Genomic DNA, 118,229 nt, shown 5'->3' with positions numbered 1-118,229 from the left:
TGCATCGCACTCAAGGGCTGAACAGCACTGGGGAGGCTTCACTCACCGTTATTCAACTTTAAAGTCCGTTATCTTTAACCGCGACACTATATGCTGCTGTCCTTTTAAATCAAAAACAGAGAAGAATGACAAAGTATTACTGGAAAAACTGGAGCTGGAGAACAAATAAGCTATTTTTGAAAATGGGTTAAAAGCAGCCCAATATCGTCTTAACACGGGCCAGAACATATGCTGGTTTGTTTCAGCCTCACTCGTTTTAGGAATTTATTTTAATATTGTCTGCTGTATGTTCATCCTGTTCAGAAACAGTTGAGTTACACACACACACACACACACAGACACACACACACAATGTCTACAACCGCTTGTGGCAAGCCGGAGCCTAACCCAGTGCGGTGTTGAAATTTAACAGTTATAGAAATTGTTAAGCATGCCAACTGGTAATATTTTTGTACTGGGTTTAAGGCTGTGCTCCATGCTGTGGGATGTAAGACCATTGTGTGAGCAGCAGTTCTGTACCAGGCACCAGGTCAGAAGTCATTTGATAAAGGCAGGCTGTGGACACCAAGAGCATGTCATAAAAAGTCGGTGGTCCTGCCTTGCCTGGAACGAGGTCAGTTTAAGGTAAGCTGGATGATGGGGGTTGGATAGTTCAGCTTTAGAGTGAGGGGTTTTGAGAACAAAGGAGTAGAACATTATTAGGCAAATAGGTGGAAAAAGATTAAACACATCTGTTGTAATGCCCTGTGATGAATTGTATATGAGTTTGGCAAATAAAAGCAGAAAATCAAGACTGATTGGGGAGACACCCAATTTACAGGGCTTTCCCATCGACCAGTGTTGTTGTGAAGGGTCTTTGTGTGTCTGAGTGTATTTCTTTCATGCCAATGGTGCAGGGTGCGGGGGGGGGGGGGGGGGGGGGGGTGTCATGGGGCACCACAGGTGAGGCTCGAGCCCTGGCCAAGCCTCCCCCATCACTTGTTACATTTAAATTAATTTATTTACCTGACAGTTTTTTTCAAGATGAGTGTTAAACTGAGCGAATTTTACGCTAAGTACACTTGGACCTCAACTTACAAACAGAGTTGGGACTAGAACTTTGATTGTAACTTGATGGTAACTTGACTTGTTCATGGCCAACCATTATGTAACAGTCAACAAAAGCTTAATTAAAGACATGCCCAGATTTATTCACAGGTTAGGTCCTGTTAAAAATATTAGATTAATGAATAAACTAAAAATTGGCTCAAATACATTTTTTTCATTATTTGTTCCGTTTTCATCAGCTGCTCATCCAGTGCTGCTGCCTCACAGCACCTGGGTGGTGCAAGAGAATGTGGGTTCAACCCCCGCTCAGTCTGTGGGGAGTTTTGTTGTTCTCTTCTTGTCTGGGAGGGATTCCTCTGGGTGCTCTGGTTTTCTCCCACAGTCCAAAGACATGCATTTCAGGTGGACTGATGATGCAGACTTGCGCCCAGTGTTTGTGGGATTGGCTCCGGTTTTCCACAACCCTGCTCAAGACAAGCGATTATTGAAATTGGATGGATGGGTAGTCTCTGTGAGTCTTGGAGATAGCTATAATAAATCCAAAAATTCGACAAATATAATTTGACTGAAAAAAAACCTTTCTACAAATTATTCTATATCCAATTGTTGTCCATGAAAATGTACATTGCTCTTCATCTTGACACTGATCTCATCATCTTGTCACTAAATTTCAGGGACACCAGAGGAGAGGATGAAGAGGAAGGAATAAAGTTCAGCTGAGCCCTCACACACTGGCTGAAACTGCTTGTCCCAAGTAGGGTTGCCGCAAACTGAAGCACCACCAGGGCACAAGGCTGGAAGAGGAGGGAACGCACCCAGGATGGGATGCCAGTCTGTTGCAGGGGACCCCAAGCAGGACTTGAACCCCAGGCCCACCAGAGAGCAGGACCCAGCCAAACCCATTGCACCACCATGTCCCCCTCTACTCTGAGCACTCTTCTTGCAGTTTCTAGTCTGAGTGCATTTTGCTGCCAACTAATGGCATCATGTACAAATTCAGATCATTCTGATCACATGTAGACACAGAGCGAAACTGCTTGTCCCAGGTGGGGTCACGGCGAGCTGGGGCCTAGCCCGGTGGTGCAGGGCGGACACACCCCGGATGGGATGCTGCTCTGTCTCAGGGCACCCCAGGTGGGAGTCGAACCCCAGACCTTCCAGGGAGCAGGACCTGGCCAAACCCACTGTGGACCTGGGTACTTTGAGTGCAAGAGGGCAGCTTTAACTACTATACTACCCCTACACAAGAAGAGTGTGTGATTTTCAGTAATTTTACTGTAATACAGTAAAAATATAGGTAGATATATACAGGTAGGTTTAAAATGGGTGAACAAGTACATATTTACAGAAATTTTCAGCCAAAGTCTTTTGTTCTTTTTATCATTGTGTTCTTCATCAAAAGCCTTTTCCTCCTAAATTAGAGGTTTAGCCTGCTGGTTCCCTGTTTTGTCTCTTCCATCTCTTTTTCGAGAATCACTTTTTTGCAAGACTGGCAATATCCTGCCTTATTTCGCATTTGTCCTTTCAAACTTTTCTTCAGTTAGATCCAGAGGCATTCAGCTTTTTAGTACATTTACATTTTTTTTTTTTTACTGGCATCTATTATGCTGTACTTTTGAATTTTGAAAGGAAAAGATGCTTATTAGCATCTACTTTGAGAAGTAATAGCTGTAACTCAGGTTTTATAAATTGCGCTTGTCGCTCTCTGCCTTCTGACATTTTGAAAAGCTGAATTTGCGTAAGGCCTCCTGTTAATCGCATTAAAAAGATTCATTTTAATTATGATTACTTATGACATTATTCTGGCCATTTCCCTGAAAATTAATCTTGCTTTTCCACCATAAGACTTTAAAAATTATTTATAGAGAAACATTTAATTCTGAAAAAGCAATTTGTCTTCAACATAAGGTGTTTGCACAGGAATTACCAAGTCTTTGACGTTTTTCTTTCCTTGACTCTCGTTCAACTTTTTAGCGCCCAAATGATAACAGCTGTTGTTTCTTTGCATCTTCCCATAATGAGGGAGCTCACAGTTTACAAGTGATTGATGAGCATTTTGGGATGCGCTCATGAAAATCTTTATTATCAGGTTAAGAGCATCATAAAAGCGTACGTTTGTGCCATTATTTGAGAAAGGACCCCTGATAAGGAATTTACTTTGCCAGCAGAGTCAAAAACCCACACTTCTGCAAATTTACCACAGCTGGCTCTCTACTTAATGATGAAACCAGGTAAAAGACAGAAAACCAGATTTATTGCTGGAAAAGAGGACTTGGAGAAAAAAAGGAGCAGAGGATCAGATCAGAGGTTGCTTGACTGTGTCATATTTCACTTCTTCCCTTGTCTGTGATTTTGCAGTCCTTTTGATCAAATCTGTCTGAATGCATGTTATTTCATTTATTTATTTATTTGTAGGGTCAGGGTTAGATTTGTACGTACAATGTTATATATGGGGGGGCGCGGGGGCGCGGTGGTGCAGTGGGTTGGACCGGGTCCTGCTCTCCGGTGGGTCTGGGGTTCAAGTCCCGCTTGGGGTGCCCTGCAATGGACTGGCGTCCCATCCTGGGTGTGTCCCCTCCCCCTCCAGGTCTACGCCCTGTGTTGCCAGGCTAGGCTCCGGCTCCCCGCGACCCCGTATGGGACAAGCGGTTTAGATATCAAGACAAGAGATGTTATATATGTACAGGTGGCCCTCGAACTACACCATAAGTGACTTCACCCGAACTTTCGATGGCTGCCACATTAACCGTGCTATACTATGTTTAGTGGTAATGTTTAACGGCAACCACACCACTTGCCGTATGATAACATTGACCCATCAAACAGCTACGAGGCAGCCATAGTTTTTATTATTGGGTCTCAGTGTTTCATGTGTAGCAGCAATTTTGTTTACAAACCTTGTTGTTTCTGATCCCTTTCAGTTCGTTTTTGTTTAAACTGGCTAAAATGTGGAAAAGTAATTATTTATTAATGAATACTGCATGGTATGAACTTTAGGGTTCATTAATAATTACCTATTCTGCATTTCATGTTATAATTATGCACAGTATTTATATTATTTTATTCTAGTATAATTACATTACTAATAATGTGTCATATGGGGGATGCAGTGGCGCAGTGGGTTGAACCACAGTCCTGCTCTCCAGTGGGTCTGGGGTTCGAGTCCCGCTTGGGGTGCCTTGTGACGGACTGGCGTCCCATCCTGGGTGTGTCCCCTCCCCCTCCGGCCTTATGCCCTGTGTTGCTGGGTTAGGCTCCGGTTCCCCGTGACCCCGTATGGGACAAGCGGTTCTGAAAATATGTGTAATAATGTGTCAAATTAGTGAAAATAATGTAACAAACCTGTTATACAACGTAACATTCATGTATGATAATTGTACCAAGATGGTATTGTTACAATATGGTATTCTATCCTTTAGGTTCATATAACCCATCATAACTGAATTTTTTACCAACGGCCAAATTGTGATACGACAGGGTTGTTGGAATAGAATCCCTCAAAAAGTAAAGCGTTACCTGTATATACAAAACTAAGAGAAAGTTTTCCAGGGTTTATTCGGTTATATGAATGGTTAGACGCCATGTATAAATATAAGTGAATAGCATGTGGTGGGCATATGACCAACAGGAGGCTTGGATTTGATAGCCAAGGAGGAGGAGATTTTCTCAGCGGTGCCCCCTAGTGTTTGGAATGTGAGGAGTTTGCGTTCGGGGGGTGTGCTGGCACGGGACTGAGAGACAGAGACAACGTCCTCAACTCATCATCTAACAAATCAGTCTTACCATGGGCTTCTGGCACTGGGAAGGAAGAGGGTGGGCAGTACGGTGGCACAGCGAGTAGCGCTGCTGTCTCACAGCGCCTGGGTGGTACGAGAGGATGTGGGTTTGATCCCCGATCAATCTGTGTGGAATTTGCATGTACTCTGTTAATCTGTGTGGATTTCCTCTGGGTGCTCTGGTTTCCTCCCACACTCCAAAGACATGCTGTTCAGGTTCCCCCAAAGTGTGTGAGTGACAGAGAGAGTGAGTGTGTTCCACTGATGTATGGATGAGTGACCCATTGTAAGTAGTGTATCTAGCAGTGTAAGTCACCACGGTGAATAAGGTGTGTTGGTTCATGACACTACATCGAGTTCATTGGAGGTTGCTTCGGACAAAAGTGTCTGCTAAATAAATAAATAAACGTAAGTGTATTTCTGACTGGAGGCTGGGCTGTGAACCTGCAGGCCTCAGCACCTTCATGCAACATGAGGAGCACCAAAGACAATTCTGGAAGCCCAAACAGTATTTCAAGAAGTTGTCTTCAGCTTTTCTTGGTTTGCCAACATTAATGGTTTAAGCCCTGAACATGTCAATGTTTCTAGCATTATGGCAATGTAGAGGTTGGAAAAGGATGTCTGCTAAGAGAATCAAAATGGAAAATGTAAATGAGACAGTTTCGAACTACTGCTTCTTCTTTCACACCTACAGAGCAGAAGTGCTGCAGTCATATCCATTATGAGGGCCACCTCAACATGTCAGGCATTCTGTTTTGACAGCCTGCAATATGACCATCATTAGAAGTGAGGGGCTCAGATGGGATCAGGGTGGAAGCCTAGGTGGCTTTCCATGCCATCACAGAATCCACAGACACTGAGCTACGGCGAACCTGCTCCTTTAAACACCATTTACGTATTCTATTGTTTTCACACTTCGACACTCCACATAGTGAATCCTTTGGAATTATCTGGATTTCTGAACGAATGCATGGATGGCCCCTTCAATGTGATCTAATCTCACAATCTTTTTTTGCATTTAGGTCAATAAAGCCTAGTTTCAAGATAAAATTATACATGTATACACGCGCACACACACAGACACACACACATTGTCTGAACCACTTGTCCCATACAGGGTCGCGGAGAGCCGGAGCCTAACCCACTGCACCATACCTGTATATGTATATATTTCTATAAATATATAATATACTATTATATGTATTATAATAAGGGGGGTGGTGGCCGGACCGGGTGCTGCTCTCTGGTGGGTCTGGGGTTCGAGTCCCGCTTGGGGTGCCTTGCGACGGACTGGTGTCCCGTCCTGGTGTGTCCCCTCCCCCTCCAGCCTTTCGTCCTGTGTTGCCGGGTTAGGCTCCGGCTCCCTGCGACCCTGTATGGGAGGAGCCAAGACAATGTGTGTGTGTGTGTGTGTGTGTGTGTGTATTTATTATAGGATGCTTTGTATGTATATATGATACCCTGCTATCCACCATTTTTGCTATAACAACTCCTGATAATTAATAATAATTCTTTGGTATCTGCTCCTATCCTTCTCACTATAGTACTATAGTACTATACTATGTCAAAGTGTCTCTAAAAAAATGGAAAAAAAATAGCTTTTAAGAACATGATTTCTTGCATTTTCTTACTCAAAGTGACAAAAAACAATGCTACAAAACATGTTAAAGCAATGGCAGTGGTAGCTCTTCCATAATGCAGCTCTGCCACTGTGGATGTAAACAATTATTGAGCAACTGTTGTTGTGAGTTATGAAGATTAATGGCTAGCATGTTGTTCCGACGTTTGGGAGGTTTGTTCATGCTGCTGTGTAAGGAGGGAAAGGGCCAACAGAGTTTGTGTTCTGACAGTTCTGTCTCCTGAACCGTCTTTCTCACAGTCCAAACGAGTTGTTACAAGATACAGGTGGTCCCCGATTTTCGATGGGGTTATGTTCAATGAAACCCGTCATGAGTCATAAATATCGTAAGTTGAAAATGCATTTAATAGACCTGATACACACCTCTGCGTGACGGACTGGGAGATGCGGATCGCTGTTGCTGCCCAGCATCGAGAGAGTATCACATCGCATATCACTTGCCCGGGATAAAATCAAAATTCAAAGTTCAAAGTACAGTTTCTATTGAATGTCTATTGCTAGCTCACTACAGTAAAGTCGAAAACATTGTAAATGGAACCATTGTAAATCGGGGACCACTTGTATCTGGGTAACCTAAATAAATATCATATAACATACTGTTGTACTTTATTATGATACACACACACACATTTTTTGAACCGCTTGTCCCATATGGGGTCGCGGGGAACCGGAGCCTACCCGGCAGCACAGGGTGTAAGGCCGGAGGGGGAGGGGACGCCAGTCCGTCGCAAGGCACCCCAAGCGGGACTCGAACCCCAGACCCACCAGAGAGCAGGACCCGGTCCAACCCACTGCGCCACTGCACCACCGCACCCCCAGTCTTTATTATAATAATTATTTTAATATCATTTTCAGAGGCATTTGTCACAGCTTGTCTGGGTTTTCAACATGTGCTTGGAACCAACTTCAGCACATTTATTAAACACTTTTCTCCAAAGCAACTTGCAATGTTAACATTACAATTACAGTTACAAACTTACAAGTATTTACCCATTCAGACAGCTATGTATTGTTTTTTACTGGAGCAATTTAGGGTAAGTACCTTGTTCAAGGGTACTACAGCCAGGGGTGGGGATGAAACCTGCAAACTTTGGATCTAGAGGCAGTAGCTCTAATCACTACGCTATTGGCTGTCCCTTCCATCACCCACACAACATCAGCAATTGCTTTCACACAAGACTCTATATCAAATAATTCCTTCGATCTTTGCTAAGATTTTAGCTCAGCAATCTAGTCACATTTATTTGCTCAGGATGTGCATTTGATCCATGATTGGGCCACATCCCATGCATGTAAGGGTGTATTGACCCAAAACGCTGAGCGCAGATCAGCGCCTAGGGATGATAAACAGAGTATCTGACTTTTTTAACCTTCCACTTAAAGTAGACATGGGTTTTTAAAGGGTAATGGAGTTGAGCCTATAAGGGTCACCTTAATTGCTGCTGTAGGTGCTGCTGTAGGTGATTCCACAATACTTTCCTTGCCTTACAAAGATTACAAACAAACAAAAAAATAAATAAATAAATCCAAAGAAATGTATGACAACAACGAATTCACACTGACTGAACAAACTGAGATGGAGCCTCTCAGCCTCTGAGCCGTGACACTCAGCGTGTGCTTAGGAATGATATTAGTCACAATAAAATACTGAGTACAGGTTATAGAAATATTGAATCTGTTGAAAACAACTGCTTGTAATTATATATTCCACCATCAGCATTTATTGTTTAACCAAAATTTTACAATTTTCCACCCAGTCTTCAAAATACAAAGTTTTACCTCTATGGTTTTAAATACCTCTTGTTCCAGATGGTATATACATATATATGAGGGGAAACTTGCATGTTACAACTCTTCCCTGCAGTATAAGGAATGTGATCTGATCGCTCAGCAACAGCTATGCTCCATTTTTAAGAAAGTGCAGTGACCTGTATATCAGAGGCGAACCACATGAATTTTTCCATTTTTTAACAGTAGAACTACCACAAATCACCTCCCTTAGCAGTCCACACAATCTACTGCCCGTAGAGAAATTATGTCTCTCAAAGCAAAGTACTTCACTGCAATGAATCATTAAATAAACATTATCAGCAAGACATGAATTTTATAATGCAATTTATTCTTCCTTTTTTCAGAACTCATTGCTTCTTGTTTCCTACATAGAGTAAAAAAATCATTGCAATTTATCATAGCCTTTCACAAGTTTTCAGATAATTTTGTCCACAGCTGCAGCCCAGTACTTGGAAGACAAGATAATTATGTAGTTGAAGTTAGAAAATAGCCGCAAAATTCTAAACAACAGATAGATGAAGATAAAAACCTTAGCTGAGAACACAGGGTCCTGGCAAAATGTTTGTTAGTTCAATGTTCTTAACTGTGTTACGGGGGGGTCATACAAAATTTAACGTAAAAATCCACAAGGGTTCCGATGATGAACCACTGTTACAAGGAAAGCAAACAGGGCCTGAAAGTATTCGTCTGCAATCTCCCAGACGTGACCCACACATACTTGAGACCCTAAGTCAACACTCGATATATGTATCATTTAGCTGCAAAAGCAACAACTGGCTGAAGGTGATAACTTAAAGGGAATGCAATGGCAAATGAAATGTGGGTGTGTATTATTTCCAGGCTTGTTCTTGTCAGCTTATTATGGGGACATTCAGCTGTTCGGCGTTGTATTTACGCTTAACCCGATTCTGCCACTGTGTAGAAGTTCCAATCTGCTCCCTAGTCAACATGATCTCGCAGTAAAAACATAAAATATTTAACATTTTGCAGGGGCATGAAACAAAAATATACAGCATCTTCTGTATAATAGTTATATTTAAAACTTTCTATTTACTTTTATTTAATGTAATCATTATTTAAGGGTATCAGCATATAATGGTCAGGTAATATTTGGTTTCTCTAAAATGTATTTATGTTGAACAGGTCTATGTGTGTTGTTTAATTGTTTTTTATTATTTGTGCAGAAAATAGACAAAAAAAGTTAATAAACACCCACAAATCTATTTCAGCAGTGCCTTCCGATTTTACAGGATAGCTACTGACTGAGACACCATCCGTGCTTGCCCTCAAATAAAGTATTGAAAAATGCCCATGAGGTACCGAAGTATTTAATTCATTCTCCCAATTTTATTTCTCTACTCCGCAAAACTAGTAAAATGAGAAACAAGACACTTGTTACCTGTGTTGTCCCGGTTTCATCTGCGATCACAATGGCTTCTAGGCTGCTGGCTTTACTGTAAACTGTCTCTGAATACTTCTTTTTGATCAGGAAAATTCTGTAATAGTTGGATCTCAAGTAAGGAATTAGATTATGGCAAAACTTTCAAAAATGTAATCTAAACAGGATACTTTGTCTCTTTTTCCTGTCATTGCTGATAGACAGATGCTCCTCGGCTTATGATGGTTCGGCTTACGATTTTTCAACTTTACGAGGTGAGCTGGCAATAGACATTCAGTAGAACCCGTACTTCGAATTTTGAATTTTGATTTTTTCCTGAACAAGCAATATGCGATGCAATACCCTCTCGTGATGCTGGGCAGCAGCACCAATCCGCATCTCCCAGTCTGCCACGCGGTCGCTATACAGGTACCCACTGTATCTACATTGTGTTTTGTGCATCCATAATGTCACCGAAACGCCCATCTGTGAATCCTGCTACTGGTGAGAAGAAGAAGAGGAAGGCGATTACTCTTTTGGAGAAACTCAAGATAATTGCCCAACATGAAGGTGACAAGCCCGTAATGGCCATCGCACGTATGATAGGCTATGATGTTTGGTAGGTTAGGTGTATTAAATGCATTTTCCACTTACAATATTTTTGACTTACAAAGGGTTTGCGGAACATAACCCCATCGTAAGTTGGGGACCACCTGTATAGGATAAGGTACATAGGCAACACATATGTTGATTATAAATGCCTCAGGCTCCTTCACATCGGATTTATACGAAAATGAGCGAGTCAACAGAACAACCGTTGTTCGACAGTCACTTTTCGCATAAACACACGTTACGGGGTTTTTAGCAGGTTAAACCTTTGCCCACAGCTATTGTGAGACTTAGCTAATAGGTAAGACATTGAATAGCTTGTTGTCTTTCCTTGACAACTAATTCAAAGACCATTTGTTTATGTTTTGCATTTGGTCATATACTGCAGAATCCTTTATTGTTTGTGAAATATATTTTACATTAACAAACACTCCTTCTGAGTATTTTAGAATTGTTACGAAGAACAGTTGTCACCTGAAGAGATGTAGTACTGTTTGTTGCTTTCAGAGTGTTTTGTATGCCTTGTGATTGGTTACGTTCACTAAAAATAACCAATAAATATCATATTTAGAAGTTTTTTCTTCATCACATATCAGTTACACTTAACTGTACCTAAATTTCATTTAGCAACAGGCCTAGAAGTTAAGGGTTATTGGGTAGAAATGTAGAGTTACCATGAGGTAACTTATTTATTTGTTACTGTGTGTGAATACTTGCTACATTCCCAGATGAGCAGATTGGCATAGAAGTTGCAGTTAAGAAATATAAGGATAACGTCTTTTCTGTTATCATGTAACAGTTTTTTGGCTTATTATTTTGTAACATCATTTTTCAACGCTTTGCAACAGAACTATATGCATTCAGGTATCTATCCTTAATAGTTTTTTGCATTCATTGATGTTATTTCTTTGTTGATATTTGGCCATGTGACTAATGTAATGACACTTTGTTTTGGTCACTTTGCTGTTTTCTGCTGCAGAAGCTGCCAGCTTAGTAAAGATGATGTTAGTGATGTTTCAGAAGCTGAATTTTGTCATATTAGCAATGTTTCAGAATAAGAAATTTTGAGATACACAAAAGCACGGACAGTGATTTTGCTGAACAAGTAGTCAGTGCTGCTGGTGAGAAAAAAAGATGATGCAGTTTTGCTTGAGGGCCAAGATGAACAAGATGGGGTTTTTCATTTGTTGAAGGATGGTAAGACTAAATGGAGTTCCATGGAACGACAGACACAAAAGACATGTTCAATACCTGGTATTGTCCAAAAAACTGGCTGGTTTTCAATTACAGTAATCAGGACAACTGCGCAGACAGCTAATCATGTACAGATCCAAAGCTAAGAAAGTTGATCCTCACCATTGCGTATTTATATTTGTTTGTTATTTGTTCAATAAAAACAACATAATTTCAGTCTGGAGGTCAAAAACTTTAAAGGGTGAAAACTCACCCCACACTATCTAATGTGTGATTTCTTAGGGGTGTAGCTTCCAAGAGCTAGAGGTCCTAGCTTGTTTTAGCACTCGTCTTGAAACTGTACCTGATCTCACAACTTCCTCAGTCCTTGCTCTGCAACAGTTCCCTTGTCAGACCACTTTTATCCACTACAACAATTTCTTTAAGGCCAGCAAATGACAATCCTCACACTTTGCTTTTTTCAAGTTTCTCTATGTCTTTCACATTGGCTTAACTGTCTCGTTCATCATCCAAAGGGCATTCTACAAAATCTGTACAATCAAGGTAGGAAAAGCAGTATCTCCTCCAAGGAGGTTCAGTGTGGTTTTAAAACACAAAGTGGAGAGAAAAGTTTTCACATTTTTTTTTCTGAACAACAAAAAAATCACAATTTTTTGTACACCCCAGAAATCCAGGCTAATTGTACCAAGTCTCCTGTGTTCACTTTAATATTTTTGTATGCAGTGGTGAGGTTCAAACTTAAGCACTACTGTCCACTACTGTATTTTTTTTATTTTTTTGCAAAATTACTATATTCTACAATTTTTCCAAATAATAAAAATGCTGAGGGTAATTTTCCAGATAAATTTTTATATCACAGCATAGTAAAACACATATATAAATCAGTTTCACCAAAAGTGGACCATTTTCATTCTATATTTTCACAGGAAGGAACAATAAACTGTCTGAATTGTAAAAGATTAGAAATTGATATTAGAACAGGAATATGCAGAGATAAAAGTTCAGCTTGCATTGTTGGATCTAAATATGATGTACATGTAGTTCTCCATTAGAGGCTATTCTCAGTTTGCTTATAAGCACTACTGTAAATTTTCCTGGGCTGAAAATACTATTTAAAAGCCTGAAAGTGATAGGAAATTCATTTTAAAGTATGTTGAAGAATTATACATACTAGTCCTAAAACAAAAGCACTCAACTCTTGCCACTGGTCTCTAATGAACAAAAAAAAAAAATCTGTTTTCCAAGTGGCAGTCATCTCATTACATAGTGGGTAAAACAAACAGGATTTTGAAATAATCATCAGTGGCTGCTGATGTTTTTGCTAATAGTGAAGGGCTCAGTGTCATGGCTGATGATGTATTAGATGAAATAATCTGTGTATACAGATGCGCAGCACAAACATTTCAAACCTAAACTGCATTTTAATTGATAAAGTTAACAAAGAAGTGTATGTTCATTCTAAACAGACAGACAGACAAACAAACAAACAAACAAACAAACAGGCCCTGCAAACACAAGCTGCTATGGTGACATAAAAGTAATACATTATGATTGCACTGCTTCTGTCTTACTTAGATAACTACATATTTAAATTTCAATTTCTATAATAAAATCTCTTGGGGGTTATACAGATTCCATGCTGACAGTAAACTTCTTCACATTCTGAATAATTTAAAGAGTATATTTATTATGAAGGAATCAATTTTAAAATGAATTAATGAATAAGCAGATGTAATGAAAAATTATTGAAACAGCTTTCTGGTTGATTTCATTATCTGAATTGCATTTTTAAAACAACAGTAATCTTGTGGTTATTTTTGTATTATCGTGGTTATATGCTCTGAAAATCTGGAGTATAATTAAATGTTGCAGTTACGCTTAAATTCTTTGACATATCTAGTATCAAATAATGTTGATATAACTATATTGATGCTTTTTTTACATTAAAGAATATTATTGTGATTGCAAACTTTGCTCGATTGGTACATTTGATTACAGAATGCTAATAATAATAAAAAATACTTGCAAAACTTTAGATGCAAGTACACACACACACACACACACACACACACACACACACACACACACACACACACACGCATTGTCTGAAACCACTTGTCCCATAGGGGGTCGCGGGGAGCCAGAGCCTAACCCGCCAACACAGGGCATAAGGCTGGAGGGGGAGGGGACACACACAGGATGGGACACCAGTCCGTCACAAGGCACCCCAAGCAGGACTCAAACCCCAGACTCAGCGGAGAGCGGGACCCGGTCAAACCCACTGCACCCCCCCAGCTGCAAATATTTTGAAGTAATTTCATTGTTTGAGCAAAATAATGATCTACAAAGGTGTGTTTAGAAAAAAAAAGAAAGAAAACTTCCAATAATCACAACAATAATAATAAAAACCCTGCACCCACACACACACACACACACACACACACACACACACATTTTCAGAACCGTTTGTCCCATACAGGGTCACGGGGAACCGGAGCCTACCCGGCAACACAGGGCGTAAGGCCAGAGGGGGAGGGGACACACCCAGGACGGGACGCCAGTCCGCCGCAAGGCACCCCAAGCGGGACTCGAACCCCAGACCCACCGGACAGCAGGACTGCGGCCCAACCCACTGCGCCACCGCACCCCTCCCTGCACCCATTATTTGGAAAGATTTTGTAAAAGTTTATTTCAATAATTGAGAAATTAATCTATTCTCCTCTCCAGTACCAAATATCTTCATGCAGTTGAAGGTCACAAAGTAAAAAGATCTTTTACTCTTTCTTCTTAAAGCTCGTTTGAGTAGAAGCATTTGTTTAATTAAATAATAGTATTTTTTCATCTCGAGTTACAATATTGGTTTGGAATGTATACCTTCTATTAATACTGCACATACAGTAATGAGCAGTACTCTGCTGGCATTGTGCGTGACTTTAATTCTTAGTACTGCATACCTGAACATGTTTTACGCTTAACAATCAAAAGGTGCAGACATTCACTGCTTTAACAGTCAATAAACAATGTTCAAGTCAGCTGCTTAGAGAAGCTCACGTTTCTTGAGAATAGCAACATTATCCTGATAGGTTAGAAAGGTCACAGTTTGTGATTTGACCGAATCTAAGACCGAATAACACAAATGTTAAGGCTTAAAAAAGTACAGGAAAGTACGAAGGACATCCAAACTTCTGCACATCCTATTCATAGTTTTATTTTTTAAACCGTTCAGTCACTTGCGTATTAAAATGTGCAGAAACGCCTCGTTCGTACATTCGTACCTTGCAGAGATTGTGTTTACTTCCTTTCGCTCAGATGTTCTGGAGAACAAACCTGATGACTGTGGTGCACAAACTTGTATAGAACTTTGCACTGTATATGTTTAAACATTAAAAATGTTTAGTTACTAATTGTAATACTGGGATGTTTCTGTTTTGTTCCCTTGAGAACGTGGCCTAATATCCTTTCAGCCACCTAAGGCCCATAGCTAAAGTATGTGAATGTTCTTCTGAACATTAAACATGACCAGCAGAAAATGGACAGTTTTCATTTTTTTTTTGTTTAACACTAGTTGATGGTTAGGGGGGGCGTGGTGGCGCAGTGGGTTGGGCCGCTGTCCTGCTCTCCGGTGGGTCTGGGGTTCGAGTCCCGCTTGGGGTGCCTTGTGGCGGACTGGCGTCCCGTCCTGGGTGTGTCCCCTCCCCCTCTGGCCTTACGCCCTGTGTTGCCGGGTAGGCTCCGGTTCCCCGTGACCCCGTGAGGGACAAGCGGTTCTGAAAATGTGTGTGTGTGTGTATGTGTGTGTGTGTGTGTAGTTGATGGTTACTGATCTACCAGAGGTCAGTAGTCTGTTACTCTCCAGTGACACTACAGGTAGTCCCCGGGTTCTGAACGTCTGACTTACATACAAGCTGTAGTTACGAACCACCCAGTAAAGCCCATTACATTAAAAATTTGAGTTACATACAATGGTTCATAATGACAAGCGGGCGCTACTTTTCAACGCACAGCAAAACACTGCGCGTCTACAGCAGTTCGCCGGCTCGTGGGTCAGAGGTAGGACAAAGACTTCCTCAGTTTCAGTCAGACCATGTTGCTGTTAACAGTGTCTCGTGTGTTACTGTACACACACACACACACATTTTCTGAACCGCTTGTCCCATACGGGGTCACGGGGAACCGGAGCCTACCCGGCAACGCAGGGCGTAAGGCTGGAGAGGGAGGGGACACACCCAGGATGGGATGCCAGTCCGTCGCAAGGCACCCCAAGCGGGACTTGAACCCCAGACCCACCGGAGAGCAGGACCGTGGTCCAACCCACTGCGCCCCCGCGCCCCCCTTGTGTTACTGTATTTCATTTGGCTTTAATTTTTTTTGTTTTTACCCTCGTAACCATGGTACCAAAGCATAAATGTGATGCAAGTAATGGTGATGCATGAAAGAAAAGGAAAATGATCACGACTGAAACTAAGCGGAAATAATAAAGTGTTCGGAAAAAGGTGAAACGCCAACAAACGTTGGAAGAGCATAGGCTTCAGTCAGTCAGTGATCGGGACAATTAAAGGACAAAGCGGAAACAATGGCGCGTGTAAGGCTCTGCCCCGATGAACTCTAAAAATCATCCGACTTACGTACAAATTCGACTTAGGAACGCAACTCGTTCGTAATCGGGGGACTGCCTGTACGCTACTCTCTGGACTCGCTGAAATTGAAAATGACAAGTTTCGTCAGCTTCCAGAACGCCGTGTTGGCTCCTCAGGGAACACAGCAAAAGCAGCGAAGTCAAACATCTCCATACACCAATAGCACCGGTTTTTCCCCGGTTACTATAGTAACGGACTAACGATATTCGCGGTCTTTCAAACGGCAGTTACGCCCTCGCCGTTGCCAGCAGTAGCTTTTGAAAACCCGTGGGAACTGCGCAAACGTACGGACGCCCCGTGCTGCGCCTCGTGGGCCGCGCGTGCGACGCACCGCTCTGACGTGGCAGCGCGAGGCGCTATCCCTGGCCACGTTGTACCGCGTTGCGCTTTTACTGTATGAAAGGAACGGTGTCAGAATGTCACGTTTGTTGACAGAAGCAGCGTGTCTTTCGAGGAGCACCCCGACACACTGGGCTGGCACGATTCTCTCCAGAACTTTCTCAGCAGCAGCAAGTGCATAATTTGTACCACACCGCACACAAACAGCTTCTGTAACTGTAAGTTGTGTAACTTGTCATTCCTGTAGGTCCCTCAGTCTCCTTCTTCACACACACACACACACACACACACACAGCACAGCCATATGAATGATACACCCTCCCACCTGCCACCTCCATGACATATCTTCCACTTAATCTCTTCCCTCAGTCTTGAGGTGAAAACTTATTTATGTGGGTGTGGTTCAGCTATACTGTCTCGTTATCTAAATGATAAACACCGATTATTACTGACCCAAATGCTGGAATGTCATCGCGACTTCGTGACGTGTAAGGACTTGTTTTCAAGAGGAATAAACGTGTTGCTATTGTTGGTCCTAATCTGTATTAACTATCCTAAATGTGTTTTATTATATGTTTACCTGTTTTGAACGAATTCGACGAACAAGTAAAAAAAAAAAATGAATACTCTGCTAAGCAATATCTTCAAAACTATAAGTGCATACCTATGTTTGAAACATGTCTACGTGTCGAAACTGGAGTTTCGGAAGTAAAAGTCGCGCGTTTGCAGTGTCCGTGACGGACTCCTTTTACTCTCCCCTTTCCCCTTTAAATCTTTTCTCAGGCAGGCAGCTCGCGCTGCCACGAGCATCAGCAGCCGCCGCTCCTTGATGTTGTGGCTGCGTTTGCGCATGCGCCCCACATTGGAATTACTGCACTGGCCACAATAAGTTGGATCTCTGTTCGTCTTCACTGAAATTCCAAAAAAAAAAAAAAAAAATCATATCAAAACTACAGCGATGCCAAAACTCAAGAAAAGGAGTTACGTTTGGATTTGGACCTTTCCTTTGATAATGACTGTTGTCTCTGCACAAAGGTAAGCGGCTAAGATAAGATGCTGTACTTTCTCACGAGCGCATGCACTAGTATTATGAACTACTTATGAAATGTGTGAAGAAACTAAGATATTCTCTCTTTCTCCCTTCCAGTGCCAATGACCCTAGTAATATGTCACTGGTTAAAGAAACCGTGGATAGACTGTTGAAAGGATATGACATTCGTTTGAGGCCAGATTTCGGAGGTAATTCAGCACTGATTTAACTGAGATTCCTTATTTGATGCATTTTTATTATGAATCCTCGATATGTTCACCTGTGCCTGGAGGTGTATGAACTGTCACACGTCGCCAGGGTTCATGTTTGAAGCAGCAGAGCACACATGTGTGTCGGCCGGGCCAGCTGTCGGTGAAAAAAGGACTGATTTCATTGCACAGATTTGCTCCTGGAACCGCATTCAGTTTTCTTCCCTCTCAATACGCAGTAATGGTTTATTCAGAAACTTGCATTTCAAAAAAAAAAAAAAAAAAAATCTAGTTGTGACGGTACGAGGTTAATACACTGAACACCCATCTGGAACAATTATGATCTGGCAGCATTAATACACCTCAGTTACCGGGTCAGATCAGTAAAACCAGCCACTAACTGCCCTTTACATGTTAAAGGTGCCTCTGAATGTGAACGCGAAACCGAAAGCCTTGCGCACGTGCACACTTGGAAAATACAGCGCCGGTAGCCGTTATTTTCCTTGTTCTCCGAAAAGGCATGATTTCTTAATATATCCGAAAAGGTTATTGTGCATATAGTTAGCAGTATTGTACAGTATTTGTATCGAAACCTCTCTGCGCGTTGGCTGGCGATGAGTTCGCGAGCACTGCTTACTAATACTAGCCCATGATGTTTAAACAGGCAAATGCGGGTGTATTTTTTTTTCAAAACACATAAACAAGTTATTTGCAAGGAAATAATTTTTCCCGGACCATTTTCTTGCTTTTCAGGTCCCCCGGTGGGAGTAGGCATGAATATAGACATCGCCAGCATAGACATGGTGTCTGAAGTGAACATGGTAAGTACGGCACCCAGTCATCATCTTTACCGTGTGCCACCTCTCTGCATCCGTGCCTGATGCTCACATGTGATGTTTATACAAAAAAAAAAAAAAAAACACTGTTCCTGCACATGCGAAGCAGCCCGAATTACGGTATTGTGTGTTCCGAACGACGAACTGTGATGCTGGTGTTTGACGCGTTACTCGGCTGCGCGGGAGAAGAACGAGAAGAAGCCGCGAGCGGACGAAAGCGCGTTAATTTCAGATCATAATTTACGTTTTTAACGCGAAAGGCAGCGACCGTGCCGGCTTCCAGTCCGTTTTTTTTGCCCTTTTACTCGGACCGCTGGGGGAAGCTGAACGTGCTGCAGTGACGCGTTTCACTGGAAATGCTCTAAAAACGACGGGCTAGCGCGAGCGGCGCCCAGTTCTCCACGAAATGTAGCGCGGCGCACGAGTAGCACTTAACATGTGTCGCGGTGCCGCTGCCCGCGAGCGCGACTGCGCGAGGGAAAGTTTTAAGCGCATACAAGAGCGACCCCTAGTGACGGTGACGCGGAAGTGCTTTCTCACGCCGGACTCCATCGACATCTCCGCCTTCTATTGATGGAAAAACGGCAGCGTCTGTCCGCGCGTGCGTGTCTATAAATACGTATAATATCCCAGCACCGAGTTAAACTTTCAGTAAGCACTTCACATTTTTGAATAAAATATTTCTTATATTTATAACTCATAACCATTTTTCGCCTCAAGAATGAGACGTGCTCTGGGTGTGCTGTTGCACATAATTCATTTCTACTTATAAATATGTCTTGCTGTTCACAGAACACATTGATGCTGGAATCGTGTCTTATAGGCCATTTTTTTTTTTTTTTTTTTTTTTTGGAATAAAGCCTGCTTTAGGAACCTGGGAAGTATTTAAAATTGCCGAACAACACGTGATGTATTTTTCTGATGTTGATACTTCAGTGTTTTACTTAAGACATCATCATTGTGGTCTCTGTATAAAGGAAATAAATTAACTACGTTGCTCCAGATTCATCACACAAATCCAGCACGTTCAGTTACAGCAGCCTTCCTCAAATATTATCCTGACAGGGTAGAGTAATCAAGTTTTCATCATATCTCAGTAATTAAGAGCTGTTTCGAATCATTCAATTCCCCCAATTTAACAAAATTAGACTGCTCCTGCACTACTAAGGTTGATAGCATTTTGTACTGTGCTAGAAAAGCTGTGCATGCATTGGCCTGCTGGAATAAGATCTGAAGAACCCTACAGAGTGTATACAGAGTGAATGTATAAATTTAGAGATGGAGATGGCCTGACAGGTAAGCTATAAACACTCACAGTAAATAACTATGTGGTGTCACTGTTTAAAGGCCTGATTCGGATAGCGTGCATTCATCTGAATTAAAGTCTTGGTACACTGCAGTGTGTAATCAAAGTGAGTGTGAAACACACCATGATCTGATCCTGATGTCATCTGGTATCCCCTGTGGTATTGTACACGTTCACTTTTGGGTCCTCAGTAGCAGATGCTTCCAACCTCTTCGTGATGCATGTAAAGACAAAAGTTGGCTTTGGATATCCACCTGCGTGTTTAATCTTCCAATAAGGGCATAATCTGTGCGCTTGGCTGGGTGAGCTGCTAAATGAAGCACCTGGGTTGTTGTTTTAGATAATGAGTTTTAACATGGACGCTTTCAACAAATATGTTCTGCAACCTTCATCATTCTGCCCTAATCTGCAGAGCCCAGGTTGCCGCAGACACACTGATCTGTGCTCTGCGTGCTTTCGGCGCTGAGCGGGAGCCCGGTGTCCTGGCTCTTCAGATGCATCAAGTAGGGCAGTGGATACATTTTTTAGCTTCTGCAGCACTGCACGGGAATGTATTATCAGTCACCAAATTCACACCGGCAAGTAAAGCACGCTGTGCGGTGCACAGCGAATCCACACCGAAATGTTAAAAGAAGCGACCAGTTTCACAGCAGAACTGTCGGCTGCTAAGAAAAGGTGTTAAATCATTTATCACACGCTACAGGATACAGCACTAAATATGCATGGAATTCCCAACAGGGTTTCAAAAAATAGACGTGGTGATAATACTGTGTACATTTGTGGAGGTCTTGCGCATTTTTGTACTGTTTTGCTGAAGGTATGCTGCTCAGGGGTTCTGGACCTTGAGGCGTAGTGGTTGTCCATCCCATGCTGATTGTTCTGCTGTGTTTTACAGCTAGGAAGCACTGATCGCCAAGGAGGATCCCGTCTTTCATCTGAGGCCTTTGGGCCCTCTGATGAGATTAAAGACAGAGGAATTAATTCTCTTCTTGCGCTCTCCTCTGCACCTCCTTGTTGGAGGGCCTTGAATGCGGGACTGAAACTGAGCCTTGTTAGTGACCTTGCTGAGTCTGTCTTGTCTTTTCCTACAGCTTCCTTTTCTTCCTGTGTTGCTGTCAGTCGTTGCGTATTGTGAAAAGAGGAACATCCTTCGCCCGAAATGATGTCAACTCTTTAGGGCCAGTGAGATGTGGAAACACAGCTGCTTGGTCTTCTGGGCAAAAAGTACGAGATTGATGCACTGGTTTACTGTTCTTGTTTTCACATCAGACATGCAGACTTTTCAGTGTTTTTGTAACTTGCGTGTGTGTGTGTCTGCCCCCAAAACGTATTCATTGCTAGGAACATCTGCAAAGCTCTTGGTATAGAGCCTAGGTCAGATGTCATCCCGGGCAATGTGAGTCCCAGGGTCATATCTGCCCGGTGCATGTGTGAAAAACATCCTGATGTTCCAACCTGCTGTTTGGGGAGGCAGACTTTGCAGGAGCGTTGGGGGGTAGGTCATGCTCCACTCTTGTTTTTGGAGAGTGACTCATTGACAGTTACACAGAGTGTAAATGATGTATGTATTGGAGGTGATTGCCCTTCCTTGCCGAGAGGATTGAATCATTTTCACAGAAATCCTGAATTTCCAAATAGTTTTTAACGGTCCATTGTGCTTATTGTCTCACTTCTTCGTGTGTGTTTGAAGATTGGTCAATATTTTGCATCCTTTACAGTACATGGGCTCTCAACTTCCGAGCATGATTTAGAGCACAAGTTTGTTTGTAACTTTATTTATTCGCGAATCCAGTTACTCTTACGACTAAGTCACAATCAATGAAAGCTTATTAATACAGATGTCCCTTAATTTATTCACTGGCAAAGTTCAATTAAAACTCCACATAAAGCTATAATACATAAAAATAACCCGTAAGAGTTATTTTTAATTAACTCCAAATATTTCTTTAAAATTACTGGCGCTCATTTCTACATCCTCCTAATCATTTCCAGTGAATGGCCCGTTCATCCTATAAGTGTCTTCAGTGTCCATCGGCATCTGCCAACTTTCAACCTTCTTTATTGTTTACACAATTAAATGTTTAATATTACTGGATTGATATATGGGTTAGGTTTTGTAAAAGTTTTTGATAAAGTTACGATGTAATAAAAATGTTAGCCAAAATATTTTTATGACTTGCAGTAAAATTGGAACCATTCTAACATAATTGAGGATAGAAGTATATAGTCTCAATAAACTCCTAATAAATGCTGGTTATTGATTCATTCTTTAAACGTGCAACGCATCGCGACCTATAAACACTGTTGAAGTGAGCTTTTGTTCTATTTGAGTACCTTTCACTGGCAAGTTACATCTAGTTGCAAAAACAGGTCACGTTCACTCCGAAATAGACAAATTCTACAAAATACATAAGTGGAAAAGAAATTTAAATAAAAATAAAGAAATAGAAAAAAATGTGTGTATCTTTGAAAAAACATTAATAACAAGGAGCTATCATACTAAGAATGATAGTTTCACACATTGATTGCGAGGTCGAGTAAATAGGAGAATAAAAATATGTAGTATGTAGCTATGACTGTTCTGAAATTACTTGGAAATGCTGAATGAATAAATGTAATTGACTAACACCAATCATCTGTCAGGGGCACTCAGATTCCTGTTTTTGTCTTCATAAATGCAAAGAAGAAAATTGTAAGCCAAAGTTGTGGTATTAAATTAAACTTCCCATAAAGTCGAATTCTCGTAATTCAAACGAGGGCATCTCGGGGTATGATTGTATTTAGTTATACATATTGGAGTTTGAACTGAAAGTCCATAAAATACTGTAAAGAAAAGTCTTTTGTTCTCCATTTTTATGGAAGCACACACACACACACACACACACACACACACACACACACTCTGGCTGAAGCTGCTTGTCCAGAGCGGGGTTGCGGATAACTGGAGCCTAACCCAGCAATACAGGGTGCAAGGCTGGAGGGGGCGGGGACACACTCAGGGCGGGGCGCCAGTCCGCCGCAAGGCACTCCAAGCAGGACTCGAACCCTAGGCCCACCAGAGAGCGTGACCCGGCCAAACCCGCCACGCCGCCGCACCCCCCTTCATGGAAGTACAGCAGTTCAGTTTTCAGCTGTTAAAAACACAGCTCAGTTGAGTGTCAATGAATAAGTAATCTGGAAAAAATTCTACCTGCATGACATACAAGATAAGTCTTTCACCTGTATAAATATTTAAAAAGCTACACTGTATGTTCATATACTTTAAAGTTTTGTCAGCCGTCACATCGAGAAACAGGGATTACATTCTCACTTGTTGGTTGACCGTGTCCAGCATCAGTCTGCAGGTCCTTTTGCGTCCAAAGACGTTTACCTTCAGCCCAGCACACCTGGTCCTGCCACTTGAGAATACCTCGTATGTCAGGTCTCTAGAACAAAGCTCAAGTCAACTGCCTTCATGTATTTTTCATATGGTTTGATCATGCATTATGAATCGAATTCAAAAGCCACGTCAGCAAGGGCATTCATGTGGGATGAATATGATTTTCTTTCCATGGACAACAACACCTTTAATTCTCTTGCAATGCCACTGATGACTGTCAATCAGCAGGGTGTGAAGAATATATTTCTTACTGCATATGAATAATATACATTCTTATTATTCTGACTCAGCCAAGCACAGTGACCTTGACAGATGTGGTCACATTGTGTGTTGTGACGATGAGCCGGTGCTGAAGCTGCGAATGCTGTTGAGGTGAGAATCTGTCCACGAGGGCAGCTGGAGGCCAGCATCAACCCTGCTGGGGTCACCTCTGTTTATTTTTGCCTGTCTAGGGCCAGGAGACAAAAGTGATCCTCGAATGCAAGACAGATTCTTTCGTTACCTAATGTCTAAGATGGAAACATTGGTGAGAACAGTCACATGACCATCCCATCATACATGAATGCTCACAGTGTAAAGATGTTATATATATCACACGTTAACCCGTGTCAAAAGTTGTTGTCAAGTAGCTACTGCTGATCTTTTTGTGTTGTCGCATTTCAGCAGCTTTGATGTGAAATAAGCAAGGCAGCTCACCTTTTTATTTAACATCGCTTCTCCATCGCTGGTAATAATACAGCATCAAGGCACAACATTTGAGACGTTTTTGTAAGAGGGAAAAAGACTAACGTTTCAGATATTCTTTACCAGATTCAATTTGATCACACACATTTGTCAGCAGTTATAAACTATTTCAAAGCTTTGAGTCCTTCAACTGTTTTTTTCTTTTTTTTATTTTACCTGCATGGTTCAAAGTGTTTCTCTTTTTTCATTACTTCTTGTGCTACACCTATTAAAATGGATGACAATCTTGCATTTTCTTTGCAATCAGAAATAAATTAACAATGCTATTTATATTTATATTTATTCTTCACATCATATCTCTTATTTACTTTCCCTTGCATTGTATATAACATACCTGTACAAACATATAATGTCTAGTGTCTATTTTGTATATTGTGTACTTTATATATATTTTTTTCATCTTTTTATTAGCCCACTCTACTTTTATTATCTGTGTCTTGTCACTGTCATTCTGTCTGTTCTGTGGAAGTTCCTGTTACAAAGATGAATTCCTTGTATGTGTAAACATACTTGGCAATAAAGCTCATTCATTCATTCATTCATTCATTAATCAAATCATTATTATAATAAATTCTTTGTTCTGATATCTTTGTTTAAAGCAATGAACAACTTCTGTGTTAATAAAACATAAAGGACTTGCAAAAGCATAGCGTTACACTGACCTCAGATCAGCTGTAGGTGCGGCAATGTGATAACAGCGTAATTACAAATAATAAGGAAGAATCCCTAAGTGTTTTGCATTGTAAAATGAAACCCTGCTTCAAAAAAGTTAACTAATATTTTTACTTACTAGTAATTAGCTTTGTGCACTTCTTCCGGATTCACTTTTCCCATGATCTCTTAAATTCATGTAACCTGTAAATGTTCATCCTCTATAACTTGGAGATCATAACTGTTGAATAATGGATAAACTTTCACATAGCTACTCGTGCAATGTAAATGCTGTTTAAAAAAATTAAAAAGTGATTAGGAATTGTCGATTATTTGGAGAAACTTTTAGGCAGCTACTTGTGTGATGAACATTGGTTCATATGGTGGAAAGAAAGAAACTAACTGCACTTAAGAATCACGCGTCTGCATCTCAGTGTCTCTTTCTCCCAATTTGATGAACACATTGTATTTTCTATGAGCTGTATGTCGCTTTGGAGAAAAAGCATCTGCTAAATGAATAAAGGTAAATGTAAGATGACTTGCACTGCTCCAAGTACTACACCAAAGTAGCCTCAATTGTTTAATTGTTTATACAGCAGAGCAACAAAACACACTCTGTGTTTAGTGGACTCTCTTTCCTAGCCACTATAACAACGCACACATTATTCTAGTGGTGCTGCCTGAAGTGAGTCTTCTATTTGAACGCGAATTTTGTTGCCATACAGATGGAAGTAGAAACTATGGGAAGATATCAGGGCGTCTTGGGTGCAGACATAAGGTGTGGTTCTACTGTAATATTTTTCAATATATTGTATTCTGAGGGCGTCAGAATTCACGTCTGAGTAATCTGATGGAATATTTAAGGCAGAATTTTGTGTTTGCCTGTAAAATAAATTATTTAAATTGAACATTAAGCAAATTTTGTGACAGTTATAACCTACACCCTGCTGTACTATGCAAAACAGTCTAGTTGATGAACAGTTTTGATGCCAGCTGCAGTCGATTCACAGTTGCTGAAGTGTTAACAAGTAGTTTAACACCGACAGTGGTCTTTTATTTAAAGTCAAGCTTGTTGAACAGTGACATATTGGGGGGAAAAGAAACAGGCCTCGTTTGTAGCACCTGTGGCTCAAGTTCTCGCGGGAGGCTCAACAGGGTCATAGTCAACTCGAGGGGGATGCTGCCACGACTAATTAGCAACAAATGTTATCGTTATTGCCTGCAAGTTTGTCTTCATGTCTCAGGACTTGCCCTGCAAATATTAACTGATGGTTTTTACATGGAATGAACATAACCATAGATGACCCCATTGTCATGTTGACTGTCTAGTCATCACTCCTCTGTTCTACACTATCTTAGGGAATCGTGGTTGAAATAACTTCTGGTTACATGCAGAACTTGTGAGCACTTGTCTTAACTGTACCCTGGGTGTAGCCATTTTTATGGTAAAGGGGGGATTGTACTCTTATCTCACTCACTCTTGATAATCAACCAACGTTAACAACTGCTTGTTCCAAGCTGGAGCCCATCGTGCAAGGCTGAACAGGGAACACCCTGGATGGGATGCCAGTCCATTGCAGAGTACCTCAAGCAGGACTTGAACCCCAGGCCTGCCACACAGTGGGCACTATGCAAACCCACCGCACCACCCTCCCCATTTCTTGTGGACCGCTTTCTTTATGCTTTGCTGTTTTATTGACCTTTTGCGTAATTCTACCCTGTATTTCCTTTCTCACCTGTGTCCTGTTACCCCTCTTACTGGTTTGGGAAAGGTTTGATTAGAAACACATCAAAATGCACACAAATTCATAAGTGGGAACAAGAAGGCCACTCCTGAACTCTAGGCAGGATTTTTCCTTAAAATTGAACAGTGATATTGCCTTAAAAGGATGTAGTACATTGTCTCAGTGAATAAATTTGTGACATTTGTGTTTGGATTTTGAGGATAAAGAGCTGCTTCCGCTGCGACAAACAACACACGTTTGCTGCATCACTTATGACACGTGTCCAGACTGTGAATGGCACATTTACGTCCCGTTTGTGTTAGCCCTGTGAAACATATTGAAATCTAAACAGAGCTTGATGATGCTTCAGCTGCCATCTGGGACCATCTGGCGATTATTCCAGGGTTCCAGTCCAAATGAAAAAGGCGAGTTTCGGGCCCAGGTGTTCTCGGCAACGGGCAGAATTTCAAATGCCAATTTTGCATGATTTTGTGTATTTTACACATGTGCATTTTAGGTGTCAACAGTGAATGTCATTCAGAGCTATAAATATAGACTAGTCACTTTTACTGTGTCTTGACCGTTATCATTTTTTTTGCGGTCTAGGGGAAGGAGAGGCACTCACAGAAATGGGGCGAAGAATGCATGGCTAGGATGGTGGGGATGCAACAGCAAGGACTTGTCTTAACTGTACCCTGGGGAGGTGGAAACAAGGACTTGAGTGATGGTTGCTTTGTCTGATGCCACACTCAATTGCTTAAAGCAGTGGCAGAATCTGTTAGTGTGGGGATGACACCTGTAGGCCAAAAAAGGCAGGCCAATGCGTTTGTCAAGGAAGGTGAAGGAGCAGAATCAGCAATGGGTGCCAGTTCAGGGCTCCGGATACTTGCATAAGGCTAGCAGTTGATGGTTGACTGAGATAGGCAGTTGAAGTTTGCAGCCATTACCGCAGAGACACCGTGTTGATTTCAGAAGCTTCGTGTTGACATTGTGTTGATCTCAAAAGCTTCTGAACAAGTCATCTTGTTGGAGCTTACTGTTCCATTACATTACATTTACATGTATTTATTTAGCAGACGATTTCTCCAAAGCAACTTCCAATGAACTCTATGCAGTGTTACCAGCCCATGCACCTTATTAACCTCGGTGACTTACGCTGCTAGATACACTACTTACACTGGGTCACTCATCCATACATCAGTGGAACACACACTCTCTGTCACTCACACATTATGTTCTTTGGGAAGAACAGGTGGAAGAGACTAATGAAAGAAAGAGAACGAGATGTGAGGAACTGATGGAGCAGTGACACTCAAAAGGCTGGAGGGCAAGGAGTGAACCCATCAAAGAAGGCTGCAGGGGCTTTGCAGGGAGGTCTTTGTATAGGGCCTATAGTATGCTGAGCATCACAGGCAGCAAGGCTATGAAAATTATTACTGGTAGCATGTGTGGATGGCTGTGGTCAGGACAGGTGAGCAGCAGGTTCCAGGTAGCACTATTTGGATGCAGGATGAGGCCTGCTCTACCTGGTTGGGTCACCTGGGCGAGGGTGTCTGATGTTGAAAGATGCGAAACATCACTGATGATGCATCCAGGTAGATCAGGCCTCATCCTGCATCCAAATAGTGCTACCTGGATGCATGGATGAGGCCTACTCTACCTGGTTGGGTCACCTGGACAAGGGTGTCTGATGTTGAAAGATGCGAAACATCACTGATGATTCATCCAGGTGCTTCGCGAGATGTGCGATAAATATGAAAGTGCCATGCAGATGAAATTCATTGCTTTACTACCTTCTACTTTCAAAACTTTTTACTTGACATTCTTCACTAATCATGTTTCGTGTTCTGTAGTAAAATACATTAACTGAGTATTTTGCCCATACCTGAGTGCAACCTGTTTGCCCATAAGTGGCCCAAGTTCTTAACCCCAGTTCAGTACGTAAATCAAATATTTTTCAAGAGCTGTACTGAGAGATCATTCCATAACACTCCCACTCTTCATAAACAAATGAATCAGGTTCTTTAAAAAAGCAATACTACTGTTACAGCTGACAAGATGTAATAGTGGTTAATACCCTTATCTTGAGTGGGAAATGACTGCCAAGAGAGGTTAATAAGTAGGCAAAAGTAGCTTTAGATGAAGTTCGGTTTTGAACTCGTCTTTTAAACATAAACCCATCTTTTCTAATAACCGTTTTATAGAATAAATCGTACAATACAACTCTTGATTATCTAGCCCACGATGACGGCAAAGTGTGAAATACAAGCAAAGCGAACAAATCCCTGAATGTTATGTTTTAGAACTGCCCTAACATTGTCACATTTTTAAGTAGTACATTTTTATTCTTTACCATTTAAGTAAATTGACTAAAGCGACAACATAACCAAAAGGCAGCATAACATTTTTTGTGACAGAACATTGTGTGGTGGTTAGGAAGAGGATCTGGGATTGAATCCTGTTCTTTCTGAGGACCCCTTGAGCAGGTACTTACCATGTTTTGATGAATTGATGAAGCAGGGTATTCTTGCTGTGAACGAAGTAAGCATTTTAGTATACTAACCTGACATTGTAAATTGCCTTGGACAAGTGAAAAAAATCTTAATTATAAATCTATAACTATCTCTGGCGCCATTTCTAACCTGAGCACGATTAATCTTCTGAGAAATAGAAAAACTCTCAAAAATGCGGGGAAGAAAAAGTCTGTAGTTGAAAGACATTAGTTTCAGGTTGAAATGGCACGAAATCATGGAACTGACAACTCCGACTCTTGTGTGCCTGCTTAACATTTTCCCATCATGCAGCCATGCGGAGGTACACACAACACTGGCTGAGCGTGCAGGCAACGCGAGGACAGAGTGAGGAGCAGTAGACGGAGCCGCGAGCTTCTGGGGTTGCAGACGGGCCGAAGCCTCCCGAGGAGAGGGGCGTGGGGAGCGTGGCCCTTGTCTCACTATGCTGCGTGCTGCAGGACATGGCTAAGGACAGACGGGAGCTCTCTCGATGTCACGGTGGCCGCCCTAGGGTGTACGACAAAGCAATTGTCGCTTGATGGATTACCCCACTGCGAGTTCACCCTCATCGAAAGAGTCACACGCACACTGAAGAGGCAGCAACAGTGCTGCTAATAGTCACCATACATCATAACTTGTGACATCGCTGTCCCTCCTCTCTTTTTTCACAGTTGCCGTAAATGCGTACAGAATACGGGGCACCAATTTGCGCTGGATAATGTGAGTAAAAGTCTACTGATCTGCAGCTCTCACGGCACGAAACAGCGCCGAGCTGCTCTGAGCGCAGTTGGATGATACGAGCGAGGCCCGTCTTGTTCGCTTGTCTCTCGGCATCGTGGGGAATTGACGGCATATTGTTTTGTGCAGCACATTCTAGAATGATAATCTCCCACCTGTCTTTTCACGGCGCCCGATAATGGGTGAACCTGGCCCATGAAACGGATTAGATGGAGTGACAAATGAAAGTGGGTTAATCGCCATCAGCGCTTCCCTCTGTCCTCGGGAAAGCTTGGCTTTTTAACACCGATTCCTTTGCGTTCACCTCTAAGTCTTGCGGTTCTTCAGTGCCGAGTCGATATTTGTGAGCGCGATGCGCTAGTGCAGTTCGTCAGTATGTTTTATCTGTTATCCAGGGCCGTTTCTGCCAATCATAATGTCAGAAAGGTGTCATATATTGTACATCTCTAATGTACCGTAAGTGGATTTAATGTGTAAATATTATTTAGGTTCTTGGCAGGTGTTTTAATCCATATTGACTTACTTTACAGCTTAGTTGTCAACATTACTCATTTATAGAGACTGATATTTTTAGCGGAGTTAAAGATGAGCCAGTTTCTCAAGTGTGCAGCATTAAGGCTCCTCCTGGTACTCGAACCTACAACATCACGGTTGACTTTAAATGTTGGACTTTCTGAGTGGCATTTTCCTTTACATTTAGTGTTTTGAAGAAGGTGGGGGCTCGGTGGCACAGCGGCGCAGCGGGTTTGACCGGGCCCTGCTCTCTGGCAGGTCTGGGGTTTGAGTCCTGCTTGGGGGACCTTGTGGCGGACTGGCGTCCCGCCCTGAGTGCATCCCCTCCCCCTCCAGCTTTGTGCCCTGTGTTGCTGGGTTAGGCTCAGGCTCCAGCTCTCCACAAACTGGCTTAAATGGGAAAAAGAAAATGACCTGCTTTAAGACGATTCGCAGATGAAGTGGGGGAAAACTTTTCCTTCCTTTTTACTATTCAGTGTACAGTATGAAAATTATATTATATGCTTTATATGCAGATTGTATCAAAGGTATCTCAAGAATGAATAATTTATGTATACTATGTTACATTGCTGGGAATCGTGGTGATCAGCAATCGTTGATATTCTGGTAAAGTTTTATGCAGCTACTTGTGTGATGAACATCGGTTCATATGGTGGAAAGAAACAAAGTAACTGCTCTTAAGAATCACACGTCTGCATCTAAGTGTCTCTTTCTCCTGATGTAATGAACACATTGTATTTTCTGAGATGGATGTTGCTTTGGAGAAAAGTGTCTGCTAAATCAATACATGTAAATTGTGGAATGTAATACAAAAAGTATGTTGGTTCCATGGTGTCGTACACATCAGCCTGATTTTTAGCTGGAAAAAGCCAGGCGTGGTTTACTTCAGGTTTGCTGAAATAATCTTAGAGGAAAAAAGGGGATTTGGTGTGCATCAGCTCTCTGCGTCTTGGGAGGATGGGGATGACACTTTTTGTTCACGTAAGAGAGCATTTATTTTTAGAAACCTCATCAAGATGGCATTTATAGACTGGAGTTCGAATTAGTTGCTTTGGTGACACTGCTACACTTTGCATTTCCATGTTTGAATTTTTCAGACCTAGAAAACAATAATTACTTTCCTTCTCCTGCATACAAATTTTAATTCCTAATGTGTAAAGAACATGCACTTTGCATAAGCAAAGATACCATAAATATGTTTTCCGCTGCTATTTCTGTTGGTTAACCAGCAGTTTCAGCCAAAGTGAGCTTACTGTTTAACCCATTTTATACAGCACAATATTTAACAGGAGCAATTTAAAGGTAAGGAACTAGCTCAAGGTCACTATAATGTTATTTTATATTGCAATTATAATTGCAAGTCGGATTATTATCAGAAAGCTAGTCTGAATATTTGTACTACCACTGTATCTGTGCTACCTGCCAAATTAAGAAGTAGTTACTTACACACACACACACACACACATTGTCTGAACCGCTTGTCCCATTCGGGGTTGCGGGGAGCCGGAGCCAAACCCGGCAACACGGGGCGTAAGACTGGAGGGGGAGGGGACACACCCAGGACAGGACGCCAGTCTATCGCAAGGCACCCCAAGCGGGACTTGAATCCCAGGCCCACCGGAGAGCAGGACCCGGTCCAACCTACTGTGCCACCGCGCCACCGCGCCCCCTGCAGAAGTAGTTACATAAATAGGTAAATTACTGACTTAGATATTATTCGCTGTTGTACTAGATTGGTTGTGTGTATACTTAGAAAAGTTGAAAGCCCATTTCACAGTTTCTTCATCTATTGTCATTGCAGCAGCAGAAGCACTGAGTCACAGAAACACAGAAACAAAAGCAACAACACAGAGCTATACTGGGAACATCCACAGACAGAAAGCAAGGGTAAATTATAAGTTACAATGTTTCCCAGAAATGGTAAATACTATCGTCCGAGTCGCTTGTCGGAAAAAGTGTGCGGAGTTCCTATGTCTTGCCATACAGGTCAAATAATAACTTATTCTGGCAGAAGAAGATTCATCATTAGAATCACCCATATAGAAAGTGAAATACAAGTATAGGCTAAAACTGCAAAGTACTGTTATTAAGACTTAAAGAGGGAGAAAAAAAAACAAACACGGGCCTTTGTAATATTTCAATGCACTTTTGAATGGACTGATTTTTCCATTTAGTGTAATATTTAGATGTACTGAAATCCTCCTACTTATCGACCTCCCAAGTGATAATTTTAACAGGAAACTTGTTTTTTTACTGTACAGTAATAGCAATCCCAGAAACGGTCTGTTGTATTGTCAAAGACAACTACATCATGTGACCCAGTGAAGTGGAAAACAAGGAAAGATAGAGAGAGAAAAAGGGAAAAATAGATACACTCTACACACACTTGCATGTACTTGAATCACACACACACACACACACACACACACACATTTTCAGAACCGCTTGTCCCATACAGGGTCACGGGAACCGGAGCCTACCCGGCAACACAGGGCATGAGGCTGGAGGGGGAGGAGACACACCCCGGACGGGACGCCAGTCCATCGCAAGGCACCCCAAGCGGGACTCGAACCCCAGACCCACCAGAAAGCAGGACCCAGCCAAACCCGCCACATCGCCGCATCCCCGCAACCCCACACCCACCCCTACAATAAACACACTTATATAAATATTGGGATATGCAAATAACTACAGGTACTAACAAGACATACTGAAGTCTACAGGCTACTGGTAAACCCAGGTACGCACAGGCAAAAAGAAATAAATGGCAGCTATGTTATACTTATCCTTCATCCTTTGTTCTTGTATCATTTTACTTTGTCGAAAACTCCATTAAAGATACGGAGCTGCTGCAAGTTCTGAAATTCAAAACAGTTCATTATCTTAGTTATAACGTACGTGGCCACAAACAGGGTGATTTGCCAGTTTGTGATATTTGTGTCAGTGCCACATTTTGTCAGCTGCTAGAGAAGAGAAAGATGAGAAATCTGCATCCATTTCTTTTTAATTGGCTCTGTATGTGATGCCAGCTGCACAAAGACTCAAAGAATTCCTTTCTTCAGGCTCAGTATCTGATTGCTGACAAACTGCAGACTTAAAAGCTGCTGTGAGAATTTTGAAGAATGCTTTCTGGTGAAGTCCTGATTTGCGCAAAGTGGGATTTATGAACAATGTCCATATTCATTTTCAGTAAGGATTGAACTAATCCCACGCCTACCCTTGAGAAAACAAGGACGTTAGAGAATCTTCAAGGAAAGCCACAGAAGCACATGGAGAGAATACGAAACACAGGGACGCCGAAGCTGGACTCGGTCAGGTGGCCGCACCATTCGATGGGCCACCATCTGCGACAAAAGTAATAGCTGAGTTCATATGCAAGCCTGAATATCCCCTGCAAACATCAGAAGTCGTCAGCTACCTGAATTCTGCAGCCAAGAAACGTCTGGAAGGATTTCTTTTGAATGGTTGAGAAATAATAGATGACTGAATGTGTCATGTCTGACTCCATCCTTCCTACAACCCGCGTCCCTGAGCCGTCATCTGACGGTCGGTATGAGACTTTGATCAGACGTCTTTGCAGGACCCAGAGAAAGCCAAGTTCCACATTTTCAGCCAGTCCTTCAATAATTTTTTTCTTTTTTTTTTTTTTTGTAACGCTATACACCGTTTTTATGGTGGCCATATTTTAAAGCAGGCAATGCCCAACAGTTGCTTTTGTCGGCACGCATAAAGTAGGTCAGTCGTCGCCTTCTGCAGGGACAATTGCTCCTCTCCCTCGCTGGTGATCCACGTAAGGGCCGCGGAACGGACACGTTTCACCTCTCTCCAGGGTGACGTGGGCGAGCATGAAAGGCGAGCACAGGACGAGATCTTTGCCGTTGAGTTTTTGCGTTGAAGCCAATTCAGAAGCAGTCCTCTGGCTTTCAATTATTCAGAGCACACTAGCGATTAAGGGTACTAACTAACAGAAAAAGTGGAAAATCAGAAAGATGTAAAGGGGTTGTTCTTCACTGAAATGAGTGTGACTCATCGCCTGCTGTCGATGCTCTTATTTTTATCATATTTTCTGTCCAGAGTAGATTAAGCTGTTAGACTGTATGTTTAGACTGCATTTTAGGAGACACATTTTTCAGTGATGTTAAAAGTCTGCTTCTGAAAGTTTTCGGCTTTCTGTACTCATCTCCCTCAGAATATAAATAATTAAGCAGCACAAGCAGAACTATACGATGAAGTAGCGTATGAGAACTGCTGTAGATGGTCCCAAAATAATATAACAGCTCAGTATATTAGTAAGCTGAATGTCATTCACTATTAATAGCCAAAGGTTTCTGAATGCACGTCAATGAAACCGAATCCATTTTACTGGAGGATACTTCTTGAGTGTTTTTACAGCAGAGTAGAATACCCTGTTGCTGTGCAAGACAAAGGAAAGTATAAGTGGGACTGTACATATAAAGCATACGATTTACTTAGAAAGGGCAAGGATTTATGTATGCATGCACTTGCGAGTGTTTCTTTGAGTCAGTCTGTTTTCCCGAGCGTGCCTGCGATTTTGGAGTTCAAACGGGGACGCGACCAACTCCAAATGCTTTGCTAGATGCCGTTTCACCGAAGCCTCTAAGGAATCGCGATCCACTTGGCGGATGTTTTGCACAAGAGACAGTGTTTCACTGAAAGGGCTGCTTTCAGAACAGCAACAGAACAACCTATCTGTGCGAGGAGCTGGAGCTCTGCAGTGTGGCTACGTTCCGTTTTCCGTTTTGACTGTTTTGTAGGGACAGCAGGGTTGTCGCTTTCTAATCAATATAACCTAGCTTCAAATCCTAGGAAGGCGCTTATTCTGAATTGCTCCAGTAAATATTCTTCTTCTTATGCCTTCCACCCTTCCTGGGGCATAGGCCACCAACAAGGGTTCTCCAGGCATCCCTAAGAGCTGAGGTGTCATGAAGTTTCCTTGTTGGCGTTTCTGCAGCTGGTAAGGTTTTTATGGTGTGGGGTAGCTAGCTGTCATGCGGAACAGAGGACGTGGGGATGGCTGGACCTAAGTGCAGGATCATTTGGCAGGAACCAAGGGGTCAGGCGAGTTCTCGTTGCCGGGGATGGGCGAAGAGTCGGTCGATCGGCGGTCGGAGTAGGAGCGAGGATCCGTGGACGTAGTCAGGAGACAAAGCGAATGGTCTGAAGCCAGGGAACGAAGAACTGGGGCGGGGGACGAAGGAGATCGCGACATGAGCGCAAAGGGGGATGCTTGTCTGACATTCCACGAGAATGAAGGGGCTGAGGAGGGACTGTTAAAGGCGAGCGCTCTGATTGTTGTCCGTTGCTTGATCGACGTCAGGTGCTGCCGATTGTGGTGCGGGCGTGAACGTGACACTAGCCCCACGCCCAACCCTCCTCCTTTCTCAGCCGGGCTTGGGACCGTCCATGGCGGAATTCAGTAAATATTACCCAACCACAAACAGGCAAATCATTGTGAGTTAGTATGCAAACCTAACATTTTCAGTTGCCCCGGACAAAGAGCAGCTAAATAATGCTAATGCCTTGCGTATTCGCATCTTGTGTGTATGAATGACCGGTTTCTTAGTTGGACTCAAGCAGCGGGGCATTTGGCTGGCCCTCCCCAGAGGTTATGGTTTCCCCTGGAAGACACCAGGAAGCTTTGTCCTCTTTTTTTTTTTTTTTTTTTTTGCTGCAGACATGCTCTACATTTGCATATCTCTCTCCTGAGGATCCGTCCCTGTTCTGTTGCTCTAAAGGTTGCCTCTGCGGAGATATCATCTGAAAGCAAAACCACCTGACTCCTTTGTATTCACCGGCAGTCCCTAAGCCCCTTTTCCTTTTAGGTCGCTCCAGCAGGGAGAAAATATTGCTTCTTCAAGGGTGTCCTCATTCAGGGGTGCAAGCTAGTGGCAGTTGGGAATTTTGAAGATCTTCGTGAGTAGAGGGCTGCCAGCCTGAAATGGGATCATGATGTGGATGCACCAACAACACGATGTCTGCAGTCTGAAGACAATGTGACCACACCACCGTTTCAGTCCTTTGGTATTGACACACCTGTGAGCATTTGTGTGCCATACTGTCTCAGCAGTGTCAGCCTGAGCTTTCACCACACTGGCAAAGGGATGAGAGAACCACGCCTCAGCCCCTTTTTGTTTCACTGAGAATTTGCTTTTCTTGATTCTGGTGCACAGTTCACCGTTACCAGGCATTCTGTGGAAAGCACCATTCTGGAAGACATTTAGCCTTGCGCATTACAGACAGCTGTGTGAAGCTATAGAATGATCTCAGACACTTGCACCCACATGCTTAAGTGACAGCACGTGCGCACACTCTCTAAGTAGAAAGACACCTGGGAGTAGGTGGTAAGAGAGAAAGACTAAAATTTGCTCCCTTGGAAATTCACAGATGTTCCCATTAAGTCTGTGATGCTGTCTGATGACTGACAGTTGAGTAATGTCCTTAAACTACTAGGCCAAAATCCCAATAGTGGATTGATCTGCCAGCCTTCCTGGGGTGCAAACATGGATGTTAAAATTAAATCAAACTAAGAATAAAAATCTGGCCCCAAAAAAAAAAAACATAATGTAGGGCTGCTTTGTGGAAAGTGCACGGACTATGTAGCACTCTCCTTACTTTTGTCACATCTAAAAGATAAAATAATTCCCACATATTCATTGTCAAAATTGAGTAGAAAGATACTCACACCAGCTAGGTGGTCTTAACACTGTAAATTTCTTTAGTTTTTCACAGTAATTATTTTGATTGCAGGAGAAATAAGAAACATATGGGATCCTTTTTTAGACCTACATAGTGGAGACAGTTTGTTCAAAGAATATCACACATTTTACTAATATTTCTCCGATCTCTTGAGGACCAAATGCGCATTGATTTGACTCATCATAGCTTTTTTCATTCTCGTAATAATATTCTTTAATGGGATCTCCCTGATTTAAAGAAATAAATAAATAAGGCTTAAGAAAAGTGTGAGATACCGAGAAAGTTCAACCTTAAAGTTGAACGTAAGTTTACTCCAGTCGAGTAAACTGGATTAAGTGTTGGAAGAGCTGGTAGAGCACCACAGAGCAGATTGGGGAAACATTTGTTGTCACCAACAACATTCACACTTCAGTGCATTTTTGGCCAATACAGCAAAGCTTATTCCATTACTTAAACTTTCATCTTTTTCTGAGTCAACGCTTAGAATAGAAAAATTGTGGAATTTCGGGAAGGTGGGTGACCCCCGTAACAGACATTAAATACTAAGATCATCACCATGTTGTTTAGTGCATTTGTATATTGTAAGGAGAACTTAAATATTGAATGCTCTATTACCAAAGCTTTAAATCTGCCCTGAATTGACATTTTATTCTTTATTGTTATAGCATTAATAGTGTCAAAAACATGCATAAAAATATGCAGAAAATCGCACCTCCTCAATGAAAGCTTCCTGTACGAACACTAAAACGAGGATCAATGTAACACCCCCTTTAGAAACTGTGGGTATGACACAAATTTGCATTACCACTGTCAAGCTTTTTTCTTCTTTTCTAACCTTTCCTTATTCCATCCCTCCTCATCGAGGCATGGTAGGGCCTTGGGGTTGCTGTGTTGGAAATACGAGGATATAATGAACCCCTCCACAGCAGTCTCATAAGTACTTGCCTTCAGACCCTTCGTAAATGACATGCGCTTGGGTGTGACTCAACCTAAGGGTGGTTGCAAGTGGGAGGATCCACTAAAGGAACAGAATCGGAGAAGAACAATTAATGCTTATTAATTAATTGCTTATATCCAAGAGATTTCAACCTGTTGTAACAATGAAAACTGTGAGTATACCTGGGGAGTAATGGCGTGGGACAAACCGGGCAGAAGAGCCAAAGCAAAGTGAGCCACCGGTGGGATTTGCTGCAGAAGAGTTGGGGGGGGGAGAGTTTCCACCAGTTGTGCTAAAATATTTTACTGGTACTGAATTATAACTGGCACAATATGCCATAAAAAGTATGAATTGAATGAACAATAAAAATATCTCCATTTTCAGAAAAGGTGTACCGAATTTTTCTCGGCTGCAGGTAGTCTGGAACTTAGCTTGTCGACCTTTTGGGCTATAAATTGCTAATTGCGTATCCCTCTTCCGAGTACTGCAGTCATGTTGGCATTCCATTAAGATTCATCTCTCAAATGCCTCTCGATCTCGAAGTGCACAGGAGTTCCTGCCCTGCTGATGTTCTTAAAGACCCATGTGAGCAAATCAACTTGTCCAAATTCGCAAATGCGGCATGGGGCCGAATCGGTGGGAAGCACAATTTACATCCTCTGCTCCTCCACAACCTTTTGTAATGGTGGGCAGTGATGAATGTTATTTTACTTTTGACAGGCCTATTAGTAAGAGAATTAAGACAGATTCAAGGGAGAGTGTGGAACATGTTATGCATGCACTTTGGTCGTTCTTGGTGGGTACAGATGGGAATAGTTTTCTCAGTCTGTCTGCACTGGACTGTTATCTCCCATTTCTAAAAAAACTATTTGATTTCTCTTGCCTAAATTGGGATGCAGCAGTGATAGTGAGTCACACATTTCTGTGTCCTACCAAATATTTTCCTTGTTGAATGGAAATGCCGCTGCGGTTGAATATTCTTTCTTGCCGACAAGATTTTTTTCTTTTAACTCAGGTGAATGTGCCTTTTACACTAGATCACATTGATGCTGGGGGCACTCCAAGGCAGTGTGAAAAAGGCTGTCTCCTCATGCGCAGCTATATTATGACAGTACCAAAATGCATCAAGTGCATCCTCCTCAGAGCTGAAGAGAGTTCTCTTTATGTCAGCGCTACTTGTGTGTTTACTGGGATTTCTTCCTGCATGTTAAATGCTGGATGACTCATTCAGTTGGATCAAAATTTGATGTTGGAAATGCAAAACACTCTCTGTGTGTGTGTGTGTGTGTGTGTGATTACTCTGCGATGGGCTGACGTCCTGTCCACGGTGTACCCAACCAGTATTTCTAGGATCGGATCTGGAATGTGACTCTACACTGAATGAACGAATGAACGAACGAACGGACGAACAAATGAACGAAGGAATGAACGAACGAACTGAAAAAAGGTCCATAACTTATTAAAGGATTTAGAGTTTAATTGTACTCATAAGTTGTCCATCCACTACCATTGATCCAAAGCATTTTGGATAGAATTTAGATTGGCCCTGCTGGCCTTCACTGAAGAACTCAACAAACTATACATTGAGTCAATAACACTACTTATTGTACAGTATTATGTTTATTGGTACTTGTACGTGTAAAATAAAGTGCGGATTAATTTCTCAAAGCTTAAGGCCAAGGAATGTGGGTGACACGCTGAATTTTAAACCGTATCGCCAGAATTTTCCGTTTCATATCTGTTCACTCTTTATATGTACCTCTCTTGGCCATCCAGATGAATACGCTCTTATAAGGGCTCAAAATCGTGTTCCGTGTCATATTGCGCACATCACTGCCAGGGCCGTTCCCTATCACACAACCCTGGGCCTTGGCAGACGACAGCGAGACAAACCCAGCGAGACCCAGCACGTGGACCAGAGCACGCAGACTCGGGCGGGAGCGCAGCAGGGGTTCTTACATAACACCGTAGATGGGGCCGGTGTGGAGCGAGAGCAAGCTGCACACAAGCAGGCCGTTTTACGGTTTCGTGTTCGGCTCGTTCCCTCCTGCGGTGCAATTCAGTGAAGCAGTTTGTCGGTTCTGCGTCTTAATTTTTTTGGGCATCGTTTATCACGTGGTAAAAGGTGAGACGCTCTTAGTAAATAAGTGCATATTTTCTGTATGGAATTTTTTGCTGAGTGTGTGTGTGTGTGTGTGTGTGTGTGTGTGTGAGTGAGATAGTGTTGAAGGGCAGTTTTTATCCCTCCCTCCACTGGTCCAACACAAATGTGCATTCACCCTTGAATGTTGACAGATGCATCTTTCGAATTTTTTTTTGGTTTGTTTAATCGAAAAATTTTTTTTTTTATTTTGTTGAATATACCACACTGTGTTTAAACACCCAAGGTACATCAGTAAAGAAAACACATCTCGAACTAAAGCAGAGATTTTGACAGACTAACATATGTTGCCACTTCGATTAGCATAAAATTTAGTCAGTTGAAATGTTTTTCCTCAGGCTGTTACCTTAACTGAAACATCTTCAATGTTTGTGGTTATGCAAAAACAATTAATCAGATTTTATTGGACCTCAGTTTGATCCTTACTATTCATATGCAAAAAGGTGCTTCTTTTCTTCACTATGTCCTCTTTGAGTGACTCACACAGGACATGCAGATGTAGTTGGGGGTCAAAAGAGATGCATTGCTTTCATTATTCCTAATTGTTCACATAATGCACTGTTGACTGGGAATTCATCTCTTCTAAAATCCATTTAAATGTATTAATGTCATAAACTTTGTCGTGAAAGCACAAAACGCTGCACTAAAATATAAAAAGCTATTTAAAGAAAAAATATTACAATGTTAAATATTTTAAATGGTGGCAGTTCAAGTGTTGAGTACTTTCAGATTTACTAGATTTTTTTTTTTTCAAGGGTAACATAATAGGTACCATTTCCTAAGTGTATCTGTTGTTCCTGAGAGTTATTAATCCCGAGCCAAACCATTTCATCTTCAAATGCTTAAATCGGACAAATAATGTGTTTGGAGAGACACTTTAAATATGTATCCAACTGCAAATACAAATGCCCTTGAATCTGTTTGCTTATTGAAGTAGCTCAGTAATGCAATTTAATGCATTTAAACATCTCCCCTGTCGGTGATGATACTAGATCAGCTGTGTGCTCTATCTCATCCTGTCTCACTTCAACACTTTTCTCCCAATTACCATGAACCACTTAGTCCTTCATTAGTGGAAATAATTCCTCTGATTTTAAGTAGGGCATCATTTAATATTTAAATAGCTTTTTTATTTAAAAAAAAAAAAGAAAATATAAGAAAAACCTGGAAAGAGTGTGTGTGTGTGTGTCCTGTCCCCCTGATTTCGGCTTGATAGCCTCATCGGTGGGCCCACTAACTTTTTTAACACTTCTCTCTTTCAGGATTACACACTGACAATGTATTTCCAGCAAGCTTGGAGAGACAAGCGGCTGTCCTATTCTGAGATTCCCCTGAATCTCACCTTGGATAACAGAGTAGCGGACCAGCTGTGGGTTCCAGACACCTACTTCCTGAATGACAAGAAGTCCTTTGTGCACGGGGTCACGGTCAAAAACAGAATGATCCGCCTGCACCCGGATGGCACCGTGCTCTATGGCCTAAGGTAAATTCACATTACATGAACTGCACGACCGTCAACACCTGCAATGACATTGCAAGTGTTTACATCCAAACCGCAAGTCAAATATTGCTCGGAAAGGTAATTAAGGCATAATACTTGCTGCTGCGCACATGCTGTTGTCAAGATTCTGGTGGATTGTAGTGAAATTATGACATTTTATACCCATCTGCTGATCAATGTGTGTGTTATTCAGAATGCAACATGTTATGTGGGCAGTATTTGTTAGGAACACATTCTCAGACTTTTGCTTGTCAAACCTATTCAACATGAGTTAAAGAGGTACTGGATACAACCATTGTCTAGTGTGTAGAGTAGCTGGTAGTGTAGTGGTTGCTGCTGCCTATAGACCCAAAGGTTATAGGTTTGAATCTCATCTGTAGTACTCTTGAGCAAAGTACTTATTCTGAACTTACCTAAAGGGGTAAATAATTGTAAGTAGGTCAATGTTATAAGCCACTCTGGAGAAATGCTTCTGGTAAATAAAAGTAAAATGTTGATCTACTGGCGATAAGCATAGCACCCTTATTGTAATGAATGAAAATTTAGATCTAGTGTCAGTACCAAATGTACTTTTTTGGTTAAGGACTTTGGAGTGTTGAAACACAGCGCACATCCTTGTGATATGAATGTTTCTGCATCGTTCCTGGCACGGTGGAGGTTAGTCAGTATTAGTGGAATCTGCGAGTAACAAAATACTAGATGTGACTTTGTGTGTTCTTAGCAGTCCTTTAAATAGTGACTGGACTGAAAAGTGTGTTGCTCTTTGGAGAGATGTCCTCCTTAAAGATGAGAGCACTACAGCTCAGCCTCCAGTGGGGCCATCACCGCCACCTCGTACACGCCGACTAATTTATTATGGAAAGAGTCGCAGAAGCTGAGAGAAGCACTGATGCATAAACAGCCCCCTCCCCACCTTAACACTGGCCTTACTGTGCTTTCCCAAGGAGTGTTTCCTAGCATGGTGGCAGAGTAAGCAGTTTTTTGCTAAAATTAACAAAAACATACCGTAGTTGACGGTAGGGGACGAGGTGATGGAGCGGGTTTGGCCTGTGCCTGCTCTATGGTGGGTCTGGGGTTCGAGTCCTGCTCGGGGTGCCTTGCGACGGACTGGCCTCCCGTCCTGCGTGTGTCCCCTTGCGCCCTGTGTTGGCTGGTTAGGCTCCGGTTTGTCGCAACCCCGCTTGGGACAAGCGGTTTCAGACTGTGCGTGTTGGCATTGCTCATAAGACAAATGTTTTTGCTTAAAAAGGTAATAAATGTTGCTTCTTTGCAGTCATTGTACATATAAATTACGTTCTGTCAAGAAGTGGTCACCTAAGCATAGGGGAAACCCTGACTCTTGACACATAATATGAAAGCCCCCCCCGTACTAATAAACCAGCTCAGCTAGATGCCCAATCTTGGCAGAGGAACTAAGTGCTGAAGGACAAAGACAAGAACCTCCCGAAGGTCACCGATCTCTTTCTCGCACGCTGCCGTGATTTTGCCGCTCTCATTTGTGCTTGGATTGTTGGAATGGTTTTCAGTTTGGGATGTTACATACTGGTACCTTCTCTCCTGCTGAGGCAAGAAGCCATTAGCCAGTTGTTTCATGAAACGATTGATTAATAACTAAAAGTGCCGGGTATAGAAGCTGGACTGTTGTGCAGATGTTGCTTTACTTTACGAACTCGTCTAAGACACCCTTCATATCACGCTGTGGTCACCCTAGGCAAAAACGAAATTACACGAAAAGATTTACATGCCTAATTTTCTCAATCATATTTCACATTAAGGGGAGTGCGGTGGCGCACCGGGTTCGGCTGGGGCCTGCTGTGTGGCAGGCCTGGGGTTCGAGTCCTACTTGGGGTGCCTTGCAATGGACTGGCATCCCGTCCTGGGTGTGTCCCCTCCCTCTCCAGCCTTATGCCCTGTGTGGCTGGGTTAGGCTCTGGTTTGCACCGACCCTGCTCGGGACAAGCAGTTGCACAGTGTGTGTGTGTGTGTGTGTATTTCACATTATGTAAACAAAGAAAAAAAAAAAACTCAATAATGAATGATTCCTCTCTTTTTATATTTGCAATAATATAGAATGGCACATTGGGCATGATGTTGCTTTTTCCTTCTTTTAAGATAAAAAATACTTTAAAAATGTTTTTAACAGAACTTTGAAAATATCAGAATCAATAAGGTTGGAATGATAATCACAGCATCTTTTTAAAAGGTTTAACCGTGCATTGATCGAGGTGGTGAGGCCAGTGTCTCAGATGTGCATGGATTTTCTGATTCTCTAGACAGAAACAATGAAATGAGTTGTTTGAATTATTCTGCACACTAAATTGTAATTTAAAATGTTCAAAGACTCAGAACCTAATGCCAAGCAGAAGACTTGAGGTGGGGAATATCCTGGATGTGATGCCAGTCCATCACAAACCAAACACACACGTTAGTAGATCAACACATGTCCTGAAACTGGGATGAAACTGGAGCATCTGGAGGAAACCTATGGGAACAGGGGTAGAACATGCAAAGTTCACACAGACTGACAAATTTGTCACTGCAGTTTCTTTTGACAGTGTTACAAGAGGGGTATGCAGTAGCTTTTCAGTGACAGGATTCAATTTTCGCATACATATTTTCTGTAGTGTTTTATTACTGTTACTATTCTTATAATATTTAAAAAGAAGCCAAAAATTGCTGCCAATACAGTGGAATAATACATTGTCCCTCGTTCACCACATTTTGAATGAACTGCGTTGAGAAATTCAATCTGCCCCCCAAAAATTAATAATACATCCATTAATCAATAAGTATGAAGTTTAAAGGAACCCCAAGGACATTTAAGAAGACGTTCACTAGTAGCGATGACACGTCTCTCTCTGGCAGACCTGTGACGCGACATTTGTGTGGAGACTAATTTTATGCACAGGCTGCTGTCAAGCCCAGCACGACCAGATGCCTTTATTTGAAGAGCTGACATGGGTGCTGGAGATGGTTCTGGAAGGGTGGGAGTGGCTGTGGGGATCTGTGTGGGCAGGTAAGTGGTAGGGGTTGAAGAAGCAGGAGAGAAAGATGGAAGGAGAGATACAGATGGAGAAAAGGAGGGAGGAAGATGGTGAAATAATAATATAAACAATTGTGATCCAAGGCGTGTTGCATAGAAGCATGCGATATGGATTCCCTCACGGTTGCAAAGGCGCCCGGCACGCAGCCCGGAATGCCGCCCATCCCTTTCGGTGAAGTGGAGGGGGGTGAAGAGATTACATCAGAGCACCCATCTGCCAGTCAATGTGCCGCCTGGCCGATGGGCAGCAGCAGAGAGATCTAATTACCGTGCTCTTGATAAGTTGCAGCCTGTGATGGATTACACTGAGAGAGCAGCCAGAACAGACCATATCCATATAAACCGTCCCTTTTTCTTACTAGAGACATTCCACTTAAATATCCGTTTAAAACAGCGGGATGAAACCGGTATATTGCAGGAAGAAATTAAAATCACAACGCAGGGTTAAGTATAAGTATTAAATTAGCTGTAAAATTGACACTACATTTACATTAATTTATTTAGCTGATGGTTTTCTCCCAAGCTATTTAGTGTTATGCTATTTATGGTAATTTACACATTTGTACAATTACAATGTTAAGTTCTATCTTATCTTATCCTCAAGTAATGAAACTGGAAGTTTAGTTGTATTCGTGCAGCAGGACAACAGGTGGCGTAGAGATTTAAGGTTCACATCCCAGCAGAAGCCTTCCTACAGAGCCTATCCTGGAAATATCGGGCGCGAGGCTAAAGGGTGTCACGCGGAACGCAGGGAACCGAGACGGCTGAACCCAAGCGCAGCGTTGTTTGTTAGACGTTGAGGGAAGAGGCAAGGTCTCAAAACCAGGGACAGGCGAAGGGTCGGTCGATCGGCGAACTGGACAGGAACGAGAATCCATGGACGTGGTCGGAGAACGAAGCAAGGAGTCAAAAAACTGGAGATCGTGGACAGAGCAAGAGTGTAGTAACACGAGGAAGGGCGGTTGTCCCAAACGAGATTCCGCAACGGTACGGGAGCTAAAGAGGGTCTTTATAGGGTGAGTAATTACTCATGAGCTAGTGCGGAGTCAGGTGTTGTTGCTTGTGTTGTGGGCGTGGACGTGACAAAGGGGGGAGGAGGGTACACCCTGGACGGGATGCCAATCCATCGCAGGTTACAAGTATGTACCCAGTGACACAGCTGGGTTATGTTATCGGAGCAATTTTTTGGGCAAGGACCTTGCTCAAGGGTATGACAGGAGGTGGGGATCGAACCTGTAACACACACACACACACACACACACACACACACACACATTGTCCTGGCTCGTCCCATATGGGGTCACAGGGAGCCGGAGCCTAACCCGGCAACAGAGGGCGCAAGGCTGGAGGGGAAGGGACACACCCAGGATGGGACGCCAGTCCATCGCAAGGCACCCCAAGCAGGACTTGAACCTTTGGAGCCAAAGGCAGCCACCCCTGCTAGCATCCAACTGAGTTTTTTTTTTTTTTTTTTTTTTTTTTTTAAAAAACTTGTAGATAAGTGTTAGCAATGAAAGATAACGTTAAGCAATGCACAGATCTTTTCAGTTTTTAGAGGGGAATAAACATTATAAATATGATTCATAATTTTACTGTCCTCGTTACAGACCTCAAGTAATTGGATTTAGCGAGCCCAGCGCAGCAACAAACCGGCACAACAACAGTACGCACACGAGTGATGAATATTCAAAATAGCCGTGCAATTTGTTTGATATCCAGCTGCCGGTTTGCCTGCAGCTTAATAGCTGTCTGGGTCAAAGCAAACACCACAGTCTTTTATGCTGATTTCGGTGCCACTGAGACGTGTAGTACGGCATCTAAAAAGTGAGCCGTTTGTTGATATTTTAAATATTTACTCAATGTTTATGTGCACATTCTGCCGCAATTATCCATCAAAGATCATTTTAATTGGCGTTTCGAAAAGGAGAGGATGAACAATGCGCGTGGGTTAACGGAGGTGCATTTGATGTGCCGAGAGGCTCCTGCCATGAGGAAGTACTTAAAGCTAAAGGTAACGTGTGGTTTTGTGCATCCTTGTGTACACTGGCACCACGTTACGGTTTACTGTGGCTCACTGTGATGATTACACCATAATCAGGAAGATGCTGCAGGTAGCAGATGAGTACAGGTGGTCCCCGACTTACGGCGGGGTTAAGCTCCGCGAAACCCGTCGTAAGTCGAAAATATTGTAAGTCAAAAAAATGCATTTAATACACCTAACCTACCGAACATCATAGCCTAGATGTTTCTTCTCAAGAGTAATTGCCCTCCTCTTCTTCTTCCCGCCAGTAGCAGGAGACACAGATGGGCGTTTCTGTGACGTATGGATGCTCAAAACACAACGTAGATTCAGGGGGGTATCTGTATAGCGACCGCATGACAGACTGGGAGATATGGATCGCTGCTGCTGCCCAGCATTGCAAGAGAGTGTCGCACCACATATTGCTTGTCCGAGAAAAAAATTGAAATTCAAAATTCAAAGTACAGCTTCTACTGAGTGTCTGTTGCCAGCTCACCATCATAAAGTCAAAAAAATCGTAGGTCGAACCATCGTAAGTTGAGGAGCATCTGAATGTAACAGTGACTAAATGGATAAAGCAGCACCTTATATAAGACTACAGTGTCTCTAATCATCTGGTACTGGCAGTTGGTTTGTGTTGACCTGTATGTACATATAAGTATTACTGTTAAAAAAAAAAAAAACCTTGCATAAGGAATGTTTTCTAAAAGGCTCCAATAAAATAACCAACCGGGGTGAAAGGGTAAAACTTTTAAGTCTGGATACAAACCGTATATTAACGAGTAATCATAACATCAGATTAATATTTCATTTTACAAGTTGTTTGTGTCATTGAGTACATCGTTACATAGTGAGTTGCAAGTGTACACTGAACAAGAACGTATATTCAGAATGTTTTTTAACGAAAAAAATTAATGAGGAGGAGACTTTTTTTTTTGGGCACAGTAACAGTATGATGAATATGTTATGACCTCCTACACTACCTTGTAAAGAACCTTATAGATGCATAAATGCAGTTTGCCTTGACTAGAACAACAACTTTCTGAACCGCTTGTCCCATACGGGGTCGCGGGGAACCGGAGCCTAACCCGGCAACACAGGGCGTAAGGCCGGAGGGGGAGGGGACGCACCCAGGACGGGACGCCAGTTCGCCGCAAGGCACCCAAAGCGGGACTCGAACCCCAGACCCACCAGAGAGCAGGACCCGGTCCAACCCACTGCGCCACCACGCCCCCTTGACTAGAACATTTAACATTTTTCTATTTACGCAACACACTTTCAGCATTTAGGGTACCTTAACATATACCAGAGGCCTATATAGCAACATTTTGACAAATATTAATAATAAAAGCACATCCTCTTGCGTACTGTAGTTTATGTGAAACTTGGGAAGGACTGGGAAAGCAGACTCAACTTGCTGCCATGGTCATTTCTCAGACTTCCACCTCCCCCACCCCACCTTGCTCTGGCCAAGTGCGCAATCCAACATGGTGAACAGCATCCCACTTCTTTTCAGGGGGTTTTAAAACTGCCTTCTGACAAGTGTGCGTGTCAGGCGAGATTCCGTAATTTGAAGAATGGCCCCTGGAAACGAAAGGCTTATGTTCCTTATTTCCAATTCAACTGGCTGTTCATACTACTTCACATCACATAATGTCTCTGTCATCGCTTTGTTTTTCTGTCTGATATGTATTTTTTATGCATGCGTCCTCTGAATTTCTGGTCTCTGTACATTCTGAAAAAAAATGTCAAAAGTATCCCATGCTAAATCACCACATCTTGTAAGGTTGTACAAATGACCCTACTAGATCATACAATGAAGGTACTTGTTGTTTCTAAAAACCAGCTGTGAATGCCTCTGGGGGGGAAGCACAGAGAAAGAACCTTGAATATAATGTTGGATTTGAAAACCAAGCAAGCTGGGTTGAATTAATATACAGTACTGACCCAGCACTTTTACTTGATTACTTTTCACCTGGGATCTTTTTGAGTGTGGACCCCAGTTTTGTCACAGTCACAAGTGTGTTACTTGCATTTACTCATTTTGCTGATGCTTTTCTCCAAGGCAACTTACCATGTTAATCTACTTAAAGTGATTTACCCATTTATACAGCTGAGTACTTTTACTGGAGCAATGTGGGGTAAGTACCTTGCTCGAGTTCCGCGAAACCCATCGTAAGTCGAAAATATCGTAAGTCAAAAAAATGCCTTTAATACACCTTGGCTGCAAAGGCTGCAGCTCTAACCACTACGGTACCTGCTGCCCCCATATGATCTATGTTTGAGGCTCCGAAAACTGTGGTACATAGAGTGATTGTAGCTGCCATGCTTCTCTGGAGCACTGCATAGCCTTTCAATGCCTCCTCATGTATGGCCCCCCGTCACTCTGCCCTCCTGAACTTGATCTAATCCAGAGGCTGATTTTGGCTGTAAAGGCGCGATGAGAGAAAGTAGGTTTTGAGGCTTGTTATGATTGTTTGTTGATTTCTGCGGCATGGTCTTTTAGTCTTCAACCTGTCTGTCCACCCGAGTCCCTGTTGTTGGGAAAGTATGGAAATGCCAGTGCCGGTAGACCTCAGTCGTTTGCAAGTGTGGCTAGAGATGAAACGCACAGACACACACCCACACACTCAGAATTACTGTGTTGCCAAACCTCAACGCTGATTCATTAGTGCAGTGAGCCGAGATTCCTTACTGTTTTCTGAAGTTATCCACAGTCCCCTACTAGGAGATTACCACACACGCATACGCACACACATTGACTGAAACCGCTTGTCCCAAGCGGGGTCGCGGCAAACCAGAGTCTAACCCTGCAACACAGGGTGCAAGGCTGGAGGAGGAGGGGACACACCCAGGATGGGACGCCAGTCCACCACAAGGCACTCCAAGCAGGTCTCGAACCCCCAACCCACCAGAGAGAAGGACCCGGCCAAACCCGCCGCGCCCCCATGAGATTATCAACTGGGCATATTTCTGTGAAAAAGAAAGTAGAAAAAAATGTGTTTGGCTTTTGTTTGGGCAAAGCTTACATTCTCCTGCGCTGACCTTGCCGTGTCTTCCGGAGCGTGTGCTGCGGGGTGCGGCATCCTACTCGACAGCATCACCAGGTGGCACGCAGTGTCACTGGAGGCCAATGGCAGACAGGTGCTGGAGGGAGGCAATGAGAGGCGATTAACTCTGTGCCATGCTGATGAAGTCTTAACTCAAGATGAGCCTCTCAGCGGCCCAGAGACTTATCTGTGGCGTCCAGTGGGCTGAGATTATTACCCAGGGTGCCACTTAAGTTCAGCACAGCACCAGGAAACAGACGTCACCTGGCCACGCGTGAAACGCATTTCCATTCTGCTCGAAACCACATTTCAGCCTTGTGAAGAATTTTTTCCCTGCACTGTGTCAGTTTGTTTCTCCATTAATCAGTCTTAGATAAATGCCTTAAAGGCATAAAGCTGCGGCAGCACATTTCCACATAGCTCTTTCAATATTTCTACATAGCGCTTAGAGTGTGTCGAGTGGACAGGAACGTTACTACAGACAGATATACTAAGAAAATCTGTTACATGCAACATTATCAAGTTATATTTAATCTTGTAGAAACCTCAAAAACTGTAGAACAAAAGTGCCACACTACATGGTTTTAAGGAACACGTGGGAACATTGTTGCGAAATTATTAAATGTTAACGTAAATGTAGAATATATAGCTGACCCTTGAACGAAACGGGTTTGATCTGCACGGGACCACTTATATGCAGATTTTTGTCCGATACTGTATTATAAATATGACTGTAATACTCTACGTCATAAAAATTTTACAACGATTCATTCATTAGTGTATAGGCTAGGCTTCATCGTTATCAGTGCATGAATCGTTATACTTGAAAATAAATATGAATTTCTGACATTATCTTTTCATTTTTGATGTCTAGTGTAAGTAATACATATAACATCTACAGTGTTTTGTATCATATAAGACAATATTGATGTAGGTACTGACAGACAGACAGACGATTCATCTTGTAAACAGACGTCGTAAACTTACGGTATCGATAAATACAGTACAGAAATGTATTTTCTCTTCCTTATGATTTTCTTAATAACATTTTCTTTTCTCTAGCGTACTTTATTGTAAGAATACAGTATATAATACATATAATGTACAAAATATATGTGTTAATTGACTGTTTATGTTACCGGTAAGACTTCCCCTCAACAGTAGACTATTAGTAGTTAAATTTTTGGGGAGTCAAAAGTTATACGCGGGTTTTCGACTGTGCGGGGTTGGCACCCCTAACCCCCGCATTGCTCAAGACTCAATTATATCGTGTTCAGTGAAACGATAGAAAGACGCTAAATCAAACGTTAGTTTTCTTGGTAAAATGAACTAATCTTAACTAAATGTACCAGCAGTGCTTGATCTTTGCTTAAGATGTAAAAGTTGTGGATCAGCTGCAATGCACATCTGCCGTAAGATACCTGCATACACTTAAACACTTCTGCAGCACAAACTCCATTAAACTTTTTTTCCTTTTCTATCACAGCTGTGATGTTCTGCCCTTTTTGGGTGAGAGCACCATTTTTATTTCTGTCATGTTTCTACCATTACTTTACGCTTCATTTTGTCTCAAGCCCATTTTTTAGGACTTCTGAAGCCGCAGTAGACGGGGAGCTTCTAATATAGATTAAAGGTGTGTCGTCTCTCATGGGATACATAGAACCCTGCATGAACTGCTTGGGACTTGAGAAGATGAACAAGGCAATCACCAGATACACTTGCACTACAGTCAGTCATGAGGATGTGGTTAGCACTCCCCAGATAAATAAATAAAAGTATTAGTTGTAATTAGTAGTAATAATGAAAAAAATTATTTGGCGGGTCAAATTAAATTATTTTGAAATGATTCCGTACAGCAGATTAGTGAACCCCTCGAGATATGGATGGTGTTACCATGCTGAGCATTTTGAAAATGACAATCCAAAATCCAGCTGGTCGTTAATGAAGGGTTTTCTGGACCCTGGGGTTAGGGTGGTGGGGTTGTTCCAGGCCTTCTGCTGTCTTGAACGATCTGTGTTAATGCATCCTGAAATACATAGTTTTGTTGTCTGATGAAAGTACAGAGGGCGTAGATGTATAAGGGAGCACTCGCCGGTAACCTCTATTAAGTCTCAAATTCACAGAAATCATCAGCTCTCCTGTGCCGCAGTGTCTCCAGTCATCTGGTAAACAGGAATTGCCATGTGTGCGCAAATGGTTCTCTAGTCCTCCAAGAATAACAAGTCATAGTTCAACGCTGCTTTCTTCAGTTCACGATATATTAATTTTGGCTGCAGCGGGAATAAATAGGTTTCACATTTCACTGTCATCTTTGCAAACAGTGAATCTGAAGTGAAGAGAACGTAGTGATTGGTGCTAATGGGTCACTCCGACCAGAAATTGGATTTTCAGTCACTGTACGGACTTTGCATGCTCTATACTTTTCCAAGACATTTCTAAACCTATTACTCTTTGGACGTTGTAGGTAGTCACTTACAGTACACAAATTTAAATATAGACGAGTCGACTTTTTTCTTTATTTACATTGCATTACATTCATTAAATGCTATGAAATCATTTTCCGTAGTCATTTAAACAACCCTTTGTAGATTATTCACATTTAGAGAGACAGCCTCTTCTCTGCCGACCTGAAGGCAAAACAGTTGATTTAACAATCTCAAACTCTGTCCCGTTACAGTTATCATATCATACATTTTCTTTCTTCCTGCTCAATTGCGGCAACTAATTCCTAAGGCATTTTCTCACTTGAGAGGTTCTGGCAGTTTTGCATTTTGCAAAATGTAAAAAGTAATGTCCTACTTACAGCCAAAAAGCCCTCTCACAACATAGTGTGTTATTCATTCTATGAGGAAAATGTCACGGAATATCTAGTTTGTCGTTCCCAGCTGTTGTGAGACGGTATGGGGCTTGTATTTTTCCACATCTCTAATTTACTTTTTCACAGCACCATAACTGAAGGGGAATAATTGAATAAATCTCAAAAAATTTGACGATTTTGTCGTGCGGTTATTACAGATGGTCCCCAACGTACTAACTTAACTGATGTTGAAAGTTGGTTCAATTCTGAAAAGTCTGGAATTTGAAAGTGACACCAAGTGGACGAGGGGTTCGTTGTCAGTTCTACATGCGGCGACTCATTTAACGTGCGTCACGTATATGATGGTGTTGGACTGAATGAGTATACTGAAAATCGCGTGTCTACAATCGCTTGTCTCGAGACGAACCCGAGCCTAACCCGGCAACACAGGGTGCAAGGCTGGAAGGAACACACCCCGGACGGGTCGCCAGTCCATCGCAAGGCACCCCAAGCAGGGCTCGAACCCCAGACCCACCACAGAGCAGGCCCCGGCCAAACCCGCTGCACCACCACACCCCTGCGTAAATAGATAACATGAGATAAAATATTAAATAAAAAGCATGTTTTCCATGTTTATTTTTGTTCATTTCATAAAGAACACCAAACCTGACCCTCACAGACATTTGCTCAGAAAGATTTCAAAAAGCCTTCCTTTTCTGTGCCAAGGCTGATGTTCTTCTAGCAACATATAAATAGTGCATAACATATTCTTACAGTTTTATGCTCAGTAAAGTGACAGCACAAAATCTGGCAGAGTGGTTTATAAAGCCCACTGCACACTCCCACAAGCTTTAGGTACAAATAGTTTGCATTTGACTCAGTAATTATTCATACCACACTAAAGAAAGAATCCTGTAAAACAGGTGGACTGAAAAATATAGCATATTGTGATGATTTGGTGTTTAGTACCGTTTTCGTGACGGTTGCAGATGATCGCTGCATATAGTGCCATCAAGACAACTGAGTAGATGACTGGGAGGAGCTTAAGCATCTTCTGCTGTGTGCTCTGGGATGTCAGTCCTATCGAGGAAGGGGCTTTTTGGTTACGTAAAAGGTCAGAGGTGTTTTCGGAGCAAAATCAGGAACCCAGTCTGATCCTAAGCCTCTGATTTTAGTCAAACCTACCTGTATAGTACCCAAATGATACGGGCAATTCCCTCAGCAGGGCTGACGACAACGTATTGTTCCAAAAATACTCAGCTGCTGCTGTTTGTACCCTACTTCTCTTTGGCCTAATTTCCCACCTTTCCTGTGATCGTGTGCAGATTGAATTGTCAGAAAATCAGTGCTAGCTGTCATTGGCAAAGTGATTTGCCGCAGGCAAAATCTAGGACAAAGATTATTTCGATTTAATTAATGGGCTTCTCATGCCTCCTAACAGGGTATAACATATAAGAGCTACTTAGGACTATAGGTAATTCTAATACAAAATAATGTTTTTTTAAAGAAATATTTTAAAAGAAAACTAATTTGTTGGACCTTATTCTGTTGCCAGTGTCTGAAAGAATGTTAACCATTTGAAAATTCAAAGATAGTGGAGACACCAAAACTAACATCAAAAGTGAGTATTATTAATAGAATATCCTCAAGATTTACACTAATGGAATAATTACACAAGTATGCTTTAGGTCCATAAACCCTTTATTTGATTAGAGAACACTTTCTAATTAATGTCTTAGCATAAAACCAACTTTGTCTCAGTTGATCAATATTAAATTTGCTCAATTCAGGATTCTGCTGGGTTTAAGCTTCCATACCATTTGCTGGCGCTCTATGTATCTGTATTCGAGCAAAAAAATGGGTTGTCGAATTTTGAAACAGTAGGTTAAAGTTCTCGGCTCTCCCTCAAGTTTTAAATCCAAAAATCTCATTCGGTTCAAAAATTCTGTCATTACATTATGTGTTCCAAGTGCTGTAATTGCCTCATTTACATGTTAGCAGCATAAGGAAATGACATCCCATTGTAATTAGAATGAAGTTTCGGTCCATGATTCTGTTAATCAAGACAAAATTATAATTTCCATTTGTGGCTTTATGTGAATCTTTCAATGTTTTCTTGAGATTCTATCAATACGGAAGCTTAATTAAGTAGAAAAAATCTTTTATCCTATGGCAATTATGTTATAAATCAATAACCCACAAAAGCCCACTTCATTATCGTTTTCTACGTTGCTCAATTAGTCATGTCTAGATGATGGCAATGATATAAAATTGCTAGATTTTGAAGATCTCTCTAACATGGTTCTAACAAGAAATGTCATTAAATAGAACTGAGATCTGCTGTACTTACAGTCATCAGATAAGTGTCCGATTGTGGCTTCTATTTTAATTGAAAGTACTGTGTGCTCAGCAGTTGCTTTCTTCCATTTAATTACTTTATTTTTGTACGTCTTATTCCAGGAACCATTTTGTATTGCAGTACAGTCTGATTAAATGATTTCAGATGAGGATAGCACCAGACTTGGAGTCAGATTTTGACCTCATGACCAACTTAAGATTTCATGACCTTTTAGAGTTATCTAGTTGCGCAGAAGAAACTTCCAGCTGAAGTGACTCAGATGTACCAATTTATACAGCTATACTACTCTGCCTTGCTCAGTGGTTCTACAGTGAAGCCCATCATGGGACTTGAGGTGGAAACCTTCCCTAACTAGTGCACTGCCTGCTGTCCTTGACCCTACAGTATGTGTTCTCTACAGGATCACCACCACGGCGGCCTGCATGATGGACCTAAGACGATATCCGCTGGATGAGCAGAACTGTACTCTGGAGATAGAGAGCTGTGAGTGTCTGCATTTCCTCCATCCCCCTCTCACAAACCCACAAAGGTACCTGAACCCATGGCACTGGTTCTAGAAAAGACCTTACACCGACTCTCTCTCCAGTGTATGCCATATTACATTAGTAAATCAAAACTGAAATTGCAATGTATATGTATGTACACTGTCTCAGATATTGTATAATCATGATTTAACCTTTCATTATTACTATGAACAAATGTTTCACCTCTACACGTAGTACTGCGTATAACCTCTAACAGAAAGACACTTTATAAGTGTGCTTTAATTAGTATGAGGAATGTTTACAGAGTTGCATGTTAGAAGTGCTGACACTAATACCTAAGGCATGGAAATGAAATATATTCAGCATTAGCACAGCTGTTTGAGGAAGGAATGTAGCACTGGAATGAAGAACAAGAGGATTTTTCAGCGACATCGGTTTTGTTTGATGACAAGTTCTGCTTCCAAATGCTGTCCTTCAATGTCAGTCGTTGAAAATTCTGTCCAAGTTCAGTCAACAAGCTTCAACCGTAATGCGTATAATAAAGATTCTTCGGAATCTTTTTCCCTCCATTTACAGAAGGTAGTTGCTATATTTATATTTACAGGGAGTAAGGTAGGTATTACCAGTAAGCTACACCTTTCTAACAGTGATATTACCCACCTTCTGCTGATCTCTATGGACAAATGTTTTATTTTATTGTTAAAATAAATATATTTTCTTCATTAAACTGTAGATTTCACAAAGAGCAAATCATATCAAAGATCACAAGTTAACGTAAATATTTTTTAATTTATGATTGTCGATTCAAAATTAAACATAAAAGTGCTCGTGACACTTGGACTCAATAGGATGGGCAGGACAAGCATCAGATGCCAGGGTAAGTTCAAACAATACTCTCTTTATTCATGTAGATGCTCAAAACTGCAAAACTGATGACAAGTGTAGATGGGGCAGACCTGGGGTTCGGGGTGCTTGGCCAGGTCGAGTAAGGTTGTAGTTTCTCAGGTTGGACAGGTCAGGGATGACTTTTTGGGGTTCTCGTTTGGTTTCTCACTCTCTCTACTACAGGGGAGTTAGATGAATATGGGGAACAGGTGTACATGTTTTGTCCCAGCTCCTTCCTCTCCTCCATTCATTATCAATAATTTTTGTCCAGTGCAGGATCGTGGTGATTGAGAGATTGTCCTTAAAGTATAGGTACAGGTACGGTACAACCTGGACAGGACCCCAGTCCGTTGAAGGGCTATTACACACACACTCATTCACTCACACAGTCAGTGAATAAGAGCATAAAGTTTAGCAGGAGAAGTAACAACTTACTTGAAATGCATGTCTTTGGGCTATAAAAGGAAATGAGGAACACCCAGTGGAAACCCATGCGAAAATGGAGGAAACGTGCAGACTCCATGCAGCGCCGAGTTTGAACCCGCAGCCCAAGCGCTACCTGCTGTGCCACTGGCTATTTCACTCTCAGTTAAGAAGAGCTGAAATGTAAAAGAAAATGCACAGCTTTTCCACAGTAATGAAAATAATTTTATCAAATGGGTGATGTGCTAATCTTAACACACATTGGATAACTTTTTATTTAAAGAATTAGGTAAAGCACAGAGGTTCTCGGTTCTGGCTCCGTTGTGGTGGAATGACCTCCCCCTCTCACTCAGAACTGCTGAAAGTCTGTCTACATTCAAGAAGGGTCTGAAAACTCACTTCGCCCAAGATCTCTCCAGCTCATGTATGGTATAAATGTCCATGCACCATAACTTCATGATCATCCCCAGATAAGCCTTTACACAGCCCCTACTCCTGTGTTGTATGTGTATGTTTGTTTGTGTACCTTATTATAAAAACCTTCCTACCATTTTTTTTTTTTTTTTTTTTAATCAGAATTTATCTATCCTGCGTTTTATGCACCTACTCCATCAATGCATCAAATGGAAAGTACCAAACTAGGGTTACTTAAGAATCACATGTCTGCAGCCATGTCTCTTTCTCCTAATGTAATGTGCAAATTGTATTTTCTATTAGATGTACATCGCTTTGGAGAAAAGCGTCTGCTAAATGAATAAATTTAAATGTAAATGTAAAGATTCATTCATGTATTGTACAAACACATATAATAAAAATGATGTGCTTGCAGGTTAGGCTGTTTTCGCGATAGCATAGTGTAGCGTAACGGTCGTAGCATAACGGTCTGACGATTGAAGATAAACCATATAACCACAGTGGCTACCAAACACCGGAGGAAAAAGCCATGTGTAACTTATACATATTTGAAATAGATGTCTAACTAGCTTTCACGGAGAGCTAACTTTGGTCTCTTGTCTAATTAATATGCTTAAATGCCAAGTGCATAAGATATTATTAATCAGGCATCTTCACTGAAGCACGACACCAACTTTCTTAGTCTAGATGAATTGGAAATGAGCAGATTCATCAAAACATAATTGGTTTTGCTTTATGGTAGCTAGCAGTGGCGGGCACTCAGCATAACCTTGTTAAGTTTAATTTGCCAGATCTAACTGTAAAACATTAGGAATTTGTTAAAAAACTGACTTCAGTTTGTATTTTTTTACTTGGCTAGTTATAACAACACATTGAACGAGGCGTATTGAGGCTACTGTACATTCAGTTAAAAACGGTTCGAAACACAAGCAGACGTTTGCAAACAGTCTATCTCATGAAACATATGTAGGAACCAAAAATATTGTGGCTGCTTGTCAAAACTATGTTGTCCAAGTTAAAACTGAATGCCAATCGAAGAATAGTGAGCAGAATAATTGAGGTATTCAGCTGCATTAATTTTTTAATACATATTTCTTTGTATGTCCATGTACAGGTTTGAGCCTCCAGATATTATTAAATTGGTCTGGTGGGCTCTTAATCACTCAAAGTAATCTTTTAATGTCAAAAATCAACTGATACCAGTAAAAATGAATTGATCAAGCTTCAGCACTAATGGCTAAACCTGTTATGAAGGGGATTCCACTTGAGCGAGGTAGTATTGTAATATTCTAAACTTTTGTTTCAAGTTGAATTTGAAGGGCAATTTCATCTGGTCTGCCAGGTTCAAGGTATGCCAAGAAGAGGCTTGACTCAAGGGGTATGGGGCGTAGCAGGTTTGACCTTGTGCCCGCTCTTTGGTGGGTCGTGGGGTTCGAGTCCTGCTTGGGGTGCCTTGCGAAGGACTGGCATCCCGTCCCGAGCGTGTCCTTGCACCCTGTGTTTCCGGGTTAGGCTCCGGTTTGCTATGATCCCTTTCGGGACAAGCGGTTTCAGACAGTGTGTGGCTTGACTCAATCTTTACTTTTTCTTCTGCCTCACTTTATTTTAAGAAGGAAATAATTTTAGTTGCTTTATTATACTGTGCTGTATATTGGATCCTGTTTGCATTCACATGAAGTGTCTTGGTTTCGGTGAACGGCCGGGGACTGGTCCACATCCATTCCCCCTACCTGACAGCCGCACCTGGTGGGTGGCTCATTAAGGAGAAATCGGCAGCCAGTGTGAATATTTAAGGATTCCTTACAAAAATCTGGACTGTGGAAACTGGGAAGAGTGCATTTGTGGCTAGTGAGTTTGAGTTTTATAGTAATTTACATGAGCTTGAGTTGAGGGTGTAGTTTGCTGTAAAATACTGTTATTTTCTTATTTTACAGCTGAGAAGCTTTTTCTTTTTTGTCTTGATTGATTTGAATGGAGACATTTGTTTTTGTTTTTATACATGTGGATTTTCTGAATAAAAACAACCGGGAGTCAGCCAGTGCCGTCCCACCCCTGGTCTCTCCATAAAAGCAGCGTGGCACAGTGTATAAAAACCCTTGGAGAGGTCACGGTTCTTCTAGTGGTCCCAAAAAACTGACACGATAAGAGTGCGAATCATACATGTCGTTGGTATGACAGTGCCCTCTGTTGTTATTTTTGTTCACTGAAAATCAAAATGGAACACGGTTTGAGATCCGCTAGTATTTCAGGATACTTTCGCACTAGGTGCCTTGCGTCTCATCAGGAGCATCATCAGTAAATGTCAGATTCATTAATATTCAGACTTGCTGCGTTTCGTATTGCCTAGAGGAAACCAATCATTAAAAGGGCTTGTGTGGTGGGGGGGCAAAAGAACACCATGTTTTGAAAGTCCTAATGACCCTGACCTTCATTTCGACGGAATGGAAGAAGGTGGCACTCACTGAGGCCTGCTTACTGTAGAGGGCAATAAGGAGACATGAGCAAGTTGATCTCGTTTCCGTTATAGGTCACTGTCAATGAGGGTGAGACCACGAGAGTCAGTGTTATCACACGCCGCCTAAATCACTGTGTAAACATGGTTCGGCGAACGAGGCAATTACGTTTGCGAAAGAGATCAAGAGTCTGAGAGAGAAGCTGGGCTTACAGAACATTTTGTAATTGAGCTCCTCAGCAAAAAGCTTGCTACCTAATTTAACGAGGGACATTTCTTTTAATGCCATGGCAAATAAAAAAGGGGAGTTTTTTTTTTTCTTGTTGTTTTGTTTCTCAGGTTGTAGCTTGTGGAATTGTAATTGGGTCCCGGCTCTTTTTCATTACTTAGTTTCCTGGCAAACCTGCCTTGTGTGTGTTACTGTGGAGATGCCCTTTGTGGTGCTCAGTCTAGTTCTCATCCTGGCCATAGCCCTTCTAGTTCCTCAACACTTGTTTCTCTTGTACTTCCCTGGTTATTCTCTTTGCAGTTTTGCAGCAAATCTGGAAGTCGGGGGCTGGACAATGATATTACTTGAGAATGTTGTGGGACAAGCTGCTAGAGTAGAGGTTAGCACTACTGCCTTTACATTTATTTACTTAGCAGACACTTTTCTCCAAAGCAGCTTCCAATGAACTCTATGTACTGTTATCAGCCCACATACTTTATTCACCAAGATGGCTTACACTGCTAGAGACACTACTTACACTGGGTCACTCATCCATACATCAGTGGAACACACACACAATGGGTGAACCTGAACAGCATGTCTAGACGATGGGAGGAAACCAGAGCACCCCACACAGACACAGGGAGAACATACAAATGCTACACAGATTGAGTGGGGATAGAACCCACATCCTCTCACACCACCCAGGCACTGTGAGACATCAGCACTACTTGCTGTGCCACCCCTACCTTTGGACTCATTGGTTGCAGGTTCAATTCCACCTCCAGTTATAGTTCCTTAGGTGTTCAGGTATTTACCTTAAATCACTCCGGTAAAATTGCCTAGCTGTATAAATGGGTGAATAATTGTAAACATTTTAACGTTCTAAGTCTCTTTTTGGAGAAAAGCGTCACCTTAATGTAAATTTAATTTCAGCTCTGTTTACAGTAACCATTGATCAAGATGTAGTGGCGATCACAGAAGGCATAAATTATCTTTCTGTCTGCCTCATTCCTGATTTTAATTGTAATGGACATATAATTAAATAATCTGGCCAGGTCTGTTATCACTTATTAGTAAACAAAAGCGAGTAGTTGAAAATGGAAGAAACCGTTGAGTCGGTTTAATTAATTGGTTATGGTCCGGTAACTACCGTCAAAACTCGGTCCAGCTCCAAGGGTGATTGAGTTATTTGAGAATATGTATTGTATACGAAATTAATTAGGGAGAGAGAAGGGAAGTCTGGAAATTGCAGCATTAAAGGGCATGTTAGAAATGGTAATTAGGCAGAGCTCTTGGAGGGAACTCAGGAATGTAAAAGCAAACGAAGTCGCTAATCAGATGCAGCGGGAGCAGGCGCCGAGTGCAGCAGACAGGTCGCTGGAAAAAAGCAGGCGTGCAGAGCCTCAGCACCCGGGTTGGAGTCAATAAGTGTGCTCTAAAAGGCCGAGTAGAGCTGCGGGGACCGCAGCAGGGATGATGGCTCTGGCTGTATTTGCTATCCAGTGGCGCGTGAGAAAAGCTGTGGCTCGTGCTCACGAGACATTATTTGTCTCAGTGCCTGGCTGGCAGACCGGATAAATGTGGCGTGGATGTGCTCTCAAGATATCCTTAACCGTCGTGTTTACGTAATGCCGTTTCTTGTGTTGAGTCAGCCTCTGGACGAGGGAAAGCATGACTTTACTGTGGTATTTTGGGTCGAATGTTTCATAACCTAGCATTCAGTCGCTGAAAGGTAATATGATTTTCACACTGTAAATTGATGAGAAATTAATATAATAACATGGCAAATGTTACCCGTCCTCTGGTAATTTATTTTTAACAAGCCAAAGGTGTTGAAAAGTTAAATTCCTTAAGTCTGACCTTTGCCTTTAGTCGAACTGATTTGATCCTCTCTTGCAATAGCTGTTGTCTATTGCATGAACAAAATGGTTAGTGGATCCCTTTCCCTGGTAAAGTGTCATCCTTCCTGTGTTTGATTCAACACTGATGCTTAGTGTAGAAGAATCTATGATGAAAGACATTTACATTTATTCATTTAGCTGATGCTTTCCTCCAAAGAGACTTACAATGTTAAGGTTACAATTATTTACCCATTTACACAGCTGGGTAATTTTACTGGAGCAATTCAGGGTAAGTACCTTGCTCAAGGGTACTAAAGCCAGAGGTGAGGTTGGAACTCGCAACCTTTGGGTTCAAAAGCAGTTGTTCTAAACACAATGCTACCCGCTGTCCCACAATTAAAAAACACTTTAAGGGTAGAGTAAAGGCTACTTATCTTATTCATATATATGTGTTTCATTCTGTAGTTGGGCATGTGTGCAGCTGTTAACATATGGAAGGGCAACTCCTGAAAGTGAAATGAAGCAATGATTTATCACCACTGAACAGCACTGAGCTAACACTTAGTGATTGATAAAGAAGGATGTGTTTAGCAGTACCTCTGTCAGCTGGCTTTGCCACCCTTCACTACCCTGCTGACGCTTACAAGGGTAAACTGGGTAGAGCCTTCTGGTGAGGATTGATAGGAGAAGTTTATCTCTTCCAGAACTTGCCAAATAGGAATTTCCTTCACCATTTTCATGGCATTTAATCATTTAGTTGATGCTTTTTGCCAAAGCCACTTACAGTTATTTACTCATTTATACAGGGGGTAATTTTACTGGAGCATTTTAGGGTAAATTCCTTGCTCAAGGGTACTACAGTCCGAGGGGGATTAAACCCAAGACCTCGGGATCTAAAGGCAGCAGTTTTAATGATTACGCTACCAGCTGTGCACTAGGCATACTGTTACTGGCATGTCTGTCTGCAGCAAAGCTTCATCCATTCATTCAGTCATTCATTCGTTGCCATCCTTTTATAATCAAATATCACAGAATGAATTAGAAGTGTTAGTTATGGGCATTTCCCATAATTTGATTACTTTTGTTAATTTCTTTTTTGTCCCTTGCAATAGCTGGAACTGCAGGTGAACAGTCCATTAACCTAATCTGAACTATTAAAAAACCAAGACTAACAATTTTTTAAATTATTTTTGACCTATTTACAAGAGAACAGTGAGATAGAGAAGTTAAATGGTCCCAAACTGACATGCAGGGAGGTGGTTCTTCAAGAGATGCCTTAATTTTAAGAGACTGGGAGCAGGTATGAGATTGATGGCAAGATCATTTCACTAGTTTGGAACTAGGAGAGACAATACACGATTTTTTTCTGTATACCCGAGAAGAGGAGGCATGGAGAGCAGGCAGCTGGAGGCAAAATAGAGATTTTGTTGCAGGAGGTAAGAAAACATGAGAAACTGGAGTTAATAAGCAGAGTCATGCAGGGAGCTGTAGGTCAGGACCAGACTCTTAAACTAGATCCTAGCCACAGTGGGAAGCCGGTAAAGAGACTAAAGCACAGGAGTAGTGTAGGTGTAGCAAGGGACTGAATACTGTACACTCCAGACGGCATTCTGGTTGCGTTGGAAAGGAGAACAGATGTAGGCAGCCCTGCCCTAGTTTCACTGCAGCATCGAAAAAGTCAATGCATCAGCTTCTGCCTTTTTTCATGCTTTCACAGGAATTATAGGATTAGCAGTTCCAATGCAGAGAAATACCAAAAAACCTCATTGCTCTATTCTGCACTTCTCCCATGGCTACCGAAAGCAGAGACGCACAGGTTTTCAGTCATCCATGTAACCTTGGACGCCTTATGCGACAGCCGGAGCGTTCATTCAGAGATTAAGAGCCCATTTGTATTGTACCACAATGGAGTGTTGCCCTTCTCGTGGCCTTTGAGGGCTTTCCACTTGCAGAGAAAGACTTTTATACCTCAATGGCATTAGTCATCACTCTATGAAACCCAGTTAAGTAGCTACTTGTATTAACTGTAGGACTGATATGTAAAAATATGAGTGTAAAAATTTTATTGCCATTGTATCTTTTAATGCATTACAGATTTTATCTTGAACCAAAGGAAAAAATATATAAAGGATTTGAATTTATATGTTATTTAGTAGTATTCTCTGAATATACTGAAAACAGGATCGCTGTTGGCGTCGTGGTTGGAGTGGCTGCCTTTGGCTCTGAAGGTTGCTGGCTTCATCCCCACCTCTGGGTTTGTGGCCTTGAGGAGCTTGCTCGCAGTTGCTCCAGTACCTTTGTCTGGCTGTGTCCCTGGATGCATAGTTGTGGCCCTGCAATGGACTGGCGTCCTGCCCAGTGTGTGTGCCTCCTTGCACCCAATATCTCCAGGATAGGCTTCAGCTTACTGCAACCCCACTGGGGCCAGTGGTTCTTGAAATTAGTTGGTTGGTTGTTCTGAAAATATTCCCCAAAGGTAATATTGGTGTGTGGGTCCTGGGATGGGCTCGTGTCATGCCTATACAGTACTCCAGTATTACCGCTGTAAGCTACTGCTGTTCTTATTGAATGAACAGTTACTGAAAATGAATCGATGTAAGGGCGCTGTAATACCTTAGAACTCCATCACGCCGTGGTGAGACCTTCTGCACTTAGCTACTGGTTGGTCCTCGTACGTGGTCTTAAGGGAAACCACCATCAAAGCCAAGTTTAATGTGCGCAGATCACTGAGATGCCAGAGGAAGGGGTTTGAACAATTTGGTTTCGTTTTAGTCCCTTTGGATGTACGTCTACATCGAATGACAGAATCGCATGCTGTCCTCCTGGACTTTGAGCCGGTTTAATTGGCTACCAGAAAGAAAGAGAGATTAAAGGAATGTCAGATCACCAATATCAAAATGTGTTGTACATAAAAGAAAGAGTGCAAGCTTATATATAAGAATGGACATTGTTCTGGTCTGAATAAATCAGCTTGCGCTGAGAAAAATCTCCAGATCCCAGTACATGAATCTTTTAATATCCTGCTCAAATCCTATTCATCTGAAGTGGATCTTAAAATAATTTTTAGGGCCGTAGCTTTTGTTCTTTGTACTTTTTCCTTGTACCTTTTAATGAGGGTAATTTTGTGAGCTGCTCTTTTCAAAATGTTGATCATTTCTTAATACTAAACAATAACTTGTTTTCTGTTGTTGCTACTACTAGTATTAATTCAAGCATTATTTCCAAGTATTTATCCTTATTTATGATGATCACACTTCATAAGTGTCTCACCATCTCACCTTAAGTCATATGACATCCCACTAAATGCAGAAATGTGTGCGACAAAGCAATGTCTGTGGTAGGGCGGTTTGAAGAGTAAGTTTAATTAGTTAACATGAAAAAGAATCACTTTTTTTGTATTCCTATACTAGAAAGTTATTTAGCTCTAACTACAACAAAAAAATCTGATCAGTGTTTTCTTTCCCCTCTAGCTACACTGTACAAATTCTGACTCACTGTCAGCATATTTTTGTTTAGAGCAACAGACTCAGATGCTTGTCTTTGAATGTAGCTGTGAATTACATTAAAAAAAAAAAAAACACATGCAACGTTCTGTTCTCTAGAGGCAACAATGCAAATGTGTTTGGGTTATGGTTCTCTGACATGTATTTTTATCCTTATGTAATAGCTATGTAAATAATTCACTTTATTATAGGGCCCTAATAAATGCCTCCCCCATGCAAATAATAGTACTGTTATTGACTACATAGAAGGTTTATTAGATGTCTCCAGTAAGACAGAGCCAACAAGACCCTTAGAACTTTTTGTTTCTGCGCATTTTCTTGTTTGATCCTAATAACGGTGAGTATGATTTGTTTATAAACTGCTGTTTTTTGTTGAGACCCAGAGGTATGAGTGTGGACCATGCACACTAACATTGCATCTTGTAGTTCAAGTACATGTCATTTTGGAAGAGTAAATATTATCCATGGCCAGACCTTTACTCTGGCTGGCTGGGAAGGGCAGAGATGGGTGTTTTTCTGCTCTGCCCAAGTTACAGCGGGCATGTGATCGCAGGCATCCTTCCCAGGCAAAGTCTAGGTGATGTGCGAGGGATGACAGCAGTTGCAGCAAAAGATAATTGACCAAGTCGGAGCCAGTGGCACAGAAACAATGGAGTTAATGGGGTCTGAGGGGTCAAACACATTAGTTCCCAAATGGGTGAGGACTCATGGCATGGGTGGAACGTCACGCATTTAGGTAGGAACCACTGCACGCTTTGGCCCTTTAGAAACACCAGTCATTAGGACAGGAATGACACCTTAGTAGCGACCTGATAAGATGAGAGTTTAAAATTACTGTTATGATTCATCTCTCCAAAGAGGAAATGACAATAGTACATTTCTCATGTCCATTGTATCATGCCTCACATACATTGAACACTATGAACAGTATTAATAGTTTGCTACTGTGAGATCATGGAATCATTTCCTTTCTGGAGGAGAATAGAAAAAATGGCAACTGTAAATAAGCAAACAATGGAAATAACAATGCAGTTATTAGTGAATTGTTCATTATTCACAGTTCTGACTCCTGAATGAGCTTAATGATAGTTTTTTTTTTTTTTTTTTTTTTTAATTTAATCGGTTGGTGTAAAGTAAAACTTATTCATGCAACGGTTAAGCAAGTCAACAGTTAATATTTGTCAGACAGTAGCTCTGGACCATGGGAGAAGGAGACACATGCAGGGTCAGTGCTTGGCAACGAGGGAAAATACAACACTGTTAGAAGGACGACTACTGATAACCAACGAGAACTTCTCTTTACGTGCCTCCGTACACAGTATACTCTCTTAACAGAGCAACCTAGGCCAAGGGTTTTCTAAGAGAAAATAAACAAGAAACTTTTTTACGCTTCTTAATGGTTGCGAGGTCTCCTCTTCATTATTCTGTCAGCATGCAGTGTTGCAGCAATATTAAATCTCTCCTTTGTTGCCAAGCGTAGACACACACACACATGCCCTAGAGTCAGCCGCATTGACAACTGCATAGGGATGGCAGTGGATTATGCAAGGCAATGTTTCACGGTCTGCTGGAGATTCAGTTTTTCTGGGGTACTTCAAGATATTATTCAATCATTTATTGTCGGAGTCCAAGGGATAAAAGCCCTACCTTGGCTACTTGGAACTGGACGTTTTTATTATTTGTTCATCAACAAAGAACTTTACTTACACAGTTGAGGACTGTTTGCACATTAATAAAGTACGTATAACTGTTCTTATCAGTAATTATTAAATCAATACATGCTGTGGTTCTTCTACAGCTAGCATTGTAGTGTCTGAACACTTGCAAATTCCCGGTTAGGGACTGAACAAGAGTTGCAGGTCATTTAGTTGTGTCAAAGTCCTTGATACCACTATTTTCTCAATCTGCTTGATGTACAAAACAGGAAAAAACTGAGATATATATTTCTGGACAGATCCAAGCATGTTAAAGCTACCTATTCAGCTGGAGAAGCGGAATATTGCATTTGTCACATGAAGGTAAATGGCAAGCCATCTGATGAAATGAGCATTTCCGACACTTTGCCCTGTACTAGAAGTTCAAAGGCAGAAAGAGACGAGAAAGATAGCAGGACACGAGCACACGTGCTGCTGTAGAATTTACCTGAGACCTGAGAAAAAAGCAGAGCAGATCAGAGGAAGAAAATGATGAAACCTGGAGAAATTTGCCACATGCATGACAGGTCGCCTGAAAACCAAAGACCAAACCCATGTGTTTTGTATGTGAGAATATTTGAACTTTTTTGAATGAGAAAAGGAGTTGTTGCTCTTGGGGGAAAAAAAAATTCAGGCAATACTGAAAAATTAGACATTGAATAAATGACAGTCCTCTTGGAATAAAAAACTGAAAGGAAGATGATCAGTAGTGGTCTGAAATACTAGTCTTACATGATAAAGCCAGTCAGTCAGTAGTTAGTTTCCGTCTGCTTGTCCTGGAGAGAATCACCATTTTAGCAGCCTGAACTGGGAGGCCCAACCCTTCCTTTCCCCAACAACAGCCTCCAGCTTCTTTTGGGGGAATCTACAGGTTTCCTCAGGCCAGCTGAGTGATAAAATATTCGTTCATGTCCTAGGTGTATCTTCACAGTGGGACGTGCCCCATGTAACTCCAGCAAGAGCCAACCAGAAGGCCTTTTGACAACATGCTCAAGCCACCTCATCTGTCTGCTCTCATTCTAGGGGAGCAGCAACTCTACTTATTAGCTCTCCTGGAGCACCAAACTGCTCCACACTATCGCAGAGTGTGCTCGGCAATCCTGTGGAGAAACCTCATTTCCACTACGTGCATCCATGAGCTCATTCTTTATGTCATTATCCAAAGTTCTTGACCACGGGTGAGGAAGGGGATGTAGATTGAGTGGTTGACCTTTGAATTGTTCCTCCCCCTATTATCACCTTTTCATCCCTTCACCTCACCTGGAGAGAGCAACCTACTTTTTTGCATGAAAGGATTTTGAAGGCCACACTGTGTATAGAGATGAGATCAGCCAGGCTCCTTCCCATTCATTTATTTCATTTAGCTGATTCTTTTCTCCAAAACAACTTACAGTATTAAACTACTAATAATTATCTACTCATTTTTTACTGCTGTAGCATCCGGACGGGAGTCCGACACGGACGCTCGTTGCTATTACGTCCGAACACGGACGAAACGTAAAATGACCTCACGTGCAGTGTGATGTTAAACATGCACTGTGTGTGCTGTAAGACACTTGGTGGAAGTGAAACATGAAACACGAGACCAGGAAACACACACGGCGTTTGAACTACGGTGAACAGTGAAACGCTACTCTGTGAGTATGACCGCAACCCCGAGACGTGACGAAATACCGGACTGGAACATTGGAACAGGACTGGAGAACAAGAGGCAGGAACTGACAGGACGGGCACTCGGGACTGGAACATGAACACCTAGGAAACAGACTGAGGGAACAAGGGGCTACTAATCGCCAAGAGAGCACAATAGAACCGCTGATTAAGAATCCGCAAGTGGTTCTGCTCTGCTGGCTCCTTTTATACCTCCGTGTCCTATGGGACTGTGAGGTGATACGTGAGTGTTACGTAGCGGCACTGAGTGGCGCTGCCTCTGACCGGGAGGGGCAGTGACCCCGTGGGATGTGACAACTGCTGGTAAATTTACAGGAGCAATTTAGGGTAATTATCTTGCTCAATGGTACTATCATTAGAGGGGGGGGATTCAAACCTGCAACCTTTGGGTCCGAAGGCAGCAGTGCTAACACGACACAACCATTTATCCCAGCAGTAATGTGACATTCCATATTCTCAGAGCCCGCTTCCATTGCCAGGGTCCGGTCTCCCCAGGTCCATGATGGCCAATGATGTCTTCCACTTGGCTGACATTGCACCCAGTCCCTTACCCTTCATCATGTACAATAAAGTATTGGTAAAATTTTCAGCAATGTCCAGTAAATTAGTAATCAAAAACTTAACTGCTTCAGTAATATGTCCAGTTGCATTCATGCAGGAATGTTATTAAATTGCACATGTTATTGAGAACTTTTATGCTTGATTGTTTTAGGTTCTGAAATCCCATTACAGTGTAGTTTAACTGTAAATCAGAATCTTTGAAGAGTACAAGGTAAATGTCCCTTTAGTAGAGACCATAAAGAGTTACTGTTCCTCCCCGAGTTACTTTCCTTTTTTTTAATCCCTTCACATTATTTGTATTGAGCTGGAAATAGATTACTCTGAAGATCTTTCAATAGCCCTATGGTGAACAGAGAATTGTAATAGGGAACCAAGGAATAATTTACCTGTACTGTAAGGAAAAATGAGAAGGGATGTGTGATGAACTGGGAAGTACCACAGAAGTGACAACCCATTAGACCTTGTAGACCTCATCACAAAAGAAAGGAAAGTCCAAATGCGTAAGTCCTCCAGATTTGTCTCTACCTATTTACAACACAATAAGCTGTATATGAACTGTAACACAAAAACGGAAGGAAATTTAAAATTTGTTAAATAAAATATATAGATTTAATACCCTATTGAATGTGTCATAGAAGTCAAATGTGTAAAATTAAGAAAGTATAGGAGCTATATGTCTCACTTAGATGCTAGAGTGCTGTACCCAGGTACCAAGAACTGAGAAACTATAAAGAGGCTACTGTGTTGTACTGTCTTTGTATTTTCCTCCTTTTCAGAAAGCAACATAGTCTTTTTGGCTAGCGATACTTCTCATAAATGTTCGAAGTGGCTAATGCATGTATTTAATGGCATAAATTAAATTTGCTTATGAAAGCAAACACACATAAACCTTTGTACGGGTTTTAAAAAGTAGCATAAATAAGTTTTATCACAAAACCTGTATTGCACCTACATTGATTCAGCCTTGTTCACATATGTATGTATGACTGAATGCAAAAGAGACAGTTTAACAATAATCACTGCAGTCGGAAAACACGCATCCGATGATGTTTGGTTAAAAGTTACACATTTTGGCTGTTATTAATCTTATTATTATTACTCTTTCCATCATCATTGTCATTTTGATTATGCTCCCGCTGCCCTAATTTGCTGTACTTTGTCCATGATGAGGTATTATTTGCAGTGTCTGCCTGTGAGTGTTGCTGGACAGATTGTACCCGTTCTCTTGACATGCTTGACTGCAGAGCATTGAAGGGTAGGACCATCACCATACAGACATGTGCACATTACATCTATAAGGTTAGGAAGGCTCTTTTTTTTTGGTTTCTTGTTCGTACAGAAATAGAAAACTATCTAAACTCATTATAGGTCACCTTGGATGAAAAAGGTGTCTGCTGATACTACTACTTAGTGTTCACTTTGTAGAAAAGCATTTGCTAAATAAATAACTATAAATGAAAATGTCTGGCACTTGAAGTATAGAAAAACACTTGCTTAAATGTACCCGAAGGATGGTGAAATTCACAGTCTAATTCTATGTGCATAATTTATAACCTTGAACATCTTTTTATTCTGTAATATACGTTAGTTATTAATTATGAATAAAACAGAACATTACGGGTACACTTACGTATTGTTCAGTACAGTTAAGTATGGAATGTTTATTAGGTTTTTTCTGTTGCTTTAATATCATATGTGTACTGTTTCTCAGTCCCCAGTGTTATCATGTTCAGGGTATACAAGGAACACATTTTATATATACAATAAAAGATCACATGAATAAATTCAGCACATTGGCTAGCAGCATAGTAATTTCAGGAAAATTTACCAAAACTCAGTGTTATAGAGTATATATATATTCCTTATATACATATCTCTCTAAACTGGACCATAAAGACTGTGGGAAGTAATTGTCATAACATGTAACTCATTAATATTCAATGATGTATATAATAACCCTCCTATTAAAAATGAAGGAAGTCACATCATAGAGCAATCAAAAAAAATGGCTGTAAAAAACTAAATCTTCTTGGAAGAATAATAATGTTGTGACTGTAATTTTATATTTACCATAAATGTTTTTGAGCAATAAATATTTGTGAGATCACCACAAGTCTATGATATAATAGAGTTTGTGTAGGAAAAATGTGTGATGTGCATGTGAAGTGAGTTTTCATTCTGTCGTGTTACATACATAACAAAACATACATACAGCTTCCAAAAGAAGCTCTACAGTGGCACTGCTATCATGTGTTTCAGCAATGGGTACTGCATAGTTCTTAAGGATTAGTTTTCTAAAAGTCTCTGTATTTTCACAACAATGTACCACACCTAATACTCCTTGTTGAGTGTGCTATGATGCCACTTGACAAGAAAAATTTAGACATGATCCAAAAAAAAAAAAGACAATTTGTTCACGGTGGGAAAAAAGAACAATTTCAAAATTGTGGATAATTTGTAACAAGACCTTTCGAGTCATTAAGACTATTCACAGTAATTCAACATCTCATCATCTCTGATTAGCAAGGTTCCTCTGGACCTTATCCTGGGACCAAGATTCGGAGCGCTCCTAGCCACTCTTGAGATACAGCTATGATCAGTCCTGATGACATAAAAATAACAGTGCAATTTACATATAATTTTTTTTGGTTTTCCGAGCACTGATAGGCTGCTTGTTCTTTGCAGAATTAGCTCTGAAAAGGAAACTATGATTAAGTGGTAATTACAGCATTTTAAAATTGCTTGTTCAGCAGTTGATCCCTGGTCCTGCCATAGTACTATTGAGTGAAATATTGTGAATTGCGCCAGAAAAAAAAATACTCACCTGTATAAATGGGTAAAATATCAGTAAAAGTCAATAAAATATGGCTTTGCAGCTATGCATCAACCATAGTTTCTTGTTTAGTACATAATGTGCTCAATGGTTTGAAATAACTTGGGCAGATTGCTAACAATCCCAACATCGTTACCATACAGTATGAAGTCACAAAGTTCTTACATATGTTAGATCTGGATCTGGTTAATAGACCTATTTTTCCCTTCTTCTTAGATGGCTATACAACAGATGACATTGAGTTCTACTGGCGAGGTGGTGACCATGCTGTGACAGGGGTTGAGAGAATAGAACTACCCCAGTTCTCCATTGTGGACTACAAGCTTATCTCCAAGAATGTGGTCTTCTCAACAGGTAATGCCTCTGCATTATTTATAACCTAAAGTAGGGCACTCACTGCATTCCTTTTAAACAGGGACTGAAAGTAGTGAATTCTTAATCATTTCAACAAGTAATTTACATTACAAGAGGAACTGTCAAGTTTTGTCCTTTGTCACATATGAAATTCCAAATCTGTGATATGTTGTCAAAACAGTAAATGCTATTCTGACATCAGTGACCAAATGGATGACAAAATACTGATACATGAAGAAACCTGTGTGTTTTGTCCAGTATGCATTAAAAATTACTAAATGGCCAAGTATCACATGAAAAGACATATCTATATTGTAACCAAAACAGCTAAATTAAGGGACTACTGATGTTACTGGGTTAAAAAGTCCGGAGCTTGTGACACTAATGCAGTCCTCCACCTCAGCTCTTGCACTGCACTGGCATGAGATCGGAGTCCTAACATGCAAGATGGAGTAAACGGACAAATCTGGCTAGATTGCATCTTCCTGCAGGACTGCATAGTAAGGATCGAATGTGAATTTACAAACCACTTCCAGTTTGTATAGAGGTCTGTATTCCCTTGAGTAGATACAGTGCAGTTATGACACCATTTTCGTCCCAGATGAGATATTTTATGCAAGTAGCCTCTTAGTCAATGGTGACTTGGAGAAGTAAAAACATCTCTTTAGGATGGCATGTTGGAGACAGGGAAATATACGTCCTCACTGGTTGGACTTCCCTGTTCATGAACATGACACACAATCATGAATTTAAAAATGTTGTCTGAATGCACAGTTTATTGATAAACCAGTTTTCATATTCGTAAATATGTTATGCAAACAGCAATGGAGAGCGTTGTTAAGGGAGTACTTTCCGAATAAATAAGAGGAATGTTCGGGGAGTGTGTTGAGCTGCTGGAGTTAGGCAGTTTAGTATTATCAAGTCTGCAAATCCCTATAATCAATTTAAATCTCAGAACTTTAAAAGGTTTGATGAATGATTTATTGGTGCAGACTGGTTAAAAAAAAACACCATTTGGCTAACGGAGAATTGTAGTCTGGTTATCTGTGTTGACTAAATATGGCTTTTCTTTGTGTAACCAAGGGAACTAAGACCAGTAGGAGCAGCTCCCATATCCCAATTATGTACCCCCTCTGGATGATAATGCAACCCTGCTGAAGAATCGTAGCATAAACAGTTAACACTAGAACTGATGTTCACATGTTGGGTTTGAGTCCTGCTCTGGGTGCCTTGCGACGGACTGGCATCCCATCCTGGGTGTATCCCCTCCCCCTTTGGCCTTGCGCCCTATGTTGCCGGGTCACTGTGATCCCGCTCGGGACAAGCGGTTGTTGACTTTGCTTGGTTGGTTTGTTGGTTGTTCACATGTTTATCTCTTATTTTCCTCTACTTGGCCTTCTTCAGAGCAGTATAACCATAATTATTAACCCCTCCCAGCCACAGTGCATATCCTTTTTATTTACATTACTAAAATGTTGCTTTGGTATCCCTTTGTGTCCCTTAGTAGTATAAACAGCAATAACTTCAAGTCCTAAGAAGTTTTTGTAGATTGTTTTCAAATACAGCCTATGCACAGGTGAAATGAGAATTGCAGCACACTGTTAAAGACTCACCTACCTAATCAAAATGCATAGAAAAGTTTAAAGTCACAGCCTCTGCAAAGTAATGCCTTTTGCAGGAATGTTGAAAAGGAAAAAGTGACCCAAGTAATGCCCTTGTCTGTGCAAAGACCTCCACCGCAGTGCACAATATTGGAATTTTCTTGGATAGTACAGTCTTATTGGAGGTAACTGGTATAGAGGTAACTCTGTAAGGCAGAAGACATCTTACGGAAGAGCTTTCCAGGCCTCTAGAAACCTCCAAGGCATTCTTCCCATGTTTACTTTTAATTGGTGGATGCCACACATGTCCATACCCCTCCTTCGTACCTCTACTTCCCCAGGGTCCTACCCTCGGCTTTCCCTGAGCTTCAAGCTGAAGAGGAACATTGGCTACTTTATTCTGCAGACCTACATGCCCTCCATCCTGATCACCATCCTCTCCTGGGTCTCATTCTGGATCAACTATGACGCCTCTGCTGCCAGGGTGGCCTTAGGTAGGAAATTGTCATGTAGATGGTCACATGACCCACACAGGTTTTTCAAAATACTATTGTAGCTTTTAAAATGTCACTTTAAGGTATATTCAGTCATTATTTTCTTACAAGTATGTTAGTGTGATTGGTCTAGTTAGGGCAAAACAGTTTTCACATTTGTTAGAGTGTTGTCACAAACATTGTATAATAGAAATAATAGATGCCTATTACACCACCATGCCACTGTAGACTTGCTGTATAAATTGATTTTCATGTTATGTTGACGTAACTGAATTAACAATTAATAGATGTAACAAAGCAGAAAGAACATGGGGATTAACAGAATCATCACAAATGAAGCCTTAGAGGTAAACCTTATATATGGGACCAAAAGTAACTGGGCACCACTGTATCTGGAAACAGTGATTCATTTGCCCAGAAGTACATTCTGAAGTACCGCAACTCCATCCACACTGCATTAGTGAGTTTCTATATATCTGGCAGAGCTATTCTAACACCCTGTGTCATTTTAATTTTCCTCCCCTGTTGAAGTTATATTCCACACAATAAAATTTAGTTTTTTTAAAAAAAAAAAAAAAAAAAAAAAAAAAAAAAAAAAAAAAAAATTCAATGTATCATTAGTATGTAATGTATTTTACACATAGCACATTATTTTATAGTTTGTTCACAATCCATAAACTCACACACCTATAGCCAACACTAAACAATTGCTTTCCCAGTCTAAAGCTGATCAACCTTCAGGTCCCCTTCCCCTACACAGCTCCTGCTTATTAAGTCCTGCTACCATTTATCTCCCATCTAATAAGGAAGCAGGTGTGAAATGTTCAACCAATAAAGCTGGAGACAAATCAATTTACTCAAATGAGCCCACGCTCAACCAGCTTTAAGTAAAACTGACAGCTGGCTTGCACATATTGCAGAGGTACTAAAATCATCCCATTCAAAACAATGTATCTGGTAATAAATAACAGTGATGCAATTTAAAACTTATGTACCATTATGTGGAGTAACTAGGGCATAGAAATCCCATCAAGTTAAAAGTCAGGGTAAATCTCAAGAAGGTGATTATTGCTTTTTATCACCATGTTCTCTGTCTAATAGAAAAATGTTAATCCTGGCATAAATTTATAAGGAAAGACACTAAAACCTATATACACATATACACATTATGGCAGTCAGAATATGTGCATATATTAAAACTATTTTTCTGTTAAAATTTAGAAGCATCAACATATTTGTAACAAAGCAGAAAATTACTAATTAAGGTCTTCCATATTGTATTAGCACATAATAAAATAGGGTGTTGATTAAGATTTAGCTCAGAAAAACCCTAATGTATTATAGCAGTATTATATTATAGTAATAATGATATGATGAACAAAGTCAATTATATGAGGCAGCCTTAATGTTTTATGTTTTCAGGTTTTCAAGGGAGGATTTATTTGTACCATACCTTGACATTTGAGCTCTATATCTCATGTTTTCCAGCTCTGTTTTTTTCACATTCTGGGTCACTAACCAACACACGGCATAACTGTCTCTTGTTACTGCATATTATTTTGCTCCAGACTATTTTCTGGATGCCAAAGTGTTTTGTGCAACTGAGGATTTCAATATTTTATGACTGGACTTGTGACTCGTGTTCCAGGGATCACTACGGTGCTCACCATGACCACCATCAACACCCACCTACGGGAAACCCTTCCCAAGATCCCCTATGTGAAAGCCATAGACATGTACCTGATGGGCTGCTTTGTCTTTGTCTTCCTGGCCCTGCTTGAGTACGCCTTGGTCAATTACATCTTCTTTGGCCGGGGACCACAGCGGCAGAAGAAGGCAGCTGAGAAGGCTGCCACTGCCAACAACGAGAAGATAAGAATGGATGCTAACAAGGTACGCGCCACGTATGTAATGTGTAGAGTAGAGGAGTAACTTTGGCCGTAATGTTACAGTACTGCAGAATTTCCTTCAGTCGCTTTAACCTTGTCTGCGGCTCCTGTAGTTTTTAGTGAAGGATATGCTCTTAATATTGTTAAATTAAAACGGTTTTATTTTTTGTCTAACGATCATGAACATTGGTTTACAAAAGGTTTCGGAGGATAAGTACCGAATAGCTTCTATTGTGGGTCTTCTCCTAGATGACGGATTTTGTGCTCAGCGATGTTATTTGTTTCTTTCTGTCTTTGTGAGCCGCACTATACTGTGCCTGTCCAGTTCGTTCTCATGTCCTCACTGTGATTTCACTGTCTGACTTGCGATCCTTTGCCACTGTCGAGGTACATTGTGGGATTTTGGTATGCTGTTTTACGTAATTCTCAAGGGAAAGAGATATTTAAAGCAGACAGCTTTTTTTTTTTTATTTTGATGAAGGGAATTTCATTAGTGGAGCTGTCCCGTACTCCCCACATACACACATAAAGAAACTATGAATAACAAGTATTTTTTCACCACTTGAAATAGAAGATTGAATTAATTCTGTCCCTTCGTAACCATCAGAGTGAAAATATTTAAGATGTGAACGTTTAAACCATATGTTGAAATAAAATCTGTTTTGAAATTTAAATAAGAAAATGTATACTTTGAGAAAGTTTGAGAAAACAACAAACTATTTTACATGGGGGGGGGTGCGGTGGCGCAGTGGGTTGGACCACGGTCCTGCTCTCCAGTGGGTCTGGGGTTCAAGTCCTGCTTGGGGTGCCTTGTGATGGACTGGCGTCCTGTCCTGGGTGTGTCCCCTCCCCCTCCAGCCCTACTCCCTGTGTTGCTAGGTTGGGCTCTGGCTCCCTGCAACCCCGTATGGGATAAGCGGTTCAGACTGTGTGTATGTGTGTGTGTATGTGTGTGTGTGTTTTACATGATTATCATATAATAAAATTCAAAATATCGTTAGTATTTTTTTGTTATTTTGCTGTTGTGAAAACCACCAGATATATTAATGGCAACTCAGATTAAGTTTATTCTCAAAGCAAACAGCAGGGTCCTTCTACGGCCTGAAACCAACAGCATAAAAGGTGTGCCCTTAGCCAAAATTCAGTTTTTAAATGTATACTGTTAATCAGTTTATTTTTTGGAATATTAATGAGTACGGGTGGTCCCCGATTTACGATGGGATTACGTTCCGCAAAACTCATCATGTGGAAAATATCGTAAGTCGAAAATGCATTGAATACACCTAATACACACCTCTGCGTGACAGACTGGGAGATGCGGATCGCTGTCGCTGCCCAGCATCGCGAGACATATCGCTTCCCCAGGAAAAAATCTAAATTCAAAATTCGAATTACGGTTTCCACCGAATGTCTATCGCCAGCTCACCATCGTAAAGTTGAAAAAATCGTAAGTCGAACCATGGTAAATCGAGGACCTCCTGTAGTGTAACATACTGCTAGCAGGTTTCATAAACAGAAGAAAATCATACACTGCAAATCTTAAAATGCACATAGCTTTAGGATTAGCTAGGATAGTATTTGCAGTTAAGTTTGTATACATTTTTGTCTAGTAAAATAAAGTGCACAGAAGGGTAAATAGTATAAAGTGGAGCGGCTGGATACACAAAAAGGATGTTATTTTAGCATCTTTCACTTGGTACAGCAGAGAAAGACCTCTGCCCGAGTAAGTGCAACTAAGAACAGGAAACATTGACACAGTATTTAGAAATCCAGCTTTCTCAGAGGTGGTGGGTCAACATGGGTGAATGTTTTGCAGTATTTCAGGAGTCCTGTTGTGTAGGTGAAATCCCAAAATCCCCCACATCCCTTGGAACTTCCTAAGGTCTAATAGTCTTGTGATAAATTTGTTACCCTTGTTGATCATGACTAAATGAAATTCTCTATTTTGCAATACGTCTCCATTTAACTGACTCAAGCGATGATTTTCTATGCTTACAGTGGTTGGTGGGAAATGTAGTTCAGAGAGACGATGCTCTCTATGCCAGAATGAAACAGAGGGATATTGATGCTCATGACTCGATGTGGGAACCAATCTTTGTGGAGGATGCAGCGATAGGACTAGGGGAGCAAAAGAATAAGGTACTGGAATAACAACCTGAAATGGATAATTTTCCTTGTGCTAAACCCTCACAAATGCCCAACAACAAATTATGCTCTTTTATCCTTTTTTTAAAAAAATATATATTTTTTTACTTGAAATTAGACTCCATGACCATCACCACTACTGAGTTCCTGTTTCTTTGAATTCCACATGTCAGACTCTTGCCATGTACTTAAAAGAGTCAGTATAATAGCATGGTATTTTTTTAAACTGTTCGTTTACCTTACTCTTCTGTATTTATTTTCAGAAACATAATATAATGTACAAGTGTTTTTCTTTGAAAATTGCTCTTTTTCCTCACTGAAACTAATTCCACCTTTTGAAGTCAATGCGTAATTCCTTCTCAAAGACAATGAATATACTTAAAAAGTAAGGACTTGAGTTGCACAGCCAAGTGTAGAGAAGAAAGAAAATAGGATTAGAATGAGATTATGCTGCAGCTGACAGATATGAGAGCTTCGGCATTTTGTTGACTAGCTCTTTGTGAAAGGCTTTGCCGCAGACTTAGCTACATGACAAACACATTTATTAGTACTGATTCAGGGCAGAATTACATGATTGATTAGAAGACACGCTGTTCATTTATTAACTATGAATGAAGACTAAGTGCTTATATTTAAATCCAGAACCTGAAGTAACTGTGACATGCTTGCCACCTACCCCCTGTCCTTTATTTCTCATTAGAAAAAAAAGAAAAAATCACATCACTTCTATTGATGACCAGTTCACATGTCCTGTTCATATGTTTAGTTTTTGTTTACTATTACTGTTTGTTTATTTACATGTTTGGTCTGGACACTTTACATGTGAGTGGAATTTGGAGGCCATGGTACTAATCATGACTTAATCCAGTTCTCAGGTTACAAGGTTTGTTTTGATATTTACTGGATATACATTACATAGATCGAATGCATCTTGTATCATAACCCATAGATTTTATTGTTATACGTATTTTAGATTAACGAATGCAAATGTATGCCTTTTTTAGTCAATATTTAATTTTTTTCCCATCCATTTTTATTCCACTAATTTTAATGTCCTTTACTGGGAAGTTAAATTATTGTAACACCGAATTAGGTTCTGCTTGCATTGATAGATAATTAAAACTGCTTTAAACATTTACAGCAAAGAGTGAACGAGCATGAATAAAGTATGTTGTTTGCAACTTAAAATTGTAGATGGACCCCCATGAAAACATCCTACTGAGTCCACTGGAAATCAAGAATGATATGGGCATGGGGCCATCAGAGCTGACCCTTGGCCTGGGTGACCCACGGAGCACCATGCTGGCCTATGACAGCTCCACGCTGCAGTACCGCAAGGCCGGCCTGGCGCGGCCCAACTTCGGACGCAATGCACTGGAGCGTCACGTGGCGCAGAAGAAGAGTCGGCTACGGAGGCGCGCGTCACAGCTCAAGATCACCATCCCCGACTTGACTGATGTAAACTCTATTGACAAGTGGTCGAGGATGATCTTCCCCACTGTTTTTTCCTTCTTCAACATTGTTTACTGGCTCTACTACGTCAACTAGGTTGGGGAGGGGGGGAACGTAATTAGGGGTAAAAGGGCCAAGCCACTCCTTTTACAGATAAGTTTTGCACCACAAGCAAGACTTTGACTTATTACTGTATATCCAAAAGCAAATCAGGACCTGGTCCATTTTATCTTGGAGCACCTTAATTGCTGGCTAGCATTTACACAACCCAAGAAGGGAGATACAAAAGAGTGTATTGTGCCTGTGTGAGAACTTTGGTTTTGCTTCACAAATACATTGCACAAGACACTGAGCATTCACAAGCTTGGTTGTATATATTTTAATGTTTTGTTATTTCATCTCTTTTCTTTTTGATTTCGCAGCCTTTTTCAAAAAAATATTTGGTTAGAACCGTGGGAAGAAATAAGCATTATGATTGTTGCAAATTAGGCCATCCTGCAAAAAACAGATATTAAAAAATTAAAATGTTATGATTAATGTTTTTCTAGGTTAATTAAATGTTCGGATATTAATTAAAATGTTCTGTTAATATAATATTTTAATATTACCGTAAAAATAGAATATATATTATTTATATCTGTTTATAGAACATCGTTACAATTAAACATCTTATTGTCCAAATTCCCAGTGTCTTAAACTTTGTATATATTCAAAGAAATACCAGTGCTTCCACAGAGTGAGACTTTACATGCACCAAATATGCAGCACTCTTTTCTTTCATCTCACACATATCTTAAGTTTTAGGTTTTCTTTCCTTGGTTCTTTTAGTTGCGCCTATACTTGCATATAATTTATCTTGTTTTTTTTTTGTTGTTTCTATTCACTTTTTATACATTTTCATTTAATTTAAAAAAATATAGCAGAGTTACCCAAAAGAGTCACCATTTATTGAAAGGAACAAGTGAAATAACTGGATGCACTAAGAAAGCAAAAAAGTTTACATGTTTACATGTTTGTTGTTTTTTTTTTTTCATTTTGGGAAATGAAAGTACTGACTAATTTATAATAGGCTACAGTGTCACTTTTTTTTTTTTTTTTTTTTTAATGTTTTCATTGTTATGTAGGACAGACAGCCAGCAGTTAAGGAATCTTGTAATGGACATATCACTATAATACCTGGCAGAACAAGGCACACTTTAAATGTTACCTTTCGCAATGACCTGTAAATATCTCTTGTACATGATTGTTAAATGTTATGGTATGTATCTCATTTTAAGTGAGAATTCATCCAGCATATTTTGGTATTCACACGAGGAATGGTACATTTCTAATTAGTTTTCCAGAGACCTGGAGGGAACTCACAAGTGACTTGTATGATTTGAAGTCCTTCTGTTTTGGTGCATGTGTGCAACATTGTAAGAATCTGCTCCACTTCATGGAATCCTGTTTCACACTGTTAAAAAGTGCTTTCAGTAATAATAATAATAATAATAATAATAATAATCTATTATTGTGTATAATGCTTCTTTTATTTTAATTAAAGAACAATATTAAATAATAAATAATAATTATATATTATATATTGAGGGGGTGCGGTGGTGCAGCAGGTTTGACCGGGTCCTGCTCTCCGGTAGGTCTGGGGTTCAAGTCCCGCTCGGGGTGCCTTGCAACCGACTGGCGTCCCGTCCTGGGTGTGTCCCCTACGCCCTGTGTTGCAGGGTTAGGCTCCGGTTCACCGCGACCCAGCTTGGGACAAGCAGTTCCAGACAGTGTGTATGTATTATATATTTTATTATTATTATTATTATTATTATTATTATGCACACTTAAAGATGTTTATTTTATAACGCTAGATTTGTACTGAGGCAATTCAATTTATGCATCTCACTCAAGTAAATGACAACATGGCCCCTCCTTCACTCAAGCAGCTACGTTTTTTCAATTGTCTGCTCTTAACCACTCTACAAGTTGCTACCTAAAAGCCAGCTGGGTAAGAACCCTTCCTTCCACAGCATCCATCAGTAGGTTCTTATCGGCTCTTCTTGTACCAATACATACCACTACAGACAGCTGAGTTGAAGATTCATAAGCCGACTTGTCTGAGATTGAAACCCTTGAAAGCACAAAAGTGCTCTTCGCATCAACTGACATGCTTACTGATATTTTATATTTCACTTTATGTTTTATGGTACAACATAAACTTTGCTGCAATGCTCCAGTCTCTCATTGATTCTCGTTTTCTTTTTGAGCATCCCAGTCTCTCATTGAATTTCACCTTAGACATTGATAAGTAAATTAGATCTGGAAAAGATATTACATTAATATATAATTCATATTAGCACTTTATGTGTCTGGTAGTATTGGATTGTGGTGACCATAAAATGTTTCACAGTAAAAGACTTTATAGTTCACTCTAGTAGTAGTCCTTCTTTAGTCAACAAACATAATTTAGAGAGTGCTAGTTAAGAAGGGACACTGAATTTAGTTAAACATTTCAACATTTAAACATTTACTTATTAATAAAAGTAGATCTGAGTTAGAAATGTCCCTTATTGTGTGTTTCGGACCTTTATAAGATCGACTCAAAGTCATTGAAATGTATACACTAGTTATATAGTGATTGTTAAATGTTAAGGATTGGGCATCAAAAATAATATTAATGTATAATAAATTTCTCTAGAGATCTGTAATGTTTTTTTTTTTTCATTTTTCCCAACTGTAGTTATGCTTGCTGAGACGAATTCAGATGCAGTGAAACTCGTTTTTACTCTCACAATGCTTTCATTCTACTGTACATTTAAAGATTGCTGTGATTATAAAGGGATTTAAATTGCATTTTAAACCTCCTACACATCAGGAAAAAAAAAGTAGCTGTCACCTATCGTTTTGTATATTGCGACATTATAGGCTAAACTTTCTGGGTATGTTTTGAATAGGAAACGACAGCACAATAAATTGTCCATTTAAAAAAGATATTATCTAGAAGACAATAATTTCCTTTTTTAAAGTTGTTTTTGTATTTCTTTGTAATGTGTCTTCTGCACTTACCTGCACTTTTTAAAACTTGCATTCACATAAAAATGTGCATTATAACTACATCACATTACTTTACAGTATTCTTTCATATCTAAATTTGTATTAATATTACGTCAAAGGATTATTTTCCTTAATCATTCCTAGAATCCAAAACATGCTAAAGGTAAAACACACATGATGGGCATTTCTGCTGAACAAGATCATTATCAAAAATTTGAGGCATTGTAAAAACAGTTTTACTGTTTATTTATTGTTTTTAAAAACACAGTTATTGTTCATGAGAAAACAGTGAACCGAGCATTGCAAAGGATCATTGTATTATTCATGATGTTTTTCTTCTTTTGCAGTTGGTCCTATAGTGTTGTAATAAACTAGCACATAGGATACATGGTAATAGGTTACTGTTTATATTTAGTAATATTCAATAACAAGAGTACTGTAAATTTACAAGTATGTGCAAAATATTCATACAACTGTACTGGAAGTTGCAAATACATAAAGGAAACTTACTTGCCATCAGCACATAATTATTTATACTGTACTGAATCATAATTCATGTCTCTTTGTCTTACATGTCACATTGTGCAATTATTCATATGCTTCTGTCTGGATTATTTATCTTTTAATTTTATTCATGCTTCATTTAAATATTTTTTTTTCCCCCACTAACAAATACATTGCTTTTCTTTTATTTTTAAGGACAGTTCATGATGAAATTATTAGTGCTGTACTTTTTATGAGGGTGTGAGTCAGGGACTTGAATAAAATGTTCCAACACATGTTGCTAGTTGTGTATATAAAATAACCTGTGAGTAAATACAGAATGATATAGTATATTATTGTAAATATTAGACAATTTCTTAAAGAGAAAAAATCTTTTTAAGCTTCCTAATTTGTACTATAATCTAAGGTGAATGCAAAGCAATTCTATGGCTTAGGCAGAAATGACAGGATACTGTAAATATTTTTAAGAATGTCAATCATATATATGATGTGTGGGTATGTATGTGTGTGTGCGTGTGTGATGGAAAGCGAGGAGCCATGATACTGAAATGTATGGCTCTTAAAACACAAAGTGAAACAAGCATTACTACACCCTGTTAATGGCTATTACTTTTTCCATTTGGATTTAAAAGAATAACTTTCCATCCTTGTACCCAAAGAAATCTATAATGAATTAATCTCATCATAATGTGCATTATGAATTATTATCTTGTGATGCATATTGTTCACACTGCATCTTTTTGTCAGTGTTTTTTTTTTTTTTTTTTTTAAATTTACATTCAGTTGCAAAATATTGAATACCTTTGGGGAACAACAGTATGGTGGGGGGTTACATTAGCATAAAACACTGTTGTCATATTGCCAGACATGTATCATAAATTTTCAACCTGTGTGCCAGTGACGCACAAATAACCTTTTTTCATTTAAAATATACGGAGTTCATGTAAGAGTAAAGAAAAACTGTAAATAATCTTTTAACCTATCTATCCACGTTTCTCGTTGCTGCTGTTCAGAGTAACTAATGGTGTACAGTTACATGATCAATGATCGATGATTAAGTACTTGTATTTGTCATCTAAGCCTGTGCATTTTAGCTGCATCATACCTTCTCCTTCCTGAAATGATTGAACCTAATATTTGTATATTTAACACTTGTTTGTCCCAAAAAAAAAAAAAAAAAAACATATTTCGCTTAAATTAGAACTAAAGGTAATCAAGTATGAGATGTAGGTGTGGGAGATGGCTGAAAAATTTGTAATGAATAAAATAAAAGTAAAAGGTAGGGTTTCAACATTTATAAAGCCTGCTTGGCAAATTTAATGTCTGAAGAATTTTTTTCAAGACCCTCCAAAGTTTTGCTTCCAGTTGCCGGTTTTCAGAGATGCCGTCCCCACTCCTAACACCCCTAACACCCCCCACCACCACCCAGGCACGGGGCCCACGGCACAAACAGATGAGAGCAGAGATTGCTTGGGTTCTGTATAGATGCATCTAAAGACATGTGGCTTACTGGGAAATCCTTGGCTCGTAAACCAAAACTAGATTGTAAATCCATTTCTGCCAGTAGAAATTATATATACATCTATTCCGTTCTCTGTTAACAGCACTTATCTGTAACTGTTTAAATTAGTATTTTAAATGCTGTAGTTTTCATTAGCCTTATCATGGTAAAACATGGTAGCCTTTCTTGTATGTGATAACTGCAACTTGTTTTCAAGGACTTAAAAAATGTAAAAGGTGGTGGCATTACACGGGGATTTTTGTTCATGTTGAAAAGGGCTGATTGAAATGGGACAGTTGAAGAAGTGTTGGCTGTAAATGAGTGATGTCATAAGAAATATTTTCTGAAATACAACGAAAAATTTAAAATTCTATATAAATGACAGATATAAATATATTGCAGCCAATTTCTGCATGTAAATACAAACAACAGTTGACCAGTGTGTTCTTGAAATTGAAATGCAATATAAATAAAAGATATTTAATTGAATGTGGTTTAAACTGAAGAATTTGTATGAGTCAAGTTCTGAAAAATGGTCTTGCATGGTTGGGTGAAATTTCTTCATTAGCTTAGAATGCGTTTCGTGCATTAATATCATTCCTGCGCATATGATGTTTTGAAAGGCACATTTTTTGCTAGACATTGCTTTCTAGCAGATTTCTTTTAAAAGAATGTTTTAGAAATTTGAACACCATTTGAAGCTGATGTGAAAAAGTAAATAAAAAGTCAAGTATTTTTTAATAATGACCTTGACAGTTCACCTGTCCATATACAGTATTGCATGTTGATTTATATAACGAACCAGTCTTATACTGAGATATTGAAAACAATTATACTGTTCAATTTATTTCTGAGGCATTTATTTTTGAGGGAAATGAGAAAAAAAAAACTATTTGGATCCTTGAGCAGCTGACTTTTAAATTCCTTTTGGGTACAGCTAATATAACAGAATAAAAAGTTTTCAGTGAACCAGTTTTGCAGTCGTCAGGCCAGCAGATGACCATCAAGAAGTCAGATAGTACAAACACCAAGGATTTACGTTTTCAAAAGAGGAGAACAATTTGTACTTTACCAGATGAAGGTCTGAGCAATCGGGATGATACTTATATGAGATGAACTGGACAGAAGGGTGACCCACAACCTACACCAAGGGAAACTGGTGCAGAAGAGCTGGGAAAAAGTGTCGGCTCATTTCCCGAAGAAATGCCTCAGGTAAAAACACTGGTTTCCACCAGGTGTATTCAGACTTTTGAGCGGAATGCAATATACTACGGTTATGGCCAGGATCTCAGATAGTGGAAAAAAGAGATGGACAGACAGCTTCTTAGACAGCAACGCCAGCAGCTTCGTTCAGTGTGTGATCATACTTTTGCTATGCGGTGTGTGTGTCTTCACCATCAGTCCTAGGAAAAGAAATGATGGTTCTGTGATGTGCTAAGTGGCGCTCATTAAATTATAGGACATCAAAAAAAAAAATTCTGTACACGGAGTCGTTCCTCCGTCACGCTACAATGTGCACCTGTAGTAATTAAACCACTTGTCCAAGGAGAAAACATCTTCTAAGTGAGCATCTTTAACCATTATTGCACCACTACTATTTGGTTTATTTTATCATTTTCTAAATAATCTGCGCAGAGCAAAAACGCAGTAATGACCAGAGCACAGCAGTGCTAACCACTGTCCCACCATCCCACCTACTGCTTAGCTTTGATTGACTGAAAGCGAATGGTAAAAGGGCATTGCATTTACCATCAAATCAAGTTATATACTGACTTCCAGATTGTCATGTCATAAACTGAACAACCCATAAACATATGATATTGTTTAATATTTTAAGATAAAAAATGAAGGCATATTTGATTGCATGAGATGATCTCTTGAACATTAAAAGTCACTGATAATAGATTAATTAGGGACAAAATTGCTAAATTAGCTAATTTAGCCAATATAGTAGAGGAAGTTTTCTGTACATTTTCACAGACTCCGACATGTTGTCCTATGCTCCTTCAATGGATGGTAGCCTAATGATTAAAGCAGCTGCTTTTGGACCAGAGAGTTACTGGTTCAAATCCCTTCTCTAACTGTTGTACCCTTGAACAAGATACTTATCCTAAAATTGGTGTAGTAAAATTACCCAGCTGTGTAATAAATGGGTAAGTAGATTAAAATTGTCAGTTAGTTTAGAGAAAAGTGTCAGCTAAATTAATAAATGTAAGACTTGATGTAGCACAGGGAGTGTGTGGCCAAAATACTGAGCATTTGGACATATAATGTGCAATTAATACAGAAAAAAAAGATATGATCAAGATTTCTGGTACCTTGTAATTCAAAAATAAAATGTTAATTGCCAAATAATGCAGAAATGCTATTTTTTGCATTGAGAATCCTCTTTAAATAATCTTGTTTCTGCTGATGACCATAAATATGAATATGATCTCCTCCCATATATTTCTCAGTGACATCTAACAACAGCTGCCAGCTGTTAATTTATGACAAAACCTTTTCAAATCGTATGAAATCTCCAGAACATTGAGCGAGCTTGTTTCGGGGAAACGGTTCAAAATGTCCTGGAGGAGAGGTCTGAGGTCCTGGTGGACGGAATGATTCCCAGGTGAGGAAGACCCATGTGCTTTCCACTTCTGAGCCCAGTGCTCAGCAGAGCAGTCTTAATTTAACACTCACTGTAACCGTAATGGTGAACTTCTGTTGACTTGAATTACATAAAAGCATTTTTATGTGGACGAGAAAAACAAATGGATTTTTTTCTACCCCTTTTTGGCTGCAGCAACTTTTCTCCCCGCACTGTGAACCAGCATAGTTGTGCATATGCAATAACAAAGAATACTGGCCTTTTAAAACACTGAAATTATGAGTTTAGGTCTGCGGTTAAGGGATTATAACAATTGTTATTAAGAACATAGACAAGAATGTACTGTGATGAGTAATAAATTCCATGTTTGCTCAATTAATTATAGGAAATTTGAAACAAATTCTCCACAAGGGGATTCAATATGGGTACAAAAAGAAATAATACCATAACAATATTACTGTCAGGAGCTGAAACATGAAATTAATGAAGTTTTTTCCCAATAGTCGACTTTTTTCTTTTTCGATGCTAATCACTATTTGACAGCAAAGGAATTAGGATATTTTGATGCGTCATAAGGGATCAATGCCACAGAAATGATGTCAATAGCATTCACAGAATTTTGTTCATTTTTTATTCTCTGCTCAGTACTAATCCATTTCAGTGGTTATAAATTTTGACAAAGGATATGGCGCTCTTCATTGAAGAATGACGTTTATGTTCAAGTGTGACATTATATAATGGTGATTTTTTTTATCTCATGTAAAATGCTTTGAAAATGTGAGATGAAGGAAATGCTGGAGCTTCATAAACTTGTGTGATGTTAAACAGATCAAAGACTTCACGAGCAATGAATCCCAGCGTTGTCTCATGGTACTGTGCAAAGAATAACAAGCTTCTGTGATACTAAACAAGGCCTAATGGGTGGACAGAATAATAGTCCTGTTATGCACTTGGATATCTTTCTCATCCTTTCTCACCTTCGCCATCCTGATGTGGAGTCATTGTGGCTGTGTGAGTCATTCCACCAGCGTCCATCACTTTTGAATAATTGTGCGTCCAGTGCCTGTCCAGGCAGCACAGGACGTAATACAGGGTAGACCCTGGATTAAACGCGGGGGAATCAAAGACAGTCGCGTGGCCAGTCACATGCTACGGTTAATACAGAGTCACCGATTTCCATGCAACACATCTCTTTGGATCGTGGGAGGAAACCCCTCCAAATATGAGGAGAAAATACAAAGTCTACACAGACCTGGATTCAAATGCTAAATTTTGTCACTGGGGTCCGTAAAATATGTGGTTTCACTTTGACATAGGTGATGAAAAGCAGCCACTATCAGACCACACCGGGAGGTAAATATGTCTCTGTCCTTGTGCCCAGAGATACAGCTGTGCACTGCCGCACACTGATTTCAAGCATTAGGAGATCCCTCATAAACAGATGGATAAGGCATCATCGCAAACACAATTAATAAATGCAGAATCAAGTTTTATCATCCTCCTTTTTCATCTTTGTTCCATCATCAAAGTATATGCTTGCAGCTGATGTGATCAAAAACTTTGCTTATTCACCTCTCATGGTGGTAAGCTGTGACTTTAGATGTAAATGCCAATATTTTCAGCACATGACATATACAGTATTGGTATCTGTCAATACTGCAGTGAAACTCATCAATACACTAATACGTTTCACCTCATGCTGAAGGACTTGAAGAACTCAGACAACGTTAATAAAAAGTGCTGTACTTTGCCATCTAAATCCCCGTAAAAAAAAAAATTTGTTCTGCTCCGAATCAATCTCATTGCCATCTTTAGATATTTTTTGCTAATGATAAACTGGGCGGGTGTTCTGCTAAGTGGGTAATATTGATTGCTTAAGGCTGTTTTTGGCAAACACATCTGGCATCTCTCAAATGTTTTTTTTAATGGAAAAAATGAACTAATCTAACTAAGATAGCGCAGTGTAAAAAATTTAATATGATTTTCAAAGTGGCTCTGAAAATTAATGAATCATCAAAACTGTATAACAAAAATCCAAAATAATTTTCTGCATAATTTTTTTTCTATGTATCTTTAGAGTGGGTTGTCTACTGCAGCAGTGGCCATGGTAAAAGTACTTAGTCTGGATTGATACAGTAAGAATACCTTATTGTACAAATGAGTAAACCATTGTATTTGGATACAGATGTTTTGGGGGGATGAGCTAAAGATTTTTTTTATGTGTTTATTGAAATATATACTTTTTTCTGTCATAGAAGGAAGTCAAGCTGCATCTTATATTTTCTCAGCCACCTTCTAATTAAAGAGAATGCATTTTAATGGAATGCTCCTGGCGAGGTAATTAAAATTCTGATTAAGGGCCAGTACTGCTCGTGTGGTGACAAATGGTTGAATGTGTGACACTCATGGGAGCAACGCGACACGCTGGTACAGCTGATCTCCCACAGAGCATCTTGTGACCAGTCTCACTGGAGAGAACCAATGGAATTCAGGGTAAAATAAACAAACACAGTATTATTTTTCATCTGAATGTAAGGTTGTGGACAGCAACCTACATGATTTGTATAATTCAGTCCTGTACTGTCCAATACTGTCAGTCCAAAGACATGCTGTTCAGGTTCACCCATAGTGTGTGAGTGACAGAGAGAGAGTGTGTTCCACTGATGTATGGATGAGTGACCCAGTGTAAGTAGTGTATCTAGCAGTGTAAGTCACCGCGGTGAATAAGGTGTGTGGACTGATAACACTAAATGAGTTCATTGGAAGTTGCTTTGGAGAAATCGTCTGCTAAATAAATACATGTAAATATAATGTAACAGAACAGTAAGCTCCAACAAGATGACTTGTTCAGAAGCTTTTGAGATCAACACAATGTCAACATGAAGCTTCTGAAATCAATACGCTGTCTTTGTGGTAATGGCTGGAAATAGACTACATCGAGTTCATTGGAAGTCGCTTTTTGAGAAAAGCATCTGCTAAATAAATAAATGTATATTTAAATGTAAATGTATTTGGGAGGGCTTTTGGAAGACAGATAGATAGATAGATAGATAGATAGATAGATAGATAGATAGATAGATCCATGCAGGGAAATTGACATATACAGCAGCTTAAGATATGGTAAGAACAAGCAACCCCATTTGGCCCAGGAATCACCTCACAGGGGGCCTTACCTCAGCCAAGGGTGCATTATAGTATAATAAGCAAACTAGTTGTGCCAGAGTGCCTAAAGCTAAAGCTAAATACAATTATAGTTATGCATTCTAGGTTAAAAAAAAAAGAAAATACCAGTCTATTTTTACCCTTCCTCCCAAACGCTGAGGAGGCCCCACAATGTGAAACTGCCCCAGGCTTCATCTGAGCTCACAGAGCCTTGCAAGGCACACATAACACATGAGGTAAAAAAAACCAAGAATTGCAAGTTACAGTTACACTACTAGACAATTGAACAAGTGCAACGCCTCCAAGGTCACGAGGCCCCTGCCCGCTTGCCCATCTTGAGGAGGAAGGTGTTTTTAAACTGGTCACCATGAGCAGGCGAGTGGTGTTTAGGGGAACTGTCTGCTGGTCAGACTGGGGGCTCCTGCTTTGAGGCGCACTGCTGCCTCTGTACTCCCTCAGGACACTTCTTTTGCAGTATAAGGCGCTCTGGTGTGTACTTGGGTGAATCACGGTAAAGTTCCGTATCTCCCGCTGTAAGTCACCTTGTCTTGGAAGGTGTCAGACGCTGGTAAACAGAGGTTAATAATCGTCAGCCCCGCTCCGCCTCTGAGGAGCTTCTCAGTCACGGCGGCGCGCGGCCCTGTGCTGTGGAAGCGCGCGAACGGCGGGCAGGCGGGCGGGCAGGCGAGGCGTGCGCTGCAATGTGCCGCCGCGACACGTTTCCCGCGTGTTGCGGAATCAAAGCGCTTCCCGGCCGGGCGACGTGCAGACCTCGCGTGGCTGCGGCGGACTGAAGAGGAGAGGGTGCCGGGTGGGACGGGGATAATCTGCATTAGCATTTCCCCTGTCGCACTTCTCCTTTACACTCCCATCTAAATCTGCGTTTCCTCGCCTTTTTTTTTTTTTTGTTTCATCTTTTATTTCAGGCTGGAGAATTTCTCAGCGCGATTTGCCCAACTATAAGCGCACCGAGTCCTCCCCCAACCCCTGTCTTGCCTCGCTCCATTCCCGGTCGTGCCGAATTGGCCACGTGCAACCGCACGTGCCTGCGCCCGGGTCCGCTTTTTTTTTCGACACGGGAGCGAGCGAGCGCGTGGCGCTGCGGAACCGGAGCGCGGGAACGCTCACGTGTTGCTTTGATTTGTGGATGCGACACGCGTACGGATTTGTTTCCACACACAACACGTATATTTTGCGCGCGTGGCTTGGACAGGGCGTTCATGAATATGATATCGAGCTGGCTTGACGCTCGCGAGTGAGAGGAATACTAACTAGGTGCGTCTTGTGGTGGAGCGAAGAATGTAGAATCCTCCAAAAATGGGTGGAGCAGATGAGGTCCACGAAGGTCACAAATTTAAGAACTAGTCTTAGGTATACTGAACAATTTTAAATTGCAAAAAAAAAAAAGAAAAAAAAACTGCATAAGAAGGTCACGTGCATTTTACACTTAATGCATTAATATAAAATCTGTAAGTCTGCAATGTATCCCCCGACCCCCGTTGTAGGTGACAGCTTTTTCACAGGAGCACATAACTGCAAGGTACATGTTGCACACCGTGTTCTGTGAAATCCTTTTATATAAAAGTAGGTGTGAAACTCTTGTTTTCATTCTTATTGAAGTTGAACAGCACAGGGTTTCATGGTCTAGCCTATTGCAACTTACTGTTGTCAGAGAAACTGCATGGTCATTAAAAAAAAAAAAAAATCATTCATTCATTCATCCATCCATCCACCCATTAGTTGGTTCATTTGTTTATTTGATTTTATTCCCTTCATTATTCTGAGTGGGCTTGACGGATGAGAGTCATGCTTAGCAATGCCACGCAGAAGCTTGACTGATGAAGACCACTTTTTTTTCTTTTCAGTCCTCCTCAGTGTGAAATAATAGGCGGACTTTTCCTTTGACAAGCAAATAAACACAAATCATAATGCAGAGCGACAAGGGGGAATTATCTTTGAGGGAAGTTGCCAACTGTGTTCACCTAAATTGTTGCGCTGCGATGTTTTAAAAGGTTTCTGTTGCTGGCTGTTCTCATTGCTGGTGACTGTCTCTGTTTTCTGTACAATATCAGCCAGCGATGCATAGGAAGAGTTATCAATTAGTATTTTTGAGCATATGAACACATACATATCAACAACCTGATGTGTTTGCTTCTTTGAGGGAATCCTTAATGTTGGAGTCTCAAGCAGTAGTCATAATATTAATTGTACCTATAAAAACACCACATGAGAAGGTGTAAAGTGTAAGTATAATTGAAGTAATAATAATGAAAGTGTTCTCTCTTCCACATTTTTCTTTGCCCATGTACTTTACACACACACACACACACACATACACATTTTCTGAACCTCTTGTCCCATACAGGGTCGCGGGGAACCAGAGCCTACCCGGCAACACAGGGCGTAAGGCCAGAGGGGGAGGGGACACACCCAGGACAGGACACCAGTCCATCACAAGGCACCCCAAGCAGGACTCAAACCCCAGACCTACTGCAGAGCAGGACCCGGTCCAACCCACTGCACCACCACACCCCCCATATTTTACACACTTCTCTTGTTTTTCACTTGCAGTCAGTTGAGCAAGTTGACTTTCTCTCCAGTAAGACACACACCCACTGTCTGAAGCTACTTGTCCCAAGCAGGATTGCAGCGAGCTGGAGCCTAACCCAGCAATACAGCATGCAAGGATAGAGGGGGACACACCCAGGATGGGATGCCAGTCCATTGCAAGGCACCCCCAGCAGGACTCAAACCCCAGACCCACCAGAGAGCAAGCCCCAGCCAAACCCACTGTGCCACTACACCACCTCTTCTCTCTGATAAGGTTTGAGACAATTAAAAGTGTTAGGTGAAGCAGTCATGGGAGTATTTTAGACTGTTTCCAGCAACACCTTGACACTTGCTGCGCTTGACTGAGCCAGCAGTCACAGCATTTCTCCCCCACTGTGTTATTACCCAGGGCTGAATTATTACCTTTCTGCAGCCTACAAACTTCTCAGAACTAGGTGACAACCTGAGGGTGTAGGGCCTGTTAGAGCAAATCCAGGTGTGTAGTGGCCTGTAGTCCTGCATTTTTCTGTTTTATCTCTTTTCATATTGAGATGCATCCCACATTTAAGCCTGTAAAATATTTCCTGGATATTAGGTTTATCTGTGCATCTTTCTACTGTATGTGTGTGTTTAGGGGTTTATTCACACACACACACACACACACACACACACACACACAACTTCTCCCAAGCAGGGGGGCAGTGAACCAGAGCCTAACCTGGCAACACAGGGCACAAGGCTGGAGAGGGGGCACATCCAGGACGGGGCACCAGTCTGTCATAAGGCACCCCAAGCAGGACTCAAACCCCAGACCCACTGGAGAGCAGGACCCGGTCAACCCTGCTGTACCACCACACAACTGTAACCCCTTTGGGTTTATTTAAATTACATGAAATACTCTTTTTGGATTAATGTGTTTTGCTCAAATAATATTAATATTCAGTTTATGTTGCGTAGTGCCGTTCATATATTTCCACACATGCTTTTGTATGGCTTTGTCACATTCAGATCTATAATATCTGCACTCAGATTTTCATATAGTGAGAGCTCTAAATTTGTACTGTCCTGAAAGCATGTTACGTCTATGTATAAATCATGTAGCTTTAAACTTTCCGAGGTAAAGAAAGGAGTCATTCGGTCAACTTTTTCCATGGATTTTGACAAAATGGCATATTTGTTAAGGATTGTCTTATCAAACATGACAGCAATCCCACCATTCTGCCCGTTTGCTTGTATTTGATTAATTGACCTTTTTGGGCAAACTTGCTGGTTTACAAGTGAGCACAACAGGCCTACAGCTATATAACATCAATTATACTGTGCCTCATTAATATGTAAATTTAAGACTGCGGGACTAATTTGCTTCCTTATTTAGTAAACAGTGGTCTTTGCCCCACGTTATATGCAAATAGGTTATCTCTCTCATAAAGGTTAAAGCCAAAGCAGAATAAGGGGTAATTTAAGTTTTTATTCTGAGATTTTTAGAGCAAGCAATGAATATTTATCGCTGTCAACAAGACTAAGTTAGGAGAGGTAGCACAGGAATGTTCAGTAAAGTTACACTGCTTATCATGAGCTCATTATTAAACAAAAAAACTTGTGTGATGAACATTGGTCTATATGGTGAAGGAAACAAGCTAACTTTACTGTATCATCAGTACTTAAAATTATTATTATTATTTTATTGTATAATATTAGTGAAACGGCAAACCTGGAAATAAATATACTCAACTTTATATTATAATCCCTAGGGGAGGGTGGTGGCATGGTGGTGCAGCGGGTTTGACCTCTGCCTGCTTTCTAGTGGGTCTGGGGTTCGAGTCCCATTTGGGGTGCCTTGTAGCAGATGGGTGTTGCATCCCTCCATCTTTATGCTCTATGTTGCCAGGTTAGGCTCAGGCCAAGTTATTTCAGTCTGTGTGTGTGTTATAATCCCTTTCAAAAGTTGACCAAAAATATGAACTTTCAAAAACTTGAGAAAGTTTTTGTTCATTGTTTGCCCAAATTTTAGCCTTTATTTAATTTACATCCTTGTCCAAGGCAATATGCAGTGTTACATAATTGCTTTTACAATGATTCCCCCATTTATACAAGATGGTATTTTTACTATGTCACTGGGAAGTGAACTTATTCTTTATCAAGGGTATAACAGCAGAAGTGGAAATTTCAACTAGAAGCCTTCCGATTGTAAAAAGGCTGTTAGAATTATCATAAGAGATTTGGTTTTTCTTATTGGCAGAGCACTTGCAGTGAATCGAATGGGACTATTTTGTGTGAACTGGGCTGTTATGGTGCTGCAGCACTACCAGTTTCCAGCTGATCATGAAAAGCACCATTTTTCAAGCATACAAGGTTGTATGTTGATAATGGTCAAAAGCAGCTGTCCTCCAAAATCAAAGCACTGGGGAAAAACACATAAACAGGAGCCTCTTATGAATATTTTTCATTGTTTCTACAAGATGTCATGTTTCAAAAGCTAAATGGGTTTCTTTCCAAGCCTTAATGAGGTCTGGAAGTTTGTTAGTTTTATTTTTTTGGTTTCTACTTTGTGCAACTGATGACTCTCATGCCACGTTGAGCATGTAATTCGGTGATGAACTCAAGACTGCAAAAAACAACAACGTTAAAACATAAAACAACCCAAAAATTAAAAAAAACAGCATTAAATAGCTTTCACTGAAATATCTGATACAAACAGAACTGTGGCTGTGAGGTTCCTAAAAATGTCTGTTGTAAATAGCGTTTTATTTTGTTGGCTCTTCTCAGACATTTGTTGTGTAGGAAAAGTGACTTGAATTTTTGTTGTTTCCTGGCAGCAGAAGACTCACTGTCCTGTCCCATAGACTGTCCACAGTCTCCGATGGAAAAAAACTGGAAAGGGGGGCTATCATCATCGCTATGCTTTTATTGTCATATAGTTTTACATTGCTGAAATACAGTGTAACTGAGTGAAAAAAAATTTTTGACCAACTTTACTAGACATGGCAGCAATAGTCTGTAATGCTCATACAGGAATCCGTGCTGTGAATGTTTTTCTGAAGCCATCATGTGGGGTGAGTATGACACTCATGCCCGTGAGCAAGTATCCATATAAATTATTGATTAAAGAGCCGGATCAAAGACAGGTGTGCTGGTGGTGGTGTTGGTGGTGTGTGCGGTGACTTTTTTAGTATTTCAGTTTTTTTTTTTTTTTTTTTTTTTTGAGAAAGCAGAATTTAGTAACAAAAATTTGTAATTTCCTTACTCAGTCTTGAAAATCGGAAAATAGGAAGGGTTAGCAGCTACGCTGTCCCAACCGACGGGAGCAGTTCCCCAGCCAACTGCCAGGCGTTTTTGCACAAAATAATCCTGCACACCTGTATTCAATTGCACAATCAGACCAGCCCTTAAAAGAGTGCGATACATTCTTTCACACCCTTTTTTTTTTTTTTTTTTTTTGATGGGCCTGTCCCTGCTTTACCCCTTTCTGCCTCCACGTCCTCAGTTCACTGCATCCCTAAGTCTCTGTGCCTCCTTGTACTCTTAAGTCCTCTGGTCACCATGTCTCTAAGTGCCCATGTTCTGTCATACTCCCGTCTTCAGCTCCACCTTGCATCAAAGCTTCTCCTCTTGCAGTTTTCCAATTGTAAGTTCTGCACCAGTCTCCTGGTGATCATGATACTGCCTTCATTCAGCTTGCTTCCACTGCATTTACAATATGTGTCTGGTGTTCCTGATTCTTGGTTATCAATTACAAGTTGTCAAATGTTGTTTATGTTTATTGCCTAAATTAGTTAGTAAGTTCCATTGAGTAGGAGACTGTGGAAATGGTGTAACTCAACATCAGTAAAACTATTTATTCTTACTTTACCTTTTTAAATTGGTGAAAGCACCTTCCCAATGAATGAACTGAAGGATGACTAAGCTTTTGTTGATTATGTAGCTGATAAGCAATGTTGATGTAGCCAGATGCTGGCAAATATTGTATGCTGGTTTGTGATAAATCTGTTGACAACTGGCACTGAATAGACTGTTTTAAAACATTTTCAGTAATAAAGCAGACAAGTCATATTAATGAAAGGTATAATATTAGTAGTCCTGGTACAGACTGGTGTCCTTTCTGTCTCATGCCTTACACCCTATGATGCCAGGATAGGCTCTGGAACATCCTGACTGAATAAGAGTGGTTGATGAGAATGTAGTAGTCTCACAGTGAATTCCTAATAGCTTCATCTGCAGTTTAAAGGATACAAGAATAAATCAAGGGATGTCTTATTAAGCTTTTTGACTGTGAAGGGAGTCGATTTACAAACAAATCAAGTTATGAACAGACTACTGGTTCCAATTTTATTTCTAAAATGAAGCAGTGCATTGATTACTTCTGAGTATTGTTTAGCTGACACATTTATCCAAAGCATAATACTTTGTCATTTTGTATAGCGTTAACTGGACGGATATAGGGAAAGCATCTTGTGCAAGAGTATTTCAGCAATGGCAAGTGGCAAACCAGCAACCTGCAGGTTACTTTCTGGTTACAAGGCCATGTCCTTTACAATTACATCATTTACTGCTTCATTAAGTGGGCTTTTATTTGCTCACGGCACACCTTAAACAATATTCCCTCAGACACATTACAGCACAAGTGTCTAACTCCCATTAAAAATAAAAAGTCCCATTAAAAAGAGACACACGTCAGGAGTGTTTGGGAGGAGTGCCTCTATAATTCTGGCGCGTAGGCACCGTAGGCACTCTAGCAAACAGTGGCCCTCTACCACTAGTCCAGTCTGACTGGTCTCCAAATTCAAGTTTAATGAATTAAGATGTTAAAGGTGGGTCCTAACTTATAATACTGCTTTTCTCAGCAATTTAAAAGTTAGTAAAGCATGTAATGAGAAATGCAAACAGTAAAAAGTCATAGAAAGTTGCAATGATGATACGGCCTGCTTCCATACTAGTGAGCGACCTGTTTGCTGAAGGCTGGACTGCAGCATCCTTTCATTTTATTAAACTTAATTGTTTGGATGTCAAGTACAGCAGGGAAAACATCAAGACAGATGGAGAAACTCCAAGCTGCAGTGGTTTGGAGAATGAAGTTCTTTGAAGTGAGCTCTTAACATTACCGGCTCGGTGACATTCCCAAAACTTTAACAACCATTAAATGTCCATGTCGGAAGCATGGGGGTCTGTGAAATTATGCCTTAGTTATATCTTTTAGTTAGGGAACAGTGTAGGACAGAAAATCAAGGCAAACCGGGAGGCAAATTAAGTTTGTAGAGTAACCAATCAATTTTTTCAGCACTGCAGTCAGTGGATGTGCATGAAGTTAGGAGGAACACCAAAACAATACCAAATTATTTGAAACATTTCTGAATTAAAGGGTTCTTTCTGGGGTGGGTGACAGAAGTAAATCCTGTGAGACTAAAGATCTCTTGAATGTATGTATATATACATATATATATTTACATTTATTCACTTAGCAGACACTTTTCTCCAAAGCAACTTACAATGGATACTATATAGTGTTACCAGCCCACACACCTTATTCACCAAGGTGACTTACAGTGCTAGACACACTACTTACACTGGGTCACTCATCCATACATCAGTGAAACACACTTTGGGGGAACCTGAACAGCATGTCTTTGGACTGTAGGAGGAAACCAGAGCACCCAGAGTAAACCCACGCAGACACGGGGAAAACATGCAAACTCCACACAGACTGAGCGGGGATGGAACCCACTTTCTCTCGTACCACCCAGGCACTGTGAGACAGCAGCGCTGCTCGCTGTGCCACCGTGCCATCCGTTTATATGTATATATACAGTATATTTGGGCATGATGCATGCATACATAAGCAAAATGGGCCAATTTGAAAGGAGAATCAAAAATCCACCTCTTCTAAATTACTGAGGATCGCATGTTTCTGTGGCTGATCCACATTGGACCTACTATGCTTGGATTTCAAAATGTACAAAAACCATATGACTGAGGTCTGAGTGCCACAATGGAAATAATACATATTCAGATTCTCATATTGCCGACCTTATTTCCCAACATCTTTAACATGCAAAAAATTTAACAAGTTACAGATGGGGCAAACACAGATTTTCAGAGCTAAGCTAAAACAAATTACTGTCCAAATGCTGACTTGTACGAAAGCCTGTGATAATATATCTTTGTCCACATTTATTGAAACAATGGCTGCTTTGCAGTGAAAAGTTTTAGATCAGCAAGTAATTGCTATTGACCAAGTGTGTGTGTCTTCCATTGATTTCCTATATTTTCTGAAAAGGGCAGAGATTAATTGCTTATTTTGATTCCTGAAAAGGCCCGAGAGCCAGACGATTATTATATTTTTGTTTCCGAAATAAGCACTTTGTTTCGTTATGGTACGGCTAAGGGGAGTCGCTTCGCATAAATCGGAGATCTGGGTTATGGCTGTGTGGCGCATTCACGAAATCTGGCACAGCAATGAAAACAATCAAGTTGGGGCCTAGTGCTTCCCGTTATTACGCTGATGAACAAGTTTCCTTTCATTTCAAGTGTGTGTCCCCGCATGCGTGTCTGCGTGTGTTATATAAATGCATGCTCCAGTTCACCAAGGCACGTTCGGACAAGTTCTGCAGATGTGTTGAGCAAAATAGATGCATTATGGACTGGCTGAACAGTCCAGTACTTCTCCCACTGTGGAAAAACTTGCCATCTGCTGAAGTGCTCGCTTCCTTCGAGGATAATTTCATCTTTTCTTGCCAATTTATCTGCTAATAAAGATGTTACCAGGTGCAGTGTTGGTCAGGCTTGCCAAGCTTTAATAATTTCAGGCGGGAAGCTTCTTCATAGGGGAAGGAAAAACAAGGTGCGCACTATTAGAGAGCCTCCACGGGGTCCTGTCAAATAGGATGAGAAAAATGGAAATTGCGATTGATTCAGACCTGTGCGTTATTAGCTGGTAAAAGGAGCTGGCAACGTGTGTAAAATGTTGTTCTCCATTTGTCACAGATTACTTTACGTGAACGAGTGCGGAAAAGCTTTGGCGGGCGTCGTGCCACAGCAACGGTGGTTATAAAGGTTAGTTTCCTCTAGGTCAGGAAGTGTTGTATGATGGCTGAAAGATCTGCAGCATTTTGACAGATCATTGTAAAAATTTTTTTTTTTTTTTGAGATGTGCAATAGGGGGGTGCGGTGGTGCAGTGGGTTGGACCGGGTCCTGCTCTCTGGTGGGCCTGGGGTTCAAGACCCGCTTGCGATGCCTTGCTACAGACTAGTGTCCTGTCCTGGGTGTGTCCCCTCCCTCTCCAGCCTTATGCCCTGTGTTGCTGGGTTAGGCTCTGGCTCCCCGTGACCCTGTATAGGATAAGCAGTTGAGAAGGTGTGTGTTTGTGAGTAATGTGCAATTTTGCTAACTTGGCCACTTTCTACTCAGCAGTTGACTTTCACTTGGAAAAAATGTTTTATCCTTTAAAAAAAAAAAAACACTCGCTTAGCAGATGCTTTTGTTCAAAGTAGTTTCCAATGAACTCTGTGTAGTGTTATCAGCCCACACACCTTATTCACCATGGTGATTCACACTGCTAGATACACTACTTACACTGGGTCACTCATCCATATATCACTGGAACACACTCTCTCTGTCACTTACAATGGGTGAACCTGAACAGCATAAGTTGGGACTGTGGGAGGAAACCAGAGCACCCAGAGAAAACATGCAAAGTCCACACAGACTGAGTGTGGATTGAACCCACATTCTTTCACACCCCTCAATCATTATGAGACAGGAGCGCTACTTGCTGTGCCACCATGCCACCCCAACTTCAGCTGATTAGCTCAGTGCAGGAAAAAGGTGTTTCTTCAGCCCTTGTCGTAGACAGGTGTTCTATTTAACTGGTCCACTTTCTCACATAACTACACAACCCAGAAGTGTGTACTATATATAGGACAATTTCGTAGAGAAATACTGGGAAATGTAACCATAAAGACAGAATTCTGAACAGTATAGGCATAGTGCTTTTGCCTTTATATCCAAAAATCCCAGATTCAAATCCCATCTCTGGCTGTAGTACCCTTGAGCAAAGCACACACACATTTTCAGAACCGCTTGTCTCATACAGGGTTGCGGGGAACCGGAGCCTACCCGGTAACACAGGGCGTAAGGCCGGAGGGGGAGGGGACACACCCAGGACAGGACACCAGTCCGCCGCAAGGCACCCCAAGCGGGACTCAAACCCCAGACCCACCGGAGAGCAGGACTGTGGTCCAACCCACTGCACCACCACGCCCTCCTTGAGCAAAGCATTTACCCTGAATTATGCCAGTAGAATTATCCAGCTGTATAATTGTAGACAGATTCACTTTATAAGTCATCTTGGAGAAAAGCATCAACTACATGAGTAAATGTAAGCAGTCCTAGGAAGACTTTCTCTTTTTTTAATTTAATTTTACACCTTAGTTCCTGTACACACTAGTGTAATTCTATTCGTCAGGTATTTTCCAATCTTTTCACTCTGCTTTTAAAAGTTCCAGCTGAGCAGTGATTGAAATACAATAAGTTGTTTAATTTTGCAAAGTGGGCAACAGAAACAGTACACGTTTCAATTTTGATAAATGGTGAAAAACAAAATACAGAGAAATGAATCCATATTACTATATACAAATATCCACTCAGTTTGTCAATATCAAACTTTGCAAAACATTTTGGTCAGTTACACCTAACATTTCCTGGTGTCCAGTTTCAAAGTAATGATTTTTCAATAATAGATAAATCAAATACAGTACTTTATATGTAAACTTTGCTGGACCTACAATTGCAGGTTTAAAGTGGAAAAAATCTACAGGTTTACATGACTCAAAGGACGTATCTTTCCATGAACATTTAATAAAACTGATTTAGGAACTAAAGCCATATGTACATGAAGATTCAAACATTACTGGAATTTTCTCTGCTTTAGCCCTGGTCTTGAAAATCATCACAATGTTGGTGGCTTCAGGGTCGTGAAACTCCACATCTGACTAAATTTCTGATACAAAAGCAAAGGAATCATGTCATAGACAATAGACGAGGACCCCTTCCTGAGATACTGAAACACTGTCAATCAACAGATTATAAAAAACTAATCAAGCACTTGGTTTGATAGTTATTCATCTTTTAACCAGTACAAACCAATGCAGTTTGCATACAAGTTACATTTAATCATTTAGCTGGTGTTTTTTTTTACTTTCCAAAGCAACATACAGTGATGTGCTTCTTACAATTATTTACTCATTTACACAGCGGGGTAATTTTACTAGAGCAACTTAGAGTAAATACATTGTTTAAGGGTGCTGCAGCTGGAGGTGGGATTTAAACCTGCAGCCTCTGGGTTCAAAGGCAGCACTGTGAACCACTGTACTACCAGCTGTCTTAAAATTTGAAGTTTCTGTGTGTGACAGAGAAGGCATGCTTGACTGATAGATGGATGACTTACTCCATCCATCACTGGATGGGTGGACTTACTCACTGTAAGTAGCGTATCTAACATTGTAAGTCTCCTTGGATGTGTAAGGTGTGGGCTGGTAACACTACATAGTGTTCATTGGAAGTAACTTTGGAGAGAAGCATCTGCAAAATGAATTAGTGTAAATGTACCTAATATACCCATTTAAACAAAATGTGAGTGAAATCCAGCCAAAAACGCTGTCATTACACTAACAGTAGACCTCAGCGTCTTCGAATGAGCTGATTACTCTTACACAGATGGTAATGTATTTATCAAAAACAATATTTGTGGTTATGAGAAGCTGCCAGGCTCTCTTGGAAGACAAGGATTTTAAAAGGCTTATTAATAGTCTTTAGGGAAACCAACAGCAGGTGAACGACAAGGGAAGGTCAGCCACAGTTTTGGCACTAAAAATGAAAACGGTTTGAAAAAGAAAAGGAATTTAAGGTATGAGTACTGGCAAATACAGCAGAAAATGTGTATCGAATTTTTACAGCAGCAGCAAATTGCCTTAAATCCATTGTAATAATTACAGATTGATTTACAGATAATTGTGGTTTAAGGGAAATTTTATTTTTTTTTTAAATGAGCTGTGTTTACACATTTCCTATGCTTCTATCTTATTAAAAGCATAGAATTTAAGTGTAAATTATGTGCGAATGAAATGTTTGCTGATTATGTATTTACCCTTAATGAATTGCTTCAGTGTTTAATTGCTCCCTGCAATAAGTGACAGTTCCTTTGTGAATGCCAGAAATAATTTTGACAAAAAAGAGCTGACAGCATAATATTGATTGTTATTGAACATTGACTGACTGTTATTGTCAGATTAGTTGAGATAGAGATTCCATTTGTCACCATTGCCAGAAAACGAATGCTGACACAGTGAGAAATATTGCTTAGCCAACACATATATATAGTCTAGTAAAAAATGTAAAGCGTAGTTTTTTGCGGTTAGGATGTTAAAACAAAGTCTTGTGCTCTGTTGGTGCTTAGAAAACCATTGTTATTTTTAAGGACTAAATAAAGACAAATATGGAGGTTTCAAAAAATGTTTTAATGAGGCTGTCCCAGTTGTTGCTACAATCGTGCAGTCTTGCCAAGTCCCAAGGTTCTTCTAACAAGGTACAGTAGTTTTTATTGGTGCATCTGAAAGAAAGAAAAAAAATCTTCCACACTGTGTCTGTTTTTTAAAATTGTACAATGACAAGAATTTGTCTGGAGAAGGCGATCTCACTTGATGCTGTGCTCATATCTCGGCTACAAATGAAGTTTCGAATGAAACTGACGGGTCACTTTCACCGTTTGGTAACCTCGATTGGGCGGATTAAGAAGCATCTTTGCACGAAGGAACTTCTCCTTTAGTAATTATCACCTGGTGCCTTTTTCACCAGCCGTGAAGAAATGGCATCTTTGTTTCTGCGAAGTTTTAAAAAGGACCATCATCCAAGACCTCGCAATCTGAGGAGAAAACTTGTAGAAACACATCCAATCCAGAAATGAAAAAGGGTAAATCTCATACTTCACTAAACAATCGTGCAACATGGACTGAACCTGGTTCACCTAGTATGGGTTTTTTTTTTGTGTGTAAATGTTTTCTTCCGAAATGACTCAACCGAAATGCTGAAGGCTGAAAGTGAGGTTTAAACTACATGAGTTCATGTAGCATAACAGGCTAATTTAGGGGACACTTTTCAATCCACTGAAAGTTTCTATGATATTGACTTCATAACTTGACCATGTTTTTTTTTTTTAGTATCTGTCCATAGCTGTTTTTGCACATTTATTGGTGTCACTGGCTTTTTAATATATGTGGTAACGCGACTGATAATCACACACTTCCTGTCGGCCATCTTGCGTTACTGTCTGCAGTGGCAAGAATTTTGTGCTGCAAAAGTCATTACAGACTGGATAGAAAACAACGACGGTGATGATTAAAGTGCAAATGGGCCTTCAGCGCTAACTGTTCCCTCGGCTGACTGTTATCTCATGAGACAGTGGGGTTCATGGACACTGTAGTCTCTCATCGATCAAAACGCCACAAAATATTTAAGGTATTGTTTTTAAATTGTTGTTGATATTTATTCATTTGGCAAATAGTTTTCTGCAAAGCAGCATAGAGTTATTTACAGATTTACTTGGGCAATTTTACAATAAGTACCTGATGAAGGGGGGGGGGCCTGCTCTCCTCTGGCTCTAGGGTTTGAGTCCCACTTGGGGTGCCTTGCGATGGACTGGCGTCCCGTCCTGGGTGCAGCCCCTCCACCTCCAGCCTTAGGCCCTGTGTTGCCAGGTTAGGCTCCGGCTCACCGCGACCCCACTTGGGACGAGCGGTTTCAGACGGTGTGTGTGTACCTGGTGAAGTGTACAATAGCAAAAGTTGCAGTTCCAACTTGGGTCCTTCAAGGCCAAAGGCAACTAAACTAAACACAAGACTGCCCTTGATGGAATCAAAGAAATAAAAAATGCTGACTAACTTATATACAGTGCTGCTAGAAAGTATGGGAACCCTACAGGGATGGTTATTGTTCTTTTATAAAATCTTGAACTTAAAAAATGAGTAAATGATTGATTTACACACCTGATTCTAGTTATGTACTTAGTTTACTCAATGGAATTTGGGGTTCATTCATTTTTGCACCTGCACTATTTCACTATACGTTTGATTTTCTCTAAAGCAACATATGGAATTGGTATTTAAACATACAGTATGTCAGATGAGAAAGACTGCTTCTCATTATATAGCCATGTTGTGGTAAAACTAAGGGACACAAACAAGACACATACTTTCAAGCAGCACTGTATATAAAGTATTTCCTTCAGGCCACTGTAAAGTGATGAATATTTGCACAACTTTCCCTCTGTTCTCTTTCACCGTTTTCATTATATACTGTTTTTCTGACACCATCCCTTTTGCATTCTTAATAGGATCTGCAGCCCTAATGATCACATGTCAAATTTCACTAAATGTGTCTGAATACCATGACAGTAGTTAGGTGATACCTTCAGCTGCTGTCAAACTTCAGCTGCTCTCAGATTTAAAAATTAATAATTACTTTCGGTTGCCAAGTTGCTCTCAAAACTTGAACAAGCCTGTTTCTTTGAATCTGTTCTCTAAGTTAAAGTTAGAATCCCCCCTCCCACTGATGTTGTTTCATGTAGATACTCTGCATTTGTTAATCAATGTATATTATTTTGGACAATTTTTTTATTACTAAGAGAGGCATTCTCAGCACACAGCGTATGACTGTTTATGGATGATCCCTATTGTTGCTGTCCTAAAAATGTCAAAAAAATAATTTTCTAACAAACACTTTGGCTAAATTTAACTACGGAAACAAGTTGAGCTTTAATGGCTAGAAACATTTTTTAGTAAGCTACCGACTTTGCATACTCATTAAAAGGACATTTCCTTCTCATTTCTAGTTAATTAACTTGTCCGCAGTGCCTGTATTGGATACTTTTCCTGCACATTGTTATATCATCATTTTTATCACAATATGCCATTATCATGCAATACATGTCCAGCTTGTTATGAAGTAACTACAAGCAGGGGACTTTAGATTCTCTGGTCAGATTGATAAATAGTCCGATAGGCTTTTATAACATTGTTGAGATCAGTCATGCAAATACAGTACCTTTCATATATAACAGAAAAATAAATGTTTAGGCTCTTCACTGTGTATCTGGTGTTAGAACTGGGCTGAAGGACAGCAGTAGACATCGATAACCAGAGTGCTCCTTTAGTGTAAAGCAGTAAACAATAGGTACAGAACTGGCACATGTTCCACAGTCCTCCAGTCATGTACAGGCTTGGGTGGAAAGGGGGCACAACAGGTAGCGCTGCTGTCTTGTAGCACCTAGGTGGTGAGAGAGGATGTGGGTTTGATCCCCACTCAGTCTTTGTGGAGTTTGCATGTTCTCCCTGTGTCTGTGTGGGTTTCCTCCCACAGCCAAAAGACATGCTGTTCAGGTTTCCCCATAGTGTGTGTGTTCCACTGATGTACAGATGAGTGACCCAGTGTAAGTAGTGTATCTACTAGTCACCTTGCTGAAGAAGGTGTATGTGCTGGTAACACTATATAGAGTTCATTGGAAGTTGCTTTAGAGAAAAGCATCTGTTAAATAAGTAAATGTCTGTGTGGGTTTCTTCCAGGTACTCCTGTTTCCTCCCACAGTCCAAAGACATGCTGTTCAGGTTCACCCATAGTGTGTGAATGACAGAAGGTCTGTGTTCCATTTTTTGACAGGATGAGTGACCCATTGTAAGTAGTGTATCTAACAGTGTAAGGCACCATGGTGAATAAGGTGTGCGGGCTGGTAACATTAATTAGAGTTCATTGGTAGTCGCTTTGAACAAAAGTGTCTGCTAAATAAATAATTATAAGTTACAGGATACAACAACATTGCTTTCAAGTGAAAATCAGCTGCTGAGCATAAAGTGGCCAAGTTAGCAAAATTCATTATCGGTTTGTGCATTTCTATCATGTCTCTTTGGGAGAAACATTTTTTTGGTTCTGTGGTACATCAACGGGTATGCTGTACAGTGAAGTCAGATGAACAGCTCCTGGGATATACTGTAAGGGAGGTCATCAGATATGAAATAGTACTACCCTTTTGATAATTGGCCCCTGCATTATTCAGCATCCAATTCCCCTTTTTCTTCAGATTGCATCTGGGAGTAGCACTAATATAGTTTAGAAATGGAGAGGGCAGCCATTTGGTTAGAATATGTGGGATCATAACCATCATGACTCAACATCATAGCTTGGGTGGAAAAAAAAAGACGTCAAGACAAACGGCACTCGTTTGCATTTTGAATAATATTTCCATCTGCCTCACACTGAAGGCCAATGAACCCGAAGCTAATAAATGATAACCTTTCCATGCTCAAGGTCATTTTATTGTTGAAATATTACAATCAATGTAAAGTAAATTATAGTGACATACACTGAAACGACTTCTCTCAAGCTGGGTCATGGTGAACCAGAGCCTAACCCCGTAACACAGGGGCATAGGGCTGGAGAGGGAAGGGACATACCCAGGATGGGACACCAGTCCATCATAAGGCAGCCTGTGTGGGACTTGAACCCCAGACCCACCGGAAAGCAGGCCTCAGTCCAACCCACTGCGCCACCACACCCCTTGTGGTATAAATAATAGAAAGAAACAGGTTTTTATATTTTAGCAATTTACATGAAAAAAGTACAAGCAAGTTGACACAGCCAAAAATATAACCTTATGATTGCTGGAGCAGGCACGAAACTAGTGGCTGTGTAGGTAATATGATAATCATGGTGGCTGACAAGTAGCTTTCTAAGGGAGGATACAAATGTGCGAGTGCATTCGACGAATGAAAAATACGGTAACTGGACTGAATGAGGGATAGTCATAGGGCTGCACTTACAGTACTAGATGTATTTTACCCATGATGTAGTAGGGATTTTAGGCGCATTGTCAACTTCCTTCTCCATTTCTCCTATTATATAGGTCACTAGTCACATAAGGTTGTTTCAAGTATACATTTTCCATCCATTTCAAATATCTGAGATTTGAACTTTTAGAGTGTGTGTACCCATCTACAGCAGCTTGGATATAGCAGTGCTTTGATGAAATAAACATGCCTTACAATTCTGTGAACTGTCCACTTACAAATTTATGATTTATAAAGTGGATTATCTTCTGCAGCGACCATATCCATATCACCCGGAGTTAGAGTTGCAGCTACAACCTCAAAAAAGGATTAGCATATGTCTTTCCTCATGAGGAAACTGAAGAAAAATGGACTTCATCTCAGCAATGTGTTACTAATCACTGCACCATATACAGCTTTTCCGTTTCTCTCAGGATGAAGATGAAGTGTGGTGTACGGCGGTGTCAGTTGTTGGAAATCTTGTCCCCATCCCTTTGTGCTGAAATTACCTGCTGGCTCGGTAGCACCTGGAGGTTATCAACACCGAGAGACACCAATCTGACAGAAGCTGGTCGGGTCTCAGTGAGGTTTACTGTTTCGGCCCTGACACAAAGTCACAAATTTTCCTCTTTTCCTCGAGACCAGTGCAGCTGTAATATAAACCACTGACATGTTAATTTGGTTTGTCTTCTTGCTATGATACAGCTGTAAATCGAGGTTCTCCACCATGTTCGGTTTGGTCGTTGTCTAATATATCTGTACAAGGTAGCGCATCATTGCTGCAGAAGCCTTTAGAATATTGTTTGAAACCGAAGAGATGCAAGCGGGGAGTAAACACATCTAGACCGTCACGCTTTAATAGTCTTTACACCGCGAAGGCCTGTTCTCGTAGCCCTTGCCATCTCCTGTCATTTTAGTTTCACTGCAGCCACCGGCCAGCAGGAGAGGGGGCTTGTGGGTAACATAGTGGAACACGCGGTGCGCTCCGCATAGGGTCAGAATCATGCCACGGGCTTTACGTAAGCAGTTATTTTGTGCAGTTTGTGTAAAAAAAAATGATGCCCCTGGAATGTTTGCCTAAATCAAAGCAGTAAAACACCGCGCGGCGTGACGCAGCTTGTTTTCACGTATGGTTGAAAAGGGGATCCAGGGATGCAAACCCTGAAAGGCGCTTTGTTAGGACAGCTGTGGGAAAGGGAACCGTCTGCCAGATTGTCACACTTCTTCACGATGAGGTGAAAGATGTAGAGCCCTTACGCTGAGATGTTTGACGCAATTTGCCCAAAAAATGGAAAGCAGGTAAAAACTGTGTTTTTTTTTTTTTTACACATTTTCTTTTACATCTGTCTCCCCAGTACACACACAATTGTTCTAAAGAAGTCGTGAACGTTTGTGATGCTTTTTGCTGCATGCGATGCACAAGGGTTAGGGTTAGAGTCTGTGAGATCCTGACATTCTATGAAAGATCTAACACATTCAAATGTCTTTTAATGAAAGGTAAGAGTCTTTTTCCTGGTACTTTCTTACTGAAAGAAACATTCGTTTTTGCGGAAAAATTTGCATTCAATATCAGGATGAATTTGTTTTTTTCCCTGCTCTTTGGAGTTCCTGCACTAAATTTAGTCGGATGCTGCTGTACTAAAGTCATGGGTTAGGACATGAAAACGTAAGCTGTATATTTTGAAATGGGACACACTACTACCGATGCCACACACTCCATTCCTAATGAAGAAATTCAGCTGTTTCAGGGGAGGTGGAGAAACACATCCACCGTTATTACGCCGTGCTTTTATCATGGATGCTATGGCATTTTGTTCACGTGTGCCCAGTGTGCCTGATGGAGAATCTCCTCTGCGGTGGTGCTGACAGCACAGTGAAGGCACATGCTTTAACAGCTCAGGTTCAGAGCAGCACAGCAGTCGCCCTGAGTGCACCAGACAATGAGCAGAACAAATAATGTGCTTGCGGTCTGCTGGGAAGTCAAGTCAAGGATATTAATTTACTAACAATATGATGAAAACAGGATGATGCTTACACTCATGAGGTTCTGGCTCCACCAGCACTCTGAGCTTTTTAGGTGACACTCCTTTGAAGCTGCACTCATCCTCACTGCCGTTTTTATTTTTTTATTTATTTTCTCATTTTTTCTCAGCTATTATAACCTTTCCTAATGGCCCTGGATGTAAACTTTTATCTCTGGGAGTGTACTAAAAGAGAACGAATGAGTGTGGCTTCATTTAAACAGAACATTTCATATACAAAATCAGTATTGATAATTTAACAAATAAAACGATATTTTAAATTTAATTTTATATATCAAATGATTTCATGTAAGGTGTTAAACACCAGATATTTTAAGCAAAAGGCCAGAAATGCATTGTGCATTTAACCAGGGTCCTCGTCAGATTCATCAACTGTCAGTTCTTAAGTATTATGGGATGTGCTCTTTTCCAAATGCATGAAAATGCATTCCATTACGTAGACAAGATTCACGAGTGTGTATATGAATTCTAAACAGACCGTCAGTGATGAAGACGAATTCATAACCACTGACAAATTTCTCCCTTTACACATTAATGTTCCAGTCTTTAACAAATAACTCTTACTACAAGCTGTCTGTCAAAATTAAGTGCATTTCTTTTGAATTTTATCCTGAGCAGTTTGGCTCTTTGAGGTTCTTATTCCATCCTATTATTTTATTATTGCAGTTTTATGTTTGCTGGTGACACTTTTTCCTGATTCTCTCAGAGCAACTCTAATAGAGAGAGAATGGCCTGCGAATAAATCAGCCCTATCCTCATTTCCTATTGTCGCAACCTTTTATGAAACAAAGGTGACCTTCAGTCCGCTAGACTGCTCTCCTTTTGTGCACCTGCTTTCACAGACAGCTGATAACCAGCGTTGTGCTCAGCTCTCTGTTCACCAAGACAGTGCCAGTTCCTTCCACTCGCATGACTGCTCATCTGCACTTTTGGTCAATACTATAGTATCACCTCTGACACTTGAGTGCTCTGCATTGCAGGCGTAGTTGAGCCAGAATGATAAGTATGCATACACGGTATTTACAAGTGAATATTTACAATATCAACAAGAGGTGAACACACTGGTGTCATGTAAGTACATGAATTCACATAAATTCATTGTTGTGTAGTACCTCGACAATGTCCAGTAACCACAAAAGTTACCACAATCTTTTTTTTGGGTTTATGCAACTCAAAAATACAGGCGGTCCTCGATTTACGATGGAGTTACGTTCCGCGAAACCCATCATGAGTTGAAAATATCATAAGTAGAAAATGCATTTCATACACCTAATACGCACCTCTACGTGTTGGACTGGGAGATGCAGATCGCTGCTACTGCCCAGCATCATGAGAGAGTATCACACCACACATCGCTTGCCTGGGAAAGAAAATCTAAATTCAAAATCTGAAGTACGGTTTCTACTGAATGTCTATTGCCAGCTCAGGATCGTAAAGTCGAAAAATCGTAAGTCAAACCATCGTAAGTTGGGGACCACCTGTATAAGAAAAATTTTTAATAACACAGAAGTAAACAAAATGTGTAGTCAAAAATACTGTATCAAACATCATGTTAACTGACTAATTTGGGAATGGAGGTTTTCAAGCATGGCTGTGTTTTGTACATTTATTTTCTTTTAATCATGCTTATTTGGGTATTCCTTAAGTAGTTCATTGCCAATTAATTTTAATGACCATAAATGTTATTACCAGTTTGCCAGTGTTTATTTTTATCTATGCCATTGTGGAGAGTTAAAGGTTATATTAAGTCATTATAGAAAAAGGATGTTTCATTGAATTCAGTAGAATCCATTGTATTTCAAAATGCATTCATTACTTTTTGTCAGTATAAAATCTTTTAACCTTTTTAACTTAATTTCATCACTAAAGTAATTAACGGCAAACACAGACCTCCTACTAAGTTATTCTGTGCTTAAAATATGTGTCAGTTTAGCACATAAAAGCGCTGCATATTTTGCAGATACATTCAAATTTCTCAAATATTCATGCATTTATTTTTCATATGCATTTTTTTCATTTACATGAAAGCGATGATGGACAAAACTTCCGATATCTTTAATAAGCAGCTGCCGACTTTGACTAATTAGTAAGGACCACCTTTAGCCCTAAGTGGATTATGAACAACCTGTAGGGAGTATAGCTATGGGGTAAAAGAGGGATCACTCATACGCTCATGCTAAAGGAAGAAGAGGAGTGATGGCATCTCCTTCCCCTTTGCCATATATCACAAAAGCACCTTGATTAGTCATTTGCAAACATTCAGCTTTTGAAATATTGCTGCAATGTGGGAAAAGTGGGGCAGGTGACTCCCCCCATTTCTATATTTATATATAAACCCTAGGCTCCAATTAGACATAGCACTGCAAATCAGCCCTGCAATTGGAGAACTGAGTGTGCTTTGAATTTCCCTGCTGTGTAAACAGTTTATGAGGAAGTAAGAAAATAAAACAAATCCAAATACAAAATGGATCCAGCAGGTTGTTGCATTCGACATTTCAAATCAGAATCTGATCTTAAGTGGCCAGTTTTTTAAGATGCTTCATTATCGTTACACAAAGGCACTAATGGGACAATGAGGGCAGAAGTGACAATTTGCTGACATGGACAAGCCGTCAGCCGTTACATATGATCTTATGGATTCTGTATCAATGAGTGTTAATGCTGGCTCACCATGTTTTTGAAGACTTGCCTCGCCAGCCTTTGGCAAAAGACCTGGCAAGCAATGCCACCTTAATAAAGCAGATATAATCAATTGGTTATAAACTTACTAGGATATCTAGATGAAATTTTGCTGTATTTAACCATCACCTTTAAAGTAAGCACAAACAGGAGTTTTAGCAATAGATTCATACTAACACCCCAAAAAGACACAAAATGTAGTGGGTCCTGTAGGAAAAATACTGACATAGGAAATCCATCTATTGTCAACAACTGCTTGTCCCAAGGCAACCTGGAGCCTATCCTGGAAACACGGGGTGTAAGGCCAAAAGGGGAGGGGACACACCCAGGATGGGATGCTAGTCCATCACAAGGCACCCAAGCGGGGCTTGAACCCCAGACCCGATACACAGAGGGAACCATCTGAAACGAATATGCTGCCCCGCCCCCAACCTAGGATCTCTTGATATTTAATTCTATGAGGTAGCTGAAATGAATTCATCTTATTAGTTCTTAATGTCCTTACTTGAGTCACTTTCTTTCAAATGAAACAAAATAATCAGAGCCATAGAAGCTTTAACAACCATACAATGAAACTAACTGAAATGATCATATATGTCATGAGATGGGCATGTGCTTCAGGGGCAGTATGTAGTGTAGTGAGTAGCATTTTCAATTTTGGATTGAGAAGGTCTGGGTGTGAATTATACTTCCTGCGCCGCAGCCCTTAAACAAGGTTCTTTGCTTCAATTATGGGTATCCCTGAGTCGAGATATTAGATATAGAATTTTTAGAAGATGTTTAATTTTATTTTAGTCCTTCTATTGCATATTTGATTAAATCTTTAGATGCATTCGTTTCTGGAATTATCATGGGCAAAAATAGAAAGAAAATACAAATCCTTGGAAATCAATGGAAAACTAAATTATAGGTTTCACTTCTGTGTTGACATCTAGCATCTTCTTTAAGGGTCTGCCGTGAGAAATGAATGGACTAATTCAGTAGACTTCTTATCATAGCTTTCAGGACATTTGAGGCTTCCGAATGATGGACTGTGCAGTGAAAATCAGTAGATTCAACTTGCTTGTGACTACTTTTATCACTGTGGATAAACTTGTGGAGGTCACCTACTCGTTACGTGCTATTTTTGAAGAGCTGCCTGATTTTTAACCATGAAGGTTAGTGTTAAGATTGATTTCTTTTTTTAATCTCTATTTTGCCTCCTTTTATAAATAACAAATACAGACAACTTTCAGTAAAAACTTCCAGGACCTTCCTATGAACTTCTCTGCTAAATAATTCTGATGTGCACAGATTTTTGTCATTTGATGGGAGACGAACCTCAATATTCGCAAGCAAAATTTCTTATTGACATCTAAATATCTACAGTGCTAAGAGACATGGAATATGAAGAGTAAATTATCTTCAGTTGCCCATTTTACTATACTTAATAAAAAATCCTACCTAAACTAAACTCTGAATAATAAAATAATATTCCAGACATCTATTGAAATTGTGTGTATAGGCATATCTTGGACATTTTTTTTTTTTTTTTTTTTGGAAATGGTTTTTGTTTCTCTTCAATGTGTCTTTTCCAAAGTAGAATGGTTTTGAAGTTTAGGGCTACCCACTTAATCCCCTCACGGTAAAAGGATCAATTCAGGTTCTACAGAACTCATGAACTGACCAAAGCGTACAATTAAGAGGTAGGGGGTCTTAGCTGATGACTCAGTGCAACTCTTATTTTTGCACATCTTTTAGCAAGTGGAGATGCTATCACAGAAAAAGTAGTATTTCCAGATCCTGCAAGTACAGCTGCGTTTAAACATATGGACTGTAACCTGAATTCTGCTCATTTAAGCTCCAGGGATGGCTTTACTTTCATTTGAACTGCCCCAGTACAATATCTTGCTATTTACATTTGGATCAAAGCAGCAACAATAATAATGAAAGGGGTTACATGCCATGCTCTCTTCATCGCGGTATGACAGGTACTGGCTGATTTACGGACTCGTAAAATCTCTTTTAAAACATTTCATACAGAATGGCTGCTTGAAAATGCTTAAGGTCAAGGGTCATCATTGAGACTGTGTTTGATTTGCCTCTGGATAGTTTATAAAATGCCACTTCAGATTGGGTTTCATTAAATCTCATTACAGACTTTCTTTTGAACAGTTGTAACTGCAGTTGAAAAGCATTTTGGTTCCATAAAACATGCATATGGTTACACTGGGTAAGTCTTTACTGCTTTCATTGATCATACTATTCATTGCAGTCATGTTATATGTGGTATGTTGGGGAAGGTGCTGTATGATTATGCAAAAAAGGTTGGATTTCTCAACATAAGCAACAATTCTGCGTGAATTAAAATGGGCATAGCCATTCAGTTAGAGTTCAGTCTAGTCTGTTGAAAAGAAAACCATGTTTCCAGTGCATGCGTGGTACACTTCTGTGACAAACACAGTGGCATTAATTACTGACCACTTGGCAAGAACACTAACTGCAGAGTGACTTTCACTTTCCTGTTGATACCTGAGAAGTGTGTGAAATCATGGACAGTCTCTCCTCATCACCTTGACACTAATGAACAATCACCAATGACAACAACTGCTTGGAGCCTAACGGAGGCTAACCCAGCAATACAGGGCGCAAGGTTCGAGGGGGAGGGGTCACACCCAGGACTGAATGCCAGTCCACCGCAAGGCACCCCAAGCAGACCCAGCATGGGAAAACCTATATTTGCATGCCAGGGTCCTCAGTAAGGCCTGTGAAGTCTAGCAAAGTCCTTGCCAATTTGATGAAGTTTTCAGAGATGTCTTTTATGGGCAACAGCACACGTGAAGGTCTTCTATAGTCCGATACTGGCAGATGGGCGACATTATAATGCGCATTTACAGATCTATTTCATGCATAAATAGTAAACAAAACACTCCAAAAGCATTTTCTTGTAGATGAATCCCAACTGGACACGTGTCATTGATATGTTCTTACAAAAAAGTCCAGTTTCCTTTTCTTCTTTTGAAAACTTGTTTTATTTGAAAGAGATATGGAGAATAGCCATACACACATGGGTGTTTCTGTGACATTATGGAGGCACAAAACACAACCATGTCGCAGACCGGGAGATGCGGATTGCTGCTGTATCGCACGGCATATCACTTGCCCAGGACAAAATCGAAATTCGAAGTATAGTTTCTACTGAATGTTTATCGCCAGCTCACCATTGTAAAGTAAAAAAATCACAGGTTGAACTATCAAAGTTCAAGGAGCATCTGTATCACACTTAGCTAACCCTTGCACTTGACATGAAGATATAGTTTCACCCAGAAGATAACATCTCCATTACTTTAACAGAGTGTTCTAATGGCTCAGAGCTGTAGTAGTAAAGGTAAAGGACAATAGGTGGTGTAGTGGTTACAGCTACTGCCTTTGGACTTGAAGGTTATAGATTCAAATCTCTTGTGATACTGCAGTGTTCCTGAGCAAGGTACTTACCCAGCTGTATAAATGGGTAATTTACTATGAGTTGCTTAACACTGTAAGTTGCTTTGGAGAAATTAATGAAGGTAATGGATTTAAGACTGCCAGTGATAAATTTCTAGAACATGCCTTTCTACTGAGGTACTTCATGAGAGAGTTGCTTCAGGGATACAGTGGACATGCCAACTAAATGAAAGAAATATATTACTAAATGCATGAGATATAATAATTACATTACACACAAATAAATGTCTTTGTATTAATTTCTCTCCCATTCCCACAATGTAGCAGAATTAATTCTGGTTTTTCACTCCCAACCCCATATGGGTATGGCTTTTATACTCTACTGAATATAACTGCAAAAGGGATGAAATTGCGAGACCCTCATCCTTTAGCTTTCAGCTATCCTTGGAGAAACTGAACATGTCTGTTTCTCCTCTAGCTGCTCCAGCCGCATTGCAGGGGTACTTGAGGCTCTGACCTCTCTTCTCAGCCGTCCCTTGGCTGAGAGGACTAGCATATCAGTCATTCTGCATATTAGTCAAGGGTTTGTGCTGTGATAATCCATAAAAGGAGAGGAAAACCAGAATATTTCATTCTTTTCTTGAACCAAAGTGAGGTGTCCTCACTTTGAAGGGCAAGGAGTGTTTCATTATCTCATAACTGGTGCACAGTTTGCCTTATGCATGCCTGCAAATCAGGCTGGCTCCTCCTGTGAGCCCATCTGATCGTATAGATCACCCTGAAGGACCCATTTCAGGAAGTGCAGCTTCACCCAGAAATGAGGGACGAGAGAAACAAGCACAGGTGAATCCACTAATATAGAAAGTCCAAGAGTGATGCACACAAATATTAACTAATTGCAGCACATAATAAAAAACAAAATGAATATTATATTAGTGATAAATAAACGGTGCCATACGAACAGAGCTAATTATCCCTCTTCAACCCTGGGTAATTACATTGTAAATCTGGTAATAATCTGATTATTTTTGTTTTGAAAGATTTGGTTGAAGCTATTTAAGCAGTGTGTATTAAGAACGCTCATTGAAATGGGGTCAACGTTCTACAGAGATCCTTTATAAGTTGTCTCTAACCAAGAGTTGTATGAGAGTGGCCCAGGGTCTTTCTTTTGCCCTCAGTCTGAACTGCTGGTTTGATTGTAATCTGAGATGTAGTTTACGCCATGATCATGGGATGGAGGCCAGACCTTGTCGACCTCCGGCTCTGGGCAGTCAGAGTCAATAGCTCTGGACCAGCTGCTCCACAAACCAGAACTGACACCTTTATGGATGTTAATCCTGTTCTTTTGCGGGAATTACATTCATGTGGAAACAAGGAGGGCAAAACTGTCACTCGCCTTCTTCCATTAAGCATCAACTACAAAATAAAACATTCTCAATCAAACCAAAAATACTGAAAGTTCTCTGCCACTGATCTCTTTTCACTCTTGTCAAATCGAATTTATAAAGCACAAATAATCCAATTAGGTTAATGTGACATGTTTTTCCTTTGTAATTTTTTTTATTGATAAACAGCAAGCAGTACTGGGTCACAGCAACATAGGGAAACAAACTGCATACTGAGAAATTGCAAACACATACAGATACATAACACAAAGGCAAACTGTTACAATATTCAGCAGGCATGGACATGTAGCACTGTCTAAGTTCCCAAAAAGTGACCGGACAGTCCAAAATACGTTTGTAAGGATTTTAAATTTGGAAAGTTTAGTTGTTACTTCTGAAACATTTATTGTACTCGACCAATACAGATATCAATGTCCATCATTTTTAAAGATTTCAGGAGACAAATAACAAAGAAACTTTTGAAATGACTGATGCGAACAAGCTAAAATATTTATCCAAACATTACATATTCTCCCAGATAATGGGATATTTAAGGAGGCCCAGGTGGCCAGATCCTCTTTATTCTTTCTAATTAGTCGTAAACTGTTAGCAGCTAGGTTCGAGCCCCGCTCGGGGTGCCTTGCGATGGGCTGGCATCCCATCCTGAGTGTGTCTCCTCCTTCAGCCTTGTGCCCTGTGTTGCCGGGTTAGGCTCTGGCTCGCCACGACCCTGCTCAGGACAAGCGATCGTTGACATTGGTTGGTTGGTTGGTTGGTTGGTTGTTGGCAGCTAACAAGTGATTAGGATCAGCAGGGATAAAAATTCCCAGATTCCGCCATTTGGAAAGAATGTCCCATTTACAGTTAGGATGAGTTTTCATTTCTATTGCCAGTGATGTAGAGATTGACTTCACACAATAAAAGTTTCTTGTAATGAACTCCACAG

The 118,229-nt window shown here is 40.6% G+C and overlaps 1 protein-coding gene across 5 annotated transcripts; it reads left to right on the top strand.

The window, feature by feature from the left end:
* Nucleotides 1-16,439: 16,439 nt before the first annotated feature.
* On the top strand, nt 16,440-80,065 carry gabrb2b (gamma-aminobutyric acid type A receptor subunit beta2b). Of its 5 annotated transcripts, none has more exons than XM_018752199.2 (12): nt 16,440-16,628; nt 17,198-17,445; nt 17,558-17,649; nt 18,403-18,470; nt 41,131-41,351; nt 55,039-55,121; nt 71,828-71,965; nt 73,908-74,060; nt 75,709-75,953; nt 77,948-78,088; nt 78,963-78,977; nt 79,289-80,065. In XM_018752199.2, exons 2-12 carry the CDS (start codon nt 17,369-17,371, stop codon nt 79,640-79,642), a joined length of 1,587 nt encoding a protein of 528 aa, XP_018607715.1. In that variant the 5' UTR covers nt 16,440-16,628; nt 17,198-17,368; the 3' UTR covers nt 79,643-80,065. The 5 variants fall into 5 exon arrangements, with proteins under 5 accessions (XP_018607715.1, XP_018607713.1, XP_018607717.1 ...); XM_018752197.2 differs by having other exon boundaries at nt 17,194-17,445; XM_018752198.2 differs by lacking the exon at nt 16,440-16,628 and adding an exon at nt 16,739-16,898 and having other exon boundaries at nt 17,194-17,445.
* Nucleotides 80,066-118,229: the final 38,164 nt, after the last annotated feature.

Source organism: Scleropages formosus, chromosome 4 (assembly GCF_900964775.1).
Source record: "Scleropages formosus chromosome 4, fSclFor1.1, whole genome shotgun sequence".
In the NCBI taxonomy this organism is placed as follows: domain Eukaryota; kingdom Metazoa; phylum Chordata; class Actinopteri; order Osteoglossiformes; family Osteoglossidae; genus Scleropages; species Scleropages formosus.
The sequence above is the reverse complement of the archived record's forward strand: the minus strand, read 5'-3'. Positions and strand labels throughout refer to the sequence as shown.

Excerpts from the sequence above, each read along its gene's own strand:
- gabrb2b (XM_018752199.2), top strand. The coding sequence starts at position 17,369 with ATGCCAAAACTCAAGAAAAGGAGTTACGTTTGGATTTGGACCTTTCCT. Across the intron at positions 41,352-55,038 it reads ACCGTGCTCTATGGCCTAAG|GATCACCACCACGGCGGCCT; the intron begins GTAAATTCACAT and ends TGTTCTCTACAG. Across the intron at positions 71,966-73,907 it reads GAATGTGGTCTTCTCAACAG|GGTCCTACCCTCGGCTTTCC; the intron begins GTAATGCCTCTG and ends CTACTTCCCCAG.